The 144,179-nt window shown below is 43.3% G+C and overlaps 2 long non-coding RNA genes across 8 annotated transcripts; one reads left to right on the top strand and one right to left on the bottom strand.

The window, feature by feature from the left end:
- The first annotated feature begins 67,404 nt into the window (after positions 1-67,404).
- LOC121020754 (uncharacterized) lies at positions 67,405-131,105 on the top strand. Of its 4 annotated transcripts, none has more exons than XR_005786267.1 (5): positions 67,405-67,900; positions 90,431-90,587; positions 107,504-107,582; positions 108,627-108,873; positions 131,047-131,105. It is a non-coding gene; the product is annotated as an uncharacterized LOC121020754 (long non-coding RNA). The 4 variants fall into 4 exon arrangements; XR_005786265.1 differs by lacking the exon at positions 131,047-131,105 and adding an exon at positions 112,677-112,834; XR_005786266.1 differs by lacking the exon at positions 131,047-131,105 and adding an exon at positions 112,677-112,834 and having other exon boundaries at positions 107,666-108,873.
- Positions 111,909-115,794, bottom strand: LOC121020753 (uncharacterized). 4 transcript variants are annotated; one of them, XR_005786264.1, is made up of 5 exons: positions 115,534-115,794; positions 113,258-113,314; positions 112,292-112,352; positions 112,149-112,184; positions 111,909-111,953 (listed from the first exon to the last, which is right to left on the bottom strand). It is a non-coding gene; the product is annotated as an uncharacterized LOC121020753 (long non-coding RNA). The 4 variants fall into 4 exon arrangements; XR_005786263.1 differs by having other exon boundaries at positions 111,911-111,953; positions 112,149-112,177; XR_005786261.1 differs by lacking the exon at positions 111,909-111,953 and adding an exon at positions 111,993-112,060.
- Positions 131,106-144,179: the final 13,074 nt, after the last annotated feature.

Below are 144,179 nucleotides of genomic sequence, written 5' to 3'. Positions count from 1 at the left end.
TTAGGGTTAGGGTTAGCAGTATGGTTAGAGGGTTAGGGGTTAGGGTTAGCAGTATGGTTAGAGGGTTAGGGTTAGCAGTTACTGTTTGGCAGTTAGGGTTTAGGGTTAGAGTTAGAGGGTTAGGTCCAGGGGGTTAGGGTTAGAGTGTTAAGGCTAGTGGTTAGGGTTTAGGGATTGGAGTTTCGGAGTTGGGTTTAGGGTTAGAGATTAGGGTTAAGCGGTTAGGGCTAGGAGATTTATGTTAGGGTTAGCTAAGGTTAGGGTTACCATCAGGAGGGTGTTCATGCATGCGCACTGTTCCCCCTCGTGGCGTGAGGGTGTTCTAGGGAGCGCACAACCTTCTCTCTGGGAGGTAGTCAATCGCGCATGCACACAACACCCCCCAGCCACGGAGGACGTTCATACATGCTCCCCACTCCCCTTGGTGCAGGAGGGTGTTCACGCATGTGCACAGCACCCCTTAGTTGCTGATGGGTGTTCACGCTTGGGCACGACCAGGGTCAGCGAGGTAGGGGGTCTGCACATGCACACCCCCTTCCCCGCAATCAGGGAGAGAGGGCGATCTCGCATGCGCCCCACTTCCCTTGGCATGGAAGGGTGTCCATGCATGCGTACAGCCCCCCTTCGTATGCACACAGCCCCTGTGGCAGAAAGGTGTTCATGCATGCCCACAACCTACGCTCCGTGAGGTAGGGCGTTTGCGCAGACACACAACCCCCAGGGAGGGCGTTCACGCATGTGCCCCACTCACCTTGGCACGGTAGGTGTTCACACGTGTGCACAGCCACTCCTTGTGGTGGGAGGGTGTAATGCACGTGCACAACCCCGCTCTGGGAGGAGGGTTTGCACAGGTGCCCCGCCCCTCTCAGCCCATGAGGTGTTTGAGGCTTTCGCCTCGCCCCCATGCCCCCATCAGCGGGTGAGAGGGTCACCCCTTGAGGAGGGAGTAGTGATGTCACTATTAAATGTGATGTTACATGAATGGTTCTTTTCACATTCACAGCTGAAGAAACACATCTCTTAAGGTAAGGGTTAGGGTTAGCATTACCATCAGGGGTAGGGTAAGACTTGGGTCATGCTTCCTCCCCCCTGGGCACGGAAGGTTTTCAGGCATTAGCGTGCCCCCCTTTGCACAGGAGTGGGTTCAGCATGGCCTCCCCCCCACCCCCCACCCCCCCGTGGTGAAGGAGGGGGTCACCATTGCACCATCGCCTCGGGGAGGGAATGGTGTCACTCGTGTGCTCTGCCTCCCCTCAGCACAGGAGGGGGTCACGCAGGCGCCGCTTCTGCGTCCCTTCATCAGTGATATAGAGGTAATGTTCCTTTTAGGTCAGATGTTTTTTGTGGTGTCTTGGTTGCTCAGTGGATTAAACGTCCCACTTCGCTCAAGTCATGGTCTCACGGTTTGTGGGTTTGATCCCTGGGTGGGCTTCTGTGCTGACAGCTCTGAATGTGTAGTCTGCTTCAGATACTGTGTCTCCCTCTCTCTCTGCCCCTTCCCCACTCGTGTTCTGTCTTTCTCTCTCTCTCTCCCTCTCTCTCTGAGGGATGAAATGAAGCTAAAAACACTTAGCTCTCTCTCCCTCTCTCTTTGAGGGATGAAATGAAGGTAAAAACAGTTTAAAGCAGCTCCATAGGTCTTCTTGACTCTTGTCCTATTCCCGCCTCTTCATGAGAAGGTCTGTTTCACCCATTTGAAGAGACTGTAAAACCCTCGTGTGGCCATTTATATGAGTCACTATTTAGGGAACAAGTGATTATGCTACCTTTGCACGGTCAGGATACCAAAGCCCTTTCACAAATCTCCTTGGTCAGTCATGGCCTCTAGTACTAAAAATGCTAGACGTGATTTTATTGGTAAACAGGCAGGGTTTGTGTTCGCTGAGTTGCTTTACTTCTTTTCATCTTTCCTTGATTGCCTATCTGTGTTGGGTCAACAATTGCTTTGATATCGACTTTACAGTTAGGTTATTTTCATTTTATTGTTAACTATCCATGGTTATTCACTCTGATAGAAGCTGATACAAGGACAAATATTTCTTGTTGCACATACTAGCATTATTGCTTGTCTTGTGAAATTCACCTGGTCTCAACTTCGGAGTTGGTTGTCTACTTTTGGTCTTCAGATCTTAAGATCATATACCAATGCCTGAGCCCTACTATGAATGCTCATCACCGCATCCCTAACAGCTGCCTACAGTACACGAATCATATTTTTTGCCCTTCTAGGACAGCCTCGATACACCTACATCAGCGATGGAGAGGTGTCACGCTTGCAACCCATCAGTGAGGGAGTAGTGATGCCACTATTAAATATGACGTTTCCTGAATGGCTCTTTTCACTTTCACAGCTAAAGAAGCAGAAAACTGTTAAGGTAATGGTTAGGGGTAAGATTAGAATTAGGGCTTAGGGTAAATGTTAGGTCATGCTTGCACCCACCCTTTGGCGAAGGAGGGGATCTCGCCTGCGCTCTGCTCCCCTCAATGAGTGAGGGGGTTCATGCATGTGCCCCATCACCCCTCAGCACAGGAGGGGGTTCACGCATGTGCCCCTGCCCTTGGGGAGGGGGAGTCACCGTTGCGTCGTCGCCTCAGCAAAGGAGTTGTGTCACTCATGCACTCTGCCCCACCACGGCACAGGAGGGGGTCATACATGTGCCCCTTCTACGTCCCTTCATCAGCAATGTAGCAGTGATGTTCCTTATAGGTCAGACGTTTTTTGCAGTGCCTCAGTCGCTCAGTGGGTTAAGCATCCCACCTCTGCTCAGGTCATGGTCTCACAGTTTGTGGGTATGAACCCTGGGTTGGCCTCTGTGCTGACGGCACTGAACGTGGAGCCTGCTTCAGATACTGTGTCTCCCTCTCTCTCTGCATCCTTCTCCACTTGTGTCCAGCCTTTCTCTCTCTCTCTCTCTCTCTCTCTCTCTCTCTGTTTCTCAGAAAAATGAAGCTAAAAATTTATTTATTTATTTATTTATTTATTTATTTATTTAATAATTCTATTTTTTTAAATTTACATCCAAATTAGTTAGCATATTGTGCAACAATGATTTCAGGACTAGATTCCTTAATGCTCCTTACCCATTTAGCCCATCCCCACTCCCACAACCCCTCCAGTAACCCTGTGTTTGTTCTCCATATTTAAGAGTCTCTTATGTTCCCCCCCTCCTGTTTTTATATTATTTTTGTTTCCCTTCCCTTATGTTCATCTGCTTTGTCTCTTACAGTCCTCATATGAGTGAGGTCATATGGTATTTGTCTTTCTGTGACTAATTTCGCTTAGCATAATACCCTCCAGTCCATCCACATAGTTCCAAATGGCAAGATTTCATTGTTTTTGATATATATATATATATATATATATATATATATATATATATATATATATCCCACATCTTCTTTATCCATCATCCAACGATGGACATTTGGGCTCTTTCCATACTTTGGCTATTATTGATAGTGCTGCTATAAACATTGAGGTGCATGTGTCCCTTGAAAACAGCATACCTGTATCCCTTGGATAAATACCTAGTAGTGCACTTGCTGGGTCGTAGGGTAGTCCTCTTTTTAATTTTCTGAGGAACCTCCATACTGTTTTCCGGAGTCGCTGCACCAGTTTCCATCCCACCAACAATGCAAAAGAGTTCCTCTTTCTCCGCATCCTCGCCAACATCTGTTGTTGCCTGAGTTGTTAATGTTAGCCATTCTGACAGGTGTGAAGTGGTATCTCATTGTGGTTTTGATTTGTATTTCCCTGATGATGAGTGATGTTGAACATTTTTTTCATGTGTCGGTTGGCCATCTGGTTATCTTCCTTGGAGAAGTGACTATTCATGTCTTTGCCCATTTCTTCACTGGATTATTTGCTTTTTGGGTGTTGAATTTGATATGTTCTTTATAGATTTTGGATACTAATCCTTTATCTGATATGTCATTTGCAAATATCTTCTCCCATTCTGTTGGTTGCCTTTTAGTTTTGCTGATTGTTTCCTTCACTGTGCAGAAGATTTTTATTTTGATGAGGGCCCAATAGTTCATTTTTGCTTTTGTTTCCCTGGCCTCCAGAGACGTGTTGAGTAAGAAGTTGCTGAGGCCAAGGTCAAAGAGTTATTTGCCTGCTTTCTCCTCGAGGATTTTGATGGCTACCTATCTTACATTTAGGTCTTTCATCCATTTTGAGTGTGTTTTTGTGTATGGTGTGGGCAAGTGGTCCAGTCTCATTCTTCTGCATGTTGCTGTACAGTTTTCGCAGCATAACTTGCTGAGGAGACTGTCATTATTCCATTGGATATTCTCTCCTGCTTTGTCAAAGGCTAGTTGGCCATACATCTTGGGGTGCATTTCTGGGTTCTCTATTCTGTTCCATTGATCTGAGTGTCTGTTCTTGTGCCAGTACCATATTGTCTTGATTACAGCTTTGTAATACAGCTTGGAGTCTGGGATTGTGATGCCTCCTGCTTTGGTTTTCTTTTTTCAAGATGCTTTGGTTATTCAGGGTCTTTTCACACTGTATGATTGTTTGCTGTAGCTGTGTGAAGAATGCTGGTGTTATTTTTATAGGTATTGCATTGAATATGTAGATTGCTTTAGATACTGTTGACATTTTAACAATATTTGTTCTTCCTATCCAGGAGCATGGAGTATTTTTCCATTTTTTTTGTGTCTTCAATTTCTTTCATAAGTTTTCTAAAGTTTTAAGTGTAGGGGCGCCTGGGTGGCGCAGTCGGTTAAGCGTCCGACTTCAGCCAGGTCACGATCTCGCGGTCCGTGAGTTCGAGCCCCGCGTCAGGCTCTGGGCTGATGGCTCAGAGCCTGGAGCCTGTTTCCAATTCTGTGTCTCCCTCTGTCTCTGCCCCTCCCCCGTTCATGCTCTGTCTGTCTCTGTCCCAAAAATAAATAAACGTTGAAAAAAAAAAACTATGCATTAAAGTTTTAAGTGCATAGATTTTTCACCTCTTTGGTTAGATTTATTCCTAGGTATTTTATGGGTTTTGGTGCGATTGTAAATGGGATCAATTCCTTGATTTCTCTTTATGTTGCTTAATTGTTGATGTATAGGAATGCAACTGATTTCTGTGCATTGATTTTATATCCTGCCACTTTCCTAAATTCGTGGATCAGTTCTAGCAGTTTTTTGGTGGAATCTTTTGAGTTTTCCATATAGAGTTTCATTCCATGTGCTAAGAGTGAAAGTTTGACCTCCTCCTGGCTGATTTAGATGCCTTTTATTTCCTTGTGTTGTCTGATTGCGGAGGCTAAGACTTCCAATACTATGTTGAATAACAGTGCCAAGAGTGGACATCCCTGTCTTGTTCCTGACCTTAGGGGGAAAGTGCTTAGTTTTTCCCCATTGGGGATGATATTAGCGTTGGGTCGTTCACATATGGCTTTTATGATTGCGAGGTATAATCCTTCTATCCCTACTTTCTTGAGGGTTTTTATCAAGAAACGATGTTGTATTTTATCAAATGCTTTCTCTGCATCTATTGAGAGGATCATGTGGTTCTTGTCCTTTCTTTTATTGATGTGATGAATCACATTGATTGTTTTGCAGATACTGAACCAGTCCTGCATCCCAGGTATAAATCCCACTTGCTCGTGGTGAATAATTTTTTTGATGTATTGTTGGATCTGGTTGGCTAATGTGTTGTTGAAGATTTTTGCATCCATGTTCATCAGGGAAATTGGTATATTGTTCTCCTTTTTATGGGGGGGTCTCTGTCTGGTTTTGGAATCAAGGTAATGCTGGCTTCATAGAAAGAGTTTGGAAGTTTTCCTTCCATTTCTGTTTTTTGGAACAGCTTCAAGAGAATAGGTATTAACGCTTCCTTAAATGTTTGGTATAATTCCCCTGGAAAGCCATCTGGCCCTGGACTCTTGTTTTTGGGGAGATTTTTTTATTACTAATTCAATTTTATGCTGGTTATGGGTCTATTTAAATTTTCTATTTCTTCCTGTTTCAGTTTTGGTAGCTTATATATTTCTAGGAATTGTGCATTTCTTCCAGATTGCACATTTTATTGTCATATAATTACTCATAATATTCTCTTATTATTGGTTTATTTCTGTTGTGTTAGTTGTGATCTCTCCTCTTTCATTCTTGATTTTATTTGGGTCCTTTCCTTTTTCTTTTTGATACAACTGGCTAGTGGTTTATCAATTTTGTTAATTCTTTCAAAGAACCAGCTTCTGTTCTACTGCTTTTTGTTTGTTTGTTTGCTTGTTTTGATAGCATTGATTTTTGCTCTAATCTGTATCATTTCTTCTGCTGTTTTTGGGTTTTATTTGATGCTCTTTTTCCAGGTCTTTAAGTTGTAAGGTTAGGTTGTGTGTCTGAGACCTTTCTTCCTTCTTTAGAAAGGCCTGAATGCTATATACTTCCCTCTCATGACTACCTTTGCTGCATCGCAGAAGTTTTGGGCTGTCGTGTTATCATTTTCATTGGCTTCCATGTACTTTTTAATTTACTCTCTAACTTCTTGGTTAGCCCATTAATTCTTTAATAGAATGTTCTTTAGTCTCCAAGTATTTGCTGTCTTTCCAAATTTTTTCTTGTGGTTGATTTCGAGTTTTTTAGCATTGTGGTCTGAAAATATGCAAGGTATGATTTCGATCTTTTTGTACTTGTTGAGGTCTGATTTGTGTCCCAGTATGTGATCTATTCTGCAGAACATTCCATGTGCACTGGAGAAGAATGTATATTCTGCTGCTTTAGGATGAAATGTTAGGAATATATCTGTTAAGTCCATCTGGTCCAGTGTATCATTCAAAGCCATTGTTTCCTTGTTGATTTTCTATTTAGATGATCTTTCCATTGTTGTAAGTGGGGTATTGAAGTCCACTACTTTTATGGTATTATTATCAATGAGTTTATTTATATTTGTAATTAATTGATTTATATATTTGGGTTGTCTCACATTTGGAACATAAATGTTTACAATTGTAAAATCTTCTTGGTGGATAGACCCCCTTAATTATGATATAACACCCTTCTTCATCTCTTGTTACAGTCTTTATTTTAAAATCTAGATTGTATGATATGAGTATGGGTACTCTGGCTTTCTTTTGGCGACCGTTAGCATGATAGATGGTTCTCTATCCCCTTACTTTCAATCTGAAGGTGTCTTTAGGTCTAATGTGTGGGTCTTTGGTAAACAGCATATAGATGGATCTTGTTTTCTTTTCCATTCTGTTACCTGTCTTTTTTGATTGAAGCATTTAGTCCATTGATGTTTAGAGTGAGTACTGGAAGATATGAATTTATTGCCATGATGTTTCTTATAGAGTTGGAGTTTCTGGTGGTGTTTTCTGGTGCTTTCTAGTCTTTGTTGCTTTTGGTCTTTTTTTTTTTTTTTTTTTTCATCTTTTCAACCCTCAGAGAATCCCCCTGAAAATTTCTTGAGGGCTCGTTTAGTGGTCATGAACTCTTTAAGTTTTTTTTGTTGTTGTTTTTTTTTTTTTTTTTTTTTGGGAAACTTTTAATCTCTCCTATTTTGAATGGCAACCTTACTGCATAATGAATTTTTGCTGCATATTTTTCTGATTCAGCACACTGAATATATCTTGACACTCCTTTTTGGCCTGGCAAATTTCTGTGGATAGGTCTGCTGCGAACATGATCTACCTTTGCTTGTAAGTTAAAGACTTTTTTTCCCCTTGCTGCTTTCATGATTCTTTCCTTGCCTGAGTATTTCGTTGATTTGACTATGATATATCTTATTGATGGTCGGTTTTTGTTGAATCTTACGGGAGTCCTCTGTGCTTCCTGGATTTTGATGTCTTTATCTTTCCCCAGGTTAGGACAGTTATCCACTATAATTTGCTCACACAACCCTCCTACCCCTTTTTCCATCTCTTCATCTTCTGGGACCCCCATGACTCTCATATTGTTCCTTTTTAATGAGTCACTGATTTCTCTAATTCTTAAATTGTGCTCTTTTGCCTTAGTCTCCCTCTTTCTTTTCTGCTTCAGTATTCTCCATAAGATTGTCCTCTCTATCGCCGATTTCCTGCTCTGTCTTATCCATCCTTGCTGCCGCAGCGTCCATTTGAGATTGCAGCTCAGTTAGACCATTTTTTAATTTCATCCTGACTAGCTTTTACTTCTTTTATCTCCACAGAGAGGGATTCTAACCTATTTCAACCCCAGCCAGTATTCTTATTATCGTGATTCTAAATTCTGGTTCAGACATCTTGCTTGTATCTGTGTTGATTATGTCCCTGGCTGTCGTTTGTTCCTGCTGTTTCTTTTCGGGTGAATTCCTGATTTGTCATTTTGAAGGGAGAAAAGGAATTAATAAGGAAAAAAATTAAAAACAACACACACACACACACACACACACACACACACACACATCAAATAAATGATGCTAGATCCTAGGCGTGTTTTGGTCTGGCTATTGAAAGGAGCTTGATAGATTAGATAAAAAGGGGGAAAAAAAGGAAAATGTTTGAAAATTTGAGAAAAAGAATACAATGAAAAAGAATAAAATTAAGTGATGGAAGTAAAATAGAATTTGAAAAAATTACAAAAAAGTACAAAATATAGCAGAAAAATAAAAATATTTTTAATTATAATTGACAATAAAAGTAATTTTTTCCCTTTCTGTATTCAAGAAAAAGAAGAGCAATAAATAAAAAGAAAATTTAATAGATGGACCAACGAACAGAGTGAAATATGATTGAAATTACATCACTTTCCCCTACAAGTGAAACTATGAAGCACTTTGTAGTCCATAAACTAAGTGGGTGCAGAGATTTGTGGTGTTCTTGAATAGTGAGTTTGGCCCAGTTGGGCGGGGCTTAGTGTAACGGCTCTGTTCTCCACTAGGTGGCGCTGCTTAGCTTACGGGGGCAGGGGTGGAATGTTGTGGCGCTTGTTGGTGTGTATGTGCATGCAGGGGAATGGTGAAAATGGCGTCACCCACCTACCCAGTCTCTAGTGTCGGAACTCTGTGCTCTGCGCGAACAGCAATCGGACACCCATCCTTTGTCTCCAGTTTCTTTCTACTCCCTGCCTTAACACTGTCCATGCCCAAGCCGTCAATTTGCCAGGTGCACCTCCCTCCTGGGTTTTATCTCAGATGCAGCTGTGTTTCCTGACCCCTCACTTCTGAGGGACTGCGGCTTTGACCTGCTCAGATCCTCTCAGGGAGGGTCTCACTGAGCAATGGCCAGGTGCCAGCCACTCAGAGGATCGTGCTGCTGCTGATGCCCAGAGACTGCAGCTGGGTGCCATCCCGCCCCAGAAAAAGTTCACGCAATCCCATAGCAGCAACATTTCAGGGATTATGGCAAAATCACAACCCACATCTGGCACCAGACTTCACCCTCAACGACCCTGTTCCAGCACCAGCAAATGTGGTTGTTTTCTGGGGTCTGCTGGGACCAGGTGGCCACACAACCTATAGCAAATGTCCTTCCAGCAGTGGAACCTCTTCTACCTGGGTGGCCCAAGGACCTCCCGGATCCCACTCTGCTCCTGGGGATTCACCTTTCCCACCACAGCAACACCAGGTATTGAGTTGTGGAGTTTCACATTCTGCACTCCCCTGTTTACAGCATCTTAATGGAATTCAAACCGTCTCCTTTCTCCTTTCTTCCTTTTTAGTTCAGTCCCTGTGACTATTTCCAGTTTTCTACTTTCTCTCTAGCTGCTTTGGAGGTGGCTGCTTTTCCTGCATTCTCTTCCCATCTCTGTCGTCTCTCTGGAAGCAAAAACAGCTCCCAGCCCTCTGTGGCTTCTCTATCCCCCATTCACCTCTCCACGCTGTGTACCTGCTGAGTTCTGTGGTTCAGGTTGTGCAGATTGTTGTGTTAATCTTCAAATAAGTTTTCCAGGTGTACATGATGGTTTAGTGTTGATCTGGCTGTATTTCATGGATGCAAGATGGAAAAAAAAATCTTCCATGCTGTCCCGCCATCTTGGCTCCTCCCCTATTGGGTTAGTTTTTATACTATTCACCAAACCCTCCAACTCTTCACTCTCACCTCTTCTGTGCCTGCCTTTTCCAGCTGCTTGGTTTCATTGGAATTCCTAAGTGCTAATATTTAAAATTCTTTTTACATTTATTTATTTTTGAGAGACATAGAGAGACAGAGCACAAGTTGGAGAGGGGCAGAGAGAGAAGGAGACACAGGATCCAAAGCAGACTCCACGCTCTGAACTGTCAGCACAGAGCCTGACGCGGGACTTGAACTTACAAACTGTGAGATCATGACCTGAGCCAAAGTCGGATGCTTAACTGACTGAGCCACCCAGGCACCCCCTAAGTGCTAATATTAATCAGGTGGTGGTGCCATCCTGCCATCCTACTGTGTTTCTTTGGTCCACTCACCTACATGACTGCTCCATAGCTTTCCTTCACTCCTCCAATCTGTAATACATCAGTGTTTTAAAAAAAATTGTTAATGTTTATTCTTTATTTGTGTGTGTGTGTATGTGAGAGAGAGAGAGAGAGAGAAAGCGAGGGAGAGCACAAGCAGGAGAGGGGCAGAGAGAGGAGGATACAGAATTTGAAGCAGGCTCCGGGCTCTGAGCTGTCAGCACAGAGCCTGATGCAGGGCTCAAACCCACGGATTGTGAGATCATGATCTGAGCCAAAGTCGGATGCTTAACTGAATGAGCCACCCAGGCACCTCTCTAATACATCAGCCTTGTTCATTCGTCTCAGCTGATTCCTTTGTACTGTATCCCACTGAAAAAGCAGAATTAGTTAGGAGATATATCTTGCTTCTCCTAGGGAGGAATTGTCCATGGTCCTGCCTGAGGCCAGCCCCTCCAGCCTTACATTAGATCCCATTAGATTCACTACATTCAATTCCTTCCCCCTTACTTAGGATGTTGGCAACTCTCACCTCCGTGGCATGTCAATTTCCCCCTCTTGACTGCGTCATCCCCAAAGCATATAAACATGTTATTGCTTTTCCCCTAAGAAAAATATTCCTCTCCTGATCCCATTCCTCGTTCTTAGATACCATTCCATGTTTCCATTCCCCTTTTTCTGCCTAAACCAGAGATACATTCATTTTTTCCAGTTTCTCTCATCCATGACCTCTAGAAGCTACTCAAATCAGGCTTCTTGTTTTTTCAAGGTCACCAAAGACCTCCATATTGCTAAGTCCCTTGGGCAATACTAGACTTCTTTCTTTATTCTTAGTCTTCATCTTACTTGACCTATCAATAATATTTAGATCAATGCCAATGTTCACTGTTAGGGACTGAATGTTTTTGTTCTACCCTATATTTATATGTTAAAATTCTACTCCCCAATATGATAGTATTAGGAAGTGAGACCTTCAGGAAGTAATTAGCATTAGGTGCCGTCATGAGGATGATGTCTTTAGGGATGGGATTAGTGCCCTTGTAATGAATCATGAGAGAGCCTGCCTCATTTCTCTGCTTCTGCCACATGAGGATACAAAGAGAAATCTGCACCCCAGAAGAGAGCTCTCACCAGAACCTGACCATGATGCTCCTTGATCTTGGACTTCCAGACTCCAGAATTTTGAGAAATAAATTTGTATTGTTTATAAGCCACCCATGTGTGGTATTCTGTTATATTAATCAGAACTAAGACACTCCTATTGATACAGCTTCATCACTTAGCTTACAATATACCATATCGATCAAGTCTCTTCTTACTCAGTGTTTTCTTTGCTGATTCCTGTTTCTCCCCAAACCTTAAATATTGGAGGCTCCCCATCTCAATCCTTACATCTCCTCTTTTTGCTGTTATCATTCTCCTAAATACCTTTCCCCCTGATGATCCTCAAATTTAAATCACCAGCCCAGACCTCCCCCTGAACTTCTGTCTCCTATTTCTCCACTTGATGCCCTTGCTTGTTTGTCTAACAAACATCTCAAACACATTATATTCAAAACGAAAATCGTGATCCTCTTACAGCCTTCTCATTCCACAGTCCTCTTCCCATAGTAAATATAAATTCTATTTTTCCAGGTGTTGGGTTTTAATATCTTGGAGTTTTTTTGACTCCCCACTTTGTTTCATACCCTACCCTCATATCCAGAATGTCAGCAGGTACTGTTGGCCTTACCTTTAAAATACTTCTAAATCAGACTCCGTTTCATCCTCTCTGAACTTACCACCCTGGTCCAAGCTACCATCATTCTTCATCTAGAACATTGTAGCCATCTTCTCATTGGTATCCTGCTTTCTGTCTGACTCATAATTTTATTATTATTTTTTTAACACAGAAGCCAAAATCGTCCTTTAAAAACTGAAGTATGACTGTGTGACTCTTCCACTCACAATTCTGCATTGTCTTCCAGCTCTCTCAGAGTAAAACCCAAAGTCATTACCCTGTGGCTAACGAGATCTTATATTATCTGCCCCCATCCTTGCTAGTCTTTGACCTTATCTTCTACCAGTCTCTCCTTCCCTCACTCTACTCCACCTATATCGACCTCTTTGCTGGTTTTCAAACACACCAAGTTTTTATTTCCAAAACTTTGCAAGAAACTTGGAAAGATTTCCTCAACTATACACATGGATTGCAGCCTTCCCTCCTTCTGGCCCTAGAGCAAATGCTATCTTGTCAATAAAACTTTCCAACTACCCTAACTAAATTACACCTTCTTTCCAAACTTTGAATTCTCATACCCATTTATTTTTTTCCATAATACTCATCCCGAGCTCATATATTATATCATTTTGCTTATGTTTTTGGTAAATTATCTGTTCCCCAATTCCCCCATTGAGTATTAGCTCCATGAGGACAGAGAGTATGGTCTGTTTTGTGAATGCCTGTATCCCTGTTGCTTTGAACAGGGCTTTAATAAATACATGTTCAAAGATCGAATACCTTCGTATCTTTATATGAACTCTTTCCTCTGAGATGTCCTGAACGCTGTTTGTTTTGCAACTTTTAAAAAGTCTTTTGGTAATACAGCATCCTGTCAGAGAGATTTTCCTCTCTTATGAAAACAGCTCCTACTTTCTTTTACTAAAATAATAATGATAATCACCATCACCATCATCATCATCATCATCATCATGATCATCACTACCGGTTATATTATGCTGACTGATCTAAATGCTTTATCTCTTTTATAGGTACCATAACAACCCCATGAAGTAGGAGCTATTGTAATGTCTATTTTACAGATGAGTTGACACAGGACATTTAATTTTTTTTTCAACGTTTTTTATTTATTTTTGGGACAGAGCGAGACAGAGCATGAACGGGGGAGGGGCAGAGAGAGAAGGAGACACAGAATCGGAAACAGGCTCCAGGCTCTGAGCCATCAGCCCAGAGCCTGACGCGGGGCTCGAACTCACGGACCGCGAGATCGTGACCTGGCTGAAGTCAGACGCTTAACCGACTGCGCCACCCAGGCGCCCCGACACAGGACATTTAAATTTACACAGGTAGTAAGTGGTGAAGCCAGGATATTTTAAACTCAAGGAATATGGCTCTAAAGGCTGTACTTTCAACCATTGTATTATGCTGCTTAGAGACAGAAGTTGTGTTAAGGAGGTCTGCAGAAAAGGTGAATAGAGACTTTCATTTGACTTATGGAAGCCAGTTTCTCTTAGTGATGGCATCTGAGTATTCTTGAAAATGATTGGATAAATTTGCATAAAGGAGTCTGTGGATATTTCAGGAAGAAAGGTTGAGTTATGATTTCATTTCTGGTGCTTAACGGTGTTGGAGAAGGTGACAACTCTTACTGTCATGGTGAGACATCGGATCAGAAATAGTTCTGAGTTGCGGCAAGAAGCAAAGAGAGTGCTCTGTTTCTATGACGCAGCAAACCCTGGAACTAGTCCCAACCCAGCCAGATAGCTCTCCTGTAAGCAACTGGGCTGGTGGACTGAAAAACTGGCTCAGGGAAGCCTTGAAAACTGGGCCCATTAGGGCAAGACATCATCTCAACCGAACCCTATAGTTGTCATCATAGGGGCTTTGGAAAAAGTTTCTTCTGCAGGAGCACAGCCCCCTACAGCCTTCTGTTCAGTTCTTGCCATTATTCCTAAAAAGGTTCCTCTCACAGCCTGAACTCCATAATCACTAACCCTTGGGGTGACAGGCTGTCTCTAAAAACCTAACTTGACCTCACCACTCTGGGGCTGCCTTATGCCTTACGAATATGCATAGGCGAGGGAATGACAAAGCATTGATACTCAGAGTCCTGGCCCCTTCTCTGAGCATAATGCTGGGGAGTGTGTTCTTCCATCCTCAGAATCTTTACAGCTGTGAATAGATGCTGCCATACTCCTTGAGATAAGTTCTGAGCCCCCAGTACCATGCTTCCAACACAGCCTGCTGATGCCAGGTTTTAAATCTCCACTTAGCAAACTGGGTTAGGGCAAAACTGAAACCCACTGCTGTTTTGATGTATGAAAGAGAAGAGAATCTGAGAGATTCAGAATGAGTGAACTTTCTGTTACAGTACCTGGTGGTTGGTAACTCCAAGCATAGCAGAGATAGCATCCCATTAATTGCACTCAAACCTTAAAGAAAGATGACCAGGTGTACTTCCAAATCCATCACAAATGTTATCTTACTGACTTCCTTCAGGCTAAATGTTAAACCACTGTCTCAACTTTTCCTTGCCTTGATCATAATGCTGTTAGTCCTTAGTTAATATCTCCGTCTCTCCCCACTAGCCAGTAAACTCAAGGGTAGGAACCATCTCTGATGGACCTATTTACCCTTAGACTTAGTTGTGCCTGACATGGGAAGACTCTTACTCTATCCTTGATAATTGACTGGACAAATGAATGAGTCATGGGTGGACAAAGAATTTCTCTTTTCAGATTATGTTATTGCTACTGGGTATGCATTCTGTTTTAATAAAAACTTTATCAACAGATGGTGTCATATTGAAGGAGGGATTTGTGGCAGATATTTTGGGACATTTGTACTTTACAAACATTATGCTTCAAAAGATATTTCCTTTATACAAAGCTGGTATCTAATATACATATGTTAAATTAACTAAACTGAATTTATGGAACAGTAGTCCCATTTTTGCCACTGACCTTGAACAAGGAGGTTGACCTCTAAAGTCCCTTCTGGCTGTTTTGTTCTACAGCTTTGTGAATTTATATGTGGAAGTAATCTATGCATTTGTTTCCTAGTAAAATTAGTGAACAGACAGATAAAAACACCCAGCCACTCTCAAAGCAGAGCCTACTTCTCTGTTAAGAAGAGAATGTAAGGAATGCTCTCTGTTAGGCTCCATTGGGTATGGATTATTTTGCATTTGTGGCACCAATCTGAGAAAAAGCTATTGTTTGAACATTTGACTCGTGATAGATATAAATAGAAACCTGTATATTTTCTGTTGTTCGAATGGATGTAATTCTAACACCTTCAGAAAACCTCATAGATTATTGGAAAAGTTCCATGAGACCAACAATGAAATTGTAACATAATCTATTGTCTTATTTGGAGGGCTTTATAGCTCCATTCCTAAGAAAATAGAATAATATCTTGGTAAACTGGCATCTATGAGGATCACTAATTGTTAATTCACCTCTACAGTGTTATAAATTTGTTGAAAATACTATAATAGTATTGCTTTGATTGATAAGAAAAATTCTACCACTTGTGTCCAATAGGTACTGCATATAACTTACTACAACAAAATCTTATATTGATTCACTTACTGACATTAATGACAGCATAATGACATATATGTATATTTTCTGCAACTCTGCTGTTAGGTTTGATCAGATTCTAGCCCATATGCCTGTGCCCTGAAGCAAATTGGATGCTGCTAGTGCAGAGGGAAGAGGACAGGTGTGATGTAATCAGAAGGGCTTAGAGTCTTAATCAGATAAGCCAGTGAATGTTTGGGTTATCTCCCACTTTCAAGTAATTTTAAAAGCAAAAATGTGCTTTGCAATAATAAGATTTCAGGTTAGAAAGTTATGTATAATTGGGCCATTAGGTTTGAATCAGAGAAGAAAATCTCCAGTTCTAAGAACTGTCAGGAAATAGGGGAAAACAACCCCAGCCCCCAGGAGTAGAACCTGGGACTCTGACAATAAACTGGGGGTAGAGAAGCTGTGGTCAAACGTCAGGAAACATCGGGGAACGTTGCAAAAGTTACACCTGCTCAGAGAGTGAGATCCAATAGGACTTGTTTGGCATGGGCTTTAGGAATCTGCGTTTAAAAAAGCACACTACCAAATAGAAAATTCCTTACAAGTGAGCAGTTATTCCCATGTAAAACGTATCAGTCATTTGTGTAAACAGTTATTTTTCCCAAGAGAATAAACAGATTTTTTTTTTTTTTTTGTATTATGTTCATTGCCTCAGACTTTAAGGGCATTACGTATGTAGGCATGACCTCATGCCTGAGGTATTGTTATGCCCAGAATTCGTGATCCCCAAAGACCACTAGGGAGCCGAGTCCAATGCAAAAGCAAAGAGCCTTTATTCGAGCTAGCTCGAGCTCAATCCCCTACCTGCACCGACGCAGCGGTGAGATACCAGGGAAAGAGAGCGAGTTTCAAAAGGACAAAGGTTTTATTGGGGCCTGGGGGCAGTTGGTGAGGTAATGGCTATGGCCTCAGCCGATTGGCTGGGGAAGGGTCCTGGGGAAGGGTCCGTGTCCTGTTAGGCAGGTGAGGGGGGGGGTTACTCAAGGGGAGGAGGTGTGGTCAAGGTGAAGGACACAGAACAAGATGGAGTCGGCTGGCGTAGGCCCGCCCTTTCAGTATGACCTCAGGATATGTCACAACTTCTTGTTTCCCTCTTGGTTTTTTAAAAAGTTATACCTTGTTGTCAGCTCAAATAGAATTTTTAAAATTTTTTGTTTATTTATTTTTGAGAGACAGAGCACAAGCAGGGGAGGGGCAGAGAGAGAGAGAGAGGGAGACACAGAATCCAAAGCAGGCTCCAGGCTCTGAGCTGTCAGCACAGAGCCCGCCGCAGGGCTTGGTCCACAAACCACGAGATCAAGACTCGAGCCGACGTCGGATGCCTAACTGACCAAGCCACCCAGGTGCCCCTCAAATAGAATTATTAAGGCATGATTGAGAAGATTGAGCCAAATTTCTGACAGCAGTTTTTTTTCCAGTTTGAATTTTTATTGGATAAGCAAAGTTTATTCATTTCCCATTTATAATCCTTTTTCCCCTCCATTTATAATCTAATTATGTCAAGCTGTATTTTAGTCATGAAAGGTATAAAGATGAGTAAAATCGTCCCTGTCCTCAAAGACAGTCCCCTGTCTCTTCGTGGGTGATAGGCATATAGGTATATAAGTGTAATAAAATGTGATTAGTGTTATTATTAGAACATATTCCATAGTATGGTTGGAACAGAAGAACTGAGTCAACTCTCACTGGATGGGAAAAAGGTCCCAGAAAGGCTGTATAAGGAAGTAGATACTTGACCTGATTTTTTTTATTTATTGAGATATAATTAACAAATAACATTATGTAAGTTCAAGATGTACAATGTGATGATTTGGTACACATATATATTGTGAAATAATTGCCACAGTAAGGTTGGTCAACATATCCAACACCTCACATTGTTACCTGTTTGTGTATGTGGAGTGGGGATTGCTAAAAATACTTAACTCTATTAGCAACTCTCAAGTACACAGTATTGTTAACCATTGTCACATGCTGCCCTGTGGGGGATAAGTTTAGGAATCCCCCGGGGCTTACACCAATGGGTTAACAAGGCACAAAGAAATACAAAGTCAATAAAATGCTCACACCTGAGTTTGGGTAAACCAGATTGGCACTCCAGGAATAGGGGGGTGCAAAGACACCCCAAGAATAGGGAGGCACAAAGGTGCCAGGAATAGGGAGGTGTAATGGCACCCCAAAATAGTGAGGGGGTGCTGAGCCCCCAAAAGTAGAGAGGGAGATGCAAATGCCTGAAATAGAAATGGCGCAAAGGTGCCCAATACACAGAAATAACAAGATTAGATATTCAGGGTGAAAGCAGCCCAAATTTAGTACTATAGCAGAAAGCTGCTTTCATAGGAGAATAGGGCCAGGTTAGGTAAATTGGTGAATTGGGCTATGGATCGCTGTGCTGCAGGCAAAGCAGCCCTGAACAGAGATGGTTAACAAAAGAAAGCGTGCTTATTAACCCTGAGGTTATTCCCCCCATCTGTCTCATCCCCTAGTCTGGCAAAGATAAACAGGCTTGGGGCCTCCTGTCTACTGTTAACAACCATCTACCCATCTGCCCGGCACCAGGATTTTGTTTTATATTGACCGAAACCCCAAACACTGTATATCTTCAAAACCCCCTTTCCCCCCTCACATCCACAAGTTAATGTTCCTAGTTTCGTTGTCTCTTTGTACACGCCCATCACGTTTGCAAGCCTTCTGATCGGAATAAATACAGGGCAAGGACCCTCACTCGGGGCTCTTGTCTTTTTCCTGGACATGAGTCGTCTCTTGTTTTAATCCTGCATCCACTCTTTTGCTAGACAAAAAACTTTAGACTTAGAGTCTACGACACTGCACAATCCCCAGAATTTACTCATCTTATTCTTGAAGCTTGTGCACTTTGACCAACATCTTTCCATCCTGAGCCCTTGGCAATCACCAATTTGCTCTTTGTTTCTATGAGTGAATTTGACTTTTTTAGATTCATAAATAAGTGGTATTATACAAGATTGGTCTTTCTCTGACTTATTTCACTTAGCATAATGCTCTCAAGGTCCATCCCTGTTGTCACATATGGGAGGGTTTCCTTTGTTATGGCTGAATAATATTTCAATATATTTGTGATATGCATGTGACACACCATATATCCATATGTTATATATATGTCATATAGACATATCTATATATATGTCTATATGCCACATATGTATAAATCATATCTTCTTTATCCACTCATCTGTCAGTGGATACTTTGGTTGTTTCCATGTCTTGGCTATTTTGAATAATGCTGCAATGAACATGCAGGGGTGGATATCTCTTTGAGGTAGTGATTTTGTTTCCCAAGAGAATAAACAGATTTGGTTGTACATCCAGAGTGGGTTTGCTGGATCATATGCTAGTTCTATTTTTTTTTTAAGTTTGTTTGTTTGTTTATGCCATCTCTACACCCAGCATGGGACTGAAACTCATGACCCTGAGATCAAGAGTTGTAAGCTCTGAGAGACTAAGAGAAAAATTACCAGGTGTGGGTTCTGCTATTGAGTGATATGAGTTCTTAATATATTTTGGATACTAATCCCTTATCAGATATATGATTTGCGCATATTTTCTCTCATTCTGTAGGTTCACATTTGATTTTGTTGATAATTTCTGAAAGGGCGGGCCTACGCCAGCCGACTCCATCTTGTTCTGTGTCCTTCACCTTGACCACACCTCCTCCCCTTGAGCAACCCCCCCCCCCCACACCTGCCTAACAGGACTCCGACCCTTCCCCAGCCAATCGGCTGAGGCCACAGCCATTACCTCACCAACTGCCCCTAGGCCCCAATAAAACCTTTGTCCTTTTGAAACTCGCTCTCTTTCCCCAGTATCTCACCGCTGTGTCCTGCAGGTAGGGGATTGAGCTTGAGCTAGCTCGAATAAAGGCTCTTTTGCTTTTACATCGGACTCGGCTCCCTGGCGGTCTTTGGGGATCACAAATTCTGGGCATAACAATTTCCTTTACTGTGAGATGCTTCTTAGTTTCATGTAGTTACACTTGTTTATTTTTTATTGCTTGTGCTTTAGTGTCACATCCAAAAAATGTTGTCAAGACCAATATTAAGGGTCTTTTCTGTTGGTTTTCTTCTAGGAGTTTTACAGTTTCACGTACAACATTTAAGTATGTTAGTTTTTGTGACTACTATGAAATATGAGTTCAATTTCATTCTTCTGCATGTAGCTACTCAGTTTTTCCAGCACCATTTATGGAAGAGACTGTCCTTTACCCATTGTATATTGTTGCCTTCTTTGTTATAAATTAATTGACCACATATGCATGGGTTTATTTTTGGGCTCTTTATTCTGTTGGCCTATGTGTCTTTTTTTTTATGCCAGTACCATAATGTTTTGATTGCTGTAACTTTGCGATACAATTTAAATTAGGAAGTATGATGCCTCTAGCTTTATATACTTCCTCAGATTGCTTTGGCTATTTGGAATCTTTTGTGGTTACATACAAATTTAAGGTTTTTTTTTCCCCCTACTTCTGTGAAAATGCCATTGGAATTATGATAGAGATTGCATTGACCTATAGATAACTTTAGGTAATATGGACATTTCAATGATATTAATTCTTCTGATCTGAACATAGGATATCTTTTCATTTGTTTCTGTTTTCTTGAATTTTTTTATCAGAGTTTTATAATTTTCCATGCACAGCCCACTGTCTCCAGAAATGTGGGTGCTACTGGGTCCTAGAATATGTACATCTTTCAAATGCTCCCACTCTTAATTTGCGTTTTGGCCTCTGTGGCCTATAGAGGAAATGGGGGAAATTCCCTCTGATGCCTGATAGACAAGTCTAGTTGGGGAAACCCACACACAGAGGAACTCAAGTTACTATTTAATACTGATGCCACCTAGATGGAAACACTCATGCACCCCTCCCAGGGCACAGGAATCCCTCAGCCTTGCTAGGGGCCCAGAGGGCCCCCCACACCACACTTTATAACCTTGTCCTGCCATCTGCAGCTCTCCCAGCTGCTGGCCTGTGATCCTGAGCGGACCCTTCACTCCGTCCATCCTTGGGGACTGAGATGGCATCACAAGGGGAGACATGGGAGGATGAGAGAAAAATGGGCAGAGGGAGCTGAGCTTGAGGGTGGGGGAAGCATATATTGTCTCTTGTTCACCGACTCCAGGAGTCACCCTTGAAGGGTACCCTCTGCAACTGCTCATTTCTGAGGTGCACAGAAGTACGCATGCACAGAGGAAGAAATAGACACCACAAACACAGAGACACACAGGCATGGAACCACCCACAGCCTCATCTGGGGATTCAGGTATGGGCTCATGGACAGGCTCACACACAGATCCACACTGTAGACATAGACACCCAGAGGGGATCTCTCTCTCTCTCTCTCTCTCTCTCTCTCTCTCTCTCTCTCTCTCTCTCTCTTACACACACACACACACACACACACACACGTTTCTCTCTCTGTCTCTCACACATACACACACACGTAGATACACACACTCAGGGATACACACATACACACTTTCAGGGACATGTGCAACACTCCCAAGAAGCAAACCCTACACACACTGTACACAGAAAACACACACACACAGTTGTAATCAGAAACACTCAAAGTGACAGCAAATTCATACATACAACCAATATGCACACAGACACAACACACAGATACTCCCACAGGGACACATGTACCTGAGAGATACAGATAATACAGTCACAGACACAGAGATTTGCACAGCAGACATGCTCATTCAGAGACACAGACAGATACACATGCATACAGATAAACACAAGAGGAAAATGATGAGGGGGCGTAAGGCAAGCTGCCAGGCCTAAAACCCCCCGCCCCACCCCCAGGTGGGATATGTGTGATATCCCTTGGGCACTCCTGGCTGCCCAAGAACAAAGGAAAAGAAAAGAAAAACAAATGGTTAACAGATAGAGATCATAGTCCTGCAGGGCCGTCTCCATCTATTTATAAATATCTTAATAAATCACGAGACAAAGGCAATGGTAATCTCCAGAAACCAATGGACTTGGTTTCCTAGAGCCCCAACATCATCCCTCCATAGTGATGTAGGAAACTAAGGCAGAAGGGAATGGCAGATAGAACTAAATTTCCTTATAACCTGCAGCCCATTGACAGATACTTGAGGCCAGCAGAGTGAAACATTTCTCCAGGAACTCCCTGTGTCTTAATGCTAATGCTTTGCTAGAGGGCAAACAACCCTAGTTTGACATTAGCTAGGCCTCCAGTATCCTGGGAGTCTTATTTAGCATATGAAAGTCTCACTGGAAACTTCCCTCCCCCCAGCTCCATAGTATATAACTAGTCTCTCCTCATGGTGCTTGGGCAGCTCTTCAGCCTGGGCCACTGGTCCTGTCCCGTGCTTTAATGAAATCACATTTTTGCACCAAAGATGACTTCAAAAATCCTTTCCCCACGAACCCCACTGTCACCCCAAAACCTCATCAGAAAACGTGAAAACAGCCAAATAACAGGAAATTCATGTCCACAGTCAATATAACCACAGACACAGAACTCCAACTCACAGGTGCATGATGCGGATTACACACACGTGCGCAAGTGCATGTGCATGTGCGCACGCGCACACACACACACACACACACACACACACACACTCCAGGACACCTCTGGCACTCCAGTGGAGGCCACTACAAGAAGAAGGGGTGCACAGACCCTGACATGACCTTTCCCATCTAAGTTGTCATGGAAGGGTTTCCATGGTTTCCTGGTTCCAACCCTGTGTTGGGCATGTGCCCCATGTCAGTGCCTTATGGAGGGTTGTGCCTGTAAGGGTTAAATTGTAGTGTAGGGCTAATGCTTAGCTTGAAAAATAACAGCTTTGTGTTGACTCTGCAGATTAAGAGATAACAGCCTTGCTTTACTCTTGTAAATTACGCCTCTTACTCTTGTAAATTAGGCTTCACCAATTACGAAACAAAAGTTCAAAGAAAAGAGTATCAGAGGCAGGGTCAAGAGATCCACTGGTTGCAACTTGGAGGCAGAAAGTCTAAAATAAACACCTCATTAGGCAACTGTTTCTAACTCACCTGGAAACTTTTTCTTTGTTCTGTTCCCAGGTGATGATAAAACGATTATGATCGGCTATAAAAACTCTGTACCCCGGCTGTTCGAGGCCACACTCTTATCAAGAGTTTTGGTCCCGATCGGTCGGCCTTGCCTCTCATTGTAATACACTTTGTTGTGACTGTCACTGGTGCCCATAGCATTCTGTTTCAGGAGTCGTGTGGATGCAACATGCCCAGGCCTGGATTCCAGAGAGTGGCCAGGATAGGGTGGCCACAGGGACAGGGGCACAAGGCAGAGACAGGGTATGCTTAGAGTGGGGGTGTTGCATGGGACCAGGTCAGGTGAGGGAGACAGGCGAGTCTCATCCTTGGGGTGTGTCAAAGTGGGCTGTGCCTGCTCCCACAGCAATAATAGCACTAATGGCATCATCAGGACTAGCATATGACAGCACTATCATCACCACAGAGATGAATGACCAGCAACCTGAGGTGCAGGAGCCAGGCTGTGACCTTGCCATCTCGTTTGGCCTCAGCTTCTGTACAGGCTGACCTGGAGCAAAGCCGGGCTATGGGGCCAAGCATCTTTGTGGCCCTTGCTCCCTCTGGAGTCCCCAGGCCCCAGCTTCCCACTCTCCCAACATCCCCTCCCAGACCCAATTCAGCAGTGAGCCTTTTCTCAGCCTGGGTCCAGCCTTCCCCTTGAGGGCTCTGAGCCTGGTTCCCCATCTGTGCAAGGGGTTAGAGATGGTACTGCCGCTGGGTCCTGAGAGGTGATGTCTGCAAAGGCAAAGGATTGCCACAGGCCTGAACCTGGAGGGAACTGAGGTTTTCACCTTTGTTGCCTTTAACAGCTGTGCAACTTTTAAGGCACCAGACTGGGAAGACTCATGCCCCAGGGAGGTGGTGACACTGATATCCACTAGTGCATAGCACGTGGCTTCCTCTTGTCCTCAGCACAGTTCTGGACACAGGCATGGACACTCCCATTTTACTGTAGGAAACCAGCCCAGGCTCACACAGCTGTTAAGCAGCACACTGGATCTCAAACTCCAGGCTCCTGGCCCCGCCCCCAGGGGCCACGAAGGACTCCCAGATGGGAGGCTGACATTGGCTTTGGGGACACTTTCTCACCTCCATGAATGATCTCACTTGTTCAAGGCCCCCCAAACTCTGTCCACTGCCTCTTCTTTCCCCGGTTCCTGCTCCAGGTATAATCAGGGTGACCCTGGCCACCCTTCTTGAAATTCCCTAGGCCCCCTTATAGTCAGGGCCTCTCTCCCATTCACTTTTGGGCCATTCAAACTCCACCCCCTCTGTAGCCGGCCTCTCCTTGTACAACCAGGACAGCCCAACACTGGGGCTCTTTAGGTAGGCAGCAGGATCTAAAGGGAATGTAACACTATTGGTTTTTCACTCCTGCTTTGTTTTGGTTTTCGTTGTTTTGTATGGTTTCTTTATATCTAGATTGGAGCCCTTCCTTTGCTATTTTAGCAGTGCCAGAGTGGTTCCTGTTACAATAAATTTACATAAAAATAAAAGTGAGGGGATTTAGAGCAATGATTTTCAGTTGGGGAATCGCTGAGTCAATCGTGTAGAGAAACTATTTAGGAAGCTCAGCTCAGCACAGAGCCCAGGACAGGTGATCACAGTAGGTTTGTCTAGTCACCTGGGTCCCTGGCCTATGCCCACCTGGTTGGCCCTCCTCGCCCAGCACACCTGGTACTGCCAACAATCTGGATATTGTCCCATTTCCCCCAGGAGAGAAGCTGATGAACTATTTCTCTTACAATGCTCTCATTCCTGGAGATTGCAGGAGATCCCTTGTGAGTCAGCTGGATTTCCCCTCACCACCCCTGTATGGTTCATAATGTACAGCCCATGCCAATAGGTAGGAGGGTCACACAGATAAGTGACAGATCGACCACCGTTTGTGGTGTTAAAATGCCTAGGTCAACTAGAGATGAATTGGGGACCAGACAATCTTCTCACACTAATATTCCAGGGTATTCCAGGCCAGGAGACATTTTTTATTACAATTTTATCGTGCACCTATCATTCAGTTCAAATATAGCTCTTTTTCTTTGGGATTTCTTGACTCATATTCTACTTCTAGAGGAACTTCTCAATTTCTAAACATATGGGAGTTTCTAGTTACCTCTTTATTAGTGATTTCTAGCACATTCTATTACCAAAATATGCTTTGTGTGATTTCCTTTCTCTGAAATCATTTCATTCCTTTGAAATTTCCCTTATGGCTGTAACAAATAGGGTGAATGTTTGTAACTGTATCCTCTGTGCCTAAAGTGAATGTGTCCTCTACAGTGTTATGTCCATGTGGACACATATATGGATATAGCTGTGGGATTCAGATGGTTTGCTATCAAGATGACTACCTTATGGATGTTCTATCTGCTTTGACTTACTGAGAGAGGGTTATACTTTCCTGTCTGCTTGTGTATTTGATTGTTCTTACAGTTGTGTCCTCCTTTGCTTTCTCGATTGTTCAGCTATTGCCCATGGGAGATGGGAGTTCAGAAAGGAAGCAGAGAGCACTCAGAAGAGGTGACGGGGAGCTGGGTTGGGAGGGCCCAGAAATCAGAAGGTCGGCCAAGTTTCCAGAGAGGAACTGTCGTTGGGATGGCACGTGATGGTGCACCAGGTGGGAAGTGGCTTTTTAAAATGAGATCATGTGGGGTGTCCATATTGCTCTACCAGGGGTGAGGGCAGCTGATTGGTCCAGAGAGAGTATCAAGGCTCTGGGTTGCTAAGGCAACACCCAGACAGGTGAGGGCTTGGAAGAAGAAGGATCTTCCTCTGCTCCACCTGCTCCTGAGAGTCCACTTAACCTGCTGTTTGTGTCCTGCTCACCTAGTGATTTACTGACCTGCTGACCTACTAGCCTGTGTGAACCCTCCCCCCTCCTTGTACTTGATCTGATCCTGGTACTGTCTCTGACCCCCATCTTCTCCTGACACATCCCTAGCCCCACCCCCTTTTTATACTCCTCCCCCATCCCCAAGTACCACCCCTCTCCCTTTCCCACCCCTCCCCACTCCTCCCTTGCTAACCCCCTGTCTCCACCTCCTGCCTGGAACCCTAGGGTCCCCTTAAAGGACCAGGACAGGAAGGTGCAGAGGCTACTTTTCTGGCTCCTTGTGCTTGGGTGTCCCGGTTGCCCAAACACAAATGTGAGTAAACATGGACGTCGGTGGATTCTCCCTTCCTATTGGGGGTTATTTCACACTGTGGTTAAACAACAGCTTTTCCGTGGGGCTTTTGATGGGAACTTCAGAAGAACTTCATTTCTTCTGAAGACTGAGGACCACAGGGCAGGTTTTTTCCCCCAGCCTGAAGTGGTTGTGGCCACAAGTGTCCACATCAAGTTCTGGGTCCTGTCTGTGCTGCGTGGTCCAAAAAGAGCAGTGGTGACAGGATGTAAACCCAAACATAGCAGTTTTATAGTGTCAAGAAGGAAGGATTTGTGAAGATACTAAAAGCTATTGAGCTGAATGACTCAAATAGGTGTTTCTACGATGTGTGAATTATTTCATTAAAGTTGTTTTTTAAAAATGTCAAGAACTCTTATTTAATAGGAAGTATGGGTATTAGACTGGCTCCTGGAAGCCCTGTTAAGATCCTGCTTCAAGCTTTGTAAGCTTAGGGTCCATCTTCTATGTAGTTCGTTTTCCTATCAGCACATTGTTCATATTTGTGAAGTTTGGTAGCTCTGGGAACAGTGGTAACTGAAGCATTGGCATTGGTACTAGAGTGTTAAAAAGTGAAATGTCTTTGGGCTCTGTGCTTCCTGGTTTGTGGGCTTTTAGCAACTTCTGAGTCATCCCTTTGTCTCTGGTCTTGGAGGCTGTCCCCAGGGATTCTGTGCCCAACTGTGTTGATGGGAGCCTCATAAGCCCAGAAGAAACTAAGTGGCTGCATCTTGCTTGGATATTTACAATAGGAAAATCACGAGGAGCGACATGATCAGGAAGTGAAAGAATTGTTGTCCTTTCTTTAGCTAAGTATGTGCAGAGTGTTGATTTCCTCAAAGCAAGAAGGGTTCTGAATGTCCTTAATATTGTCCAAATATAATGAAATACCTGGAACCCAGTGTGACTATTTCACTGCAATATTGAAAAGCAAAACTTGTACCCCTAGGAGAGTGAGACAGACAGACAGACAAACAGAGAACACCATAGAGATAAGTAGATTTCTTTAGATTGGCATATACCAGATCCTTAGAGTGGGATCTGGAAAGTCCCAGTAGTCAGGAATAACCCTTGCATTGAGGCAGAATCATTCCACACGAATGCCTCCCATCTAAATAGAATCGTTTCTATTTCTTTTGAGACTCTGAAGGAGGAAAATTCTTGATCATCTTTATGAGAATTTTCCCCCTGTACCTAGGCTACCTCTCACAGATTGGTTCAGCTCTCTCTCTCTACCTCATCTCTGAATTCTTCCATCAACTATCTTGTCTTGCATTTTCCACCTCCACCTACTCATGGCCATTGACTGTGAGAACCTAGTGTTATTGGCACCATTGGATCTAATCTAGTTCAGCATCAACTACCAATATCAGCAGTCAGACAGCTGCCAGATGCACCAACAGTGCCCACAGCCAAAGATGTTTTACCTTCATGAAAAGATGGCGTCTGTCTTTGGTGCATTAGAGCCCCATGATCAACCATTGTGCTTCCAGCTACTTCTTTCTTTCAGACAGTGGCTAGTCAAAGACAGTGAGTATTTCCCACTGTTACACATTTTTGTGACCTCATCTCTGAGAGCTCAAGATGAAAATGTTATACATTTCAGAGGCTACTTTCTAGACAGGTTCCTTTGCACAAAATTAAGCTTGGTATGTGAATTAGTGTGAATTGCATTGTGAGTGTTTTGCTCCTAAAATGCTTTTAAGTCCAGTTTTTGTATAATGAGATGTGTTCTGTTGTTTTGGTGACCATATTCAGGAATTTTGTATTCTTTGAGAGATCAATTTTCAGAGTTGCTATTGATTGATTTTAGCACAACACCATGAAATAGAAACATGAATTCCTTTAATTGGCTATTTGGAGATGTGTGTTCAGGTAACTTAAAATCCCAAAGATATTATCAAAATATACACGATCACCTGATTATGCAAATCTTTATGTGCCTCAGAAATCTGACATTTTGAGCTGTGATTCAGAATCAAAGTGAACATTAAATGAAAACATCAAAAAGTGAACCATAATATGTAATTTATTTTCTTGGAAGAATAATCCCATTTTATTATCATAGCAGTTGCCCGTCTCTCTCAGATATATCCATATCTATAAACATCTTTCTCTAGAACAATCTCATTTGTATCTCTAGTACATTTTGTGTTTTTACTTTCTTTCATTCTTCCATGAATTGGGGCATAGTTTGGAGATATTCCAAAGGATTTTATCCAGGTACTTTGTGAATGTACACTAGAAGTCATTGACTTCTTATCTACTATAAATTTGCATTTTCTTAATTTTTCTATTATATGTTGGCTTACAAATTCTTACTATTAAAACACAGTTGAAATATGTTTTGTCAGCAAAATAAAACTTCTCAGTGTTGCCTATTACATCTTTCCTATAGCTTCAGTGTCATTTAATTTGTATAGAATAACAACACCCTTTTAAAGAATACAGTTCGTTGATATTTGACATATGTAAGCAGCAATGAAACCATGACCACAGTAAGATAGCAAACACAGTCATCACCCCCACAAGTTTGTTCTTGCTCCTTTGTTTTTTTTTTTTATTTTTTTTTCCAACGTTTATTTATTTTTGGGACAGAGAGAGACAGAGCATGAACGGGCGAGGGGCAGAGAGAGAGGGAGACACAGAATCGGAAACAGGCTCCAGGCTCTGAGCCATCAGCCCAGAGCCCGACGCGGGGCTCGAACTCACGGACCGCGAGATCGTGACCTGGCTGAAGTCGGACGCTTAACCGACTGCGCCACCCAGGCGCCCCTGTTCCTGCTCCTTTGTAAGCCATCTGTCCTCTCGCTCTTCCATGAGGAGACATTTGAGAGGTGTGCTTATTAATCTCCTGGAGGCTGGTAGAGGATTTATAAAGATGATTGTTTATGACAGATATATTGTAAACGTCTTTAAGATTCCTCATCATCTCCAATATTATTTCAGCCTGTCCATATTTTGCCTGACCATTCCCCTCTTGGCTCTGATGTGTTTGAAATTCACTGGAAACATAGCATTATTCATGCCTCCATGGGAAATAATGCTTGTCTGATTAGCTCCAGTGAACTGTTTTTGCTGTGAGTATACTAAAGTACCTTTAGATAGACTTGTAATCATAATTAAGCAGAAAATTTTATAGCTGGACCTTTTATTTGCACTCAATATTACAAATTTCCCTCTAATACGTTCAATTTTCATTATCATTTAGACTAAATACGTTAAAATTTCTGTAGAAATGTCTTCTTTGACCTACATGGACTTTTTTTTTTTAATTCAACTATAATTAACATACAGTGCAATATCAGTTTCAGGTGTTCCATATGATTCAGTGATTTCATGCATTTCTCGTGCTCATCACAAGTGTATTATTGATCTACTCACCTCTTTCAGCCATCCCCCAACCCAACTCCCCTCGAATCCCTGTCTTTTTGAGAAGGTTGTTGTTTAATCTCATTTTTTTTTGTCATGGTCCAACTAAGAACTTTTTGTTCTTGACGTCTAGTTTGAGTCATTTGTGGTCTGAGAACATACTTCCTATGATTTCCTTTACTTTGTTCAGATCGCTCTGTGACGTCTCAAGTACCTGCTATAATTTTATAATGTCTTAGGGAGTGACTCTGGTCAAGGAAGCACTTTTTGCACTTTCTGGAAACGTTTGTTTTCATTTCTGTTGTTGCTTGTGTGTTTTCTCTAGCCATCTCCCACTTCCTTTCTCATTTGAAAACCTTGTTGGTGATGTGGGAAAAATCATAGGACCTGATTTGATAGAATTGTTTGTCAGTTCAGGAAATAGCCAACTGCAGGAGACATTTCTCCAGTGTTTCTGGTGAGTCAGAGGCATCTTTTAGTGTAAAGATTTTGCCTTTACTTTTGTCTTTTTCTGAATCTCTGAAATATTTGTGGTTCTAGAGTTTGTTATGGCTATTGGACTTGACAAAAAAGAATTTCAAGTAAATGGTGCATTGGTAATTAAATTAAAGTAAGTCTGCCATTTTCATTATTGAAGATTAGTAGTTTGGTATCTGTTTAATAGAATGGAAACAGAGCTTTTGGTCAAAAGGTATCTAGCTTAATTCTCTTCCATAGAAATGGTTGTTAAAATATCAGCAAGTAGAAAGGAAATTCTTTCTATAGTTTATTCTACTTCTAAGTTTTTAGTATGCTAGGCCATGACTACATTTTCCTAGAGTGTTTCCTGAGGCAGAGGAAATAGAAACAAAATTAAACAATTGGGGTTGCATCAAAATAAATCACTCCTGCTCAGCGACGGAAACAGTTGACAAATCTGAAAGGCAACTTATTAAACGGGAGAAGATATTTGCAAATGACATAGCTGATAAAGGATTAATACCCAAAATATATAAAGAAATTATACAACTCAACAGCCAGAAAACAAATAATACAATTTACAAATTGGCCGAAGTCACAGGCATTTCCGTGAAGAAGACATTCAAATGGCCAACAGACACATGAAAAGATGCTCAACATCATTCATGGTCAGGGAAATGCAAATCAAAACTACCACGTGATATCACCTTACACCTGTCAGAACGGCTAAAATCAATAGGACAAGAAAAAAACTAGTGTTGGTGAGGATGTGGGGAAAAAGGAACCCTCATGCACTTTTGCTGGGAATGCAAAAGGCTGTTGCCATTTTGAAAAACAGTATGGAATTTCCTCAGATAATTGACAATAGAACTAATTTGTGTTGGAGTAATTGAACTACTGGGTATTTACCTAAAGAATACAAAAGAAAAAAAAAAACTGCTTCTAAAGGATATAAGTACCCCTGTGCGGGATAAGCTTAGGAATCCCCTGGGCTTACACCAATGGGTCAACAAGGCACAAAGAAATACATAGTCAAGATAATACAACCGAGTTTGGGTAAACCAGATTGGCACCCCAAGAATGGGGGGGTGCAAAGACACTCTGAGAATAGGGAGGAACAACGGTGCCAGGAATAGGGAGGTGCAAAGATACCCCAAAATAGGGAGGGGGTGCTGAGCCCCCAAATATATATAGAGGGGCAAAGGACTGAAATAGAAATGGTGCAAAGGTGGCCAATACACAGAAATAACAAGATTAGATATTCACGGTGAAAACACCCCAAATTTAATAGTATAGCAGAAAGCTGCTTTCATAGGAGAATAGGGCCAGGTTGGGTAAATTGGTGAATTGGACTTTGGGCCACTGCAATTCAGGCAAAGCAGCCCGGAGTGGAGACGGTTAACAAAAGAAAAGGTGGCTCATTAACCTGAGGTTATTCCCCTTATCTGTCTCATCCCCTAGGCTGAGAAAGAAAAACTGGCAGGGCACCTCCTGTCTGCTGTTAACAACCATCTACCCATCTGCCTGGTGCCTGGATTTTGTTTTATATTGACTGAAACCCCAAACACTGTATATCTTCAAAATCCCCTTCCCCCCTCTCACATCCACAAGTTAATGTTCCTAGTTTCTTTGTCTCTTTGTATGCCCCCATCATGTTTGCAAGCCTTCTGATCTGAATAAATATGAGGCAAGAACCCTTATTTGGGGCTCTTGTCTTTTTCCTGGACATTAGCCATCTCTTGTTTGAATCCTGCATCTGCTCTTTTGCTGGCCAAAAGAACTTTAGACTTATAGTCTACGACACACCGCTATGTTTACTGCAGCATTATTTACAATAACTAAATTGTGGCAGCAGCCCAAGTGTCCATCCATAGATAAATGGATGAAGAAGAGGTGATATATACGTTAATACACACACACAAACACACACACACGCACGCACATACACACACAAGAATATTACTCAGCCATAAAAAGGAATGAAATCTTGCCATGTGCAACAACATGGATTGAAATAGAGGATATAATGCTAAGTGAAAGATAAATACCATATGATTTCACTTATATGTGGAATTTAAGAAACAGAACAAATGAGCAAAGGTGGACAAAATAGACGGACCAAGAAACAGATTTCTAACTTTAGAGAACAAAGTTATGGTTACCAGAGGGGAGGTTGGTGGGGGGGGGATGGGAGAAATAGGTAATGGGGATTAAAGAGTACACTTACCCTGATGAGCCCTGAGTAATGTACAATACTGTTGAATCCTAATACATGCACCCAACCAAACATAACACTGTATATTAACTATACTAGAATTGCAACACTTAAGAAAATAATTTATTTTGCTGAACCACACCTTTATTATAATACCACATTGGATTATAATTTTGACTTTTTTGACATGAACTCTACTTTTATAAAAAATATTGTTTCTATATCAAATTTAATTTTCTTTGTCCCTCTTCTAGGTAAAGAGCCTATTATATGAAGGTAAGCTTTTGGGCTTCTATTTTCCTTGTAATCTATTCTTTTTTTTTAAATTTTTTTTCAACGTTTATTATTTTTGGGACAGAGAGAGACAGAGCATGAACGGGGGAGGGGCAAAGAGAGAGGGAGACACAGAATCAGAAACAGGCTCCAGGCTCCGAGCCATCAGCCCAGAGCCCGACGCGGGGCTCGAACTCACGGACCGCGAGATCGTGACCTGGCTGAAGTCGGACGCTTAACCGACTGCGCCACCCAGGCGCCCTGTAATCTATTCTTTTTTAAATCTCTTTTTAAAATATTCAAACCCTGACGTGGGGCTCGATCTCACAAACCATGAGATCATGACCTGATCCAAAATCAAGGGTTGAATGCTCAACCTACTGAGCCACCCAGGTGCCCTGTAATCTTTTCTTAATACAACCGTTCACTGTGGTTTCTAATTCAGCTAGAAGTAAAGACATTGATTATCAAGTCTAGTTAGCCACTTAGCCTCCTTGTTTGCATCCTAAGTGACAACACAGATTGAGTTGCCTGAGACAACTGGCACAGGTGACAAGTAGAGGAAAAAATCAGACAATTAGAGAGAAGCGGATGAGTTTAACTCTGGTCCTAAATGTTTAAGAATCCAGTGGCAGGAGTATTTTGGCATGATCTGCCCACTGGGGGAAATGTACAGATTAAGGCACTATCTGAGCCTGTCAAGAAGCTCAAGGCTTGGAGAAGAAGTCAGATATTGCCACACCACGTGTGTATCAGTAAAGAGGTTTAAAACATGTGTTATGAGTCCTGGGTGGAGAGAGCCTCTAATGCCAGTGGAGACTGAGCGGAAGTGAACAAGATGCAAAATGGGGCTAATGGATTGTGAATGGGCTTCATGGACTGTGCTGATTAAGTGACCCGGCACATAGCGGGTCCTCAAATTCTGGTGTTGCTAATGGGGATACAGCACTGCTGGTATAGAGAAGGGTGACCTCAGGGCAGCAGAGCTCTCACATTGTACAAATAGAAGGTAAGTTTGCAGTTTGGAACCGAATGATAGAATTCAATGCCTGTCAGAAGATTCTGGAGTGCTGGGCCCTGTTCTACGTGCTGTCCTTGTGCTATCCACGTGTAAGGTGAGTGTTTCCTGCATGGTGTTTACCAGTGATGCAGGTAGTAACGTTTGGATCTTGGGCTTTCACCATCTCGTGATTTGGGGAGTTATCCAGGGTTCTAGCTAGTGAGTAGTAAAGCTGAGATTTTACCCAAGTGTGTTTGATTCCAAGGCCATATGCACCTGAGTGAGCATCCCACCCTGGTTCTCATGGATGGCACCCTTGGAGCAGCAGAAAGACGTTGGAGGCCTCTGAGTGCCAAACAAGTGACATTTAGAATAATTTCTCTCTCAGTATTTGTTTAAATGTTTATTTACTTATTTTGAGAGAGAGAGTGTATGCATGAGTGGTGGAGGGGCAGAGAGAGAGCGAGAGAGAATCCCAAATAGCCTCTACACTTTGAGTACAGAGTCTCACATGGGGCTCAATCTCACCAACTGTGAGATTATGACCTGAACCAAAATCAACTTATTAGGTGCCCAGGTGCCCGCCTCTCTTATTATTGTTATTGTTGTTTATCTATCTATCTATCTATCTATCTATCTATCTATCTATCTAAAGGATTTGTTTATTTTTGAGAGAGAGTGAGAGTGCAAGTGAGGAGGGGGCAGAGGGAGAGGGGGACAGAAGACCCGAAGCAGGCTCTGTGTTGACAGCAGCGAGCCCGATATGGGGCTCAAACTTGTGAGCGGTAAGATGAGGACCTGTGCTGAAGTTGGATCTCAACTGACTGAGTCACCCAGGTGCCCCTTTCATTATTTTTAAAGGGTGGGTGAAGGTGGGGGGAAACCTGGAAGAAATTAGGTGGGTTATTTTTTCTTTTTGATTCTTGTTTTTAAAGTAATTACACTGATTTGTTTATTTGATAATGAAGGACAGAATATAAGTATGTAGGATACTTGGTTTTTCTCCTTTTGTCCTCTGGTGATGTCAGAGCAGTTTGAACTCTTCATATATTCTAAGAAGAATGTTGCTTAATGATGGGATATTAGGGGACATCTGGGTGTCTCAGTCAGTAGTGTATCTGACTTTTGATTTTGGCTCAGGCAATGATCACAAGGTCATGGGATTGAGACCTGCCTTGGACTCTGCACTGAGCCTGGAATATGCTTAAGATTCTCTCTCTCTCCCTACCCTTCACCCACTCATGTGTTCTCTCTCTCTCTCTGAAAGAAAAAAAAAAAAAAGAGGAGAGAGAGAGAGAGACAGAGAGACAGAGAGAGAGGGAGAGAGAGAGGAAGGAGAGAATGAGAGAAAGAAAAATAAAATGCCACTAACTAAAACTTGCTTTCTTCAGGGACCACAGTAATGCCAAAATGTTATATGTGACCACAGTGCCAGATCATGTGCCTTTGCTGTTGACACAATGGGTAATTTGATTTTACTGCTTTTGGTACTAATCTTAAGAGATTGCTGTTTTACCTTTTTGGTTAATTTAGATCAAATTTCTGATAAGATTAAGTTCTACATTAAGGAAAATGCAAAACGTGCAGAAAACATATCCATTTGTGAATAGAAGGTATAACCGTCCCCCCCTTTTTTTCATTTTCTTGATTTCACCTGGAATTATGTTCACTTCTGGTTCACTGATTTTGCCATCTCCTCTTTCCTCCTGATGTCCCATTTCATTCCATTCTCTAACAGGCTAAATTCAAAGCAATCATCACATATGTAAAATACCACATTATTTATTTCTGTAATGACTTACCCACCAGAGATAGGTTTTTATGTCAGCGTAATTAATATTTTTGAATTCTGAATCCTTTATTACGTATTTGTGTAGATCAATGGAGCAAAGAAATGTGCTCAAGAAACCATATGGCAAAATAAGTTTCCCTCTTACAAAGCACATAGATGTAAGATAAAAATCCCTTCTTTGTCCTGGGTGCCTGGGTGGCTCAGTCGGTTAAACATCCAACTCTTGGTTTCAGCTCAAGTCATAGTCTCGTGGTTCGTGAGTTTGAGCCCTGCATTGGGCTTCGTGCTGATGGTGGGAAGCCTGCTTGGGATTCTCTCCCTCTGTCTCTCTCTGCCCTTCCCATGCTCACTTGCTCTGGCTCTCTCTCAAAACACAAATTAAAAACAGTATTAAAATCCCTTCTTTGTCCCTTAAAAATGGAAGTAAAAGTAATGAGTAAGTATTCCTGATGACTATGTTTTGTTGAAGAATAACAGTGAGACACTTGAGCGCACTAATGAATTTTTCAATGACATCATTCCAAGTGCGCATGCTTCGTTGCAATCTGAGAGAAATCAGAATGTCAAGAATCGGGGCTTCCTGAGTTACCATAATTTGATGTCTGTGCCCTTCTGGTCATTAGGTGAATTGAGCCCCTCAACCTTCCATGCTGTTCACTGCTGTTTCAAGCAGTAACACCACAGTACCTCTTCTATTTAGGAGTGAGGCAGAATTTGTTTTCATAACCCTGGCTTAATTTGTATATCATTCACTGCTGCTGGGAGAGAGCACTAGAAGTTTCTTGCCATGTGGAACAGTTCTGGTCCTCTTAATGCAGAGCAGAGAATTTTGAAAGAGAATCTGGTGGCAATATTTCTCTTCCGTAAAGAAAAGTCATTCATTGGGCTGTTTGGCTTGAAAGATTTTACACTTTCTTGATTTTTTCATTGTCATCCAGTTATAGTTCCGTTGTGTCAAAACCAACATAGTTGCTCTGAATCATTTACACCTTCCACTGTTCTCTTCATCCTTCATTTCTTTATGTGTCTGGCTTTTCTCTTTGGCCCAAACTGGATTGACTGTTTTTAATGATACAGGGACTGACAGTGGGATATGTGCTATTGTCAATGCTTCTTTGTGACACATTGTCCTGTGTTTGTTTGGAAAGCCTGGTACACGTTTTGTTTCTATCCTACTTGCAAATCAGGGAAAGGAAAAATCTATAAAGAACTTGAAAGGTGCTAATTTAGTAAACACTTCAGAAGTTTCAGAAGTAAATTCCCTCTATTTCCTGCAGGATTTCCATTGTACACTTTAGCTTTGAAGAAAAACAAATTTTTCATATCTTAGAATATTCGATTTATGTTATCTACTGAGTGATCTTCTTCTTGGGGAGAAGTCACTAGAGAGAATGTTTTGCTCAGGTTCACGTCTCCCTTAATGAAGTTCGTACCAGCGAAGTGAAGTTGAAGTCTGAAGAACAGGAGGGGAGATCGAAGTCTGAAGATACAGCCTGTGCAGACAGAAAATGCTCAGCTTAAGGTACACAAGAATCAGGTAAAAAAATTTACCATCAACTGTTATATAAATCAGAAATGAACACCATTACTTCCTTTTTAAGTTTCTCTTCTTTAACTGTGGTAAAATACATGCATCAGAAAGTTTCCCAGCATAAACTTTTAAGTATACATTTTAGGAGTGGTAAGTACATTCACGTTCTTCTATAGTCATTCCACCTTTCTCAAATCTGTCTTAAAGTCAGGGGATACGAGTGCATGCATCAAGGATTCGATGCAGAGAGTCTTGACGTCTCATAAACCTGGAAGAGGTGTTGTTTAGAGGGAAGAAAACCGCAGTTGGTAGAATGAGTTTGCTCTGGGAAGGTAAAAAGTGGCTTCCTGCCTTGGGAATCCTGTTCTTTCTCCTCTCCCCGCTGTTGCCACACTCGTGGGAACAGGTGCGCACCCTCAAGTACACTGTTTTATGCTTGACAGGCAGCAAAAGAGAACTGGGGGACAACTGTGAGGCACCTAGGTGTGGGAAAGGGGCAAAGGACCCCAAATGGGACATGCTGAAGAAGAATGTAGATGTTTGTGATGGAATGTGTGGACAAAGAAGCTCACAGAAGAGTAAGACTTTCAGGAATTGTTACAAACACTGTTGTAAGAAAAGATGCGTCAGACAGTGGGGATAATTTTCTTTCTTTGAGCACATTTAACGCCAACCGTACTTTTACCATAGTAATCAGTAAAGAATTGTGTTTCTCCCTTCTGCCTTGATTTCTGTGATCTGCACCTTCCCTCACTTTGTGGAAACCTCAGGGTTCATTTTCATTGTTCTTTACTTTTCAGCCCCATCGTAGCAACATGACTGCCATATGTATATATTTTGTTGTTAAACTCTAGACATTGGGTAGGAAATATTGGGAGGAGAATTCATGTGTACTGGGATGGTATCTTGCTGCAGATGAGATGGGAGTTTATGTCTGGTAGGGGATCAGAGGTGCTGGCATTACTGTGAATTCAGTTTTCCTTCCTTTCTCTCTTTTCCCTTCCCTTCCCTTCCCCACATTTCTTTTCCAGGAGACAATATTCTGAAAGTGGGAAATTCACATCATTTTCTTTTTGTCAGTGTATTTTGCATTCTTCTCAACTGATGTCTTTGAGTCAGGTGGCAGGAGTTCCCTCATGAAGTGTAGAAATGTCCAGTAGGTCATTGTACAGTGTTAATAACACCATGTCCAAGAAAGATGTCTCTATGGCATTGTCATGGCCCGAGCCTTGATTGAGAGTTCAGGGCTCTTGGGAGAAATCAGACAAGTCAGGAACCCCTGCACCATCCTTGTGTGTTTAGTTGTGATGAGTTGGTCAGGCTTGGTTTTGTACACTGAAAAGAAATATGCTTATGCTGTCCCAATCACAAGAGCCTGAGTGCACCCCGTGTGGGCTTTTTATATTTATGTGATGTATTGATGAGTAGGAATAGAGAGCTATGAAGAGAAGCTCAGAGTTGCCAAAGACTTGCCAGCATTCTGGAGTTTCCATTTGTTTAGTCCCTTAATAGGGGGTATCAGTGCTTTCCCCTGGTTGTGTTTGTGGATCTTTGCATTTACGGGGAATGGGAGAGGGCACATTTGAGACCTGCCTTCAGATTTCAGGGAGGGAAAAAGACAGAATTTCACATGGGCTACCAGGTAATCTATGTTTCTCTCCCTTTAATGAAGCTGCGACTGAAAGAATGGGAGCAGGTGAAAGGGGAGAAGCAGCTGTCGGCCACAGAGGAGAAACTGAAATTAGCTGCAGAAGAGCTGTGGAACTACAAGTGAGTTCAGCTCCTACCAGCAGCTCACACGACACCCATTGTATTACTTTGAAACTTTGTACAGTTAGACCCAAGTAGCACACAAATATACACAAATATTCAGGAGACATTTATTATATAGACACTTCAAGAGAAATGTGACATTTTCCAGATGTTAAATTAAAAATATTAATCTAAACAAGTTAAGTCACTAAAGATTTCCTGATCCCCGGTGCTGGCCAGGCTGTGTGGAAATGTGGTTCCTGAACATATTTCTGGAGGTGCTGGAAATGATTACAAACCTCAGGAAGCAGTTTGGTGGAGGATGAATCACATTGACAAGTATGACCATCCCGTTTGAGAGACCCACTTGTTGTAACCATGAGAAATAGGATGAGGATACAAAGAAAAGATTTGAACTTTACAATGAAAGATCCTCATTGCAGAATTAGGGAGCTGTCACCACAGTCAAGGAGACCGTGTCAATGGGGAGCCCCACAGGCATCAAATAATAAATCCAAGATGATGTAGCAATGGCTTTGAGCTTTCTACTCTCCTCCTCATGTGAAATGTGTCTTACATGATTGGGTTGTGTGTATAAGAGTTCAGTTACTATACTGGGAACCTGGGCCAATTAACATCACCCTCAACATGGTGCTTCATCTGATGAAAGCCATTGCACACCCAGGAGAAGAGTAAAAGAAACACATGAACAGCTGCAGCAGTCAGAGCTCACCTTCGGACACCAGGTAGCCTGCACTCTGCCCAGTAGTTCATGAGTGCTTCAGCACCTAATGCAGATGATCATAATGGGCCACTGAATCTCTCCACATGGGTTTTTATTGATGTGCTGACTCTTTCAGATGGCTCTTGGTGAGAAGGCAGCTCAGGACAACTGGGTAAGAATGTTTTTCTCTCCTCCTCTTGTGCACACCCTGCCACAGCTGAACGTGGATGTGTTTCTCCCTCCCACCTCAGGGCTCATGATCAGGAGAGGGCGGTGGCAGAGCAGAGCAGGGAGGTGGCCTACTTGAAGTGCAGGTACAGGATTTTGACATATTTATTTTAAGGGTGCTGTGAGGTTTTTAAAAAGGCTAAACCGTTCGGTGTCCAGTGGAGGCCTGGGTGTGGTAACTCTTAGTGAAACTGATTCATCTCGATCTTCAAGACTGGAAGTCATCCAAAGACAGAGGCTTCCAGAAGAATTCAGGAGGCACAAACCAATGGCAAGAGGACCTGACAGGGAGATCCCTCCATGGAGAGGTATGGAGCACATTGTGAAATGCAGTAGTTTAACTTCTGTGGCAACATCTGCACAATTGGCTTCTTGTTACCGTGGGTGTAATTGTTTGGTCTCCTGCAAACAGTCCCAGGTGGTTACTAGAGGGCAAAGTTGTCTCACAGTGGTGACAGTACACTGTTTCCCTCAGATGCCCCCAGCCAGCAGGGCTCTTTGGGTCTGTCCCTTGTGAGTGGTGTAGCTCACGCCCCTCCAATGATTGTGGGCCCCCCTGCAACCTCCCAGTTACACTTAACTGGAGAGTGGATGCTAGAATGGACATGGGTCAGCCCCCCTTTCACCTTGAGACAATGTTGAAGGCTGTTTCTTTTGTTTCACATGTATAATGTGAACAACAGCATGAATTGCAGGCTGTATGTCCCAATGAGCTTTCTTGATTTGGCTTTTGGATAAATGCTCCATAGAAAATATGCTTTCTATAAAGAAAGCAGACATTTCTTTCCTCTGTTTAGAGGTCTCTTTATTCTTTGAAAGTTGTTTTTTTTTTTGTATTGTGAACTATAGTACTCCATTAGTAAAGTAAATCCTTGTGAAATTTCACTCCTCTCATATTATTTTATTAGTGTAACTCTAAAGCTTTGCAGGTCATTCCACACATGGAATTAACCTTTCCTTACCTCATTACTATAGCATTAGTCTCTTCAAGGCAATTTCTGTTCATGAATCCTCACATAATCCCTTGTCAGATACATAAGGCAGATGTTGTGTACAGTAAACCACTTCAAAAATCCCACCCATGCCTTGTAGAAAAGGACAGTGTGCTTTCATGCTGATGTTTACCGACATTATCCTAACTAAGCCATTCTTATTTTCCTTTTTAATCTGTGATAAATTGTCTTTTCCCATGATGTGTATTAGGAAACCCTTTTAGTGTTGATTTCCAATGAATTGAGCCCTGACATATCCACAGGTGGTTGATTACCAAATATCTAATGAAAGCCTTCTGGTGCCTTCCTCAAGGCTCCCCTGAGTCCCAAGCGGTCACCTGTGCCATGTGGAAAACCCTCTGTTTCTTGTAAGGGACCTGATTGTAGCAAGCAGTGTAATACGGTGGAGGAAGGCACGGAGGTTTTTTTTTTTTTTTTTTCCACCCAGTCTATGCAAGTCAGAATAAACCTCCATCCCTTATTTGGCCTCTATCAAATGCAGAACCTGGTGCATCTTCTGTGAGGAACAAGAATTCTGTCCCTACTATGGGCACAGAGAAGGTCAAAGGAAATGATGTGACAATTTTCAGTTGTAAGTCTCTCTCTGGAATCTTTTGTCTCTTTATACAGCACTCTCTCTTGGAGAGAAGGCAGAAGGAGGAATGGGACATGTTTGTAAAATAAAGTGATTTTTCTAGGAAAAAGTTTACATTATCCTACAGCACCCCATTTCCATGTATATTTAACAATAGAGAGTCTGTTCTTCTTTTTCCTAAAACATGCTCATATAATGAGGAATAGGATGCAGAACTTCCCTGAAGGTTTCAGACAAAGCCCCAGAGCTCAGGGAGGACTAAACATGTGTCCTCTTTCCTGACCAGAGACAGTGAGGTAAGAAACTTTGGGGAGCATGTGACTATCATATTTCTTTTTTTTATTGCTTATTTTTTTTGAGAGGGCAGAGATAGAGTGTGAGAGGAGAAGAGGCAGAAAGACAGGTAGACACAGAATTTAAAGCAGGCTCCAGGCTCTGAGCTGTCAACACAGAATGTAATACAGGGCTCGAACTCACAAACTGCTAGATCATGACCAGATCTGAAGTCGGATGCTTCACCCAGTCAGCCCCCCAGATGCTCCGTGACTGTCATATTTATTACATGGAGTGCCCGTTCTTCATATTTGGGGCCCAAGACAGAGGCAGGTCACAGGTATCTGGGCTCCCTGAGACAGTTATCCTACATACCAAAGTAAGATGTGACACTCCAAAATATGACACTTGATGGCCTGGGTCACCCAGGCCTGCCAGCTGCTCAGAAACTGAGAAGGAGTCGGGCGCCTGGGTGGCGCAGTCGGTTAAGCGTCCGACTTCAGCCAGGTCACGATCTCGCGGTCCGTGAGTTCGAGCCCCGCGTCAGGCTCTGGGCTGATGGCTCAGAGCCTGGAGCCTGCTTCCGATTCTGTGTCTCCCTCTCTCTCTGCCCCTCCCCCGTTCATGCTCTGTCTCTCTCTGTCCCAAAAATAAATAAACGTTGAAAAAAAAAAAAAAAGAAACTGAGAAGGAGTCATTGATCCTCCAGGTGCTGAATTGGGCCAGTGAGGTGGAGAATGCCCTGTTGGAATATCTGGCAGTAGCTGAATCAGCTGTGGTGAGCAGCTGAACCCGATTCAAAGGGAGGTAGAGACAAGGACACAGAGGGCATCATGTCTGTGTGTGGGCACCTGGAAGGCAGGTGCAGGAAGAAGATTTTCCAGGCCCTATCTCCCCAGCCTCCCACCTAGGGTGGAGGGAGGGCAAAGTGCATGTGCATGTGCATTTACGCTGTGTTGTCACCAGAGGGCATTGTGGCCCTAACTGTGTGTGACAGAAAATGATGCTTGTGAATGCTGCTTCTGCTGCTGCTGCTGCCAATCTCTTGTTGAATGAGCCCTTACTATGTGCAAGCTCATTTCCCCCTCACAACACCCTAATTAATTAAGGATTCTGGTACCCTTCTCTTAGTAGCAAAGAAACATAAAGAGTTTAAATAGCTTGCCCAATCACAAAGCCCTTAAGTGGTGGAGGTAGAATGGGAATCTGAGAGATCTGGCTTCAGAGCATGCATTCATTGATGCACCATGTGTGTGCTGAGTACTCACTATGTACAAGGCCCTGTGTCCTGCAGGTTTATGGTTGTAGGGTTATGGTTAGAGTTGGTATGAAGTTTAAGTGGAGGGGTATGTTTAGGGTCATGGTTAGTGTTAGGGGTAGGACGCAGGAGGTTCCAGGCGGTGAACCCCTAGCAGTGCAGTTGTCTCCACTGAGGGCTGAGTGGAGGCTGCATGGGAGCCTTCAGTTCAGACTTAGTCTTTTCATGCCAGGACCAGCCTCCCGTGTGTGCCACTCTTCTGTTGGGCCTCAGAAACTTCCTTGTGCAGTTCTGTCTCGGCAGTGGAAATGATATGATGATGTTCCAAATCAAGTCTGAACAATACTGTAGGGATCGGGCCCTATGTGCATGGTGTTCTCAGAGTTAGGAAGTGGATCCCCATTGGGAGAGAGCATAGATAGGGTGAGGGTTTGGTCCAGGGATATAAGAAGGGCCGAAGTGACACCAGTCCCGTTGTCTCCATGGAGGGCTGAATGAGGGCCCATGAATAGGTGTGGGTCAGGTGTAGGGTTAGCGTTAGAGTTGGAGTGAGGGTGAGGTTGATGTATATGGTTCTGGTCACTATTAGGGTTAGGATTACTTCCCAGGTGGCTCCAGGTGCTGAACCACAGAAGTGCAGTGGTCTCCCCGGAGGGCTCATTGGAAGCATATGGGAGGGTGTCAGTCATGCTTAGTCTTTGTGTGCCAGGGATAGCCTCCTTTGTGGGCCATTCTTTGGGTGAGTCTCAGAAACCCCCTTCTGCAACTGCATCTGGGTTTTGGATATTACATGGGTGGTATTCCACGTTCCATGCTGAGTAATCTTGCTCATCTTCTGGAACCCATGTGTGTGGTATCCTCAGACTTAAGAAATGGGTCTTCATCGGGAGAGAGCCTTAGTTAGACTAAGGGTTCTTTCCAGGGCCGAAAGCAGGGCCAAAGCTATACCAGTCCCGTTATTTCCATGGTGGGCTGAATGAGAGCCCATGTGCGGGTGAGGGTTGGATGTAGAGTTAGTGTTAGATTTGGGGTGAGGTTTAGGTTGAGGACTATGATGAGGGTCACAGATAGGGTTAGGGGTAGGTCCAAGGAGCCCCCGGATGCTGAACCCCTAACAGTGCAGTGGTCTCCATGGAGGGCTGAGTGGAGGCTGCATGGGAGCCTTCAGTTCAGACTTAGTCTTTTTGTGCCAGGGCCAAACTCCCTTGTGTGCAACTCTTTAGTTGGGCCTTAGCAACCTCCTTGTGTACCTCCATCCCGGCAGTGGAAATGACATCATGATGTTCCAGTTCCATCCTGAACAGTACTGCAGGTGTTTGTGCCCTATGTGCATGGTGTTCGCAGAGTTAGGAACTGGATCCCCATTGGAGAGAGACATAGCTAGGGTGGGGGTTCGATCCAGGGATATAAGCAAGGCCGAAGAGACATCAGTCCCGTTATCTCCATGTAGGGCTGAATGAGGACCCATGCACAGGTGCTGGCCAGGTGTAGGGTGAACGTTATAGGTGGTTTGAGGTTGAGGTTGATGTGTATGGTTTTGGTTACTATTAGGGTTGAGGTTATATCCCAGGCGGCTCCAGGCTTTGAAGCACCAGGAGTGCATGGTCTCCCCCAAGGGCTCCGTGGAGGGCACATAGGAGGGTGTCTCTCATGCTTTGTCTTTGAGTGCCAGGGTGAGCTTCCTTTGTGGGCCACTCTTTGCTTTGCCATCAGCAAACCCCTTCTGCAACTACATTTGGACATTTGATGTTACATGGTGATATTCCACGTTCCATGCCCAGTAGTTCATCTCCTCTTCTGGGCCCCATGATGTGTATGGTATCTTCAGAATTAAGAAACGGGTCATCACTGGGAGAGAAACTTAGTTAGAGTTAGGGTTCTTTCCAGGGCCAAAAGCAGGGCAGAATCTCACCAGTCACGTTACTTTCATGGAGGGATAAATGAGGGCCTGTGAGTGGGTGAGGGTCAGATGTAGGGTTAGCATTAGAGTTGGGGTAAGGTTTACGTTGAGGAGTACAGTGAGGGTCAAGATTAGGGGTAGGGGTAGGTCTAAGAAGTCCCCAGATTCTGAACCCCAAGCAGTGCAGTGGTCTCCCTGGAGGGTTGAGTTGAGGACATATGTTAGTGTGCCGGTCAGGCTTAGTCTTGGGACCTAGGGCCTGCCTTGGCTGTGGGACACTCTTTGGTTGGGCCTCAGCAACCCCCTTGAGCAGCGCCCTCTGGGCTTTGGAAATTACCTGGTGATGTTCCATGTCCCTTGGTGAGTACCACTGCACCGCCTCTGGACCCCATATGCGTGGTAATATCAGACTTAGGAATTTGGTCTTCATTGGGAGAGACCCTTAGCAGGGTTAGGGTTCAGCCCTGTGACGTAGAGAGGGCTGAAGCGACACGAGTCCCGTGATCTCCCTGGAGGGCTGATATGAAGTATTATGTACGAATGCAATTCAGGAGTAGGGTCATGGTTAGACAGGGTGTGAGGTTTTGGTTGAGGGGAATGGTGAGGGTCATGGTTAGTATTAGGGTTAGGACCCAGGAGGTTCCAGGCGGTGAACCCCTAGTAGTGCAGTAGTCTTTATGGAGGGCTGAGTGGAAACTGCATGGGAGCCTTCAGTTCAGACTTATTCTTTGAGGGCCAGGACCAGCCTCCCATGTATACCACTCTTCAGTGGGACCTCAGCAACCTCCTTGTGCAGCTTCATCCTGGCAGTGGAAATCACATGATGATCCCCCAAATCCATACTGAATAATAGTGCAGGGGTTTGGGCCCTATGTGTGTGGTATTCTCAGAATGAGGAACTGGATCTCCATGGACTCCTTTGTGGGCCACTCTTTGGTTGAGCCTCAACAACTGGTTCTGCAACTACATCTGGGCTTTGGATATTACATGGTGATACTCCATGTTTCATTCCAAGTAATCCTGCTTCTCCTCTGGACCCCATGTGTATGGTATCCTCAGACATAAGAAATGGGTCACCATCGAGACAGAGCCTTAGAGTAAGGGTTTATGTCCAGGGCTGTAAGCAGGGCCCAAACTACACCAGTCTCGTTAAGTCCATGGAGAGCTCAATTAGAGCCCATGCACAGGTGAGGGTCAGGTGTAGAGTTAGTGTTAGAGGTGGGGTGAGGTTTAGGTTAAGGACTATGATGAGGGTCACAGTTAGTATTATGGATAGTTCCAAGAAGGCCCCAGATGCTTAACCCCTAGCAGTGCAGTGGTCTCCGCAGAGGGCTGAGTGGAGGCTGCATGGGATCCTTCAGTTCAGACTTAGTCTTTGCATGCCAGGGCCAAACTCCCGTGTGTGCAACTCTTTAGTTGGGTCTCAGAAACCTCCTTGTGCAACTCCATCCCGGCAGTGGAAATGACATGATGATGTGCAAATTCCATACCGAATAATACTGCAGGGAATTTGGGCCCTGTGTACGTGGTGTTCTCAGATTTACGAACTGGATCCCCATTGGGAGAGAGCCATAGCTAGGATGAGGGTTTGGACAAGGGACATAAGCAGGGCTGAAGCAACACCAGTCCCTTTATGTCCATGGAGGGTTGAATGAGGGTCCATGCAAGGGTTCCTGTTAGGTGTATGGTTAGCATTAGAGTTGGGGTGAGGTTGAGGTTTATGTGTATGTTTCTGGTGACTTTAAGGGTTGGGGTTACGTCCCAGGTGGCTCCTGGTGCTGAACCCTCAGCAGTGCAGTGGTCTCTCCAGAGGGCTCAGTGCAGGGCACATGGGAGGGTGTCGGTCATGCTTATTCTTTGAGTGCCATGGCGAGCCTCCATTGTGGGCCACTCTTTGGTTGAGCCTCAGCAACTGCTTCTGCAACTACATCTGAGATTTGCATATTACATGGTGATAATCCACATTCGATATCCATTAATCCTGCTCCTCTTCTGGACATGCCATGTGTGTGGTGTCCTCATACTGAAGAATTGGGTGACCATTGGGAGAGAGCTTTATCTAGAGTTAGGGTTCAATCAAGATGCGTGAGCTGGACTGAAGCGACAGTTGTCCCGTGATCTCCCTGGAGTGGTGAAATGAGGGCCCATGCGAGGATGTGTGTCAATTATATGGTTATGTTTAGAGTAGGGGTGATTTTAATGTTGAGGGGTACGTTGAAGTTCACGGTTAGGGTTAAGTCCCAGGAGGATCCATGTGGAAACACCCCAGCATGGATGTGGTTTCCCAAAAGGGCTGAGTGAAAGCCCCATGGATCATGCTGGTCAGAATTTGTCTGTGAAGGCGAGGGCAAGCCTCTGGTGTGGGCCACTCTTCAGTTTGACCTCAGCATCCCCCTTGTGCAGCTCCATGAGGAAATTGGGAATGATGTGATTATGCTCCACGTTCCATGCTGAGTAATCCTGCACTGCTCTGGGCGCCAGGTGTGTGGTCTTCTCAGAGTTAGGAGTTGGATCTGCATCGGGAGTGTACCATAGTTAGGGATGGGTTTCGAACCAGGGACATATGTATAGCCAAACGACACTAGTCCCATTGTCTCCGTTTATTTCTAAATGAGAGACCATGCACAGGATGTGCATCATGTGTAGGGTTAGCGTTAGACTTACAGTGAGTTGAGGATGATGTGTATGGTTCTGGTAAGTATTAGGGTTGGGTTTACGTCCCAGGTGGCCTCATGCACTGAGCCATCAGCCGTGCAGTGGTCTTCCCATAGGGCTCAGTAGAGGGCACATGGCAGAGTATGGGTCGTGCTTAGTGTTTGCGTGCCAGGGCGAGCCTCCTTTGTGGACCACTCTTTGGTTTAGCCTCAGCAACCCCTTCTGCAATGACATCTGGGCTTTGGATAGTACATGGTGATATAATCCTGCTGAGTAATCCTGCTCCTCTTCTGGACCCCATGTGTGTGGTATCCTCAAACCTAAAAATTGGGTCATCATTGGAGGGAGTCTTAGGTAGAGATATGGCGTGGTATAGCGACATAAGCAGGGCTGAAGCTACATCAGTTCCGTTATCTCCATGCAGGCCTGAATTAAGGCCCATGAGCAGATGCGTGTCAGGTTTAGGTTTAGCATTAGAGTTGGGGTGAAGTTTAGGTTGAGGATTATGGCATCGGTCATGCTTAGGGCTAGGGTTAGGTTCCAGGAGGTCCTAGGTGCTGAAACCCAAGCAGTGCAGCAGTCTCCCTAGAGGGCTCAGTGGAGGGTGCATGGGAGGGTGCCATTCAGGCTTAATCTCTAGGGGCTAGTGCCAGCCTTGGATATAGGCCACACTTTGGTTGGGCCTCAGCAACCCCCTTGTGCAGCTCCCTCTGGGCTTTGGAAATTACCTGGTCATTTTCCACGTTCCATGCCGAGGAATCCGGCTCCTCTTCTGAACCCCACGTGTGTGGTCTCTCAGATTTCGGAATTGGATCACCATTGGCAGTGAGCCATAACTAGGTTGAGGGTTCGTGCCAGGAACATTGATAGGGCCGAGGTGACACTAGTCTCGTGTTTGCCCTTCAGGGCAGAAATGGGGGCCCATGCATGAATGCTAGTCAGCTGTAGGGTTATTTTTAGAATTGGGGTGAGGTTACATTGAAGAGTATGGTGAGGGTCACGGTTAAGGTTAGGGATAGGGCCAAGGAGGCCCCAGATTCTGAAATGCAAGCAGTGCAGTGGTCTGTACGGACAGCTGTGTGGAGGCTGCATGGTAGCCTTCAGTTCAGACTTATGCTATGTGTGCCAGGGCCAGCCTCCCATGTGTACCACTCTACAGTTGGGCCTCAGCAACCTCCTTTTGCAGCTCCATCCTGGCAGTAGAAATGACATGATAATGTTCCAATACCATCCTGAATAATACTGCAGGGGTTTCGGGCCTATGTGCATGGTTTTCTCAGAGTTAGGAACCGTAACCACATTGGGAGAGAGCCTTAGTTAGAGTTAGGGTTCGGTCCAGGGCCGTAAGCATGGCTGAAACTACACCAGTCCCGTTGTGTCCATGGGGGGCTGAATGAGGGCGCATGCGCGGGTGCGGTTCAGATGTAGGGTTAGCATTAGTGTTGGGGTGAGGTTGAGGTTGAGGAGGACAACGAGGATCCTGGTTATGTTTAGGGTTAGGTTCCAGGAATCCCCAGGTGCTGAGCCCATAGCTGTGCAGTGGTCTCCCTGAAGAGCAGAGTGGAGGGTGCATGGGAGGGTGTCGTACAACTTAGTCTTTGGTTGCCAGGGCCAGCCTCAGGTGTGGGCCACTCTTCAGTTGGGCCTCAGCAACCCCCTGTGCACCTCCTTCTGAACTTTGGAAATTACCTGGTGACGTTCCACTTTCCATGGAAAGTAATGCTGCACCGCTTCTGGGCCCACATGTGTGTGGTCATATCAGACTTAGGAATTTGGTCCTCATCGGGAGAGAGTCTTAGCTAGTGTTAGGGTTTGGCCCAGGGACATAGATAGGGCTGAAGGGATAGGAGTCCCATGATTGCCCTGGAAGGCTGAAGTGAGGGCCCATGCACTAATGCATGTAAGGTTTAGGATTATGGTTAGAGTTGGTGTGAACTTTAGGTTGAGGGGTAGGTCCCAGGAGGTTCCAGGCGGTGAACTCCTAGCGGTGCAGTGGTCTCCACGGAGGGCTGAGTGGAAGCTGCATGGGAGCCTACAGTTCAGATTTAGTCTTTGCGTGCCAGGGCAGCATCCTATGTGTGACACTCTTCAGTTGGGCCTCAGCAACCTTCTTGTGCAGCTCCATCTCAGCAGTGCAAATGAAATGATGATATTCCAATTCCATTCTGAAGAATACTGCAGGGGTTTGGGCCCTGTGTGCATGGTGTTCTCAGAGTTAGGAACTGGATCCCCATTGGGGGAGAGCCATAGCTAGGGTCACGATTCGGTCCAGAGACATAAGCAGGGCCGAAGCGACACCAGTCTCATTATCTACATGGAGGGCTGAATGAGTGCCAATGCAGGGGTGCAGGTCAGGTTTAGGGTTACCTTTAGAGTTGGGGTGAGGTTGAGGATGATGTGTATGGCTCCGGTAAATATAATGGTTAGGTTTCGTCCTAGGTGGCTCCAGGCGCTGAAGCACCAGCAGTGCTGTGGTCTTCCCGGAGGGCTCAGTGGTGAGCACGTGGGAGGGTGTGGGTCATGCTTAGTCTTTGAGAGCCAGGGCGAGCCTCCTTTGTGGGCCACACTTTGGTTGAGCCTCAGGAACCGCTTCTGAAACAACATCCAGGCTTTGGATATTACATGGTGATATTCCATATTCCATGCCGAGTAATCCGTCTCTTCTTCTGTACCCCCTGTGTGAGGTATCCTTAGACTTAAGAATCGGGTCACCATCTGGAGAGAGCTTTAGATAGAGTTGGGTTTCAGACCAGGGCCATAGGCAGGGCCGAAGCTACCCCATTCCACTTACTTCCATGCGGTGAAGAATAATGGCCAGTGTGCAGGTAAGGGTCAGTTTTAGGGTTAGCGTTAGTGTCAGAATGAGTTTGAGGTTCAGGGTATGGTGAGGGTCAAGGTTAGTGTTAGGGTTAGAGCCCAAGAAATTCCAGGCGGTGAACCCCTATCATCACAGTGGTCTCCACAGAAGGCTGAGTGGTGGCTGCATGGGAGCCTTCAGTTCAGACTTATTCTTTGTGTTTCAAGGCCAGCCTCACATGTGTGCCACGCTTCATTTGGGTCTCAGCAACCTCCTGGGGCAGCTCCATCCCAGCAGTGGAAACGAAATGATGATGTTCCAATTCCATACCAAATAATATTGCAGGGGTTTTGACCTATAGGCGTGGTGTTTCAGAATTAGGACCATATACCAATTGGGAGAGAACCACAGATAGGGTGAGGTTCCATCCAGGGACATAAGCAGGGCTGAAGAGACACCGATCCCATTATCTCCATGGGGCCTGTATGAGGGCCAATGCGCGCGTGAGGGTCAGGTGTAGGATTAGCATTAGAGTTGGGGTGAGGTATAGGTTGAGTAGTATGGGGAGGGTCACGGTTCAGGTTAGGACTAGGTTCCAGGAGTCCCAAGGTGCTGAATCCAAGGCAGTGCAGTTGTTTCCCTGGGGGACTCAGAGGAGGGCACATGGGAGGGTGCCGGTCATGCTTAGACTTTGGGTGCCAAGGCCAGCCTCTTGTTGACGTTAGACTTGGGGTGAGGTTCCGATTGAGGAGTATGGTTTGGGTCATGATTAGGGTGAGGGATAGATCCAAGGAGTCCCCAGGTGATGAACCCCATGCAGTGCAGTGGTCTCCCGGGAGGGCTCAGTGGAGAGCGCATGGGAGGTTGCTGGTCAGGCTTAGTCTTTGGTTACCAGTGCCAGCCTCGCATGTGGGCCACTCTTCGTTTGGGCCTCAGCAGGCACTTTGGCACCTCCCTCTGGTATTTGGACATGACATGGTGGTGGTCCACATTCCATGTGGAGTAATCCTGCACTGCTTCTGGGCCCCATGTGCCTGATATTCTCTGCATTAGGAATTGGATCCCCATCGGGATAGAGAAATAGCTAGGGTTACAGTTTGATCCAGGGACATAAGCAAGGCTGACAAAACAACATTCCATTTATCTCCATTGAGTCTGAGTGAGGTCATGCGTGGTAGCAGATCAGAGGTAGGGTTAGTGTTAGAGTTGGGGTTAGGTTTAGGTTGAGGAATACGGCAAGGGTCATGGTGAGGGTTGGGGGTAGGTTCCAGGAGGCTCTTAAGTGCAGAACCTTAGTAGTGCAGAGGTCTCCTAGAGGGTTGAGTGGAGGGCGCAAGGGATGGTGCCATTCATTCTTAGTCTTAGGGTGTCAAGGCCATCCTCGGGTGTAGGACACTCCTTAGTTGGGCCTCAGCAGCGCCCTTGTGCAGCTGCCTCTGGGCTTTGGAAATGACATGGTGATGTTCCAGGTTCCGTGCCGAGTGATCCTGCACTGCTTCTCTACACCATGTGTAGTGCCTCCTCTTTGGTCAAGTCTCCCTTTGCCTCTCTAAAGATGCTCGTCATTCCATCTAGAGCTCACTCAGGCAACCCAGGCCTCAAGATCCTTAACTAGATCCCATCGATGGGAGTTAGATTCCAGCTATTAGGACTTGCTTTCTTTGAGTGCCATTGAACAGCCTAGTACAACGTGTCCTTCCATAGGGAGACAGCCAAACCATGCTATCCCCGTGTGGTGGGTGCTCACCTGTGAGCAGTGCCAGGGCACACACTGCTGACAGACACTGCAGCAGGACCGAATCTCTGGAGAATTATGCCCAGAGTGGAAAAGCGAATCCTAAAACGATTTCGTGCTTTTCAATTCAATTTGTATAATATTCTCAATGCGACAAAATCATAAAAATGGTTAGCAGATCAGGGATTGCCAGGCATCACAAAGGTGATGGGTGCAGGAACGAGATGGGGATGTCTGCTGTAAGAGGACAATTTGGGAGTCCCTATGGAGGGCTCGATGCTCTGTTTCTCGTGTGCATCAGTATTGAAATGCAGGCCATGATCCCATTCTACAGGCAGAGAGAACGTAGGGCGTCTTTATCATGTTTCCCAATCACACACATTCCCAACAGCCTGACAGCCGCCCACCTTGCTACATCTGTCCCCACGGCTCTGGCTGGTGTCCCGTTGACACAGTTGGGTCATAGTTCTAAAGGAGGGTTCCATTTCTTGCTAACACGCTTCCCATACCGCTTCCCTCTCTCCTGCACACCGCGGGTTTTCTGAGGACCTGGCCATCCTGTGCACCTGCAGCTGTTTCTCCCAGCCTACGAGGAGCAATCACTTCCCATCCAGCACCACCTGTTTGGTCTTCCTACCTATAGCATTGCACGTGCCGGTGCCTGCTGACCTTCCCTTGTCTCTGTCAGCTGAGTCTGAGTGGTGAACTCGTCCCTAGTTCTCGTCTCTTTAATGAATGACATACATCACTGAAGGTCACAGTGAAGTCTAAACCCCCAGTATGTGGACGACTTGGCACCATTTAACAGACTCACTTGATTACTCCCTTTCTTTAAAAATTACTTCCTTCCTCCTTCCACCATCTGGGCCGCTGCTGACCAGTGTCTGTGTTGGTTGGTCTTCATCTTCTTCCCACACCCCCCGCATCTGCTGTCAGTCCACCCTTACTCTGGTGTGGTGGCAGCCAGCCTCAGGCTTCTATCTACCAGCAGCTGGGGCCTCCAAGTCTTTATGCCTTGCCCCCAGCTCTGTATGTCTCCAGACTACCGACTCCAATGTATACCACAAAGGTGTTACCTCCTCAGACTCTGGTAACTCCCTGAAGGCCTCTCCTATTCCCCTCCCCTTGTTTACTAGGCTGCGGCCACACCTGCCCCCTCCCTGCTCCCTGAGCACGTCAGGCACATATTCCTGCTTCAGGTCTTTGCGCTCACTTTTCCTCTCTCTGTCCGGAATGTTCTCCCACAGACCAACATGATATACTCCATCATTTCCATCATATCTTTGCTCTGCCATCACCTGCTCAGTGGCGTCTCTGCTAGCTCTGTATCTAAAACCGAAAACTGCTCCTTCTCCGACCTGAACACTTGATATCCCTTCCCAGAATTCTTTTTCTTTCCGGCCCTTGGCATCATCTATTTTTCTTTCTTGCTTGCGGGATGTCGCCTACTGCAGTCCTTGCCAGAATGTCGGCTCCATGGGCTTCAAAGACCAAACTAGCTTGTTTAGGGCTCTTTCCTTAGGGCCCTAGAACAGTGTCTAACTCCTTCAAAGGCTCAAACGTCATTTACTGAGCAAGTAAATATTGGGATTTCATATTACTTTGCTGGGTGCACCATCACAAAGTACCACAGCATGGGTGGCTTAAGCAACAGACATTGATTTATTTATTTTCTCACACTTTATTTTTTTAACGTTTATTTTTGAAACAGAGAGAGACAGCTCATGAATGGGGGAGGGTCAGAGAGAGAGAGGGAGGCACAGAATCTGAAACAGGCTCCAGGCTCTGAGCTGTCATCACATAGCCCGACGTGGGGCTTGAACTCATGAACTGCGAGATCATGACCTGGGCCAAAGTCGGACACTTAACCGATTGAGCGACTCAGGTGCCTCCAACTTTCTCACACTTTAGATCAAGGTGTGGCCAGGGTGGGTGTCCTGTGTCCATGACTGGTGGATGACCTCCTTCCCACTGTCTTCACGTGGTCTTCCTTCTGTGTGTGTAGGTGCCTACTCTCTTCCTATACGACACCAGTTATGATTAGAGTCCCTCCCTGCAATTGAGCTCATTGGAACTCCACTTTACCTTTCAAGAGATGGTATCCAAGTACTGTCCCATGGGTAGTTAGGACTTCAATGTATGGACTTAGGGGGCAAATGCATTCCATAACAGATCTCTGTCTGTTGTACCTAGTCAGTACCTACATGTTTTTTTTTTTTCTCCATGCCCTTTTCCCCATTATTTGCTCACACAGTGCTAATCCCAGTTTGCCCTTAGCCCAAGTTATAATTCTGTTTATTTATTTGTATAGGCTTGCATGTTCCCTCTACCTCTATACTCCAAGTTCCTGGCTGGCACTGGAATTACATCCTTAGCATGGACATCATAACCTCCAGGTGAGGTAAGTATGATTATTCTCGTTTTGAAAATCCACAATCTGAAGCTCAAGAGAGAGTAGGTCATGTTTCTGAGATCATAGTACTAGTAAGTGCTGTGCTTTGGGTAACTTTGTTCTCATAGGCTCCAAAGCCCACTTTCTTTCATCTACCAAACTGTCCCCAAGATGAACGGAGAAAAGCCATACTTCAGCCTGGTATATTATAAGCAACGGTACGTGTAAAGCTGCTGTCACATTCCAGGAAATGGGATTAAGTTTAGTATCTGAGTAATTATACCCACGGGTTGAATTTCAATGTCACATCCTTTTATTTTTTACTGCTGCAATTTCTGTTATCCTTAATGATTATATAAATGTATTCGTCCCTTGGAAAAATTTAGCCAGCAAGAATACTGAGAGAGGTTGTTTCCTTTGTAACAGGTCTGAATTATACAATGAATTCATAATGTCAAGACAATAGCTGTTATTTTTTCCTACAATATAGAGGAAAAGGTCATTGCCTCTGTTGTAAGAGTTTACCATGTGTTCTTGGTAACATGACTGAGCTGTATTGGTGAAAAACCGTCGTAGACTTTGAAAGTCAGTTATTTATAGTTAAGAGAGTATCGTTCTTTCTTTGGGTGCAGCTGGTTGTTGGAAATAGAACTTAGGAGTTTTCTGCATAGATTGTCTATTTCAGAATGAGTTTTGTTTTAAAAAGTATATTTGCATTCATGCGAGTTGTACAATTATTCTTTTGGGTTGCTAAGTAATACTCCATTGTGTATGTATATATACATACATATACATACCACATCTTTTTATCCATTCATCCATCAATGGACATTTGGGATTTTTCCATACTTTAGCTGTTGTTGATACTGCTGCTATAACCTTTGGGGTTCACTTGTCTCTTCGAAATAGCATATCTGTATCTCTTGGATCAATACCTAGTAGTGCAACTGCTGGGTTATGGTAGTCCTCTTTTTCATTTTGTGAGGAACCTACCTACTGTTTTCCAGAGTGGCTTGACCATTTTGCATTCCCGCCAGCAGTGCAAGAGTTCCTCTTTCATCACTTCCCCGCCAACATCTGTTGTTGCCTGAGTTGTTAATGTTAGCCATTCTCACAGGGGTGAGGTGTTATCTCATTGTGGTTTTGATTTGTATTTCCCTGATGATGAGTGATGTTGAGCATTTTTTCATGTCTCATTTGGCCATCTGGATGTCATCCTTGGAGAAGTGTTTGCTCATGTCTTTGCCCATTTCTTCACTGGATTACTTGTTTTTTGGGTGTTGAGTTCGATATGTTCTTTATAGATTTTGAGTACTAATCCTTTATCTCATATGTCGTTTGCAAATATTTTCTCCCTTTCTGTTGGTTGCCTTTTAGTTATGCTGATTGTTTCCTCCTCTGTTCAGAAGCGTTTTATTTTAATGAGGTCCTAATAGTTCATGTTTGCTTTTGTTTCCCTTGCCTCCAGTCTTGTTGACTAAGAAGTTGTGGAAGCAAACATCAAAGAGGTTTCTGCCAGCTTTCTCTTCGAGGGTTTTGATGGCTTCCTATGTTACATTTAGGTCTTTCATCCATTTTGAGTGTCTTTCACCCATTTTGTGCCGTGAATTACATGGAGGGCTGAAGTGAGGGCATATGCGGGTCTGCTGTAGAGTTACTGTGACAGATAGGGTTAGGTGTAGGTTAAGGGTTATGGTGAGAGTTAAGGTTAGGGTTAGGGTTATGTCTGAGGAGACTCCAGGCCCTGACCCCACAGGAGAGCAATTGTCTGCCCGAAGGCCTGAGTGGAGTACACAGGGAGGGTGTGAGTTAGGATTAGGAGTGGGTTCCAAGACCAGACAAAGTATGGTCAATCCTTCAGGGATCCTCTCGTATCCCTGCAGGTGCACTTTGGAATACCCCTCAGGTATCACCTTGTGCAGCTGCAGGTGCACTTTGGAAATGACATGGTGATGTTCCACATTCCATGCCGAGTATTTCTGTACTGATACTCGAATCCATGTGCGTGCTGTTGTCAGACATTGGAATTGGGTCCCGATTGGGAGAGAGCATTAACATTGCTAAGGATTCGATCCAGGCACTTCGCCAAGGCTGAAGCAACTCGAGTCTCATGACCTTCGTTTATACAATAGGGTTCGGTTGAGGAATAAGCTTAGAGTTAGGGTTAGGTTAGAGTTAGAGTTAGGGTTAGCCCAGGAGGCTCAAGGGGCTAAAACCACAGCGGTGCAGTTGTCTCCCCAAAGTCCTGAGTTGAAGGCAAAATGGAGGGTGCTGGTCAATATTAGTCTTTGGTTTCCAAGACCAGTCAACTGTATGGGCCACTAGTCAGGTAGGCATCAGGAAACCTCTCGGGCAGCTGCAGCCAGGCCTTGGAAACGACATGCTAATGTACCAGGATCTAGTCCAATGATCCTTCATCTCTCTGAGACCAGGCATGTGGTGTTGTCAGATTCTGGTATTGGATCCCCATGGGGAGAGGGTATTAGCTAGGTTTGAAGTTCAGTCCAGGCTCGTCTCAGGGGGAAAGCAAATCCAGACTCATTATATCCCTCAAGAGTTGAAGTGAGAGCCCATGCGACGGGGAAGTTCGAGTGTAGGATAATCTCTGAGAAAGGGTTAGGCTTCCATTGACCATTGTGGTTAGATTTACGGTTAGGGTAAGGCCACAGGAGGCTCCAAGTGCTGAAGCCAGAGCACTGCAGTTGTATCCCCACAGGGCTGAGTGGAGGGCACAAAGGAGGGTGCCGGTCAGAATCAGAATTTCTTTCAAAGGCCACAAAATTCTATGGGCCACAGGTAGGGTAGGCCTCAGGAATTCTCTCGGGCAGATGCAGCCGGGCCTGGGACATGACATGGTGAACTTCCAGGTTCCATGCGGAGTGACCCTGCAACGCTTCTGGACCCCAGGTGTGTGGTGTTGTCAGACGTTGGTATTCAGGCCCCATGGGGAGAGAGCCTTAGCTAGGGTTAAGGTTCGGTCCGGGGACTTTGCCATGGCCAAAGGGACTCCAGTTTCATGATCTCCCTCCAGGGCTGACCTGAGGTCCCATGAGACAGTGCGGCTCAAGTGTAGGAGTACTGTTCAAGGCTGGCTTAGGTTTCACTGGAGGGTTCCGGTTAGGGGTAGGGTTAGATTTAGGGTTAGGTCCAGGAGGCTCCAGGAGCTGAACCCACAGCAGTACAGCGGTCTCCTCGAAGGGCTAAGTTGAGGGCCCAAGGGAGGGTGCAGGTCAGGATCAGTGTTTGGCTTCCAAGGCCACACAACTCTATGGGCCCCTGGTGGGGGAGGCCTCAGGAAGCCTCTTGGACAGCTGTAGCTGGGCCGTGAAATGACATGGTAGCTCCCAGGTTACATGCTGAGTGACCCCGCAACGATTCTGCACCGTAGGCGCGTGGTGTTGTCAGGCTTTGGTTTGGGCACCATGGGGAGAGAGCCTTCGCTAGGGTTAAGGTCGGTAACAGACGTCGCCAGGGCCGAATCGACTGCAGTCTCATGATCTCCCTCGAGGGCTGAAGTGAGGGCCCATGTGATGGTGCAGCTAAAGTGTAGGGTTAGGGATCAAAGCCGGCTTAGGTTTTGGTGGAGGGTTCTGGTTAGGGATAGGGTTAGGTCCCAGGGGGCTCCAGGCGCGGAACCCACAGGGGTGCAGTGGTCTCCCCGAAGGGCTGAGTTGAGGATACAAGGGAGGGTGCCAGTCAGGATCAGTCTCTGGCTTCCAAGGCCACACAACTCTATGGGCCACTGGTCTGGGAGGGCTCAGGGACCTCTCAGGCAGCTGCAGCTGGAACTGGGAAATGACACAGTGAGCTTCCTGGTTCCATGCCGAGTAACCCCGCACCGCTTCTGGACCCCAGGCACGTGGTGTTGTCAGACTTTGGTATTGGGTCCCCATCAGGAGAGAGCCTTAGCTAGGGTTAGGGTTTGGTCCAGGGACGTCACCAGGGCCGAAGCGACTCCGGTCTCGTGATCTCCCTCGAGGGCTGAAGTGAGGGCCCATGCGACGGTGCAGATCAAGTGTAGGGTTAGGGTTTGATGCCGGTGTAGGTTTCGGTGGAGGGTTCCGGTTAGGGGTAGGGTTAGGGTTAGGGTAGGTCCCAGGAGGTTCCAGGCGCTGAACCCACAGCGGTGAAGTTGTCTCCTCGAAGAGCTGAGTTTAGGGCACAGGGAGGGAACAAACCAGCATCAGTCTCTGGCTTCCAAGGCCCCACAACTGTGGTATTCGGTCTCCATGTGGAGATAGCCTTAGCTCCATTTAGGCTTTGGGCCAGGGAAATCTCTAGGGCTAAGTGACACCAGTCCTGTGATCTCCCTGTGTCAATGATGTGTGGGCACATGCATGGTGCGAGTCAGGTTTAGGGTGAGTGTTAAAGTTGAGGTGAGGTTTAGGTTCACGTATATACTGTGGGTCACCGTTAAGAATAGGGCTTGGTCACAGGAGGCTCTTGACACTATACCCCCAGTAGGTCGGTTATCCCCCCGCAGGGCTGAGTAGAGGGGTCTAAGAAGGGTCCCAGTCAGGCTGAGTTGGGTGCCAGGGCCACTCCTTGCTTAGACCTTAGGAAGTCCCCTGTGGAGCTCCTTCTGGTCTTTGGAAATGACATTGTGTTATTCCAGGTTCCATGCTGAGTAATCCTCCTCCACTCTGAAGCCCATGTCCGTCATGTGCTCAGACTTAGGAATTGGGTCCCCATTAGGAGAAAGCTTTAGCCAAGGTTAACTTTCGGTCCAGGGACGTTGCCAGGGCCAAAGCTACATCATTGCCATGGTCACCCTGGAGGCTGAATGAGGGTCCATGCGCGGGTGTGGGTCATGTGCAGGGTTAGTTTTGAGTTGGGATGAGGCTTAGTTTGAGCGGTATGTGCGTGTCACAGTTAAGGTTAGGGTTAGGTCCCAGGAAGCTCCAAGCACTGAAACGTTGCAGGGTAGTGTTCTTCCCAGAGGATTGAGTATAGGCCTCATTGGAGCGGTCTGTTCAGGCTTAATCTTTGTGATCCAGGGCCAGCTGTGTGTGCCATCTTCAGTTGGGCCTCATCATCGCCCTTGTGCAGCATCATGCGGGCATTGGAAATGTCATGATGATGTTCCATGTTCCATGCCAAGTAATTCTGCACCGCTTTGGGCCCATTGTTTGTGGTGTTCTCAGAGATAGGAATTGGGTCCCCATTCAGAGATATCCTTAACTAGGTTTAATGTTCTGTCCAGGGACTTCACCAGTGCCGAGGTGACACCATTCTTGTGTGTCATGTGTGTTGGGTTAGGGTTTGGGATTGGGTTTGGTGTTAGGGGTTAGGGTTACGGTTAGGGTTGGTGTTAGGTGTTAGTGTTAGGGGCTAGAATTAGGTTTATGCATTAAGGTTGGGTTTAGGGTTATGGTTAGTGTTTTGGATTATGGTTAAGTGTTAGGGTTTGGAGTTAGAGTTACGTTTAGGCATTAGCTTTGGACTTGGGTTAGGCTTAGGTTTAGGATTATGGTTTGGGTTTGAGAGTTAGGGTTATGGTTAGATGGTATAGTTAGGGATAGGTGTTAGCGTTAGTGTTAGGGTTTGCGTTAGGTTTAGGGATAAGGTGAGGTCTAGGTCTAGGACTTTGGGTTATGGGTTAGGGGATTGGATTAGGGGTTAGCGTTAGGGTTAGTGTTAGAATATTATGGTTAGGGTTAGTGTTAGATTTTTGGTTTACAATTTTTGGGTTAGCAGGTAGAGTTAGAGCACTAGGGTTAGGGTTTTAGGATCAGAGTTTTGGGATTAGGGTAAGAGGGTTAGGGTTAGAACGGGATTTGTTTACTTTTACGTTTCGGTAGGATTAGGGTTGGGTTTAGAACTAGGGATAGGGGCAGGGTTTAGTATTAGGGTTATGGGTAGGGTTAGCTGTTAGGTTTAGGACTTGTTGGGATTTGGGTTAGTGTTAGGTTTAGGGCTTCAACAAGAAGTCGGTCATATTTGCACTCCCACTTGGAGCGGGAGGTTGTTCATGCTAGGACACCGCCCTCCATCTGTGAGGGATTTCGTTCATTTTATCGCCCCTGTCTCCCTGCACTGGAGGTTGTTTTTGCCTCACCCCATTCCAGCTTGGTTGTGGAGTGTTTCACACCATCACCCTGCCCTCTCTCGGTGTGGTAGGATTTTACTTACTGCCTTATCCATTTTCTTCCTTGGGTTGCATACTTTTAATCTTGATATCATTTATTTCTCCTCTGATTTGAATTATTCTCTTCATTCTGCTGTTTGCAGTTTTTGTTTGTTGTCCTCTGTCTGGCTTTTATAGTTATAAGTTCATGGAGTTTACTTCAGGGTTTTCTTTTCCTTGATGCAGACCTGTATTGCTATAAACTTCCCTGATAGAACCAGTTTTCCTGCTTGACAGAAATTTAGATTGCTGTGTTTTCATTTTCATTTGTTTCCATGTCATTTTGGATTTTGTCTTTGATTTCTTGGTTTAGGTATTGATTGTTTAGTTGCATGTTATTTAACTTCCATTTTTTTGCGCCTTTTCAAGATTTTTTTTCTTGTTGTAGTCTTCTACTTTCATAGCATTATGGTCTGGAAAGACACATGGTATGACGTCGATCGGTTTGATTTTGTTTTGGCTTGTTTTATGATGTAATATTTTATCGAGTGTGGGAATATTCCATGTGCACATGAAAAGAATGTGTATTGACTGTTTTAGGCTGCAATGTCTAAAATAATAAGGTTTAAGTCCATCTGGTCTACTCTATCATTCAAAGTCACTACTTTCTTGTTGATTTTCTGATGGAATGATCTCTTTATTGATGTCATTTGGGTGTTATAGTGCCCCACTATGATTGTATGACTATCAGTTCTTTAGGTTTGGACTGTTTTGTGTATTTGGATGCTCTCAGGTTGAACGCTTATATGTTTACGATTGTTCTATCTTTTTGCTGGATGGTACTTTTTATTAGTATAGTGTCTTCTTTGTCTCTTGTTACAGTTTTCTTTTTAAATCTATTTTTTCTGATGTAGGTATGGCTACTGCGGTTTTCTTTTGATACTTTTGTTTTTCAACTAGTCTTTTGTAGGTGGAAATAGATGGGTCCTATATTGTATTCATTCTATCACCCAGTGCTTTTTATTATGAGGAGAGAGAGCACAGGCATGGTAGGGCGGGTTGGGGGGAATGGGGGAAGAGAGAGACAAAGAGAGAAAGAGGGAGAGAGAGAATGAGAATGAGAATGAATCCTCACCAAGTTCCACGCTCAGTGCAGAGCTCAATTGGGACTCAATCCCATGATCCTGGGATCATAGCCTAAGCCGAAATCAAGAGTCAAAATTTCAAGTGATTGAGCAATCCAGTTGTCCCTATCTGGCACCCAGTGCCTTTGATTTGAGCATTTATTCTGATACCATTCAAAATAATTGATAGACATGTACTTGTCCTATTATCACTTGATGTTGGTTGTTTTTAATTTTTCTGATCCTTTCTTCTCTTTCTCTTTTTTTTTTTGGTTTGCTGGGTTTCCTCACAATTTCACAGTTGAAATTGCTTATCTTTATACTCTGCATATGTATTAGTGGTGTTTGTTCTGCGGTTATTATGAGGTTTGTACCTAACCACTTCTGCATATAGAAGTCTATATTAAGTTGATAGTTGCTTAAGTTTGAACCGGTTCTTTACTCCTCTCCTCCCCGTGTTGTAGCTATGTACTGTTCCTATTTCAAAACCTTTCATATCCTGAATACCTTGACTGGTGTTTTACAGATTTACACATTTATATTGCTTTTGCATTTCGCACTTTAATATGGTCACTTTAGGTGTTTCTTTTCCACTTAAAGAATCCCCTTTAACATTTCTTGCAGGGGTGGTTTGTTGGTTGTGAGCTCGCTGGGTATTTATTTAGGAACCTCTTGATCTCTCCTCCCATTTGAATGATAGTTTGCTGGATAGACTCTCTTTGGCTGCAGATGTTTTCCATTCAGCACCTTTACCATACTATGCTGGTCACTTACAGTTTTGAAGTTTCTTCTGAAAAACATCCAGTGATAACCTTATGGGGTTTCCCTTGTAGGTAAATGTCATCATTTGTTTTTCTGCTGTGAAAATTTTTCTTGATCATGACATTTTGGGTTTTAATTACTATATGACTTGGTGTGGTTCTGCTTCTTTTGAATATATTGGGGGTTCTTTGTGCCTCCTGCTTCTGGATTTGTCTCCTTCTCCTCATTAGGGAAATTTTCATCTATTGTGTCTTCAAATAAATTTTCTGATCCTGATTTCTCAGAGTTCTGAAAATGAGAAATAGGACAGAAAAGACCTATTGAAGGTTCTCTGATGATCCACTGGATTTGCATGCGTGGAGGATAGATTTGGGACTCAAATGAACAACCTACCTTTAACTTCAAAGAACTAGAAAAAAAAATCTATGTCCAGTGTTCTCAAAAGGGAGAAAGTAATCCATACGAGAGTGCAAACCAATGAAACTGAGACCATGAAGTCAATAGGAAATATGAAGAAGACCAACAGGGGTTTTCAGAAGAGTGAAACAAAATTGTCAAGACTATACATAGACTATGGTAAGACAGAGAGAGGACCCAATTCAAAAGAATTATAAATAAAAGAGAAGACATTACGCCTTATACCAAAGAAACATAAAGGAGACAAAGAGGCGACTATGGCCAAATTAGATGCCAGCAAACCGCCTGCCTAGAAGAAATGGATAGGTTCTTAGAAACACACAACCTACTAAGACTGTACAGGAAGAAATAGAAGGTTTGCACAGACCCATTAAAGGAAGACTGTATCAATACAAGAAGATAACCAATGTAAGTAAATTGAATCAGTAATCAGAGTTCTCCCATGGAAGAAAAGCCCAGGACCAGGTGGATTCACTGGTGAATTTGACCAAACATTTGTAGAAGAACTAACAGCAGCCGTCTCACTGATTCAAAAGGAATGAACACCACCAAACTCATTTCATGACACTGGAATTACCCTGGTGGGAAGCCAGAGAAGGATACTACCTGAACAGAAATCTATAAGCCAGTATCCCCGTGATGAATGTAGATGAATAATTCCCAATAATGTACAGGCAAGCCAAATTCAGCATCACATTAAAAGGATCATTGACTGTGATGAAAGGTTTTTTCCCTGCAAAGGAAGGATGTTTCAGAAATGCCAATCAATCAATGTGACCCCTCACATAATTGAATGAAAGAAAATCAACCAGAAAGAAGATTCTTAACTATAAATAGCAAACGGAGGGTTACTATAAGGGAGGTGGGCAGGGGGATGGGTTAAATGGGTGATGGGCTAAGGAGGGCACTAGTAGTGAGGATCACTGGGTGTTGTATGTAAGTGAATGATGACTAAATTCTATACCCGAAAGTAATATTACACTATATGCTAACCAACTGGAATTTAAATAAAAACTTGAAAAAATAAATACTAAAGAAAGACATAAATACATTTAAACTAAATAAATACATTTTAAAAAATAAAAAGAAAACTCATGTGATTATGTCAATAGACACACAAAAAAAGTTCTGAGAAATTTTGGTATCCATTTGTGCTAAGAAACTCTTTAAAATTCAGTGTAGAAGGAACATATCTCAACATAAGAAAGGCCATGTGTGTGAAGCCCACAGCTAATGTCATACTCAGTAGTGAAATTGTGAAAGATTTTCCACTAAGATCAGACACAAGACAAGGATGCCGTAGATCTGTGAAGGGGATTGGGTGATGCAGGCTTCTGGTTATGCAATGAATGAATCACAGATAGAAGATATAGCATAGGGGACCTAGAGAATGGTACTGGAGTAGTGATGCATCGTGACAGATGATAGCTACACCTGTGTTAGGGTAGCAGAAAGTATACATTTGTCCAATCACTATGTTGTTCATCTGAAACTAATGTAACATAGAGTGTCAGCTATTCCCAAGTAACATGTTTTTTTTTTAAATAAGGTAAAGGACTGAAATAAAAAGTTTAATGTAAAAGAACCTGTTAATATCTAATCAAGAAATGCAGTAAAGTCCCAAAATAGAAAGTCACCATATCAAATTCTGTAGCCTTCCTATACACTAACCCAATTATCTAAGAAGAAGTAAAGAAAACAATCCCATTTACAATAGCATCAAAAACAATAAAATGTATAGGAATAAATTTAATCAAGGAAGTGAAAAATCTCTCTACAGAAAACTATAAAACCTGTGTACAGGAATGGAGGAAATTCAATTTGGGTGAAAGAAAGAGGAGAACACACAAGTCAGTGAAAAGCCATCTCATGTCCAACTTTCAGGGGAATTAATATAGATACAATGTCCATATTACCCAAAGCCCTCTAGAGATTCAGTGCAATCTCTATCAAGACTCCGATGCAATTTTTATGCAATGAGAAAATCATATCCTAAAATGTATTTGGAACCACACAAAGACCCCAAGTAGCCAACGCAAGAAAGAACAAAACGGAGGTATCACATTTCTTGATTTCAAGCTTCATTCTAACACAAAGAAATCAGTTATGTCGCTGGCATAAGCACACACACAAGACAATGGAACAGAAATTGAGAGCCCAAACTAAACCCATGCATGCACACCTTGTATTTGACAAGGGAGTCAATAATACACAGTGGAGAAGAGTAGTCTCTTGAATAACTGGTGCTGGGAAAATTGGATATTCACATGTATAAGAACAAAGCTTGGTACCATATGTTACACCACTCCCTAGAGAGTGAAAGGAAGAAACAGAGAGATGTGGTAAGAGAGAAACAGAGACAAAGAGGAAGTACAAAGTGGAAAGTAGAGACCTGGTCCAGGTATGTGGACAGGGTTAGGGGGGCCAGGGGAGAGGGGATGTATGAAGTGGCTCTGAGTGCTGGGGCAGAAAGGGCTTGTATCATGGGCATCAGAGTTCCATGACCCCAAGACTCCAACATCCCTGGGTCCAAGTTCTTCAGAGGCCATTGGAATTGAAAAGATGGGTATCCCTCATTTCTTCTGGAATTGTGAGGCTCAGCCTCACGTTCTGTCATGGAGAGGGATGTCTTGAGGGAGAGTGTGCTGCTCTTTGGCAGGTAAACCCCAGAGCCTGCCCTGTGGGGAGGTGTCCCAGGGCGATCTCCCTCAATGCCCCAGGCCCTGTTGGAATGTGTCTGATCCTTTCTTCTCTTTCTCTTTTCTATGGTTTTCTGGGTTTATTTAGTAGTGCAGTGGAAATTGCTTGTCCTTATACTCTGCACATGTATTAGTGGTATTTGATTTGTGGTTATTATTAGGTTTGTCCGTAACCACTTCTGCATATAGAAGTCTATATTAAGTTGATAGTTGTTTAAGTTTGAGCTAGTTCTTTACTCCTCTCCTCCCCGTGTTGTAGATATGTAGTGTCATATTTCAAAACCTTTCATATCGTGAATACCTTGGCTGATGTTTTCAGATATATTCATTTTTATTGCTTTTGTGTTTCGCACTTTAATACTGTCACTTTAAGTGTTTCTTTACCACTTAAAGAGTCCCCTTTAACATTTCTTGCAGGGGTGGTTTGTTGGTTGTGCACTCCCTGAGTATTTATTTGGGAACCTCTTGATCTCTCCTTCCATCTGAATGATAGTGTTGTGGACAGACTCTCTTTGGCTGCAGATGTTTTCCATGCAGCAACTTTACCATACCGTGCTGCTCACTTATGGCTTCAAACTTTCTTCTGAAATACATCCAGTGATAACCTTATGGGGTTTCCCTTGTAGGTAACTGTCAACTTTTGTTTTCCTGCTGTGAAAATTTTTTCTTTATCACGACATTTGGGGTTTTAATTACTGTACGACTTGGTGTGGATCTGCTTCTGCTGAATATATTGGGGGTTCCTTGTGCCTCCTGCTTCTGGATCTGTTTTCTTCCCCGATTTAAGGAAGTTTTCATCTATTGCGTCTTCAAATAAATTTTCTGGTTCTATTTCTCAGAATTCTCAGAATGAGAAATAGGACAGGAAAAACCTATTGAAGGTTCTCTGCTGAGTCACTGGATTTGCATGCGTGGAGGATAGATTTGGGACTCAAATGAACAACCTACCTTTAACTTCAAAGATCCTGTTGGATTCCCCCCTCCCCCCACCAGCTGGCCTTCCTCAAGTTCTGAACCCAGCCATCAGGCATTGTGTTGCCCCCAGGTCTGGCAGTCTGGACCTGGCAGAGGTGGACTAGTAATATTGATAAAAAAAAAAACATTTGACAATAAGGTCCATATCCTCCCTCTGGGACTAGAGGTGTGCATCCTAATCATAGGTTGCTATCCTCCAGTCCACAACGAATCTGAGGATTCCAGAAGGTAGGTGGACCCTTTAAAACACCATAGTCTTCTCTTGCATCAAATTCAAAGACATTTTCTTGTCCCAGCTTTCTTTTAATTCTGAAGAGATGGCAATTAGTAATTGAAGGCATAATGGTCCTATAGGACATTGACCTATATGACTGATGGACATTATTTCATCCATCCGTATCCCTAAAGCACATTTCTTTGGAAATATTAGCCAAGGATACATACTGTAAATTCACAACTGATTCATAGCTCCCTGTAAGTTGCATTCTGACCTTGTCACATATGTGTCATCAAAGATATTATTAGTGACTTTTCAGATAAGCTCTCCACATCAAGAAGGTGATGTTAGGGAATCTGGTATAAATGGAAATTCACAGATTCTAAATGAGGAATGATTTTTCATTTTTAATGTTTCTTTTTTTGAGAGAACCCGAGCTGGGGAGGGGGGAGAGAGTGGGAGACACTGAATCTGAGGCAGGCTCGAGGCTCTGAGCTCTCAGGACAGAGCCTGACGCGGGGCTCAAACTCATGGATGCAAAATCATGACTTGAGTCAAAGTCGGACGCTTAACTGACTAAGCCACCCAAGCGCCCCAGGAAGGATAGTTTATTCGCAAAGAAGGAGAAATTAAAGATAGTGTAAAGGATGTCTATTTTTCATTGAAATATTGTTCACACATTTGTTGTGTTAGTTTTAGGCATGCGTTGTAGCCCTTCCATATGTCCATACATTATGTTGTACTTAACCACAAGTGTAGCTATCCTGTGAAAGCATGCAACAGTATTATCACAGGATTGACACCATTACATTGGCTGTCCCTTGTATCCCTAGGACTCATTCATTCCATAGCTGGAAGCCGGTATCTCTCTCTCTCAAAGGTGTGCATTCTTTATCTAACCTATGTATTTTGGTGGTAAATAAAATTACCTCTTGTTCAGCATGTGTAAATTGGCGGTCTATTTTTCTGTGAACATTGCTTAAAACATTAAAAATGATGTCATTACGTTAATAAATTCGGTTTCATTCTTCATTCACAAGAAAGGAGAAGAAAAGATTTGTGTTCCAGGCCCTGTCACTACAACCCTTCCCAATGTGGAGAACAGGCTTAGTTGCTCAGAGCACCTTTGGTCTCTCAGCTGGGCCTTCAACATTGAAGGAATTCCCATGGTGGCCAGCAGAGAGAGCTCGAGCACCACAGACCGGGAAGGGCGGGTTCCTCTGCTGGGCAGTGATAGCCAGCAGAGGGCGCACCATCTGCTTTTCTGACCCAGGGCACCTCAGAGCAGGAAGGGCTTCTATTGCTCTCAGGCCTCTGCTGGCGCCTCAGTACAGACAGCAGAGCTGCATTTGCAGCAGGTTCTGCCACCAGCCCTAGGGGAGATCTTGGGAGCTTTGCAGCAACTTGGCATCTCCTGAGTCGCCAGAGAGAGGCTGTCTTGTACTGAGTGCTGAGGAGGGGGCGCCGGGTGGCTTCACTGGGCAAGCTGGTTGCTGAGCTGCACAGGCCTTTGCATTTTCTGGGCTGTTCCCGTGTTTCATTCCACCCCTTCCAGGACAGTTTTTGAACAAGACGTATTTTACTAAAGGACTCATGGATTGCGGGGTCTCACGACATCACCTCATAGATGCAGTCGATGGTTTGCTCCAGATTCAGGTTTGTTTCCAGGAAGAAACCCTAACAGAAATTCAGAAGCATGGGAGCTGCAATCAATTAGGACGTGGATCCATGAAATGCTCGTCTCAGGACCTTCTAGAAGAATGAGCTGGGACCCACGTTCCGAGTCCTGCTGGACCCAGAGACCGAGGTAAGGGCACAAACTGTCCCCACATCATACATGCTTTTTAAAAAATTTCATGGTTATTTTTCCAACCTAGTGAAGTGATTGAAAACTACACAAAACTTGGTTTGTACCTGTCATTAACCTTATGTTATCTTCTAATTTAAATTACAGTGAGTAAAGGTACAGTGTAATATTAGTTTCAGGTGTACAATATAGAGCAACAATTCCACAAGTCGCCCGGTGCTCATCCTGGGTGTACTTCTTAATCCCCATCAGCTGTTTCACCCATTCCCCCACTTCACTGTGGAACTCCTCAGTTTGTTTCCTAGTTAAGAGTCTGTTTGTCACTGTCTCCTCCCCCCCCCCCGCCTTTGTTTTGTTTTATTGCCATGTGTTCATGAAATCATCGGGTATATGTCTTTCTCTGACAGGCTTATTTCACCCAGCATAACATTCTCTCCCTCTATCCACCTCGTGGCAAATGACAAGATTTCATGCTTTTATGGCTAAATAATATTACATTCCATATACTACATCTCAATTTATTCATCATTGATGGATGCTTGGGCAGTTTCCATAATATGGCTGTTGTAGAAAATGCTTCTGTAAACATCAGGGTGCATGTATCCCTTTGAAGAATTATTTTTGTATTCTTAGTGTAAATACCTCGTAGTGAAATTGCTGGATCGTAAGGTAGTTCTATTTCCAGGTTTTGTTGTTATTGTTGTTGTTGTTGTTGTTGTTTTTACAAATCTCCATGATGTTTTTCAGAGTGGCTGCACCAGTTTGCATTCCTCCCCACAGTGTAAGAGGTTTCCTCTTTCCCCATATCCTTGGCAACAACTGCTGTTTCATCATTCATTGATTTGAGTCATTCTGACAGATGTGATTTATTATCTCATTGTACTTTTGAATTTAATTTCCCCTAAGATCAGTATTGTTGAGCATCTTTTCATGTGTCTCTTGGCCACGTGTATGTCTTCCTTGGGAAAATGTCTATTCGTGTCTTCTACCCATTTTTAATCGGATTTCTCATTTTTTGTGTGCTGTATAACTTTATATATTTTGGACACTAACCCTTTATCAGATGTTGTTTGCAAATATCATTCTGTAGGTGTTTTAGTTTTGCTGATTATTTCCTTGGTGATGGAAGCTTTTTATTTTTACGATGTCCCATTATTTTTGCTTGTGTTTCCCTTACCTCAGGAGATATATCTACAAAGACATTTGTACAGGCAATGTCAAATAAGATACTGCCTGTGTTAATTATCCTCTGGGATTTTTATGGTTTCACGTTTTACACATAGGTCTTTATCCATGTTGGATTTATTTTTGTGTATGTTTTAAGAAAGTGGTCCATTGTTGTTTTGTTTTGTTTTGTTTTGCAGGTTGCTGTCCAGTTTTTCCAAAACCATATGTTGAGGAGACTTTAAGTTTATGTATTTATTTTGAGAGAGAGAGAGCATGAAAAACAGGGGCAGAGAGAAATGGAGAGAGAGAATCCCATGCATGCTCTGCACTGCCCTGGATCATGACGTGAGCTGAATTCGCAATCACACGCTTTCATGACTGAGCCACTCATGTGTCCCAAGACTATCTTTTTTTTTTTCCATTGGATATTCTTTCTTGCTTTGTTGAGAATTAATTGACCATATAGGTGTCCGTTCATTTCTGGGTTTCCATTCTATTCATCTATGCCTCTGTGTTTTGTTGTTGTTGTTGTTGTTGTTGTTGTTGTTGTTGTTGTTGTTGTTTTGCCAGTACCATACTGTTCTGATCAGTACTGCTTTGTAATATAACCTAATGTCTGGAATTGTGATGTCTCCAGCTTTGCTTTTCCTCTTCAAGTTTTTTTTGGCAGTTTGGGGACTTTTGTCATTCCATACATTTTGAGATTATTTGTTCCAGGTCTGTGACAAATGTTTTTGTTAGTGTGATAGGGATTTCATTACATGTGTAGATTGTTTTGAGGAGTGTAGACATTGTAACAATATTTTGTTTTTGCCATCCATGAACATGAAATGTATTTCCATTTCTTTGTGTCATCTTCTATTTCTTTCATCAGTGTTTCATAGCCTTGAGAGTACAGGTCTTTCACCTCTTTGGTTAGGTATATTCCTGGTATCTTGTGGTATTTGTGAACCTGTCCATGGGATTGATCCCTTACTTTCTCTCTGTGTTAATTCATGATTCGTGTACAAAAATGCAATACATCTATGTAGCTTGATTTCTGTATATTGTGACTTGTCGAATTCATATATCAATTCTAGCAATTTTTAAGGTAGTCTTTCATGTTTTTTATAGAGCACATCATGTCAGTTCCAAATAGCAAAAGTGCTACTTCTTCCTTGCCGATTTGGATGCCTCTTATTTCTTTTTGTTGTCTGAGTGCTGTGGCTAGGATTTCCCGTACTATGTGAATAACAGTGGTGATAGGGGTCATCCTTGTCTTGTCCCTGACCTTGGAGGAAAAACTTTCAATTTTTCCCCATTGAGGATGAGATAAGCTGTGGGTTTTTCATAGATGACTTTTATTATGTGCAGGTAGGTTGAGTCTCAATGTACTTTGCTGAGGGTTTTTATCATGAATGGATGTGACATTTTATCAAGTGGTTTTCTTGCATCTGTTGAAAGCATCATATTGTTCTTATCCTTTCTTCTATTACTGTGGTGCATCATGTTGATTGATCTGTGAATGTGGAACCACCCTTCAGCCCAGGGATATATCTCACTGGATTATGGTAAGTGATTCTATTAATGTATTGTTGACTTTAATTTGAAGGTATGTTAATGAGAAATTCTGCATACATACTCATCAGGCTATTGGTCTGCAGTTTTACTTAAAATTCTTTTAACATTTTTTAAAAATGTTTATTTCTTTCCTTAGATAGAGTACATAAAAGTGAGGGAGGGGCAGAGAGACAGGGAGAGAGAGAATCCTGGTCATGCTCCACACTGTCATGGCAGGGCCCAACGTGGGACTCGAACCCATGCACCACAAGATAATGTCCTAATCCAAAATTAAGAGTTGGACAGTAAACCGACTGAGCCACACAGGCGCCGCTGCAGTTTCCGGTTTTAGTGGAGGCTTCATCTGGTTTTGGTGTCAGGGTAATGATGGCCTCATATGATGGATTTGTAAGTTTTCCTTCTTTTTTATTTTTTGTAATAATTCGAGGAGAATACATATTACTTCTTCCTTAAACGCATGGTAGAATTCATCACTGAAGCCATCTAACCCTGAACTCTTGTGTTGGGGGAGATTTTTTAAATTACTGATGTGGTATCTTTCTGTTTTCAGATTTTAGGTATCATCCGTTTCAGTTTTGGTAGTTTGTGTGTTTCTAGGAATTTGTTCATTTTTCTCAGAGTGTCCAATTTGTTGCATATAGTTGTTCATAATATTATCTTCTAATTGTATTTTTGTGGTGTTGACTGTTACTTCTCCCTTCTTATTTGTGATTTTATTTATTTGAGTCCTTTCTGTCTTTTTTGTGAAAAGTCTGCCTAGGAGGTTTTCAAGTTGATTACTGCTTTCAAAGAACCAGCGCATGGTTTCATTGATTTTTGCTTTGTATATTCCTTATTTCTTCCTTAAACTCAATTATTTCCTTCCTTCTGTTGTTCTTTTTCTCATTCCTTTAGTTGTAAGTTAGGATTGTTTGAGATTTTTCTTGCTCTTTCAGGTAGGCCTGTATTGCTATATACTTCCATCATAGACTGCTTTTGCCGCATTCCAAAGGGTTTTTACCAGTGTATTTTCATTTTCATTTGTTTCAGTGTATTTTCTCATTGATTTCCTGTTTGACCCATTCATTTCATAGCATGTGATTTAACCTCCCTTTATTTGTTTCCTTTCCTCCTTTGTGTGTGTGTGTGGGGGGGGGGTTAACTTCCTAGCTTTGTGGTCAGAAAAGATGCTTGGTCTGATCTCTGTCTTTGGGCACCTGTTGAGGCCTGATTTGTGACCTAGAATGTGATTACATCTGGAGAATGCCCCATGTACGCTTGAAAAGAATGTGTACTCTGTCATTTTAGCATGGAGTGTTCTGAATATATCTGTTAAATTCATCTGGTCCAGTGTGTCATTCAAAGCCATTGTTTCCTTGTTGATTTTCTGTTTATAGATTGTGTCCATTGATGTGAGTGATGTGTTAAAGTCCTCTACTATCGTTATATTATTATAAATGAGTTCCTATATGGTTGTTGCTAAATGTTTTATATACTTGGTGATGGCATGTTGGGTGCATCAAAATTTACAATCATTGGATATTCTTGTTTGGCTGTCCCCTTTAGTATGAGATCGTGTCTCTCTTCATCTCATTATAGCTTTATTTATTTATTTATCTTAATTTAATTTAATTTAATTTAAGTCTTAGTTGACATACAGTGCATTCTCAGATTCAGGAGTAGAATTCAGTGATTCATCCCTTACATACAACACCCAGTGCTCGTCACAACAAGTGCTCTCTTAATACTCGTCTTCCATCTAGCCCAGCGCTGACCCATCTCCCTCCATCAACCTTCTCTCTTTTTTCTCTAACATTAAGAGACTCCTGTGGTTTGTTACCACGCTTCTCTTTTCCTGCCCCCTTCCCTAGTTTTCATGTGTTTCGTTTCTTAAATTCCACATGAGTGAAATCATATATCTGTCTTTCTCTGATTGACATATTTCACTTAGCAAATACATTCGAGCTCCATCCACATCGTTGCAAATGGCAAGATTTCATTCTTCTTGAAGCTGAGTTATATTTCATTGTATATCATATGTATGTATATATGAACATACACATATGTACATATGCATATACATACGTATACACACACACACACACACACACACAGACACCACAACTTCTTTATACCTTCATCAGTTGATGGATACTTGGGCTTTCTCCATAGTTTGGCTACTGTTGATAATTCTGCTATAAATATTGGGTGCATGCATTGTCACTATTAGGTATTTACCGAAAGGGTACCAAAATAGAGTCTCGGTTTTAAAGTTTATTTTGCCTGATATAAGTATTGCTACTGGCTTTCTTTTGAAATTATTGGCATGATAAATATTTCTTCATTCCCTCACTTCAAATCTGCAGATGACTTAAGTCCAAATAAGGCTTTGTAGGCAGCATCTAGATAGACATTGTTTTTTGTTTGTTTGTTTGTTTGTTTGTTTTGTCCATTCTGATGCCCTATCCAATGTCTTTTGATTGGAGCATTTAGTCCATTTATATTCAGAGTGATTATTGATAGGTATATATTTAGTCCCATTCTACTAGTTTTGTCATTGTTTCTTGATGTTTTCTCTGATCCTTTCTTGTCTGTAACACTTGTAGTCTTTCATTTCCACTCAAGAGCCCGATGTAAATATTCTTTTCTTTTGACTGCTGGTACATTTTTTACTTATTTTTAATATTTCTTTTTTTAAAATTTAAGCCCAAGTTAGTTACCTTATAGTGGTTTCAGCAGTAGAATTTAGTGATCCATCAAGTACAAAATATACCCAATACTCATCCCAAGGGCCACCTCTAATGCCCATCACCCATTTAGCCCATACCCTTATTCAGTAACCCTCCAGGAACCCTGAACTTCTTCCCTCTATTTAACAGTCTCTTATCATTTGACTCCCTCTCTATTTGTATCTTATTTTTGCTGTCTTTTCACTATGTTCATCAGTTTTATTAAATTCGACAGATGAGAGAAATCATAGGATGTGTGTCTTTCTCTGACATATTTTGCTTAGCATAATAAAGTCCGGTTCCATCCACGTTGTTGCAAACAGTGAGATTTCATTCTTTTTGATCGCCGAGTAATAGTCCATTGTATGAATATACCATATCTTCTTTATCCATTCATCTTTCAGTGGTCATTTGGTCTCTTGGCATAATTTAGCTATTGTTGATAATGCTGCTTTAAACATTGGATTACATGTGCCACTTCGAGTCAGTGTTAGTGTATTCTTTGGATAACTACCTAGTGGTGCAATTGCTGGGGCCTAGGGTAGTTCTATTTTTTGTTTTTGTGACGAATCTCCATACTATTTTCCAGAGTGGCTACACCACTTTGCATTCCCACCAGCATTGCAAAAGGGTTCCCTTTCGCTGCATCCTTGCCAACATCTGTCATTTCCGGAGATGTTAATTTTAGCCATTCTGACAGGTGTGAGGGGATATCTCATTTTGGTTTTGATTTGTATTTCAGTGATGACGAGTGAGATTGAGCATCTTTTCATGTGTGACCAATCTGGATGTCATCTTTCTTAAAGTGTCTCTTCATGTCTTTTGTCCATTTCTTCACTGGATTATTTGGTTTTTGGGTGTTGAGTGTGATAAGTTCTTTATAGATTTTGGATACTAACCCTTTATCTGATATGTTACCTGCAAATATCTTCTCCCATTCCATTCAGTTGCCTTTTAGTTTGGCTGATTGTGTCTCCTGCTGTGCAGAAGCTTTTTGTCTTCGGACCCAATAGTTCATTGTGGTTTTTATTGCCCTTGCTTCTGGAGACATGACAAGCGAGAAGTTGCTGCGGCCAGGATTAAGGAGGTACATTGCCTGTTATCTCCTCTAGGATTTTTATGGTTCCTGACTTACATTTAGATCTTTCATCCATTTTGAGGTGTGTGTGTGTGTGTGTGTGTGTGTGTGTGTGTGTGTGTGTGTGTGTCTTTTAAGAAGTGCCCAGTTTCATTCTTCACACTGCCCAGTTTTCCTACTACCATTTACTGAAGAGACTCTTTTATTCCATTGGATCTTCTTCCTGTGTTATCAAAGATTACTCACCATAAGTTTGAGGGTATATTTCTGGGTTCCGTATACTGGTCATTGACGTCTGTCTCTGTTTCTGTGCCTGTACCATACTGTCTTGATGAATGCGGCTTTCTAATACACCACAAATCCAAAATAGTTATGTCTCCAGGTTTGTTTTCTTTTTCAACATGACTTTGGCTTTTGGTGTCTTTTCTGGATCCTCACACATTTTAGGGTTGTTAGTTCTTGCTCTGTGAAGAAAGTTCATGTTATTTTGATAGGGATTGCATTGAATGTGTTGATTGCTATGTTAGTATTGATATCTTAACAATGTTTGTTCTTGTAATACATGAGCACGGAAAGTTTTCCATTTCTTTGGGATTCTTCAAATTTCTCATAGAAGATTTATGATTTGTGCCTTGTGTCCCCAATGGAAAGGAGTCTGAGCAAGGGTTAGGGTTCGATCCAGGACGTTGCCAGGGCCAAAGCAACTCCAGTCTCGTGATCTCCCTCGAGGGCAGAAGTAAGGGACCAGGCGACCCCGAGGGTCAAGTGTTTGATAAGGTTTCAAGATCAGCTTAGGATTCGGTTGAGGGTTCTGATTAGGGGTAGGGTTTGGGTTAGTACTCAGGAGGCTCCAGGTGCTGAACCCACAGCAGGGCAGTGGTCTCCCAAGTGGGCTACATTGAGGGCACAAAGGAGGAGCTGGTCAGGATTAATCTTTGGCTTGCAAGGTCACACAATTCCATGGGCCCTGGTCAGGTAGACCTCAGGAATCCTTTCGGGCAGTTGCAGCCAGGCCTGGGAAACGACATGGTGAGCTTCCAGGTTCCATGCCGAGTGACCCTGCACTGCTTCTGGACCCCATGTGCATGGTGTTCTCAGACTTTGGTATTGGGTACCCATGGGGAGAGTGCCTTACCTAGGGATACGGTTCGGCCCAGGGACGTCGCCAGGGCCCAAGGACCTCCAGTCTCCTGTTCTCCCTGGAGGGCTGAAGTGAGGGACCATGCGACGGGGCGGTCCAAGTATAAGGTCAGGGTTAGAGGTCGGCTTAAGTATCCGTGGAGGGTACTGGTTCAGGGTAGGGTTAGGGTTAGGTTTATGTCCAAGGAAGCCACAGGCACTGAACCCACAGCAGGGCAGTAGTGTCCCTGGATGGCTCAGTTGAGGGCACAGCAGAGGGTGCCGGTCAGGATTAGTCTTTGGCTGCCAAGGCCATGGAAATCTATGGGTCCCTGTTCGGGGAGGCCTCAGGAATCCTCTCTGGCAACTGAAACCGGGCCTGGGAAATGACATGGTGAGCTTACAGGTTCCATGCTGAGTGACCCTGCACCGCCTTGAGCCCCAGGCGCCTGGTGTTGTCACAATTTGGTTGGGTAGGGATGGGGAGAGAGCCTTAGCTAGGGTTAGGGTTCGGTCCAGGGACATTGCCAGGGCCGAAGCGACTCTAGTCTCGTGATCTTCCTCGAGGGATGAAGTGAGGGCCCATGCGATGGGGCATCTCAATGTGGGGTTAGGGTTCAAGGACGTCTTAGGTTTCGTGGGAGGGTTCCAGTTAGGGTTAGGTTTCGGGTTAGGGATAGGTCCCAAGAGGCTCCAGGCACCGAACCCACACCTGCTGCCGTGCCTGGAGAACGACATTGTGACCTTCCAGGTTCCATGCCAAGTGACCATGTACTGCTTCTGGGACTCAGGCGCGTGGTGTTGTCAGACTTTGTTATCAGGTCCCCACGGTGAGAGGGCTTTCCAAGGACGTCGCCAGAGCTGAAGCAGCTCTAGTCTCATGATCTTCCTCGAGCACTGAGGTGAGGGCCCATGAGACGTTGCGGCTGAAGTCTAGGGTTTGGTTTCGTGGTCGGCTTAGGTTTCGGTGGAGTGTTCTGGTTACGGGTAGAGATAGGGTTAGGGTTTGTTCCTAGGAGGATGTGGTGGTGACCCCTCAGCAGTGCAGTGTACTCCCTGGAGGTTTGAGTTTAGGGCATATGGGAGGGTGCCGCTCAGGATCAATCTTTGGCTTCCAAGACCACCACCTCTCTGGTCCCCTGTTGTGGGAGGCCTCAGGAATCCTCTCGGGCAGCTGTAGCCGGGTTGGGAAACGACATGTTGAGGTTCCAGGTTCCATGCCGAGTTAGCTTGCACCTCTTCTGGACCCTTGGCGCGTGGTGTTGTCAGACTGGGGTATTGGGTCCCCGTGGTTAGCTAGGGTTAGTGTTCGGTCCAGGGACGTTGCCAGGACCACTGCAACCCGCGACTCATGATCTCCCTCGAGGTCTGAAGTGAGGGCGTATGCGACAGTGGAGCTCAAGTATAGGGTTATGGTTCGAGGTCGGCTTAGACATCGGTGGAGGATTCCATTTAGGGGATGGGTTAGGGTTAGGGTTAGGTCCCAGGAGGCTCCAGGCCTTGAACCCACATCAGTGCAGTGGTCTCCCCGAAGTTCTGAGTTGAGGGCACAGGGAGGGTGCCTGTCAAGATCACTCTTTGGCTTCCAATTTCACACAAATCTATGGCCCCCTGGTAGGGTAAGCCTCAGGAATCCTTTCGGGCAGCTGCAGCTGGGCCTGGGAAGTGACATGGTGAGGTTCCAGGTTCCATTCCTAGTGACCCTTTACCACTTCTGGACCCCAGCCACGTGGTTTTGTGAGAGGTTTATGGTTCGGTCCAGGGAAGTCACCAGGGTCGAAGCAACATCAGTGTTTTGAATTCCATGTAAGGCTGAAATGTGGGCACATGCTCCAATGTGCATCTGTTGTAGTGTTGGTATGATATACAGGGGTAGGTGTAGGGTGAGTATTCTGTTTACGGTAACCATTTGGTTTAGGGTTAGGTCCCTGGATGCTCCAGGTCGTTACCCCAGAGCAGAGTAGCTGTCTCCCCAAAGGGCTGAGTGGAGTCACCAGGGTGTGTGCCGGTCAGGATTATTCTATGTGTTCCAAGGCTAGACAAATGTAATTGCCACCCTTGGAGTAGGCTTTAGGAATCCTCTCGTGCCACTGCCATCGCGCTTTGTAAATGACATGGTGATATTCTAAGTTCCTTGTCGAGTATTTCTTCACTAATTCTGGAACCCATGTGCATGCTGTTATTAGAAAATACACAAATGTATATTTTCTGATGGAATGATATCTCCCTTGATATCTTTGCGGTGTTAAAGTGCCCTTCTATGATTGTATGAGTATCAATTCTTTACTTTAGGTTTTCAGTGTTTTGTGTATTGGATGCTCCCAGGTTGAGCACATATATGTTTACAATTGTATCTTTCGTTGGACTATACCTTTTATCATTATAGTGTCCTTCTTTCTCTCTTGTTAGAGTTTTATTTTTAAATGTATTTGTCTGATATAGGTATGGCTACTGCTGTTTTCTTTTGATAATTTACTTCTATAATTACTCTCTTATAGGTAGAGGATAGATAGGTCCTATATTTCATTCATTCTCTCACCCAGTGCCTTTTATTAAGAGGAGAGAGAGCTCAGGGATGGGAGTGCGGGGTGGGGGGAATGAGGGAGGATAGATTGAAAGAGAGAGAATGAGAGTTAGGATGAATCTTAAGCAAGTTCCATGCTCAGTGCAGAGCCTAATTGGGGCTCAATCCGATGATCCTGGCATCATAGCGTGATCCAAAATCAAGAGTCGAAATCTCAAGTGATTGAGCCATCCAGGTGCCCCTATCTGTCACCCTGTGCCTTTGATTTGAGCATTTATTCTGTTTCCTTCAAAGTAATTGATAGACATATACTCGTCCTTTTATTACTTGATGATTGTTGTTTCTGAATCTTTCTGATCCTTTCTCCTCTTTCTCCTTTTTAGGGTTTGCTGGGTTTCTTTAGTACCACAGTTGAAATTGCTTGTCTTTATAGTCTGCATATGTATTGGTGGTGTTTGATTTCTGGTTATTATTAGGTTTGTACCTAACCACTTGTGCATATAGAAGTCTATATTAAGTTGATAGTTGTTTAAGTTTGAACCAGTTCTTTACTCCTCTCCTCTCCTCCCTGTGTTGTAGATATGTAGTGTCATATTTCAAAACCTTTCATATTGCAAATACCTTGGCTGACGTTTTACAGACATACTCATTTTTATTGCTTTTGCGTTTCGCACTTTAATACTGTCACTTTAGGTGTTTCTTTTCCACTTAAAGAGTCCCTTTTAACATTTCTTGCAGGGGTGGTTTGTTGGTTGTGAAATCCCTGAGTATTTATTTGGGAACCTCTTGATCTTTCCTTCCATCTGAATGATAGTGTTGTGGATAGACTCTCTTTGGCTGCAGATGTTATCCATTCAGCACCTTTACCATACCGTGCTGTTCACTTACAGTTTCAAAGTTTCTTCTGAAAAACATCCAGTGATAACCTTATGGGGTTTCTCTTGTAGGTAGTTGTCATCTTTTGTTTTCCTGCTGTTAAATTTTTTTCTTTATCACGGCATTTTGCATTTTAATTACTAGATGACTTGATGTGGATCTGCTTCTGTTGAATATTTTGGGGATTCTTTGTGCCTCCTGCTTCTGGATCTGTTTCATTCCCCGCATTAAGGAAGTCTTCATCTATTGTGTCTTCAAATAAATTTTCTGGTTCCATTTCTCAGAGTTTGGAGGATGAGAAATAGGGCAGGAGAGACCTATTGAAGGTTCTCTGATGAGTCACTGGTCTTGCATTAGTGGGGGATAGATTTGGGACTCAAATGAACAACCTACCTTTAACTTAAAAGAACTAGAAAAAAACAACAATCTGCAATGTCCAGTGTTCTCAAAAGGGAGGAAGTAATGCATATGAGAGTGGAAACCAATGAAACTGAGACCATGAAATCAATAGAAAATATGAAGAAGACCAAAAGTGGGTTTTCTGAAGAGTGAAACAAAATTTTCAAGATTATACATAGACTATGCTAAGGCAGAGAGAGGACCCAACTCAAAATAATTATAAATAAAAGTGTAGACATTACACCTGATACCAAAGAAACATTAAGGAGACAAAGAGGCGACCATGGCCAAATTAGATGCCAGCAAACCGCCTCCCTAGAAGAAATGGATAGGTTCTTAGAAACACACAACCTACCAAGACTGTATCAGGAAAAAATAGAAGGTTTGCACAGACCCATTAATGGAACACTGCATCAATACAAGATGATAACCAAAGTAAGTAAATGGAAACAGTAATCGAAATTCTCTCAGGGAAGAAAAGCCCAGGACCAGGTAGATTCGCTGGTGAATGTGACCAAACGTTTGTAGAAGAAATAACAGCAGTCCTCTCATTGATTCAAAAGGAATGAACACCAAAAACTCATTTCATGAGACTGGAATTACCCTGATAGGAAACCAGAAAAGGATACTACCCGAACAGAAGACTATAGGCCAGTATTCCCATGATGAATATAGATGAATAATTCCCAGTGATATACAGGCAAACCAAATTCAGCATCACATAAAAAGGATCATTGACGGTGATGCAGGGTTTTTTCCCTGTAAAGGAAGTATGTTTCAGAAATACAAATCAATAAATGTGACTCCTCACATCCTTGAATGAAAGAAAAATCAACCAGAAACCAGACTCTTAACTATAAATAGCAAACGGAGGATTACTAGAAGGGAGGTGGGCAGGGGGATGGGTTAAATGGGTGATGGGCTAAGGAGGGCGCTAGTAGTGAGGAACACTGGGTGTTGTATGTGATGGATGACTACATTGTATACCTGAAACTAACATTACACTGTATGCTAACCAACTGGAATTGAAATAAAAACTTGAAAAAATAAATACTAAAGAAATACATAAATAAATTTAAACTAAACAAAATAAATACATTTTTAAAAATTTTCTTAATGTTTATTTTTTTTGACAGAGAGAGAGAGAGAGAGAGAGAGAGAGAGAGAGAGAGAGAGAGATTGAGAAAGACAGGGCATGATCAGGGGAGGGGCAGAGAGAGAGAGTGAGACACAGAATCCGAAGCAGGCTCCAGGCTCCGAGTTGTCAGCACAGAGCCTGATGCGGGGATCGAACCCATAGACCGTGAGATCATGATGTGAATCAAAGTCGGACGCTCAACCAACCGAGCCACCCAGACACCCCATACATTTTAAAAATTAAAAAGAAAACCCTGTGACAATTTCAATAAACACAAAAAAAAGTTCTGAGAAAATTTGGTATCCATTTGTGCTAAAATACTCTTTAAAAATTCCCCGTAGAGGGAACATATCTCAACATAAGAAAGGCCATGTATGTGAAGCCCATATCTAACATCATACTCAATAATGAAATTGTGAAAGATTTTCCTGTAAGATCAGGAACAAGACAAGGATGCCATATATATGTGAAGGGGATTGGGTGATGCAGGCTTCTGGTTATGGAATAATAAATTACAGATGGAAGATATAGCATAGGGAACATTGAGAATGGTACTGGAATAGTGATGCATGGTGACAGATTGTAGCTATAACTGTGTTAGCATATCAGAATGTATACACTTGTCCAATCACTATGTTGTTCATCTGAAACTAATGTAACACACTGTATCAGCTATTCCCAAATAGCATCATTTTTTTAGTAAGGTAAAGGAATGAAATAAAGTCAGTGTAAAAGAACTTGTTAATATCTTAAAAAAATTTTTTTTTCAACGTTTATTTATTTTTGGGACAGAGAGAGACAGAGCATGAACGGGGGAGGGGCAGAGAGAGAGGGAGACACAGAATCGGAAACAGGCTCCAGGCTCTGAGCCATCAGCCCAGAGCCTGACGCGGGGCTCGAACTCACGGACCGCGAGATCGGACCGCGAGATCGTGACCTGGCTGAAGTCGGACGCTTAACCGACTGCGCCACCCAGGCGCCCCAAGAACTTGTTAATATCTAATCAAGAAATGCATTAAAGTTCCAAACTAGAAAGACACCGTATCAAATTCTGTAGCTTTTCCTATACACTAACCAAATTATCTAAGAAGAAAAGAAAACAATCCATTTACAACAGCATCAAAAACAATAAACTTTATAGGAATTAATTTAGCCAAGGAAGTGAAAGATCTCTCTACAGAAAAGTATAACACCCATGTACAGAAATGGAAGAAATTCAATTTGGATGAAAGAAACAGGAGAACAGATAAGTCAGTGAAAAGCCATCCCACGTCCATCTTTCAGAGGAATTAATACAGATACAATGTCCATATTACCCATAGCCATCTAGAGATTCAGTGCAATCTTTATCAAGACTCCAATGCAATTTGTATGCAATTAGAAAAACATATCCTAAAATGTATTTGGAATCAAAAAAAGACCCCAAGTAGCCAATGCAAGAAGGATCAAAACAGGAGGCATCACACTTCTTGATTGCAAGCTGAATCCTAACACAAAGAAATCAGGTATGTCACTGGCATAAGCACACACACAAGACAATGGAATGGAAATTGAGAGCCCAAACTAAACCCTTGCATGCACAGTCAACTAGAATTTGACAAGGGAGTCAAGAATACACAGTGGAGAAGGGTAGTCTCTTGAATAACTGGGACTGGGAAAATTGGATATTCACGTGTTTAAGAATAAAGCTTAGCACCTTATGTTATATCACCCCAAGAATTAACTTGAAATGGATTAAAGATGTAAATGAACAGTACGGAAACAAAATTCTTCCTCATCATTTCAGCTCTTACTATGCCAAGACGGAGCTGTTGAGGTGGTGAAGGGCTGGGTGGAGAGTAGTCCTGGACATAGAAGCCTGTGTGTGTGGAACAGACTTTCTTTAGTAGTCTGGAATTATCCCTCTGATCCTTTAAAACTAGCCACTTCCTTCCCCACATTGCAGACACAGCTAGTACCATGTTGCCAGCAATGCACTGCTTTGTCTCCTCCAACTCTTAGAAATTCTAGGTGGGACCCAGTGGGAAGGGTGGAGTTTAGTGGCACTGATGCTGCCCTGTTGAAACCAGGTGGAGAGGAAAGAGACATGTGTCATTCGGCTTCATTGGGATTCAGGTATGTTAGTGTTGGTGTTGGTGTTGGATTTTTCACCTTTTACCCTACCACATCTCAAAAGTTTAATTTCTGTCCTGCAGGTCCACGTGGTTTCCAGGATGTTTCCTCCTTTCCCAGAAGTGCCCCCCATGTCATACCCCATGGGCTGACCTTTATCACCACCCATGGGCTTTGGGTCACCCCCAGCTTCTCCAAACTGGGGTCCTCTGGGACCTCACCTTCCTCCTCCACCATGTGGAAAGATGATATGACCAGTATGAGTTGACTTATAAAACACGTTTTGTCTTTTACTTGTTATGTGTTTGGAGAAGATGCAGTGATGGCACCATAGGGCTTTCAGATCAGCCTTAGTGAGGACATTGTAACGTTCTTCAAGTTTCTCAGGACATGCATGAAATGGGCAGTCATTTCCACATAGTGAAATGGGCAACACGTGTCTCTGATAGAGAAGGAAAGAGGCCTTATACGTGCTGACAGACATAGCACTCCCTAGGATGTAGCTTGTACAGAGACCATGTGCTGGGCTCTCTGAGGGATGAAACACACCCCTAACATACTTTCTAGCGAGTTGAGACCTGAGCTGTTCACAGCTGCTTGATTAGTTATAAAAGCACCTGAACCAGGGCCCTGTGAACCTTCCTCAAGAGACAGGATCAGAACTCCCTCTTGTCCTCAAGGGTCACCTGAGGCACATGAAAAACGCTCTGTCCCTGGTAAGGGACCCGAGAGTGTGAATGAGTTGAGTATAATGAAACATGTTGTGAATGGTTTGATTTTCTTCTACACAGTCTATGCAAGTCAGAATCAACCTCCATCCACCTCCATCCTTTATGAGACCTAAGACGTGATGCAGCTCCCATGGTAAATATCATTTGTGTCTCTACCAAGGATGCAGAGAAAGACAAGGTAAATTCTGTTGCCCATTTCAGTTGCAATGCTTTCTGGAAACTTTTATCTGGCCTTGTCTGGTTTTCTTTGTCCTCTGGTGTCTTTACTGTTTGATTTATGTGCTCACAAGCCTCCAGACCTCTCCAATGTAACATTGTCATGTTAACTCGTGCTTCTGGATGCCACAAGTGTGTGGAGGCTGAGGACCATGTGGCTCTCACTTAGCGTTTGTGGAAATAACTTGAGGAGGATGACACTTCACTGCACCCTCAAGTCTTCTGGAGCATCTGACTCCTTCCGCACCTTCTTTACACGGGATTATCCTGATTATTTTCATTTTTTCCTATTTCAGTGTAGGCCATGAATGTGTTCAGAATGTCTGCTATGAGCCTCATGACTGGAGTAGATAAAAACTCTTTCCAACATTATATTGTGTGCTTTGTGCAGTGCTGAGGGTTCTTAGAAAAATTTCAGAATTCATTACTGGTCCTTCTGTGTTGGTAAATGTACAAGAGAGAATTTCTCCAGTTGTCCCCTAGGTGGAAATATTCTGAATTTTCAGAAGTGGCACGTGTAATAAAAAAATGTACGTGGAACTGCAGTCGTGAAGGGAGAGAATCAGTGATTACCTGCAGGGCCAATACCTCACAGAGTTCTTCAGTTGTGTTTATATGAGCAGGCTCTCTTGTGTCCCGGGAGCAGTTGTAATTGGTACTTTGTGTCATGATACCTTATGGGAGTTTTTTTTTTTGTTTGTTTTTTTCCCCAACATTTATTTATTTTTTGGGACAGAGAGAGACAGATCATGAACAGGGGAGGGGCAGAGAGAGAGGGAGACACAGAATCGGAAACAGGCTCCAGGCTCTGAGCCATCAGCCCAGAGCCCGACGCGGGGCTCGAACTCACGGACCGCGAGATCGTGACCTGGCTGAAGTTGGATGCTTAACCGACTGCGCCACCCAGGCGCCCCGCTTATGGGAGTTTTGCACCTGAAGTTGAGACATGTTTCTGTTCATTCTTTTATGTAGAATTTCTACCTCCCTTTTACAATGGCACAAAATAGCTCTGCAACTCATATTGTATTTAAAAGCTGAATTACCTGTGAATTAAGATAAACATACTTGAGGCCAATGAATATGCACAGGTAATGTGTTTCCCTCCAAAGCACATTTCCAGGCCCCATGCAGGACTCCAGGAATCCCCATCTCCTCAGAGGTCTCTGTGGCCTTGCACAGAAGATGTATTTTTCAGGGAGGGAAGCAGAGTGAGGACAGGAATGGGATGGCAGGTTGAGCTTTGACCTTGGGGTGGCCATGGATCTCTGTGTGGTTCTGGTCATTTCTTTCATTCCTTCATGTTCTGTCTGTTTTCAATGTGCAAATAAAAAGTCTGCAGATCTGGTGGAAGAGGACACCAGAGGGGTCCTGGACACAGACACCTGCCTCTCTGGAATACGTTCCTTTATTAGACTGGCATTACTGCCATCAATCTTCCAGAATAGGACTCCTTGGCTTTCTGCCTTTGTAAACATGTGCAGTGACGTGTGGCGACAGTAGTTTTTCCTTGTGGCATCTGGTAACTTCAGGCTATAGGTGGGACCTCATGGAAGGGTAGAGTTTTCTGACACTGATGCTCTGTTCTACTAGAACCCATGAATGAACAAGGGGTCAGGTGTTGACACCTGCTTCATTGTGTTTCAGCTCCTGTGGGCATTCTGCTTCTGTCTGTCATACCAACACACCTGTCACTTCTGTTTTGTAGGTCCCTATGGATGCAAGAGGACCTCCTTCTTTCCCAGGTCCATCCCCCACAGATACCCTTTATCACTGTTCATGGGCTCTATGGGCTACCTCCAGCTCCTTGGTGTTCTCAGTGACAGGACCCACCACCTCCACCTCGACTATTTGTGAGATGAACTGAGCTGTATGAGTTGACATGTTCAGCATGTTCAGCTTCTATGTTGTTGAGTCTTTGAGAAGACGTAGAGACGGCCTCACATGCTTTGTAATGCAAGGGTGCTGCTGGATGTGGACACTGACGCTGTTAAGATTCCTCAAGTTTCTCAGGACATACATATGTTGGGCTGTGTCATTTCCATTATTGAGCTGGGCTGCATATATCCTTTATGGAGAAGGAAAGAGTCTTTTCATAGAAAAGCAGGCATATCAGTTCTGCAGATGTGCCCAGTACACAGTCCATGTCCCTGGCTCTGTGAGAGATGAGGCAAACCCTTACCATCAGGGGCTTCAATTGTCCTAATGGGGAGAGAGTGACATGCGTTAAATTACATGGAGATTCTGGTCTACAATAATGGCAGCTCCAGTAATGGGTCCTCAAGTACAAGAGACGGAGACATGAATCTCATGGGAATCAATTGGAGACTGTGCATGAGAAGGGAGAGCTGAGATGGTGCAGAGGGGAGGGTGTTGGACTCAGTGAGATGGAGTTGGAGGCCATTTGTGGAAGGGCCCACAACCTGGGCAGGGAGAGTGAGTGCAGGGTGACATCCACACCGAGCTGCTGTATGGGTTCAAGGATAGTTCATGCAGGTATCATCTCTGAAATGTCATTGTGGCCAAAGTGCACCTAGTTCATTATCTAAATAAAGACTGTTGTTTCCCTTGGAGGTTCTCCTGAAGGTTCTGGATCCTTGTGAAAGAATGCCCTGGAGATTTGTCGTTTACCTTGGTTCTTATGGGATGCTTGTCTGCTAAGTTTGTGTGCCTCTGTGAGACTAAATGTGATGAAACGTTGTAGATTATCTGTGTGGCTTCCTTGGCCTTCAGCCTGAATCAGATTCTTAGCAGGGAAATCAGGGTTGACCAGGAAACGCCCCTGCTGGAATCTTGTCACCGCACCCCTCAACCTACTGTCATGACCCTGAATGAAGGTTTGCATCTCTGAAACTTCCCTCACAGTTTCCAGAGGCACTGCCTGTGATCCTGCTGTCTCAGCCCTCATGCCAGCTCTCAGTGGGGCCATCTCATAGCCTCAGCATTGTAATCTGAGAAGCAGGAACAATGTTGGTCTCTGAGGTCAGTGCGATGAGGAGGTGGTTAAGCACATAAGGAATTTGTAAAATGTATGGGATGAGTGGGCATTCACCCTTCTCAGGGTGGAAATGAATGTATCTGCACACAGAAGATAATCAACAGATGTTCATTCAGTTTCATGAAACTAAGGATATAATGCCTGAGGTTGGGAGATTGGCAGTTCCTGTTTCAAAAGATACAACAAAGACCCGTGTGTTTTTTCTATTAAAATTCAGGTCCTACTTTACAAAGAAGGAAAAGATAAGTATGAGAATGTGTATATTCAGGCATCTACATCTAAGATCTGAGGTAGACACACAAATGCAGCCACACAAATATGTGCTCATCCAAGGCCACAGATGTATTGTAGAAGACAAAATGCATACAAGAGAACAGAAGATCCCTTTGCAATAACTCAAAATCACTTTGACGTAGAGGGCAATCCGTTTGAAATTTGAAGAGGACAATGAACCATTACAAACCAGCTGTGGTTATTATATATTTAGAGATGGTGTCTAATCTGTCCCTTGGTCTGAATGCTTTCCCTGACCACCCTGTCCACTCCACTTTGTCCTTCCTAATGTCCCCTAATACACTTGTCTCAGTTGTGTTTCTGTGTCAGCGTCTGCTTCCAGGAAAATCAACACTCATTCCCCATCAAGTGTACACTTTGGGGTTCCTGTATACGCAGTTAGCCAACACATAGTATGTACACGATTGGTGGAAGAAGACAGATCATTCTTTGGGGTTGTAATGCCTGGAAGGGACCTATAGTTCCATCTGAGGAGTTGGATACATCCTTTAGGGAGATCTGGTCGTGGTTGTTATATCTGTAGATAGATACTCCTGAGCACACGGCGTGCGTGCTAGTTGATGGGGTTTGTGCTGATGAGGAGGGCAGGTATCTGTCTCCAGGAAAGGGTCTCTTCCGATGGTGAGGAATGGATTCAGGAGACCGGTAAGGAGGCCCTGCATTAACCTAGCTCTTGTGCCCTTGTGCACCTTCCAGCTGCCCCCAATAGCACCAATCCAGGTGGCCTCCAAGGGGGCAAATGGCGCAGCTTTTGTGGCGAGTCACATGATGTCCCACAAAGCTTCCCCTGTTGCCTTATTGAGGGATGAGGAGGGCAGAGCTCCATGGTCTGAGTTAGGTTCCTTCTACACCACCCAGGAGAGTGGGGTGTAAGCATATGGCTCCTTCTACATAGGCCAAACTAATCCACTTTGCCCCAGGGACACTGAACCCTGTGAGCCCATTTTTCCTCCCAGCTTAGGGAAGAAGCCAGCCCTCCAGGAGCTTTTGGGTCATGGCTGGGCCACCAACGGTAAATGTCTGGCTGTCCACATGCTGCCAGCATTGCTCTAGCAAATGTCAACATGAGCAGCTGCTGTACAGGGGATTCTCCTCCATTATGATCAGGGCCTGGGACAAAACAAGACATGAGAGAGGGAGAGACAGGAGTGCCCTGTGCTCCTGGACAGGGCTGCATGCACAGAGCAGATATCCTGAAACCTGGGGAGAGGTGGAGAAAGAGAAAGGCAGGGAGAGAGACATTGAATTTGTGATAGGGGAATTGGGCAAGTCCTAGAGAGTGAAAGGAAGAAATAGAGAGAGATGTGGTTAGAGAGAAACAGAGACAAAGAGGAAGTACAAGGAGAAAGTAGAGACCTGGTCCAGGAATGTGGATGGGGTGAGGTGGGCCAGAGGAGAGGGGATGTATGAAGTGTCTCTGAGTGCTGGGGTAGAAATGGCAGGTATCATGGGCATCAGTGTTCCATGACTCCAAGACTCCAACATCCCTGGGGCCAAGCTTTGCAGAGGCTATTGCATTTGAAAAGATGGGTATCCCTCATTTCTCCCGGAATTGTGGGGGCACAGCCTCATGTTCTGTCATGGAGAGGCATGTCTTGAGGGAGAGTGTGCTGCTCTTTGGCAGGTAAACGCCAGAGCCTGCCCTGTGGGGAGGGGACCCGGACTCCTCTCCCTCATTGTCCCGGGCCCTGTTGGATTTTCCCGGCACTCCTTACCAGCTGGTCTTCCTTATGTTCTGAATTCAGATAGCAGGAATTGTGTTGCCCCTAGTTCCGGCAGTCTGGACCTGGCAGAGTTGAACTGCTGATATTATAAAAAAGTATTTGACAAGAAGGTCCATATTCTCCCTCTGGAACTAGCGGTGTGCATCAAGATCGTGGGTTTCTATCCTCCTGTCCACTGCCAAACTGAGGATGCCAGATGGTAGGTGAACCCTTTAAAACACCATAGTCTTCTCTTACATCAAATTCAAAGACATTTTCTTGTCCCAGCTTTCTTTTAATTTTGAAGAGATGACAATTAGTAATTGAAGGCATAATGGTCCTATAGGAATTTGACCTCTATGACTGATGGACATTACTTCATACATCTGTATCCCTAAAGCACATTTCATTGGAAATATTAGCCAAGGACACATACAGTAAATTCATAACAGATGCATAGCTCCCTGGAAGTTGCATTCTGACCCTGCCACATATGTGTCATCAAAGATATTATTAGTGACTATTCAGATAAGCTCTCAACATCAAGATGGTGATGTTAGAGAATCTGGTATAAATGGAGTTTCACAGATTCTAAATTAGGAACGATTTTTTAAATTTATAATGTTTCTGTTTTTCTTTTTTGGAGACAGCCTGAGGGAGGAAGGGGGGAGAGAGCAGGAGACACCGAATCTGGGGCAAGCTCCAGGCTCTGAGCTGTCAGGACAGAACCTGACACAGGGCTCAATCTCATGGACTGCAAGATCATGACCTGAGGGGAAGTCGGATGCCTAACTGACTAAGCCACCCAAGCGCCTCAAGGAATGATAGTTTATTGGCAAAAAAAAAAAAAAAAAAGATAAATTAAAGATAGCGTAAAGGATGTCGACTTTTAATTGAAATATTCTTCACACATTTGTTGTATTAGTTTTAGGCATACATTTTAGTCATTCCATATGTCTATAAATTATGTTGTACTTCAGCACAAGTGTAACTATCCTGTGAAAGCATGCAACAGTATTATTACAGGATTGACCCTATTCCATTGACTGTCCCTTGTATCCCTAGGACTCATTTATTCCATAGCTGGAAGCAGTTATCTCTCTCTCAAAGGTGTCAATTCTTTAACCTAAACACTCTGGTGGTAAACACAATTACTTGCTCAGCATGTGTAAATTGGCAGTCTATTTTTCTGTGGACATTGCTTAAAACATTACAAATGATGTCATTATGTTAATAAAATTGGTTTCATTCTTCACTCAAAAGAAAGGAGAAGGAAAAGATTTCTTTGTGTCCCAGTCCCTGTCACTAAGACCCTTCCCAATGTGGAGAACAGGCTGAGTTGCCCAGAGCACCTTCAGTCCCTCAGCTGAGCGACCAGGGCCTTCAACATTGCAGGAATTCCCATGGTAGCCAGCAGAGAGAGCACAAGCACCACAGACCCGGAGGGGCCGGTTACTCTGCCTAGGCAGTGATGGCCAGCAGAGGGTGCAACATCGGCTTTTCTGACCCAGGGCACCTCAGAGCAGGAAGGGCTGCTGTTGCTCCCAGAGGGCACAGGGCCTCTGGCGCTGTCTCAGGACAGAGAGCAGAGCTGCGTTTCCAGCGGGTTCTGCCGCCTGCGCCAGGGGAGACCTTGCGAGCTTTGCGAGCTTTGCAGCAACTTGGCATCTCCTGAGTCGCCAGAGAGAAGCTGCCTTGTTGCACTGAGTGCTGAGGAGGGGGCACTGGGTGGCTTCCCTGGGCAAGCTGGTTGCTGAGCTGCACAGTCCTTTGCATTTTCTGGGCTGTTCCCGTGTGTCATTCCACCCCTTCCAGGACAGTTTTTGAACAAGACGTATTTTACTAAAGGACTTGTGGATTGCGGGGTCCCGCGACATCACCTCATCGATGCAGTCGATAGTTTGTTCCAGATCCAGGCTTGTTTCCGGTAAGAAACCCTGACAGAAATTCAGAAGAATGGGAGCTGCATTCCATTAGGATGTGAATACACGAAATGTTCTTCTCAGGACCTTCTAGAAGAATGAGCTGGGACCCACTTTCCAAGTCCTGCTGGAACCAGAGACCGAGGTAAGGGCACAAACTGTCCCCCACATCATACATGCTTCTTAAAAAATTTATGGTTATTTTTCCAACCTAGTGAAGTGATTGAAAACTACAGAAAACCTGGTAGGTAGGTGTCTTAACCTTATGTGATCTTTTACTTTAAGTTGCACTTAGTAAACATGCAGTGTAATATTAGTTTCAGGTGTACAATATAGAGCAACACTTCCACGGGTCACCCGGAGCTCATCCCAGGTGCACTTCTTAATCCCCAGCAGCTGTTTCACCCATTCCCCCACCTCACTGTGGAACCCCTCAGTTTGTTTTCTAGTTAAGAGTCTGTTTGTTTGTCACTGTCTCCTCCCCCCACCCCTTTGTTTCGTTTCATTTCCATGTGTTAGTGAAATCATCTGGTATTTGTCTTTCTCTGACAGGCTCTTTTTCACCCAGCATAACATACTGTCGCTCCATCCACCTCGTGCAAAATGACAAGATTTCATGTTTTTATGGCTAAATAATATTACATACCATATACTACATCTCAGTTCATTCATCAGTTGATGGATGCTTGATCAGTTTCTGTAATTTGGCTGTTGTAAAAAACGCTGCTGTAAACATCATGGTGCATGTATCCCTTTGAAGAATTATTTTTGTATTCTTTCTCTAAATCGCTCATAGTGAAATTGCTGCATCGTAACATAGTTCTATTTCCTTTTTTTTTTTTTTTTTTTTACGAATCTCCATGATGTTTTCCAGAGTGGCTGCACCAGTTTGCATTCCTTCCCACAATGCAAGAGGGTTTCTCTTTCCCCACATCCTTGACAACACCTGCTGTTTCATCATTCATTGAGCTTAGTCATTCTGACAGATGTGACGTGTTATCTCATTGTACTTTTGGATTGTATTTCCCTGAAGATGAGTAATGCTGAGCATCTTTTCATGTGTCTCTTGGCTATGTTTATGTCTTCCTTGGGAAAATGTCCATTCATGTCATCTGCCCATTTTTAATTGGATTTCTCATTTTGGGGGTGCTGTATAACTTTATATATTTTGCACGGTAACCCTTTATCAGATGTCGTTTACAAATATTCTGTATGTGTTTTAGGTTTGTAGATTATTTCCTTTGTGACAGAAGCTTTTTATTTTTATGAAGTCCCATTATTTTTGCTTGTGTTTCCCTTACCTCAGGAGATATATCTACAAAGATGTTTGTGCAGCCAATGTCAAATAAGATACTGCCTGTGTTAGGTATCCTCTGGGATTTTTATGGTTTCACGTTTCACACATAGTTCTTTATTCATGTTGGATTTATTTTTGTGTATGTTGTAAGAAAGTGGTCCGTTTGTGTTTTTGTTTTGTTTTGCAGGTTGCTGTCTAGTTTTTCCAAAACGATATGTTGAGGAGACTTTTTAAAGTTTATGTATTTATTTTTGAGAGAGAGAGAGAGAGAGAGAGAGAGAACATGCAGAAGAGGGGCAGAGAGAAATGGAGAGAGAGAATCCCATGTATGCTCTGCACTCTCCTGAGATCATGACCTGAGCTGAATCCACAATCACATGCCTTGCAGCCACCCATGTGTCCCAAGAGTATCTTTTTTTCCCCATTGGATATCCTTTCCTGCTTTGTTGAGAATTAATTGACCATGTATGTTTGAGTTCATTTCTGGGTTTCTATTCTATTGATCTCTGCGTCTGAGTTTTTGTTGTTGTTGTTGGTTGCCAGTACCATAGTGTTCTGTTCAGTACAGCTTTGTAATGTACCCTAAAGTCTAGAAGTGTGATGTCTCCAGCTTTAGTTTTGGTCTTCAATTTCTTTTGGCTGTTTGGGGTCTTTGTCATTCCATACAAATTTTGGGATTATTTGTTCTAGTTCTGTAACAAATGTTTTGTTTGTGTGATAGGGATTTCATTACATGTGTAGATTGTTTTGTGGAGTGTAGACCTTTTAACAGTATTTTGTTCTTCCTATCCGTGAACATGAAATGTATTTCCTTTTCTTCGTGTCCTCTTCCATTTCTTTCATCAGTGTTTCATAGCCTTTAGAGTACAGATCTTTTACCTCTTTGGTTAGGTTTATTCCAGGTATCTTGGGGTATTTGGTGCACCTGTCAATGGGATTGATCCCTTGTTTTCTCTTTATGTTAATTCATTATTCATCTACAGAAATGCAATAGATTTATGTACATTGATTTCTGTATATTTTGATTTGTTGAATTCATATACGAATTCTAACAATTTTGGGGGGAGTCTTTCATGTTTTTTTTATAGAGAGCATCATGTCAGTTCCAAATAGTGAAAGTTATATTTCTTTCTTGTCAATTTGGATGTTTCTTATTTCTTCTTGTTGTCTGATTGCTGTGGCTAGGACTTCTAGTACTATGTGGAATAGTGGTGAGAGGGATGTCCCTGTCTTGTCCCTGACCTTGGAGGAAAAACTTTCAATTTTTCCCCATTGAGGAGGAGCTGAGCTGTGGGTTTTTCATAGATGACCTTTATATGTGCAGGTAGGTTGAGTCCCAATCTACTTGCTAGGGGGTTTTATCATGAATGGATGTGACATTTTGTCAATCGTTTCCTGCATGTCTTGAAAACATCATATTGTTCTTATCCTTTCTTCTATTACTGTGGTGCATCATGTTGATTGATCTGTGAATACAGAACCACGCTTGCAGCCCAGGAATATATCCCACTTGATTATGGTAAATGATTCTATTAATGTATTGTTGACTTTACTTTGAAGGTATTTTGATGTGAATTTATGCATACGTACTCATCGCGGTATTGGTCTGTAGTTTTATTTAAACACTTTTTAACATATTTAAAATATTTATTTAGAGACATATTGTACATAAAAGTGAGGGAGGGGCAGAGAGACATGGAGAGAGAGAATCCTGGCCATTCTCCACAGTTTCAGCACAGGGTCCTATGTGGGCATCGAACCCATGCGCTGCAAGATAATGTCCTAATCCGAAATTAAGAGTTGGACACTAAACCGACCGAGCCACACAGGCGCCCCAGCAGTTTTCAGTTTTAGTGGAGGCTTTATCTGGTTTTGGTATCAGGGTAATGGTGGTCTCATAAGATGAATTTGTAAGTTTTCCTTTTTTTATTTTTTGTAGTAATTCAAGAAAAATACATATTATCTCTTCCTTAAACGGATGGTAGAATTCATTAGTGAAGCCATCTGGCCCTGAACTCTTGTGTTGGGGGGAAATTCATTTTATTATTGATTTGATTTCTTTCTGTTTTCAGATTTTATGTATCTTCCCGTTTCAGTTTTGGTAGTTTGTGTGTTTCTAGGTATTTGTCCATTTTTCTCAGAGTGTCCAATTTGTTGCATATAGTTTTTCATAATATTATCTTCTAATTGTATTTTTGTGGTGTTGACTGTTATTTCTTCTGTGTTATTTGTGATTTTATTTACTTGAGTCCTTTCCTTCTTCTTTGTGAAAAGTATGCCTAAGAGGTCTTCATGTTGATTACTGTTCTCAAAGAACCAGCCCCTGGTTTCATTGATTTGGTCTAGTGTCTTTTTGGTTTCTATATCCCTTATTTCTGCCTTAATCTCTATTATTTCTTTCCTTTGGCTGTTCTTCTCATTCCTTTAGTTATAAGTTAGGATTGTTTGGGATTTTTCTTGCTTTTTATGGTAGGCTTGTACTGCTGTATACTTCCATCATAGACTGCTTCTGCCACATTCCAAATATTTTTTTGAGTGTATTTTCATTTTCATTTGTTTCAGTGTATTTTCTCATTGATTTCCTGTTTGACCCATTCATTTGGTAGCATGTTATTTAACCTCCCTTTATTTGTGGCCTTTCCCCCTGTGTGTGTGTGTGTGTGTGTGTGTGTGTGTGTGTGTTTGAGTGTATGTGCGTGCACGTGCATGGTTAACTTTGAGTTTCCTAGCTTTATGGTCAGAAAAAATGCTTGGTCTGATCTCTGTCTTTGGGTACCTGTTGAGGCCTGATTTGTGACCTAGAATGTGATCAATTCTGGAGAATGCCCCATTTGCACTTGAAAAGAATGTGTACTCTGTCATTTTAGTATGGAGTGTTCTGAATATATCTGTTAAACCCATCTGGTCCAGTGTGTCATTCAAAGCCATTGTTTCCTTGTTGATTTTCTGTTTACAGGTTCTGTCCATCGATGTGAGTGATGTGATAAAGTTCTCTACTATCATTACATTATTATAAATGAGTTCTTTTATGGTTGTTGTTAAATATATACTTGGTGGTTGCATGTTAGGGGTATAAAAATGTACAATCATTGGATCTTCTTGTTTGGTTGTGCCCTTTAGTATGAGATAGTGTTCATCTTCATCTCTTGTTACAGCTTTATTTATTTTTTAAATTTAAGTCTTAGTTGACATACAGTGCATTCTCGGATTCGGGAGTAGTGTTCACTGATTCATCCCTTACATACAATACCCAGTGTTCATCACAACAAGTGCTGTCTTAATACAGGTCCCCCATATAGCCCAGAGCTGACCCATCACCCTCCATGAACCTTCACTTATTTTCTTTATCATTAAGAGACAGATGTGGTTTGTTACCACTCTTTTCTTTTCCTGCCCCCTTCCCATGTTTTCATCTGTTTTGTTTCTTCAATTCCACATGAGTGAAATCATATATTTGTGTTTCTCTGATTGGCACATTTCACTTAGCATAACACATTCTAGCTCCATCCACATCATTGAAAATGGCAAGATTTCATTCTTTTTGAAGCTGAGACATATTTGATTGTATATACATATGTATGTATGTATGTGTGAACATACGTATATATACATACATGCATGTATGCATGTATGTGTACGCACATACATACACATACATGCATATACACGAATACACAGACACACACATACACAGGCCCCACAACTTCTTTATACCTTCATCAGTTGATGGATACTTGGGCTTTCTCCATAATTTGGCTACTGTTGATAAAGCTGCTATACATATTGGGTGCATGCAATTTTACTACTTGGTATTGACCTAAAGGGTACCAAACTACAGTCTCGGGTTAAAGTTTTTTTGTCCGATATAAGTATTGCTAATGGGTTTCTTTTGATATTATTGGCATGATAAATGTTTTTTCATTCCCTCAATTTAAATCTGCAGGTGACTTAAGTCCAAATAAGGCTTTGTAGACAGCACCTAGATAGGCCTTGGGTTTTTTTTTTGTTTGTTTGTTTGTTTGATTGTTTCTTTTCTTTTTCTTTTTTTTTTTTTTTCCATTCTGACCCCCTATCCAAGGTCTTTTGATTGGAGCATTTAGTCAATTTACATTCAGAGTAATTATTGATAGGTATATATTTAGTGCCCTACTGGTTGTTTTGCCATTGTATCTTGATGTTTTCTCTGATCCTTTCTTGTCTGTAACAATTTTGGTTTTTCATTTCCACTCAAACAGCCCGATTTAAATATTCTTTTCTTTTGACTGGTAGTATATTTCTTTACTTATTTTTAATATTTCTTCTTTTTTAAAATTTAAGCTCAAGTTAGTTACCTTATAGTGGAACACAGTTTCAGGATTAGAATTTAGTGATCCATCAATTACAAAATGTATCCAGTACTCATCCCAAGTGCTGTCACTAATGCCCATCACCCATTTAGCCCATACCCCTATTCAGTAACCCTACCAGGAACTCTGAGCTTCTTCCCTCTATTTAACGGTGTCTTATCGTTTGACTCCATCTCTGTTTGTATCTTATTTTTCCTTTCCTTTCACTACGTTCTTCAGTGTTATGAATTCTCTCACCTGTGGAATTTAATATGATGTGTGTCTTTCTCTGACATATTTTGCTTATCATAATAAAGTCCAGTTCACTCCACATTGTTGCAAATAGCAAGATTTCACTCCTTTTGATCGCCGAGTAATATTCCATTGTATGAATATACCACATCTTCTTTATCCATTCATCTGTCAATGGTCATTTGGCCTCTTTGCACAATGTCGCTATTGTTGATAATGCTGCTATAAACATTGGAGTGCATGTGCTACTTTGAGTCAGCGTTAGTATATCCTTTGTGCAAATACCTAGTAGTGCAATTGCTGGGTCCTAGTGCAGTTCTATTTTTGGTTTTTGTAATGAATCTCCATACTATTTTCCAGAGTGGCTACACCATTTTGCATTTCCACCAGCATTGCAAAAGCCTTCCCTTTGCATTCTTGCCAACATGTGTCATTTCCTGAGATGTTAATTTTAGCCATTCTGATAGGCGGGAGGGGATATCTCATTGTGGTTTTGATTTGTATTTCACTTATGAGGAATGAGGTTGAGCATCTTTTCACGTGTGACAAATCTGGATGTCATGTTTGTTAAAGTGTCTCCTCATGTCTTTTGCCCATTTCTTCACTGGATTATATGGTTTTTGGGTGTTGAGTGTGATTAAGTTCTTGATACATTTTGGATACTAACCCTTTATCTGATATGTCACCTGCAAATATCTTCTCCCATTCCATTCAGTTGCCTTTTAGATTTGCTGATTGTGTCCTCTGCTCTGTAGAAGCTTTTTATTTATTTATTTATTTATTTATTTATTTATTTTTCAACGTTTATTTATTTTTGGGACAGAGAGAGACAGAGCATGAACGGGGGAGGGGCAGAGAGAGAGGGAGACACAGAATCGGAAACAGGCTCCAGGCTCTGAGCCATCAGCCCAGAGCCCAACGCGGGGCTCGAACTCACGGACTGCGAGATCGTGACCTGGCTGAAGTCGGACGCTTAACCGACTGCGCCACCCAGGCGCCCCTAGAAGCTTTTTATCTTGAGGTCCAAATAGTTTATTTTGGTTTTTATTGCCCTTGCTTCTGGAGATATGACAAGCAAGAAGTTGCTGAGGCCAGGATCAAAGAGGTAGGTTGCCTGTTTTCTCCTCTAGGATTTTGATGGTTTCCTGTCTTACATTTAGATCTTTCATCCATTTTTAGGTGTGTGTGTGTGTGTGTGTGTGTGTGTGTGTGTGTGTGTGAGAGAGAGAGAGAGAGAGAGAGAGAGAGAGAGAGAGAGAGAGAAGTTTAAGAACATAGTCCAGGTTCATACTTCTCACTGTCCAGTTTTCCCAGTACCATTTGCTGAAGAGTCTCTTCTTTTTCCTTTGGATATTCTTTCCTGCTTTGTGAAATATTACTCAGCCATATGTTTGAGGGTCCATTTCTGGGTTCCCTATTCTGGTCCTTTGATCTATGTGTCCGTTTTTATACCCGTACCATACTGTCTTGATGACTAATGCACCATAAAGTCCAGAATTGTAATGTCTCCATCTTTGTTTTTCTTTTTCAACATTACTTTGGGGTCTTTTCTGGTTCCATACAATTTTAGGATTGTTGTTTCTAGCTCTGTGAAAAATACTGGTGTTATTTTGACAGGAATTGCATTGAATTTGTCAATTGCTTTGGGTAGTAGTGGCATTTTAACAATATTTGTTCTTCTAATCCATGTGCATGGGATGTTTTTTTCATTTCTTTGTGTCTTCCTCAACTTCTTTTATAGACATTTTATGGTTTGTTCTTTTATTTTTTTTTAATGTTTATTTGTTTTTGAGAGAGAGAGAGAGTGAGCAAGCGAGAGCGCATGAGAAGGGGAGGGGCAGAGAAAGAGACAGGGAGACACAGACTCTGAGGCAAGCTCCAGACTCTGAGCTGTCAGCACAGAGCCTGTCGAGGGACTCAATCCCACAAATGCAGGATCATGTCCACAACCGAAGTCGGTACTTAACCGACAGAGCCACCCAGGAGACCCTCTAATGTTTAACTGTACTGATCTTTTCCCTCTTTGGTTGGGTTTATCCCTGGGTATTTTATGTTTCAGTGCAGTTGTAAAGACATCAATTCCTTGATTTCTCTTTCTGTTGATTCATTACTGGTGTATAGAAATGCAATCAACTTCTGCATGTTGATTTTATATTCTGATACTTTCCTGAATTCCTGTATCAATCCTGGAAATTTTTGGGTGGAGTTGTTTGGATTTTCCACGGAGAGTATCGTGTCTGTGAGCAGGGAAAGATTGACTCATCCTTGCCAACTTGGACACTTTGTATTCTTTTTGATGTCTGATTGCTGAGGCCCGGACTTCCAACAGTATGGTGAATAACAGTGCTGAGAGTGGACATCCCTGTCGTGTTCCTGACCTTAGGGGGAAAGCTCTCCGTTTTTTGCCATTGAAGATGACATTAGCTGTGGGACTTTTGTATCTGGATATTCTCATGTTGAGGCACGATACTTCTATCCCTCCTTTCATGAGTTTTTTTTTTTTTCAGGATGAAAGGATGTTGCTGCATTTTGTCAAACGTTTATTCTGCATCTATTGAGAGGATCATGTGGTTGTTGTCCTTTCTTTTATCATTGTGATGTATCGCATCAGTTGATTTGCAGATATTGAATTGGTTGTGCATCCCAGGAATAAAATACACCTCATTGTGATGAATCATCCTTTTTATGTATTGTTGGATCCAGTTTGCTACTTTTTGTTGAGAATTTTTGCATCCAGGGTCATCAGGTACTTGGCCTGTGTTTTCCTTTCTGGTGGTGTCTTTGTCCAGTTTGGACTCAAGGCCAAGCTGGCCTCATAGAATGAGTTTGGAAGTGTTCCTTCCATTTCTCTGGCCATGACCTTATCTTGTTCTTTCATTTGGGATGCATTCCTCTTGTCTTGGCATTTTGGTTGAGTATATGCCTTCTCTGTTACCAAATCTCATTATGTTACCTGCCTCTGGGATGAAGGGCTTTATGAAGAGGAGATCATCTAGTGTCCAGGGCCTGGCACATCAGGGATTGCCTTTGGTGTGTGTTGCATGCATTGTTTTGTGTTCTGGCTGCACTATCCTTCAAGCCAGTTGTATGAGCAATGTATGGTCCTTGGCCAGAATGTGGTGAGACATATCTAAGTCTGCTCCGATCTTGTTAAATGTGACTTGAAACGATTGCCACTAGAAGTGAAGCCCTGCAGAACTGTCTGGTCAAGAGACGTTGTCTGGTCATAGGCTTCTACTGGTGTTCTGGGGAATGGGCCAGCTCCATTGGGACCGAGGCAAGCTTCAATGACCTAGAAGGCCAGTCTCGCCAGAACACAGGAAGTTGGGGTTGGTGTAAGCAGCTTAGGCACCCAGTGTGGGGATTGCCTTGTTTCCAGCAGATGGCTCTGTGTTTTTGGTTTTTTTTGGTTGGTTTTTTTTTTTTTTTTTTTTTTTTTTTTGTTGGGCGGGGGGGATGGTGTGCAGAGCAGGGAAATGGTGCCACGCAGCTCCTCTGTCCTAGCTCTTTGTCCCCTCATTGTGAACACTGCTTCTCAGGGATGCTCTCCACGATGAGTGTGTAATCTCCCCAGTGTGTGCACCAGGTGTTGTACAGATCACTGTTTCCATGCCATCTGCCTGCAAGTTGTTGGCTGCCTTCTCGTCAGGAGTAGGCCAGTGCCATCGTGGCTGTATCCCAGCCAAAACTGCTAGCCTTTGAAACTCCACATTTTCGGGGTGCCTGGATGGCTTGCTTAAGTGTCTGACTCTTGATCCTGGCTCAGATCATGACCTCTTGGTTGTGGGATTCTCTCTTTCCCTGTTGTCTTGCCCCTCTCTTGCATGTGCTCTCTTTGTTTCTCTCTAACTTGAATAAACTTTAAAAAAAAGTGGCATGGAATACCTTATTTAGGCAAGACTGCCTCTCTGAGGGGAATGTCAGGGATCTATCAGTTAAATTTCCAGCACAGACTAGGAAATTCTTTGCTGACTGGTTAACGGTTACATTCCTGCAGGAATGAAATTAGGTTTAGTGACATGTGGCCTTAAAGTAAGTAACTCCATGATGGGCCTATGATTTTTCTTAACATTCCAAACCCAAATTTTTACACATACATTTTTTCAATTAAATTTATAACCCTAAATAATATTTTAGTCATCTACTGCCGGCCCAAAGATCATATCCTGTGAAACTGTGACCATTTCCTAATCATAGGTGAAGATCGACTTTGTGGCTCTAAGATCTTTGTAGCTCTAAGTTACTTTGATCTATGTTACTAAGATCTTTGTGAGTCTAGGTTACTGCTGGCCTTTTGAAGTCTTTGACGCAGGGACCCCCCATCCAGGTTGCTGACCCATCACTTAGGCACAGAAGCACCCTTTCGAAGTCACCCCGCGCTAAAGTGTTGTCTTTCCCTCTTGTACTTCTGGGACTTACCCTTTGGCAAGTCACATATCCTCATACAAACATGTCAAATGGGCCCAGAGAAAGCTGCTTGCCTGTGACTCCCCCTTCATGGTCACATCTTATCCTTCTGAAACCCCTTGAACTCCCTATCGTTCTTCCAGTCTTTGGATATCTCTTTGATTTGGAAATATTTGATTCTCTTTTATTCCTGCTAAAAATATGCGTGAAAATATTAAAGCAAGGGTTCTTTACAATAAGTGAGCTAGTCACAATGCTTCATCTGGCCGCGTGTATGTTTTTATTTTTGACAATGTTCAGGCATGATGTGACGTACATCCTGTAAAATCTGAGTATCATTCATGATCTAGCATAACCACCTTTATGGAAAGCCATTCAATGACATGCTTGTTCAAGATCAGAAAAATACTTAATTTACATACCACATAATAGAGTGGTATATGCATACGTTATTATCTTAAAATATGTAAAGTAGATGTTTCTATGAAGTGTTTACCATGCATTCAGTTTTCTGTACTATGAATGCTATTATTTAAATTAAACAATAGTAAGAACAACAAGAATAGGTACATGGCCATCACTAGTAACTAATACTGGAACTAGTTATATAATCTTATGTGTAGAAAAACCATGATTACTAATAATCTTTTCTTTCATGGTGGGTTTCTAGTTACCAAAAAAAAAAAATAATAATAATTGGGAAGATAATACTGAGTATCCACATACATCAGGTTGTTTTCTCACTATTGATGTCATAATGGTTGGTACATGATCACAATCAATATATCAAAGAGATATGGTAGTATGAAGTAAAGTTTATATTTGTATTCAGATTGCTTCGGTTTTAACCTCTCCTAGCCCAGACTCATCCCACCTGGCACATTACAGTCATCCTGTCTCCTTAGGCTCCACTTGGCCATGACAATTTTTAGATTTTTCCATATTTTACATAAGCTGCAAAGTTTTGAGGGTACGTTTGTAGAATGTATTTTGTAGAATGATCCTTGGTGGGATATGTCTAATGTTTGTTCAAATGCTTAAGCCAGAGTTACTGTGTTTTGGAGCAGAAGATCCAGAGGCATAGTGCCATCCATAATTATCACTTCACATTAAAGATTGTTTACTCTGAAGATTGGGGTCTTTTTTGGTTCCATACAAATTTTAGGACTGTTCTCGTTCTGTGAAAACTGCTGTTGGTATTTTGATGGAAATTGCACTAATTGTGTCAATTGCTTTGGGAAGTATAGACATTTTCACTATATTTGTACTTCTGATCCGTGAGTACGGAATGCCCTTCCATTTCTTTGTGTCATCTTGAATTTCTTTCATCACTGTTTAATACTTTTCAGAGTATAGGTCGCTCACCACTTTGGTTAGATTTATTCATAGATATCTTATTTTTGGTGTACGACTGTAAATGGGACAGTTTTCTTAATTTCAATTTCTACTGCTTCTGTATTGTCTACAAATGCAACAGATTTCTGTACAATGATGTTGTATCCTGTGACATTGCTGAATTCACTTATCAGTTCTAGCAGTTATTGGGTGGACTCTTTAGGGTTTTCCATATATAGTGTCATGTAATCTGCAAATCGTTTCGTTTGTCTGCTGGCTGTGGCTAGGACTTCCAGTAATTTGTGTACTAAAAGTGGTAAGAGTAAACATCCTTGTCTTCTTCCTGACCTTACAGGAAAAGCTCTCAGATTTTCCCCATTCAGGTTGATTATAACTGCAGGGTTTTCATAGATCACCTTTATGACGTTGATGTATGTTTCTTGTAAACCTACTTTAGGGGGTTACATGCATGAACGGATGTTGTACTTTGTCAAATGTTCCTTTCCGCATGTATTGAAATGACTGTATGCTTCTTTCCTTTTAACGTTTATTAATTTTGAGAGAGACAGAGCGTGAGCAGGGGAGGGGCAGAGAGAGAGGGAGACATAGAATTCGAAGGAGGCTCTTGGATCTGAGCTTTCAGCACTGAGTCTGACGTGGGACTTGAACTCAGGAATCATGGGGTCATGACCTGAGCTGATGTCGGACTGCTAAAGGATTTAGCCTCCCAGGTGCCCCCCGATCATATGGTTCTTATCCTTTTTCCTGTTGATATATTGTATCACATTGATTGATTTGCGAATACTGAACCACCCTTGCATCTTGGGAATAAATCCCACTTAATTGTGGGATATATTTACAGTTGTTATATCTCCTTTTGGACTGTACCCTTTACTGTTATATTACGTCCTCCTCTGTCTCTTGTTATGTACTTGGTTTTAAGTGTATTTTTTCTGATACAAATATTGCTACTCCAGCTTTTGTTTTTTCATCCATTCTTACACCCTATGTCTCTAGATTGGAGCATTCATTCCATTTACCTTCAAAGAAATGATTGATATGTACGTATGTAGGAGGTTAGAGTGGGAGAGAGCCAAAGCATAAGAGACTCTTTCAGTCTGTTCACTTAATTTTGTTGAGTACTCTAATGCTGAGGGATTCATAATTGGATTTATTTTCACTAAATGGTACGAACTGCAGTTCCAATCATGACAGAAAGCACGTGCTTCCTGTGTTAGGTATACAAGAGCAAGGCAGATACCCTGGGCATTTGAGCTGAGTATGTCACTCTGTCTTTTTGCCAGCCCTTTTCCCTTCCCTGGGAGACAAGGGTCTCGTTTTGGTCACACAGAAATGTAGGTGAAATCAGCAGAGAAGGGTCCCTTCTCTTCTCTTCCGTTTGTCTCTCAAACTCCCTGTCACTACCTTCTGCCTGTCCCTTTCCCTGACTCAATCCCCCAGGCCCACTGCTCCACTCCAGCCATGATCAGGGTGTCCTCCAGCTGCTGGCCTCTACTCTAGCCATCGCTCAGTGAGGAAGCTACAGGAAGATTATGTAGTTCATGGGTCTGATCAAGAAATCTCTGCTCCTCAGAGTCCTCCTACATGTGGTGCTGTCTGTGGAGACCTGGCATCCTGGGCATGGGTCTGACCCTCCCTCCTCTCCACAGTCACTGTTGGTCCCTCATCCTTCTCCACCATTAGAACTTGGCCATTTCCTAAGGACAGATACCTGTCTATCTGACCCCAAGGCACAATGGGGTCAGGGAATATTTCCAGAATAGTTGAGCATAAGCACCCCATCAATCTAGATATAGGAAGTTCCCATCATCCCGGAAAACTCCCTCAGGCTCCCCTGCACAAAGGGTGATCTTGCTTCTATCCTCCATCACCACCATTTCTGGCACTTTGTTACCTTTATGTACAGGAACCCCACTGTGTGCATTCAATGGGGAGCGAGAGTAGATGGCCCTAGAAGCAGACGCTGACACAGAGACAAAACGATGAAAGGTAGATTATGGGACAGTAGGAAGGACAAAGTGGAGGGGACAGGATGGGCAGGGAGAGCATTCAGGTAGATCTGACACCTTCTTAAAATGTATATACAAACACGATTGTCTGTCACCGTGCACAGTCCTCTTCACTGTCAAAAGAGTTGTCCTATAAGGCAAAGAGATTTTGGTTTATTTCCCTGTGGTCTTATGTTTTCCTACATGCATTCTGTCTTCTGTAGTTTCTCCGTGGCCTCAGATGAACACTGTAGTGTGTGGCTGCATCTGTGAGATTATGTGTAATAGAAAATGATTGTCTTCAGATCTAGGTCTCTGAATGTACACATTCTCATAATTATCTTTTCTTTCATTGTGTGACAGGGCCCGAATTCTAATAGAAAAATGAGGGACATTGTCTTATTTTTTAAAACAGTGATTCCCACTCCCTGGGATGAGTTGTTAACAGTCTTAGTTTAATGAACTCCCGAGACCATCTATTTTGGAGGATCATTGTGTGGAGATATCTTAATTGAAACTGTGAGAAGCATGAGAGGACACTTCCCAGAGATTTTGCAGATGCTTTCTGCACTGAGTGTCTTCTTTTTCTCTTGTTCTTAGAAACAAATATTACCCCTTAGAAACAAATATAACACAGCTGAGGCTCTGTGTAGGTCCCACTGAGAACTGGTATTAAGGCTGAGACAGCAGGAACACAGGCAAAGCATCATAATATTATGAGAGAAGTTTGAGGAGATGCAAAGCTGTAGTCAGGGTGATGACAGGGGTCTAGCAGTGGTGGCATCTGGCCAGCCCTGAATTGTAGGTTGACCCAGGCTGAAGGCCAATGCAGGCACTCAGCTGATCTAGACCCTGTCTCCACTTTTAGTCTCACTGAGGGATATGAACTTGGGCATACACCATTTTCATAAGACCAAGTTAAATTCCCCATATCTCCAGAGCTTTTTTTCCCCCACAAATATCCAGAACCTTGAGGAAAATCCAGGGAGACAACAATCTTTTTAGATGATTACCTGTGTGCACTTTGGCAACACGCTGACATTTTAGAGATGAACACTGGATTGTGCACTGAGAGCGATCCCACATAGCAGCTCTGTATGGACCTCATACTCCCTGCTCAGGCTGTGGCCAGGAATGACCTCCAACTGCATCTCACTGACCCCAACACCCTCCCCTCTGCACCTCCTCAAACTCTGCTTACTGTGCTCAACTTCCCTTCTATTCCTGTATGATTCAAGGTCCCCCCGTTTTTGCACTGGATCCTTCACTGGTGTTTCCATTATGGTGATCACAAGGTCTGCATCATTTAATGAATGTCCCTCTTTCTTTTATTTTTTTCAATATATGAAGTTTATTGTCAAATTGGTTTCCATACAACACCCAGTGCTCATCCCAAAAGGTGCCCTCCTCAATACCCATCACCCACCCTCTCCTCCCTCCCACCCCCCCATCAACCCTCAGTTCTCAGTTTTTAAGAGTCTCTTATGCTTTGGCTCTCTCCCACTCTAACCTCCTTTTTTTTTTTCCTTCCCCTCCCCCATGGGTTTCTGTTAAGTTTCTCAGGATCCACCTAAGAGTGAAAACATATGCTGTCTGTCTTTCTCTGTATGGCTTATTTCACTTAGCATCACACTCTCCAGTTACATCCACGTTGCTACAAAGGGCCATATTTCATTCTTTCTCATTTTCACGTAGTATTCCATTGCATATATAAACCACAATTTCTTTATCCATTCATCAGTTGATGGACATTTAGTCTCTTTCCATAATTTAGCTATTGTTGAGAGTACTGCTATAAACATTGGGGTACAAGTGTCCCTATGCATCAGTACTCCTATATCCCTTTGGTAAATTCCTAGCAGTGCTATTGCTGGGTCATAGGGTAGGTCTATTTTCAACTTTTTGAGGAACCTCCACACTGTTTCCCAGAGTGGCTGCACCAATTAGCATTCCCACCAACAATGCAAGAGGGTTCCCATTTCTCCACCTCCTCTCCAGCATCTATAGTCTCCTGATTTGTTCATTTTGGCCACTCTGACTGGCGTGAGGTGATATCTGAGTGTGGTTTTGATTTGTATTTCCCTGATGAGGAGCAACATTGAGCATCTTTTCATGTGCCTGTTGGCCATCCGGATGTCTTCTTGAATGTCCCTCTTTCACACAGGACACCTGATGCTCCAAAATTTCGGGGTGCACCTCATTCATTGCAGAACCTAACACATTGTGTCTCCAAAATACACACCAGTACTGCTGATACGTCTGCTTTTGTGTAAAAACTCCTCTTTCATTTGACAAGAGAAATGTATAGCTCACTGTATTACAGGGACACGACACTTCCCATTGTATGTATGTCCTGAGAAACTTGAGATATGCTACGGTGTCCTCAGGCAGCTTGTAGTTGGATTGCCAAGACTCACAACCATCACTACATCATTGCCACAAAGTCAATCATGAAGAAGATGAATATATTTTACCAGCCACTCATCTAGTTCAGGTCATCTTAACAAATAGAGTAGGTGGAGGAGCTGGTGGAGGAGGGGGGTGTGGCCTATAGCCCATAACTGGTGGTAAAGGGTGGTCCATGGGGTACAGCCTCCAAGGCGATCCTGGGAAAGGACCAGGACTCTTGCATACAAAATAGCCTGCAGAAAAGAAATTAGAGGTATGTTCATAGGAGAGAACAGAGCACCAACACCAGCAAAAAGCAGAAACCCAAAGCAGCAGTGCTCATATCCTACTAGCTTCGCCACCACCAGTTTCCAAGATGGCAACATCAGCGCCAAAATCTCTACCCATACTTTGGGTTCCACTTACAGCTTTGGGGTGAGGAATGGATGTGATTGGGATAAACTAGTGTCTCCACGTGTCTGGAAATGTAGAAACAGCAAGGGCCCTTTTTCTAGAAGATTTATAGGCTGAATACTAAATTAACAAAGTAGGATATTCCAGATAGGAAGGCAACTATGTCCAGGATCACGCTCCACCCTTCATCCCCTCCGCCACAGAGGCTGTTTATTGTGTCTATGAAGAACTACAGAATGAGAAGGAATGACAATGCCAGTGTCCACACATGGAATCATAGCCCTCGTGGCTCAAAGCTCTGCCTCTAAGTCCCTGCCTGTGCCCAAACTACTTCTGTCCCAACAATGAGGTCTCCTCCTCTCTAAAGTGCTATCCATGGGCACAGAGACACATGGGGAGATGGGGATCCTGAGGGCCTGCAGAGGACCTTGGAAAGCATGCTCTTAGAGAAACAGCTACCCTATACATGTTAGTTGGGTTCAGCTAATTTAATTTACTTGAGAGATACTTCTCAGCTTAAGTGCAGTACACTTTGCAGGGTAATTGTGTCCTCTGGAAAAATGAGCTGAAATTCCAAAAGACAAAATTAACACAAATGCACTTTGATGTCTGGTGTAAGTTTCCATGTTTTTAGCTGTACCTGTGACACAGGACACGAGAGAACGTGCTCATGTGAACACAAGTGAAGGACACCGTGGGGACTTGCCACACAGGTACTTTTGGATTTTTTTTCTCTTCACAACTTAAGTTTCAGTGCGTGTTTTCTATGACAAATATGCCACCTCTTATAGTTGAGAGTATTTATGCCCAGGGCACACCTGAGGGGATTCTGGACAGCATGTTTACCAAAATGCTGATGGGTATGAAATTTACTTTGTCTAAGACCATTCTAAATGACACATACAAAAATATAGGTTGGAGTGAAGGCAGTTCGCATTTTCAAATTGTAAGGATACCCACAGGTTTTTCTGACCACGTTAAAACCCTCGAAAGAAGGAAACAGGAGAGGAAGACACAGCAAGAGCAATAATTCCACATTGAGGAGATCCACAGAGAATGAGCCAAAGTAGGAGACTTCCAAGTGGAGGGTGGTGTCATCCTCCTTGATTTATTCCAGGAACACATTGGAAAAGCCCTATGGTCCCCACCTTTAGGCATGCTTAGCTGCTCAAGTTACCACAAACAGATGCCAGCTGGAAAACAGGGAAGCCCGTAGACTCGGCGGTAAAAGTTTTGCATTTGGGAAAAAAACAAAAACAGCAGACATACCATACGACACACAAACCAGAGATAATGGCAGGAGAGTGTCCTGTACAGAAAGATGTGGCTGTCCGTAAAGACTTATAACTGAAAATGGCCACAGCATTTACTTTGTGCTTCTCGGCAGTTTTGGCAGAGCCAATGTCGATGTCACTCTTGGTTGTGACACCTACTTGTGGACCTGCAAAAAGCCCTAGAATGGATGGAGGTTTATTCTGATTTGAGTAGACTGTTTGGAGATCAAAAACAAAAGACCCTCCCCTGATACTTCCGACAACTTAAACTCTTTGCCCCAGTGAGACCCCAAATTACATGCACAGGGTGTCCCACATACCTCCAGTGATCCCCAAGAAGAACTTGAAGAACCATCCCTTATAACTTGATGAAGACTCCTAAAAATCCCTGATTCAGATGTATTCATCACTCAGCGAACAACTATGGATGGCTGGGGGCACAACTAGATGGACATACGTTATGTTTTGCCTCATGCCTCACAGATCCCAGCACGTGGACTGTGTACAGGGCACTTCTGGTGAAGCGCTACGTCTGCTTTTCTGCATACGGCCCCATTCCTTCTCCACAAGAGACGCCTGTACCAACCCATGGTGGGGGAAAGGACAAAGATGAGATCCTGAGAAACTTGAGGAATATGGTAATGGCAGCAGACACATTCCCCTTGCATCACAATGGTCTGTGGTACCGCCTCTGCACCTTGGCCCAAGACCTAACAGCAACAAAAATAAGGTGAGTGTGTCTTACAAGTCAACTCCTAGTGCTTAGATCATCTTACCAAGTGTTGCAGGTGGAGGGGTTCCAGGTGGCCCCAGGGCCACCAAGGTTCAGGATCCTGAATTAGGTGGACGTGCCTAATAGTCCATGGGGGCGGGGGCGTCTCCAAGGTAGGGCATGCAGAATCATCCAGTCAATGGAGGAGGTCCCCAGGATCCAGACTGCCCTGCAGAAGTGACAGCTACATCCATATGCCAGACAAGAGAACCAATACCAAAATCAGCTGTAACCCAGAGAAGAATGTGTCAGCACCTGCCACCTTCTCTGCCACCGGGATCCAAGAGAGTAGCATCAGTACCTGAAAACTCTGTCCCTGCCACTGGACACCACCTACAGCTTGGGGTAGTAGATGCAAGAGGTTAACCTACTGCCACCACACATCATTGCCCATGTCTGTGGAAGTAAAATGGCAAGGGTCCTGTCCTAGAGGCTTAACAGAAGTAATTACAGATTAATGAAGTAGCATTCTCCAGACAGGCAGCCATCGATGTCCAGGTTCACCCTGCATCCCTCCTCTACAGCGACTCCAGATGCTCTGCTTTTGGTATATTAAGAACACACACATGAAAAAATGAGTGGGAATACACAGCTCATATTCTGCTCATGGAATCACAGCCACTCCTGGCAAAAAGTTCTGTAGCCGGACCCTCACTGTGCCTCCTCTGGTCCTCTCCCTGAGAAAGGAGTCTTCCCTCTTGAAGTGTTGTCAATGGCCTCTGAGACCTCTGGGGAGTGAAGGATGCCTGGAATCTTGCAGGGGAATGAGAGTCTTCTGTGAACAACAAGTCACTTGTGAATGTCTACAAAGCTCAGATGTGTTCATCTTAATTCATAGGGAATTATGACCTTAAGCATACTACAGGACACAGAGTAATTATGTGCAACAGAAAAAAAGAAGGAGAAATTCACATAACAGATTTCATGCAAGTGTTTTGGTATAAAACTCCTGGTATGTGTCATGAGACTGTATCAGCTCTAACAGTGACTGGGTACAGAAACCAAAAACTGCTCATAGAAACACAATTGAAGGACACAGTGTTCAAACTATTTTTAGCAAAGGTATAGCTGGAAGGATTCCAGGCAAGTCATTTACCAACAAAGACAGGAAGGTGATGAGTGATGACACTGGCTTTATCTAGGACCACTCTAAATGGCACAGGGCACAAAATATAAAGTTGGAGTCATGAGGTCATTTCTAACAGGTTCATCTCCTAGCCAGAATCAAGAAAGAAAGACATAGCAGCCACACTCTTCCCACAGAGGTGAGGTCTGGAAGGGGTCACCCAGGCCAGGAGACTTCTGTTTGGAGTGTGCAGTCATCTTCCTCTCATTATTTCTTGAAACTCACAGAAAACCCTTAAGGTAGGTACTCAGTCTCTAAGCGCTTTTGGCTTCTAAACTTACCACAGAAAGCTGACAGACTAAAAATGGAGAAGCCTGTGGGCTCCTGGGTTATGAGCATGCGTTTCGAAAACAAGAAACAGACCTATCACACAACACGCAAAACGAGACAAGGCTGGGAGAGCGTGCTGTACATAAAGATGAGGGTTTCCCAAAAGAGTTACAACTGAGAATGGCCCCGGCATTTACCTTGTCCTTGTCTGCAGACAAGGTTGCAGACAGCTCTTGGTACAGCCAGAGCCGCTGTAACTCACAGAGGTTTCAGCAGTTTCTCGATCTACTAAAGACCCTAGAAGGGACAGAGGTTTATTCTGCTTTCAGAGGACTGGGCAGAATGAAAACAATCCAACTCATTCCTCAAATATCTTAAACTTTTCCCTACAGTCAGGTCCTTGACCAGAGGCAGAGGGTATCCCACATGCCTCAGGTGACCCCCAAGGATAAGGGAGAGAACCGTCCCCTCACCTTGATAAAGACCTCACGGTGCCCTAGTTCATGTTGTTTCGTAATTAATCACATAAGTGTGGACAGGTCAGGCACAACTAGCAATTAAGAATTCATCAGTAAAGCAGTTTTCTCCGTATACATCATGGGAAATCATGATGTCATTACAGATCAAGAATTAATATGAGGATGCTTGAATTCAGCATCCGACTCTTAATTTTGGCTCAGGTCACGATCTCACAGCTTGTGAATTCAAGCCCAGCGTTGGGTTCCTCACTGAAAGTGTGGAGCCTGCTTGGCATTCTGTCTCTGCCTCTCTCAAAATAAATAAACTTAAATAAATTTAAAAATAAAAAAAGAATAACATTGAGAATACTGGTTTGGTGTATATCCTCAATGAGTCCTCAAGAAGCGTGCATTTCTTCAGACTTCAGGCAAATTGTTCAATCTCTCAGCTTATCTACAAGCCGTCTTCCACATGAGAGCTGTTAGTATATAATGAAAGACTAATTTTACACTATTGAGAAAAGGAAAACTGTGAGATGTTAGCAGTGAAGCTGCAGAGTTGCACTGATAACATCAGAGGACTGAGCTAAGCTTTATGGAACTTGAATTGAGGGATGTAGGGCTACATCCCAAAAGCAAACAAAAATAAAGACGGTTAAAACTAGTGAATAAATGACCTTCTCCTCAAATAAAGTCTTCACATTGAGTCTGGGTGGGAAGAAGGATGAGGCCCATGTCCTGTCATCCTTTCCAGGCTCTTCAGACAGGGGGAGGCTAGAGGAGGTGGGAGGGTCACAGTCAGAGGAGGGGCATGAGCTCCACCAGTCACAGGAACAAGTGCCTCACTGTGTGCAACACCAGAGGAGAACACCCTTCTGTCACCCCTTCAGACCACCTGCCGTCCTTAGTGCTTGTGATTCTTTCCAGACCACACAATGATCATCCACAGGAACAGGCTGCACAGCAGAAGTTAAGATTGCAGCACATCACAACGTGCTCCTTACCTGTCCTTGGAGGGTTCTGCGTCTCTGGTCTTGCAGCCATTGGTTTCTGGCTCGTGTATCCCTCAGGCAGCCTCTTTGCTTCCATTCCATCCAGTCTTGGATACAGAAAAATAATGGACTTCTATAAGAGTCGCAAACACCACGTCGTCTACTAGACAACTAACAGTGCAGGCGTCATCCCTGGAAACACCCATAAAAACGCAAGTCAAATGACCACACCTGTATTTCAAGTAAGCGACCTCCGTGCCCTGCTCCGCCATCTCCCTGTCCCAGATCTGAGTCTTGATCTGGGGAGAAAAAACACATCCACCTTCAGTCGCAAGGTGGTGCCACACTGTGCACCAAAGAAAGAGGAGGAAACAAGAAAACACTTACCTAGTTGTCCTGAGCATTCTTCTCATGAACTGCGAGCTGAAAAGGCCAACAATGAAAAGCCCGTGGTTAGGGATTCCAAGGGCCACTACACTCACCTGCATGAGGTGCTAAGGGTTCAGTATGTCAGGAAGAACTCAGGTTACCTGGTATCTAAAGGTGAGCTCTGCCTGCTGCAGCTGTTCCCGTGTTTGTTCCATTTGTTGCCTGTGAGTTACAATTGCTCTTGTCAGATAAGGCTCAATATTGGGTACGATTTTAAATAATCTGCCCACGTTCCCAACAACCTCGTATCTGTCCCCTGATACAATTTATTCTTACACATGAAACACTTTGCACATGATTATCAATGTACAGTAGGATCAAAGCTATTGTTACATCCTTTCCTTACTCATTATTCCATGCCTGTAGGGTTCAGAGTTCATAGAATTCCTTCCCATTTTCAATCTTTCTCTAACTCATCATGTGACAAGTGTCTTTTATCATAAAGCTCTATTATTCTATAACTTATATCCTCACCATGTTTCCCAGGGTTGCAAAGACGAGGGCCATGAAGTGGCACTACCACATTGATGGGTATGATTCATTGTACGACACACTGCTTTCCTACAGATTATGACAATTGACACCACCCCGGAGGAATGTTAGCATGGACAAAGTTTCCACACAGTCTGGCCACTACTTGAGATCTGCAAATGTTTAGAAACTTGTTTTATTCTTTCTAAAACTTACCTTTTTTATCTGTTAATACTCTATGCATATGTTGACTTTAAACATTGCAAAAAGATTAAAAACACAATAATGAACAGCGGTTTCATTAGCTGCTGGTAATTACTAGCTGAACTCACTTGTTTATTTCTTCTGTAGCTATTTTCTTTTTTTTAATGTTTATTTATTTTTGAGACACAGAGAGTGAGCACATGCATGAACGGGGGAGGGACAGAGAGAGATGTAACATAATCTGAAACAGGCTCCAGGCTCTGACCTGTCAGCACAGAGCCTGACACGGGGCTCGAACTCATGGACTGTGAAATTATGACCTGAGCTGAAGTTGGACGCATAAATGACTGAGCCACTCAGGCGCCCCTTCTGTAGCTATTTTCGAATTTTACCTGCAGCTGCCAGCTGATTCTTCTTTGCCGCCAGTTCACAGTGTCATTTTCAGCTTCCTAAGATGGGAAAGATACATACACAGTCAGGAACAAGGTCCAGAAGTTCCCCCTTTTTACCTCCCAGCACTCTTGAAGGCCTATGCAAATATCCCTTTCCCCACTTCTCCCATAAATGCACAGACTGACAACCCAATCAGAGAAATGAAGTGAACACCCCATTTAAATTCAAGAAAATTCAACTTCTGTCTGCTGCCACGTCTCTGCTATTGGAGCTGTCTTTCTAGTTCTCTTGTTTCCTCTCCTTTATCATAAAGTCATCAAATAACATTGTACTTTGTGCCTTCCCAGAGTTGGTCTTTTGTTTGAGATGGTGAAGACTCATTTCATCAGTGAGTGAAAAACCGTATCTGACCAACTGTACCCATTAGGATGACACAGGGGATCATCACTAGTCTTACACCTCCATGGGGAGCCCTGATTCTCAGTCCAAAAGTTGTACCATGACACAGGCAATCACCTGAAAGACGACCTTCCAGAATATGGTTTCACTAAAATTGCAGCTCACTCCCAGACATCGCTAGCGTTCAGGACTGCAACCCCTGCCTCCACCTTCAAAAGGCCAATCTTAGAACAACATCTCCTGACGTACAACCTGATATGAACTGTCACACAGTCTGGGTTTACTTCCAGGAAACAGATTTCAGGTGGAAAACTCTCAACTTCATGGAGCCAAATCTACTTTAACAAGACTCATTCCATGGATAGTGAAGGCAGCAAAAGGCAATGCTTGGCAAGGCTGGGTGGCTGTGTTGCCTTCAGACTATTCTCTTTGTAGTGTTGATTGAGACGGATTCAACTTGACACTTTATGTACTCAAGAATCACATGCAAAATTGAAAATCTCTTAGAAAATGACACAAAAGCACTAGACAGAGAAAGGCACATGCATTTCCTTCTGTCCTCTCAGGCAGTCCTTCAGCAAATGGTTGCTGGAGTGGTTGTAATGTAGTGGCTCTGTTGTAAGGGGTTGAAGATAGAGAGGTGGTCAGGGTGCTGTACCCACTCACAGAAAGAGCTTACAAGTTAACAAAACCAAGATGCCAGTGAGACAGAGCAAGCCCTAACCTCAGCTGTGGGAAGGACAAACATAAAGGTGAGTCTCCAGGGAAGAGAAGGAAGACTTCACTTTCCAACACGAGTGAGGGACTCTCAAGTCCCCCATCTCCTCCTGAGAACAAAAGGAAATACTGTACAAAGGAGGAAACATGTGACTGAATGCACCAAATATCTGACAACCCCACGAAGACACACAAGACCAAGATGGAGAAGAAGGAAGCCCAGGACAAAGCCAGCCCGGCAGTTGGACCCAAACTCCCTAGGACTCATCATTGATGTGGGGGGCATACATTTGAACAGCAAGGAAGCTGAACAACTTTATGGACACAGACTTAGAAGTAAACAAGTGTAGTTCAGGGGCGGCCAGCAAAGATGAGCCCTAGTGAAGCTGTGGGCTTTGGCCAAGACTCAGAAGAGTTACACTTAAAAAATCAGGGGACAGGAAACAACTTGACTTTCTTAGGGATTGGGCCTGCAGTGAACAATCTCACTGGAAGAATGGATGCAGGGATCCAGTACTGCTGGTACCCATACCCACTTTCCAGAAAGCAACTTCCATTGTTTCTGCAGCAAGGTAATTCAATTTTTTCCCCACACATTTTTGACCCATGTCTGGTCCTAAACAAAAATGACCTAATTGCTGGGTGACAAAACAGTGTGATGCGATTGAAACCTATAGGAAAGTGTAGGTGGATCCAGAGTGGATCCAAGTATTAACGTTATTAATGATGGTACCTTCCCTCTTCCGCCCCAAAAACATGGCACAATGTGTGACAAGCACTTAGGACAGAAAGCAAGGTAGGAAGGGAAGGTGCAATTCTACTGAATGCATTTGGCAAAAATACTCTGGACCCAGTTCCAAAAGAAATACAATTATCTCTACTGGCTGCCATGTTCTCCCAGACAATCCAGTCCTTGTGACAATTCTCACATGAATGTCTTACTTTTCTAAATTTTTTTAACGTTTATTCATTTTTTGATAGAGACAGAGTTTGAGTTGGGTAGGGGCAGAGGGAGATACAGAATCCAAAGCAAGCTCCAGGCTCTGAACTGTCAACACAGAGCCCAACACGGGGCTTGAATTCATGGACCGTGACATCATGACCTTAGCCGAAGTTGGATGTTCAACCAACTGAGCCACCCAAGGCGCCCCCATCTTACTTTTTTGTAGGCACTTTTCTTTGTTCATAGAATTCTTCCAGGTTATATGCTTTCTCCTTCAGCTGTTTGACTTTTGCTTCCTTTGTGGCTTTCACGGACCTCAATGCATCACACTTGTCTTCCAGGGCGTTTTTATTTTCTGGAGAAAAAAGGTATTTTCTTGATAAACGTGCACATGACCTGAGTCTTGATTTTGGTGAGACACAAAAAGCGCAAGAACCATGAAGGCATGAAAGTATTCTTTCCCTTACCAATGCAAAGTCATTGACATCATATGGGGATTTCCCCCCAACAGAAAATGTAACTTCTAATTGACAGTTATTGGACCTCGAGACTCTTAGCTCTACATCCTCAAATTCAACATTTGCATCTTGTGGTCAAGGCAGATATGAGGAAAGACTTCCACGGAAAACTGATCACACAACAATTTGTACCTCACACAGCAAGATCGTGCATTGCAATCAACGAACACCTTGAGGCATGAATATAACTAGAAGATAAAGATGATGGAAAATAGCTCATGTCTAACAACTCATGGCTTTCATAGTGGTATACGTATGTGTGTATGTATGTATGTATGTATGCATGCATGCATGCCTGTTTATCCCCCCATTCACGTTGAAAATTTACTATTCAGCATTCAGAGAGAAAGAGACTATTGAACACCTGGGTGGCTCAGTCAGTTGAGCATCAGACTCTTGATTTTGGGTCAGGTCATGATTGTAGGATCATGTGATCCAGACCTGTGTTGGGCTCCACACTGAGCGTGAATCCTGCTTAAGATTCTCTCTCTTTCCCTCTGCCTTCTCCCCCACTTGCATGCCCCCTCGCTAAAATTGAAAAAAATCATAAAACAATTTAAACATGCTTTTTAAAGGGAAAGAATTATACACTTTGGCTATAACCCGTTCTCTCTCAACTATATTTGGGTATTTTCTACATATCTTGGAGGGCGGGGTTGAATGATGTGATAATTACCTAGTTGTGAAAATAAAAGATAACTCCTAGTCCTTGAAATTGCAAAACTCATCTTGGCGGTCCTAGTAAAATTCCAGCTCATTGGTCAGAAAGAGTTTTGGCTCCCAGAGACCCACTGTCTACTGTGGTAAATGGCAGGCAAATATGCTGTGCTCACTTCACCCAATGAACAAAAAGCCTCCAAAGCCAAATTACGGTAAAACTCAGCAGACAACTCTTACCACTTCCTGTTTCTTCACATTTCTTTGTCTCTGAGTTTGCAAGGTAGCAAGTGCACTTTGAACGGTGTCATTTAAAATTTCATTAAAGTGGGTGCCTGGGGGGCTCAGTCCGTTAAGCATCTGACTTCAGCTCAGGTCATCATCTCATGGTTTGTGAGTTTGAGCCCTGTGTCGGACTCTGTGCTGACAGCTCAGAGCCTGAGGCCTGCTTCGGATTCTGTGTCTCCCTCTCTCTCTGCCCCTCCCCCGCTCATGCTGTGTGTCTCTCTAAAATAAACAAAAATAATTTTATGTTTACTTGTACTCAACAAGTACAAAAAGATAGAGATCATACCATGCATAGTTTCAGCCCCAATGCTATGAAACTCGAAATCAACCACAAGAAAAAATTTGGAACGATAACAAATACTTGTAGACTAAAGAACATCCTACTGAACAATGAATGGTGGAATGCAAGCTGCTGCAGCCAGTCTGGAAAAGAATACGGAGGCTCCTCAAAAAGCTAAAAAGAGAGCTATCCTACGACACAGCAATTGCAATACTAGGCATTTATCTAAGGGATACAGGTGTGCTGTTTCGAAGGGACACATCCACCCCCATAATTATAGCACCACTATCAACAATAGCCAAAGTATGGAAAAAGCCCAAATGTCCATTGATGGATGAATGGATAAAGAAGATGTGGGGTGTGTGTGTGTGTGTGTGTGTGTGTGTGATGGAGTATTACTCAGCAATCAAAAAGAATGAAATCTTGCCATTTGCAACTACATGGTTGGAACTAGAGGGTATTATGCTAAGTGAAATTAGTAGTCAGAGAAGGACAAATATCATGATTTCACTCATAGGAGGACTTTAAGAGACAAAAACAGATGAACATATAATGGAAGGGAAACAAATAATATAAAAACAGGGAGGTGTAGAAAAGAAGCGCACACATAAATATGGAGAACAAACAGTGGGTTACTGGAGGGGTTGGGGGGGATGGACTAAATGGGTAAGGGGCACTAAGGAATCTACTCATGAAATAACTGTTGCACTATACGGTAACTAATTTGGATGTAAGTTGTAAATAATAAAAACTAAAATTAAAAACAAAGAATGAATGGGTGAACCAAGAAGTTAAAGGGAAAATTAAAAAGTATGTGGAATCCAATAAAACTGATAACACCACAGCCCAAAACCTCTGGGATGCAGCAAAGGTAGTCATAAGAGGAAGTTTAGCAATCCAGGTCTTCCTAAAGAGGGAAGAAAAGTCTCAGATACACAACCTAAGCTTATACCTTAAAGTAATGGAAAAAAGATCATCCAATAAAAACCAAATCCAGCAGAAGACAAGAAATGATAAAGATTACAGCAAAAATCAATGCTTTCAAAACTGAAAACAAGAACAAAAACAACAACAACCCCCCCCACACACACACACACAGAAACAGTAGAAGAGATCAATGTAACCAGAAGCTGGTTCTTTGAAATAATTAATAAAAGTGATAAACCACCAGCCAGTTGGATCAAAAAGAATAAGGAACGGACCCAAATAAATAAAATCAAGAATGAAAGAGGAGAGATCACAACCAACACAGGAGAAATACAAACAAGAATAAGAGAATATTATCAGCAATTATATACCAATAAAATGGGCAATCTGGAAGAAATGGACAAATTCCTAGAAATATACAAACTACGAAAACTGAAAGAGGAAGAAATAGAAAATTTGAACAGACCCATAACCAGTAAAGAATTGAATTAGTAATCAAAAATCTCCCAAAAATCAAGAGCCCAGGGCCAGATGGCTCTCCAGGGGAATTCTACCAAACATTTAAGGAAGAGTTAACACCTATTCTCTTGAAGCTGTGCCAAAAATAGAAATGGAAGGAAAACATCCAAACTCTTCCTATGAGTCGGCATTACCTGGATTCCAAAACAAAAAAGGAGAAGTATAGACCAATTTTCATGATGAACATGGACGCAAAAATCTTCCACAAGATATTAGCCAACCAGATCCAATGATACATTTAAACTTTATTCACCACGACCAAGTGGGATTTATACCTGGAATGCAAGGCTGGATCCATATCCACAAAATAATCAATGTGATTCATCACATCAATAAAAGAAGGGACAAGAACCACATGATGCACTCAATAGATGCAGAGAAAGCATTTGGCAAAATACAGCATCCTTTCTTGATAAAAGGATTCCACCAAAACCTGCTAAAATGATCCATGAATTCAGCAAAGTGGCAGGATATAAAATCAATACACAGAAATTAATTGCATTCTTGTACACAAACAAAAAAGCAACAGAAAGAGAAATCACAGAATCCATCCCGTTTACAATTGCACCAAAACCCGTAAAATACCTAGGAATAAATCTAACCAAAGAGGTGAAAAATCTATACACTGAAATCTATAGAAAGATTATGAAAGAAATTGAAGATGACAAACACAAAAACGAAAAACATTCCATGCTCCTGGATAGGAAGAACAAATATTGTCAAAATGTCAATAGTACCCAAAGCAATCTACATATTCAAAGCAATACCTAGCGAAATAACACCAGCATTCTCCACAGAGTTACAACAAACAATCCTTCAATTTGTATGGAACCAGAAAAGACCCTGAATAGCCAAAGCAATCTTGAAAAAGAAAACCTAAGTAGGAGGTATCACAATCCTGGACTTACAGCTGTATTACAAAGCTGTAATCATCAAGACAGTATGGTACTGGCACAGAACAGACACTCAGATCAATGGAAAAGAATAGGAGCACAGAATTGGACCCACAGATGTGTATGGCCAACTAATCTTTGTCCAAAAGAAAGAAGATCCAACGGAATAAAGACAGTCTCCTCAGCAAGTGTGCTGGGAAAACTGAACAGTGAGATGCAGAAGAATGAGCCTGGACCACTTTCTCACACAAAAAGACACTCAAAACGGATGAAAGACCTAAACGTAAGATAGGCAGCCATCAAAATCCTCAAGGGGAAAGCAGGAAAAAACCTCTTAAGGTTGGCGTCCACAACTTCTTACTCAACACGTCTCCAGAGGGAAGGGAAACAAAAGCAAAAATGAACTATTAGGACCTCATCAAAATAAAAAGCTTCTGCACAGAGAAGGAAACAATCAGCAAAACTAAAAGGCAACCAACAGAATGGGAGAAGATATTTGCAAACGACATATGAGATAAAGGATTAGTATTCAAAATCTATAAAGAACATGCCAAACTCAACACCCGAAAAACAAGTAATCCAGTGAAGAAATGGGCAGACATGAGCAAACATTCCTCCAAGGAAGACATCCAGATGGCCAACCGACACATGAAGAAATGCTCAAAATCACTCATCATCAGGAAAATACAAATCAAAACCACAATAAACACCCCTTCACCCCTGTGAGAATGGCTAACGTTAACAACGCAGGCAACAACAGATGTTGGCGAGGAAATGGATAAAGAGCAACTCTTGCACTGCTGGTGCACTGGTGCACTGTCTGGCACTGCTGGTGCAGCCACTCTTGAAAACAGTATGTAGGTTCCTCAAAAAAATGAAAGAACTGTTCTACAACCCAGCATGTGCACTAGTAGGTATTTATGCAAGGGATACAGATATGTATTTCGAAGGGACACGTGAACCCCAAAGTTTATAGCAGTACTATCAACAATAAAGTATGGAAAAAGCCCAAATGTCCATCAACAGATGAATGGATAAAGACATGGTATATATACATACATATATACATAGTATGTATATGTGTATGTGTCTATACATATATGTATATGTGTGTGTATATATATATATATATACACACACACACAATGGATTATTACTTAGCAATCAAAAAGAATAAAATCTTGCCGATTGAAACTACATGGATGGAAAGCCTCCTGGGACTAAACACTAACCGTAACCATAACCCTAACCATAACCCTCACCCTACACTTAACCCTATCTAGCACATGAAATGTAAACCAGATCCGCAGCCGCACATGTGCCCTCACTTCAGCCCTCCATGGAATTAACAACATTGGTGTTGCTTCGGACTTAGTGACTTCCCTATACCGAACCCTTACCCTGGCTAAGTGTCTGTCCCCATGGGGACCCGATTCCAAAGTCTGACAACATCACGCACATGGGTTCGAGAATCGGTGCAACAATACTCGGCATGGAACGTGGAACATAACCATGTCGTTTGCAAAGTGTGATTGCGGCTGCACGACAGGATTCCTGAGGCCTATTCCAAGGGTGGCGCAAACATCTCTCTGCCCTTGGATCCTAAGAAATGATACTAACCAGTACGCTCCCTTATGCACTCCACTCAGCCTTTCGGGGAGACAACTGCACTCTTGTGGGTTCAGTGCCTGGAGCCTCATGGGACCTAAACCTAACCCTAACCAATACCCTAAACATAACCCTCAACTTACACCTAACCCTATCTCTAACTGAACCCTATACTTGACTCCCACCTTCGCTAGGGCCCTCAACACAGCCCTCAAGGGAGATCATGAGACTGGAGTCACTTTAGCCCTGTTGACTTCAATAGACTGAACTGTAACCCTAGCCAAGGCTTTCTCCCCATGGGGACCCAATTCTAAAATCTGACAACAGCACCCACAAGGGTTCGAAAATCGGTGCAAAAATACTCAGCATGGAACGTGGAACATAACCATGTAATTTCAAAAGCGCGACTGCAACTGCACAAGAGGATTCCTGAGGCCTACCCGATGGGTGGCCCATACATTTGCCTGGGCTTCGGAACCCAAAGACTAATCCTGACAGGCACCCTCCCTTGTGTCCTACACTTAGCCCTTCAGGGAGACAATTGCTCTGCTGTGCGTTCAGTGCCTGGAGCTTGCTGGGTTAGGACCTAACCCTAACCCTAATCATAACCCTAATGGTAAACTTCAACCTACACCTAACCCTATGTCTAACCTAAACACTACACTTGACCCACACACTCGCATGGGCACTCAATTCAACCCTCCAGCGAGATCACGAGACTGGAGCCTCTTCAACCATGGCCACACCGATGGAACGAACTCTAACCCTAGCTAAGGCTCTGTACCCATTGGGACCCAATTCCAATGTCTGACAACAGCTCGCACACTGGCTCAAGAATTGGTCCAGAAATAGTTGACATGGAACTTGGAACCTCACCATGCCACTTCCAAATCGTGACTGCAGCTGCACGGGAGGAATCCTGAGGCCTACCCAAAGGGTGGCCCATACATTTGTTTGGACTTGGAACCCAAATACGAAGACTGACGGGCACCCTTCCTTGTGTACTACACTCAGCTCTTCAGGTTGACACCTGCTGTGTTTGGGGTCTGTGTCTGGAGTCTGGTGGGACCTACACCTAAACATAACAGTAACCCTAACCACAAATGTCACCCTACACTGAACCCTATCTATCTCATTAAGTCTACACAAGACCCACAGCTGTGCATGTGCCCTGACTTCAGAGCTCCATGGAATTGACAACACTGGAGTTGCTTCGGCCCTGGTGACATTCCTGGACCAAAACCTAAACTTATCTAAGTGTCTCTCCCCATGGGGAACCAAGTCCAAAATCTGACAATAGCACACACGAGGTTCGAAAATAGGTGTAGAAATACCTGGCATGGAATGTGTATCATCACCATGTTATTTGCAAAGCACGACTGCAGCTGCACAACAGGATTCCTGAGGCCTATTTGAAGGGTGGCCCATACGTCTCTCTGCCTTTGGATCCTAAGGACTGATACTGACCGGCACCCTCCCTTGTGTACTCCACTCAGCATCTGGGGATACAACTGCTGTGCTGTGGGGTCAGTGCCTGGAGCCTCTGGGGACCTAAACAAAACACTAACTGTAACCTAAACATACCCCTCACACTACAACTAACCCTATCTACCACACTAACTCTGAACCAGATCCACAGCCATGCGTGTTCCTAATTTCAGCCCTCCATGGAGTTCACAAAAGTGGTGTCGCTTTATTCATGGCGACGTCCCAGGACTGAACCATAACCCTAGCTAAGTCTCTATCCCATGGTGCCCAAATCCAAATCTGACAAGAGCATGCACACTGGATCGAGAATCAGTGCAGAAATAACCGGCATGGAAAGTCGAACATCACCTTGTCATTTCCAAAGCACAAGGGCAGTTGCATGAGAGGATTCCTGAGGCCTATAGGAAGGGTGGCCCATACATTTCTCTGGCCTTGGACACAAAGACTAATCCTGACTGGCATGCTCCCTTGAGCACTCCACTACGCCCTTCGTGGAGACTACTACATTGTTGTGCGTTCAGAGCCTGGAGCCTCCAGAGACCTAACCGTAACCCTAACCATACCTCTAACCATTACCCTACCCTACACCTACCCCTGTATCTAACCCTACCCTACATTGAACCACACCCTCGCATGTGCCCTCAGGTCAGCCCTCGAGGGAGATCAAAACTGGAGTTGCTTCGGCCCTGGCGACTTCCCTGGACCAAACCCTAATGCTAGCTGAGTCTCTCTCCCCCGGGGACCCAATTCCAAAGTCTGACAACAGTACGCACACGGGTTCAAGAATCAGTGCAGAAATACTTGTCACGGAACATAAAACATCACCATGTCATTTCAAAAGCGCAACTGCAGCTGCACGAGAAGCTTCCTGAGTCCTACACGAAGGGCGGCACATACATTTGTCTGGCCTTGAAGTCAAAGGCTAATCCTGACCAGCACCCTCCCTTGTGTACTCGGCCCTTCAGGTTAACACAAGCTCTGCTGTGGGATCAGTGTCTGGAGTTTTCTGGGACCTAAACCTAATCCTAATGCTAAACATAATCCTGACCCTACACCTAACCCTATCAATATCAATAAGCTACACCAGACCCATAGCCACACATGTACCCTCACTTCTTCCCCCCATGGTACTCACAACACTGTTAGGGCTTCTGTCCTGGTGAAGTCCCTGGACCAAAACCTAAACCTAACTGAGGCTCTGACCCCATGGAGACCCATTCCAAAGTCTGACAAGAGCACATACACGGGTTTGCGTATCCGTGCAGAAAAACTCGACATGGAACATGGAACTTCACTATGTCATTTTCAAAGCAGAACTGCAGCTGAACGAGAGGATTCCTGAGGCCTATGTGAGGCTTGCCCAATATTTGTTTGGCATTGGAACCCAAAGACTAATCCTGACTGGCACCTTCCCTTGTGTACTCCACTCAGCCCATCGGGGAAACAACTGCTCTGCTGTGGAGTCAGTGCCTAAAGCCTCCTGGGACCTAACCCTAGCCCTAATGTAACCCTAACCGTAACCCTCACCCTACACCTAACCCTAACATTAACCCAAATCTTACACTTGACCCGAACTGTCCCATGGGCCCTCAATTCAGTCCTCTAGGGAGATCACAAAACTGGAGTCGATTTGCTACTGCTGACTTCCCTGGACCTAACCCAAACCCTAGGTAAGGCTCTCTCCCCGTCGGGACCCAATTCCAAGTCTGACAACAGCATGCACACAATTTCGAGAATTGGTACAGAAATACTCGACATGGAATGTGGAACATCACCATGTCATTTCAAAAGAACGACTGCAGCGGCACGAGACAAATCCTGAGGCCTAACTGAAGGGTGGCCCTTACATTTGTCTGGCCTTGGAACCCAAAGACGTATCCTAACTGACACCCTCCCTTGGGGACACCACTCACCTCTTCGTGGAGACAACACCACTGTTGTGGTTTCAGTGCCTAGAGCCTCCTGAGACCTAACCCTAACTCTAATCATAACCCTAACCATAACCTTCACCCTACACCTAACCCTATCTAGCACACTAACTCTAAACCAGATTCACAGCCGCGAATGTGCCCTCACTTCAGCCCTCCATGGAATTCAATACACTGGTGTCGCTTCAGACTTGACGACTTCCCTGTACTGAACCCTGACCCTAGCTAAGTGTCTATCCCCATGGGGACTCATTTCCAAAGTCTGACAACAGCACATACACGGGATGGAGAATCGGTGCATAAATACTAGGCATGGAACGTGGAACATCACCATGTCATATGCAAAGCATGAAAGTAGCTTCACGAGAAGAATCCTGAGGCCTACCTGAAGGGTGGCCCATATATTTATCTAAAGTTGGAACCCAAAGACTAATCCTGAACAGCACCCTCCATTGTGTACTCCACTACCCCCTTCAGGTAAACAACCGTTCTCCTGTGGATCAGTCCCTGGAACCTGATGGGACGTAACCCTAACTCTAACCGTAAACCTATCCGTAAACCTAAACATAAACCTAACGCCACACCTAAACGATCTCTAACCATAACCCACACTTGACCTGCGCCCTCAAACAGGCCTTCAAGACAGCCCTTGAGGAAGATCACAAAACTGGAGTTGCTGCAGCCCTGGTGACTTCCCTGGACTGAACCCTAACCCTAGCTAAGGCACTCTCCCCATGGGGACCCAATCCCAAAGTCTGACAACAGCACGCACATGGGTTTGAGAATCGGTGCAGAAATACTCAGCATGGAACATAGAACATCACCATGTCATCTGCAAAGACGACAGCAGCTGCAAGAGAGGATTCCTGAGGCCCACCTGAAGGGTGGGCCATATGTTGGTCTGGCTTTGGAACCCAAAGACTAATGCTAACTGACACCCTCTCCTCCGTACTGCACTAAGGCCTTCAGGGAGACAACTACTCTGCTGTAGAGTCACTGCCTCAGTCACCTGGGACCTCACCCTAACAGTGAACCGAACCATAACCCTCACCCTAAACCTAACCATATCTAGCACACTAACTCTACAGCAGACTCACAGACACACAAGTCCCCTCACATCAGCCGTCCAATGAATGCACAACAGTGGTGTTGTTTCAGCCCTGGCGACATCCCTGGATGGAACACTTACCCTACCTAAGGCTGTCTCCCCATGGGGACCCAATACCAAATTCTGACAACATCACATGCCTGAGGTCCAGAAGCAGTGCAGGATCCCTAGGGATAGAACCGGGAATCTCAGTATTTCATTTCTCAGGCCCGACCGAGGCTGCCCGAAAGGATTGCTGAGGCCTACATGACCAACGGCATACAGTTGTCTGGAATTGGAACGGAAAGACTAAACCTGACCACCATCCTCCCATGTGCCCTCAACTCAGCCCTTCAGGAAGACAACTGCACTGCTGTGGACTCAGCGCCAGGTGCCTCCTGGGACCTAACCCTACCCCTAACCAAAACCCTCAACCAAAACCTAACCCTATGTCGAAACCTAAGCCTACACTTGACCTGCACCGTCACATGGGCTCTCACTTCAGCCCTTGAGGGAGATCACGAGACTTGAGTCGCTTTGCACTTGGCGACATCCCTGGACCAAACCCTAACCCTAGCTAGGGCTCTCTCCCCATGGGGACCCAACACCAAACTCTCGCAACACCACGTGCCTGGGGTCCAGAAGCGATGTAGGATCACTCAGTATAGAACCTGGAACATCACCAAGTCATTTCCAAGGCCCGACTACAGGTGATCTGGAGAATTCCTGAGGCCTAACAGACGAGTGGTCCATAGAATTGTATGGCCTAGGACCCAAAGACTAATCCTGACGGGCACCCTCCCTTGTGCCCTCAACTCAGTCTTTTGGAGAGACAACTGCACTGCTGTGGGTTCAGCGCAGGTAGAATCCTGGGACCTAACCCTAACCAGAACCCTCAACAGAAACCTAACCGTATCTTCAACCATAACCCATGACTCACACCATTGCATGGACCCTCAATTCAGCCCTCGAGGGAGATCATGAGACTGGAGTCGCTTCGGCCCTGGTGTCGTCTCTGGACCGAACCCTAACCCTAGTTAAGGCTCTCTCCCCATAAGGACCCAATACCAAACTGATAACACCACGCGCCTATGGTACAGAAGCAGTGCAGGATCACTCAGCATAGAATCTGGAACATCACCATGTTATTTCCAAGGCCCAGCAGCAGCTGTCCGAGAGTATTCCTGAGGCCTACCCGAACACTGGCCCACACCGTTGTCTGGCCTTGGAATCCAAAGACTAATCCTGAGAGCACCCTCTCTTGTGCCCTCAATTCAGCCCTTCAGGGAGTCAACTGCACTGCTGTGGTTTCAGCGCCTGGAGCCTGTTGGGACCTAACGCTAACCAGAACCCTCAACCAAAACCTAACCCTATCTCAAAAACTAACCCTACAGTTGAGCCGCACAGTCACATGGGCCCTCACTTCAGCCCTCAAGGGAGATCACAAGACAAGTTGCTTTGGCCCTGGTGACGACATCCCGGGCCAAAACCTACCACGAGCTAAGATTCTTTCCCAAGGGGACCCAATACCAAAGTCTTAAAACACCAAGCGCCTGGGGTGCAGAAATGGTGCAGGATCACTCAGCATATAATCTGGATCATACCATGTCATTTCCAAACCCCAGCTGAAGCTATCCGAGAGGAATCCTGACGCCTACCCAACCAGTGCCCATAGAGGTGTCTGGCGTAGGAACCCAAAGACTACTCCTGACCAGCACCCGCACTTGAGCCCTCTACTCAGCCATTTGGGTAGACAGCCACACTGCTGTGGGTTCAGTGCTTGGAGCCTCTTGGGATCTAACTGTAACCCTAACCCCAACCAGAACAGCCAACCAAAACCTAACCCAGTCTCAAACCCTAACTGTACACTTGACCCGTACCACCACACGGGCCCTCACTTCAGCCCTCGAGGTAGATCACGAGACGGGAGTTGCTTCAGCCCTGGTGAGGTCCATGGACCTAACCCTAATCCTAGCCAAGGCTCTTTCCCCATGGGGACCCAATACCAAATAACAACACCATGTGCCTGGGGTACAAAAGCCATGCAGGATACTCCACATAGAACCTGGAACATCACCATGTAGTTTCCAAGGCTGGGCTTCAGGTGCTCGAAAGTATTCCTGAGGCCTAACCGACCAGTGGCCCAAAGAGTTGTCTGGCCTTGGAACCCAAAGACAAATCCTGACCGGCACCCTCCCTTGTGCCCTCAACTCAGTCCTTCGGGGACACAAGTGCATTGCTACGGGTTCAGCGCCTTGAACCTCCTAGGAACAAACCCCAAACCCTACTCCTAACCCTAATCTGAAATGTCAACTGAAACCGAAACCTAACTCGAACCCAAACCCTACAATTGATCTGAATCATCATATTGGCCCTCACTTCAGACCTCGAGGGAGATGATGAGACTGGTTTTGCTTGGAGCTGGTAACATCACGAACCCTGACCCTAGATAAGGCTCTCTTGCCATTGGACCCCAAAACTACATATGACAACACCACACGCCAGGAGAACACAAGCTGTGCAGCATCACTCCGCATAGAAGCTTTAATATACTATGTCCTTTTGAAGGACCGGCTGAAGCTCCAGAGAGATTTCCAGAGGCCTACCCGAATAGTGGCCTATACAGTTGTCTAGCCTATGACTCAAAGACTAATGCTAATCAGCACCCTCCATTATGCCTTCAAACTAGACTTTCAGGGACACAACTTTCACTGCTCTGGGTTCAGAGCTTGATGTCTCCTGGAATATAACCCTAAACCTATCCCTAAACCGAAACAGAAACCTCAACCAAATCCTAACACTATCACAACCCTAACCCTACAGTTGACACACAACGTCGCATGGGTCCTCAATTCAGGCCTGGAGGGAGATCACGAGACTAGGGTCGCTTCGGTCCTGGTGACATCTCTGTAACAAATCATACCCCTAGTCAAGGCTCTCTACCCATGGGGACCCAGAAGCAAAGTCTGACAACACCATGAACCTGGGGTCCAGAAGTGGTGCAGGATCAGGACATAGAACCTGGAACATCACCATGTCATTTCCAAAACCTGGGTGCAGCAGGCCTAAATGATTCTAGAGGCCTACCAGACCACTCTCCCATAGAGTTTTCTGGGATGGAACCAAGAGATTACTCCTGACAGGCACACGACCTTGGAACCTCAACTCAGCCCTTCGGGGAGACAAGTTCAATGCTGTGGGTTCAGCCTCTGCAATGTCCTAGAACCTAATCCTAACCACTAACCCTAAACCTAACCCAAACCCTAACTTTAATCCTAGCCCTAAATCTTATCCCTAACCCAAACCATGGCACTAACCCTACCCTAATCCCAACCCCAACTGCAACCATAACACTAACCCTTAACCCTACTCCATAACCCTGAACCCAAACTCCAATCCTAACCCAAATCCTAACTGTAACCATAAACTTAACCCTACACCTGAACACTAAACTCTAACCCTAATCCCTAAACCATAAATCCTAAACACTAACCCTAAACTAAACATTGACCCTGACCCTAACCCTAAATCCTAACCACTAACACCTAACCCCAAAAACCTAACCCTTACCCCAAACCCTAAACTCTAAACAATAAACCCTATATCCTAACACCTATCCCCTGACCCAGTCACTACCCTGACCATGACCCTAACCCTGAAGCTCATACTGACACTGACCCTAACACCTAAGCCCTACCCTAACCATCACCCAACCCTAACCCCTACCCTAAACATAACCTTCACCCTAATCCTAACCCTTTAGCTCTAACCATCTAAACCTAACCCTAACCCCTAACCCTAACCCCATGGACAGTCCTTCATCACAAGTCATGGGCTATGAACCACCTCCCCCTCCTCCACCTCTTCCATTTGGGTAGATAACCTGAATTGGATTAGGGATTTGTAAAGCATATTCATCTACTTCGTGAAATACTTTGTGGGAAAAATGTAGAGATGGTTGTTAGGGCTTGGCAATTCAACTGCAAAACTGCCTGAGGACTTTGTAACATATCTCAAGTTTCTCAGGACATATGTTCAATGGACTGTATCATTTTCCTGTAATGAGGTCAGCTTTAGGTTTCTCTTGCCAAAAAGACAGGATTTTTACACAAAGACAGATGTATCGGGTGTACTGGTGCATATTTTACAGACACAATGTTTTGAGTTCTGTGAAGGATGAGATGCACCCCTAAGTGTAGGTGCCTTAGGTGTCCTGTGTGAAATGGGGCACATGCATTATGAGACACAGACCTTGTGTTGACCATAATGGAAGCACCAGTGAAGGAGTGGGGTAAACTTGAATCACACAGGAATAGAAATTTGAGGAATTTGAGGACATTAAGCAGAGTTTGAGGAAGTGCAGAGGAGAGGGTCCTGGGTTCAGTGAGATGCAGTTGCAGGCCATTCCTGACCACAGCCTGAGCAGGGAGCATGAGTTCCACAGGAGCTGCTATGTGGTATCACTCACAGTGCACAATACAAGGTTCCTCTCCAAAATATCTTATTTGTTAAAGTGCACCTAGGTGATCATCTAAAAAGTTTGTTGTCTCCCTGCGTTGTCTGAAGGTTCTGGATATTTATGGGTGAAAAATGCCCTGGATAAATAGGAAATTTAACTTGGTCTTAAGGAAATGCTTGTCTGCCTTAGTTCATATCCTTCAGTGAGACTAAAAGTGAAGACAGGATCTAGATCAGCTGAGTGCCTGCATTGGCCTTCACTCTGGGTCAACCTACAATTCAGGGATACCCAGATGCCACCCCTGCTGGATCTATCTCCTTAAACTTCTCTCACAATATCCCGAAGGTTTCCCTGTGTTCCTGTCTCAGCCAGAATACCAATTCTCAGTGGGACCTACACAGAGTCTCAGCTGTGTTATTTGTGAAAGGTAATATTTGTTTCGAAGGACATAATGAAAAGAAGACACTGAATACAGAATGCATCTGCAAAATGTCTGGGAAATGTTCACTCACCCTTCTCACAGTTTCAATTCAGATATCTCCACACAAATGATCATCAAAAAAGATGCTCACAGAAGTTCATTAAACTAAGATGGTTAACGCCTCAGCCCAGGGATTGGGGATCGCTACTTTAAAGAAGAAGACAACGACACACTTATTCTATTAATATTCAGGCCCTACCAGACAAAGAAAGAAAAAGATAATTACGAGAATGTGTATATCAGAGTTCTACATCTGAGATCTGAAGACAATCATATTCCGTTACATATAGACTCGCAGATGCATCCACACACTAAAGTGTTCACCTGAGGCCACAGATTAAGTACTGAAGAGGGAATGCATGTAGGAAAACATAAGACCACAGGGAAACAACCCCAAATATCGTAAATCTCACTGCCTTATACGACAACTATTTAGAAATTTGAAGAGGACTGTGTGAGATGACAGAGTATGGTGATTTTATGTCTTAAAAATGTGTCAGATCTGCCTGCATGCTTTCTCTGCCCACCCTGCGCTCTCCACTTTGTTTTTCTTAGTATCCCTTAATAGTACTTTCACTGTTCTGTCTCTGTTTCAGTGTTTGCTTCTAGGAGGACCTACTCTCACCCCCCATCGAATGCACACAGTGCGGTTCCTATACACACAGGTAACAAACTAGCATAAATTGCAGTGATGGAGGATAGTAGCAAGATCGCCCTTTTTTGCAGAGGAGCCCGAGAGAGTTTTCTGGGGTGATGGTAACTTGCTATATCTAGATGCATGGGGTGCTTGTGCTCATTTATTTTAGAAATATTCACTGACTCCTGGTGCTTGGGGTCAGATAGACAGGTACCTGACCCTAGCATATGGCTGATTTCTAATGGCGGGTAAGGATCAGGGACCAGCAGTGACTGTGGGAGATGAGTGAGGAGGCCACACATGGAGTCAGATCCTCCCTCAGGATGCCATGATTCCACGGACAGCAACCTTGTGCAGGAGGGCTGTGAGGACCACATATTTCTTGATCAGTCCTGTGAACTGCATAATCCTACTCCAGATTTCTCACTGAGGGTTGGAAAGGGCAGAGGCCAGCAGCTGGAGGACACCCTGATCATGGCTGGACTGGAACAGTGGGCCTGGGAGATTGAGTCAGAGAAAGGGAAGGCAGAAGATAGTGGCAAGGATTTTGAGAGATAAAGGGAAGAAGAGAGAAGGCAATGTTTCCTACTGACTTCCCCCACATTTCTGTGTGAACAAAAGGAGATTCTTGTCTCTCAGGGAAGGGAAGAGGGCTGACAAAAAGAAAGAGTGACATTCTCAGCTCAAGTGCTCAGGATATCTGCCTTGCTCTTGAATACATATCACAAGAAGCCTGTACATTCTGTCATAAGTGGAACTGCAGCTCATACCATTTAGTGAAAATTAAAGCGATGATGAAGACCTCATCATTAAGTTAGTGCAACGAAAGTATGTGAACATACAGAGAGATACAATAGAGGCAAAAGTCCAAAGGTAGACCGACTGCAAAACTTATGGGAATATAGACTATTGGAAAAGAAGATACCCCAATGTCGGCTTTCAGACACCTGGGCAATATGTGAAAACGTGGGGAAAAAAAGTAGTCCTTACTTCAAAAGCAACATTAGCATTAGACACAAAGGGATCGTGATGGAAGGTTTAGGGAGAAACCCTATGATTTCATGGTGCTGTACCCATGGTCCTGTACCCTCAATCTCATCAAATTATACCCTTTAACTTGAGGCTTTGTTATATGTAATTATACCTCATTAAAGAGAGTTTCAAAACATAAAATAATAATATCAAATGTGGGAAAGTTCCTTTCCAATCCTGAAGTGCATGTGTGATATGAGTCTGTCTTCCCATGTCTCAAAAATCCAAAATAATAAGACATTTAAAAAATTAATAATAGCAAAGTAAGAGGACCCTGAGCTCACCCTGTCCCATGTTTTCAACTGCATAACATCCACATCCAAGTCCATGAACCAGAGAGTGATCCAAAGACTGGCAGGACAAACTCCACACCTAAGAAGAGAGAAGCTGCATCAGAAAGGTTAGGAATGTCAGAAAGGTGGAGGCCATCTGCTTGCAGAAGGGGCAGAAAAAGTGAGGCCTCTCACCAGGGAGCTGACACAGGGAAGACTAATCTCCATAACATTGGGCATTAAAATTTAGAGGGACTGAATACCTTTGTGTTCAGATCCTGGAGCTTTGGAGGTCAGCAGACCCAGCACTTGGAGATCCAGGAGGATGAGTGATAGCCAGATTCCTGCCTGTGAGGAGAGGCAATGTAAACATGGCATTTTACACAATGCTGCGGGAACAGGAGACAGATGTATTCATGCTGATTCCTGAGTGTGTTGGAGGACTTCTCCAACGAGGGAGCTCACAGGCACCATTCTTCTCCCCCAGCTTCCCAGAATAAGCATAGAAGCACCCACAAGATGATGAGGCTGCACAGATACTTGCTAACTAACCCATTAGCAGAGCGCCAGTCCCAAGGGTTCACTGGGGGACTCACCAAACCAAGCCTGCTGGTCTCAGGGCAAACATTTTTCAAACCACAATGGCACCCTGTGTGACAAGCTGCATGCATAGCTGTCACAGCACGCTGTGCACATCTGCACCTCACCCAGCTGTACATATCCAGGCACCCTCAGCTGTCTCACTAAGCCACATGTCCCCAGGCACAGACATGCTGTGTGCATATCCTCAAGCCCCTAGCTTCCACCGCTGGTCCACAGCCCCCAGCCACCAAAGGACATCGGAAAATCTGGCATAGGACTAGTAGCCCTGTGAAATTTTGCTAACACTCCTGCCCTGTGCCCAAGTTATCCAGGGGGCACACCACCCCACAGCTGGCATGCCTGGGTCTCACTAACACCACTGAGACAAAGCACAGCCCACAATAGGCACGCAATCAGTGCAGACACCTAAACTAAAAGGAAAAGTAACCCAGACACAGCAGCAGGCCGTGAACAATACCCATACGATCGCCTCCTAAAGGTCCAGGTCCTATGAACGGAGACGTGCACTGCTGAAGTCTCCAGAACCTCTTCTTCATCACGTTATTAGTTTCAAGAGCAGAAGGTACAGCTGACTTTCTTAACACAGAGAAATAGAGACAGAGAGACAGACAAAATGGACACACAGAGATGATTTTCCACAATGAAAGACCTAGTCAAAGCCACAGACAGAGATCTAAGACAAAGAGATGCAAGTAACATACCTGATACAGATTTGAAAGCAATGATCATAAGGATACTCATTAGAGTTGTGAAATGAGTAGAAGAGTGAGACCCCTGACTAGAGATAAGAAATAATACAGTAGACATTGAGGACACAATAAGGGAGAGACACGCTTGCTGGAGCTAAGAGAGGGATGGAAGAAGCAGAGGAACAAACCAGTGACCTCAACGACTGAGTAATGGAAATTAATCACATTGAACCAAAGAGAGAGAACAGAATTCTGCAACATGAGAGGAGACTAAGGGAACTCAGTGACTACAGCAAGGATAACAATATTGATATTGTAGGAGTCTCAGAAGAAAGAGAAAAGGGGGCAGAAAATTTATTTGTGGAAACAATAGCTGAAAAATGCCCTAATTGGGGGAGGAAACAAACATCCACATCTGGGAGGCTAGAGAATTCACATCGAAATGAACAAAATCAGGCCAACATGCAGACATATTGTAAGCAAACTTGCAAATTACAGTGACAATAAAGAAAAACTCTTAAAAGCAGCAAGACAAGGAGACTTCACTTAGAAGGGAAGACCCATAAGGCTAGCTACCAGATTTCTGAACAGATACTTGGCAAGCCAGAAGCAAGTGACATCACATATTCAAAGTTCTGAATGGAAAAATCAGCAGCCAAGAATACTCTATCCAGCAAGTCTATCATTCAGAATGGAAGGAGACACAGGATTTCCCAAACAAAAACTAAAGGTGTTTGTACCACTAAACCAGTCCTGCAAGAAATATGAAGAGGGACTCTTTGAGTGGAAAGGAGACCAAAAGTGACAGTATAGAGTTAAAAGACACAAATCAAGTAAAACATGAATATTTCTGTAAAAAATTGTTAAGGAACTCAGAGATACGGATTTGAAATATAATAACATCTACCAAAAACCTAGGGAGGAGAACATAATGGGTTGCAAGGTAAATGACTATCAGCTTAATACAAACTGCTAAACGCAGAAGAGGTTATATAAATAACCCAGCATAACCATATATCAAAAAACAGTCACAAATATGCTAAGAATAAAGATAAATAAATTAAAATACTTCACTAAAGAAAATGAGCAAAACATGAAAGACAGACAAGAAAGGATTGGAGAAAATCATTAGAAACAACAAGAAAACGTGTAATAAAATGGCAATACATACATACATATCAATCATTTCTTTGAAGGTAAATGGAATGAATGCTCCAATCTAGAGACATAGGGTGTAAGAATGGATGAAAAAACAAAAGCTGGAGTAGCAATATTTGTATCAGAAAAAATACACTTAAAACAAAGTACATAACAAGAGACAGAGGAGGACGTAATATAACAGTAAAGGGTACAGTCCAAAAGGAGATATAACAACTGTAAATATATCCCACAATTAAGTGGGATTTATTCCCAAGATGCAAGGGTGGTTCAGTATTCGCAAATCAATCAATGTGATACAATATATCAACAGGAAAAAGGATAAGAACCATATGATCGGGGCACCTGGGTGGCTAAATCCTTTAGCAGTCCGACATCAGCTCAGGTCATGACCCCATGATTGGTGAGTTCAAGTCCCACATTGGATTATGTGCTGAAAGCTCAGAGCCAAGAGCCTCCATCGAACTCTGTGTCTCCCACTCTCTTTCTGCCCCTTCCCTGCTCCCACTCTGTCTCTCTCAAAATTAATAAACGTTAAAAGAAAAGAACCATACGGTCATTTCAATACATGAATAATAAGCTTTTGACATACTTCAACATCCTTTCATGATTATAACCCCCTAAAGTAGGTTTACAGGGAACATACCTCAATGTAATAAATGTTTTCCACAAAAACCCTGCAGCTATAATCAACCTTAATGGAGAAAATCTGAGAGCTTTTCCTATAAGGTCAGGAAAAAGACAAGGATGTTTACTCTTACCACTTTTAATAAACATAGCACTAGAAGTCCAAGCTACAGCCAGCAGATAAATCAAACGAAATGAAATGAAACAAAATGAAACGAAACAAAACAAAACAAAACAAAACAACGTAAATTAAATTAAAGGAAAGGAAAGGAAAGGAAAGGAAAAGAAAAGAAAAGAAAAGAAAAGAAAAGAAAAGAAAAGAAAAGAAAAACTAATCCAAATCTGGAAGAAGTGAATATTTCATACTTTGCAGATTACATGACACTATATATAGAAAACCCTAAAGAGTCCACCCAATAACTGCTAGAAGTGATAAATGAATTCAGCAATGTCACCGAATACAAAATCATTGTACAGAAATCTGTTGCATTTCTAGACAATAACGAAGCAGTAGAGAGAGAAATAAAGAAAACAGTCCCATTTACAGATGTGCACCAAATAATAAGGTATCTATGAATAAATATATCCAAGCTGGTGAACGACCTATACTCTGAAAAGTATAAAACAGTGATGAAAGAAATACAAGATGACACACACAAAAAAAATGGAAGGATATTCCATACTGATGGATCGGAAGTACAAATTTCATGAAAATGTCTATACTTCCCAAAGCAACTGACACAATTAATGCAATCGCCATCAAAATAGCAACAATATTTTTCATAGAACTAGAACAGACCTAAAATTTGTACAGAACCACAAAAGACCCCAATCTTCAGAGTAAACAACATTTATGTGAAGTGATAATTATGGATGGAACTATGCCTCTGGATCTTCTGCTCCAAAAACAGTAGTCAGCCTAAGCATTTGAACAAACGTTAGACATATCCCAACCAAGGATCATTCTACAAAATACATTCAACAAATGTACCCTTAAAACTTTGCAGATTATGAAAAATATGGAAAAATCTAAAAATCGTCATGGCCAAGTGGAGCCTAAGGAGACAGGATGACTGTAATGTGCCAGCTGGGATGAGTCTGGGACAGAAGAGGTTAAAACTGAAGCAATCTGAATACAAATATAAAATTAGTTAATACTACCATATCTCTTTGGGATATTGATTGTGATCATGTATCAACTTAGAGGACATCAATAGTCAGAAAACACTCTGATGTATGTGGAGACTCAATAATATCTTCCCAATTTTTCTGGTTACTAGAAACCCATCACGATTGAAAAGATTATTAGTAATCATGGTTTTATGTTTTCAACACATAATATTATATGACTAGTTCTAGTATTAGTTACTAGTGATGGCCACGTACCTATTCTTGTTGTTCTTACTATTGTGTAATTTAAATAATAGCATTCATTGTACAGAAAACTGAATGCATGATATACACTTCATAGAAACATCTACTTTACATATTTTAAGATAACGTATGTATACACCACTGTATTATGTGGTATGTAAATTTAGTGTTTTTCATATCTTGAATGAACATGTCATCAAATGGCTTTCCATAAAGGCGGTTATCCTAGATAATGAAGGATACTCAGATTTTACAGGATGTACTTCACATCATGCCTGAACAGTGTCCAAAAAAGAAAACATACGTACACATGGCCAGATGGATCACTGGGACTGGCTCACTTATTGTAAAGAATCCTTGCTTTAATGTTTTCACGCATATTTTTAGCAGGAATACAAGAGAATGAAATATTTCCAAATCAAAGAGATGTTCAAAGGCTGGAAGAATGATAGGGTGTTCAAGGGGTTTCAGAAGGAAAAGATGTGACCATGAAGTGGCGGTCACAGAGAAGCAGGTTTCTCTCGTCCACTTTGACAGGTTTTCATGAGGGGATGTCCATCACAGCATGTGATCTGCAAAAGGGTAAGACCCAGAAGTACCAGAGGGAAAGACAACGCTTTAGGAAGTGGTGACTTGGAAAGGGTGCTTCTGTGCCTAAGTGATGGCTCAGCAACCTGAATGGGCATCCCTGGGTCAAAGATTTCAGAAGGCCAGCAGTAACCTAGACTCACAAAGATCTTAGTAACATACATCAATGTAATTTAGAATCACAAAAATCTTTGAGCCATAGAGTTGATCTTCATCTATGATTAGGAGATGGTCACAGTTTTACAGGATATGATCATCGGGCTAGCAGTAGATGACTAAAATATTATTCAGGGCTATGTTTTTAATAAAAATATTGAAGTGCAAAATATGGGTTTGGAATGTATAGAAAACACACAGGACCATAATGGAGTTACTTACCTTAAGGCCCCATGTCACTAACCCTAAATTCATTCCTGTAGGAATGTAAACTTTAACCAGTCAGCAATGAAATTCCTAGTCAGTGCTGGAAATTTAACTGATAGACCCCTGACATTCCCTCAGGGAGGAAATCTTGCCTAAATAAGGTATTCCATGCCACTGAATTTAAGTTTATTTATTTTGAGAGAGAGAGAGAGAAAGAGAGCACATGCAAGGGAGAGGCAGGAATAGAGGGAGAGAGAGAAACCCATGACCACGAGGTCATGATCTGAGCCAGGATCAAGACTCGGGACACTTAACCAAGCGATCCAGGCACCCCGAGAATGTGGAGTTTCAAAGGTTAGCAGGCTTGGCTGGGATACAGCCCTGAGGGCATTGGCCTAATCTTTCAGAGAGGGCAGAAAACTACTTACAGGCAGATGGCATGGAAACAGTGACCTGTACATTGCCTGGTGCACAGAGTGGGGAGATTATACACTCTCATGGAGAGCATCCCTGAGAGGCTGTGTTCACAACAAGGGGACAAAGGAGCTAGGACAGAGGAGCTGTGTGGGACCATTTTCCTCCTCTTCCCCACAGCATAGACACAGAGCCATCTGCTGGAAACAAGGTCATCTCCACACTGGCTGCCTAAGATGCTTACACCAACCCCACATTCCTGTGCTCTGGTGAGACTGGCCTTCTAGGTCAATCAGGCTTGCCTCAGTCCCAATGGAGGTGTCCCCTTCCCCAGAAGACCAGCAGAATCCCATGACCACACCACATCTCTTGACCAGACAGTTGTGCAGAGATTCACTTCGAGTGGCAGTCATTTCAAGTCTCATTTAAGAAGCAGATCAGAGCTGACCTAGATAAAACTCAGCACATTCTGGTCAAGGACCATACATTGTCCATACAACTGGCCTGAAGAATAATGCAGCCAGAACACAAAACAGTCTATGCAACACACACCACAGACACTCCCTGATGTGTCAGCCCCTGGACACTAGATGACCTCCTCTTCATAAAGCCATTCATCTCACAGGCAGGTAACACAATGAGCTTTTGTAACACAGAGAAGGCAAATACTCAGCCAAAATGCCAAGACAAGAGGAATGCATCCCAAAGGAAAGAACAAGCTAAGGTCATGGCCAGAGAAATGGAAGGAACACTTCCAAACTCATTCTATGAGGCCAGCTTGGCCTTGAGTCCAAACTGGACAAAGACCCCACCAGAAAGGAAAATTGCAGACCAATTTCCCTGATGAACCTGGATGCAAAAATTCTCAACAAAAATTAGTGAACCGGATCCAACAATACATACAAATAATTATTCACCACAATGAATTGGATTTATTCCTGGGATGCACCACCAATTCAATATCTGCAAATCAAATGATGTGATATATCACATTGATAAAAGAAAGGATAACAACCTTATGATCCTCTCAATAGATGCAGAAAGAGCATTTGACAAAATGCAGCACCCTTTCCTGATGAAAAAAAAAAAGCACTCATGAAAGGAAGGATAGAAAGATCTTGTCTGAATATCAGTATATCCAGATACAAAAGTCCCACAGCTAATATCACCTTCAATGAGGAAAAACTGACAGCTTTCCTAAAGCTCTTTCCTAAACTGAGAGCTTTTCCTAAAGTCAGGAACACGACTGGGATGTCCACTCTCACCACTGTTATTCCACAAACTGTTGGAAGTCCTAACCTCAGCAAGCAGACAACAAAAAGAAATACAAGGCATCCAAATTGGCAAGGAGGGTCAAACTTTCCCTCTTCGCAGACATGATACTTTCCAAGGAAATCCAAAAGACTCCATGGAAAAACTGTTAGGACTGATACTGGAATTCAGGAAAGTCTCAGGATATAAAATCAATATACAGAAGTTGATTGCATTTCTATACACCAATAATGAGTCAGCAGAGAGAAATCAAGGATTGATGTACTTTACAACTGCACTGAAAACCATCAAATACCCAGGGGTAAACATAACCAAAGAGGTAAAAGATCAGTACACTTAAAACAATAGAGGGGCGCCTGGGTGGCTCCGTCGGTTAAGTGCCAAATTCGGTTCAGTACATGATCCGGCATTTGTGGGTCTGAGTCCCATAATGGGCACTATGCTGACAGCTCGGAGCCTGGAGCCTGCTTCAGAGTCTGTGTCTCCCTCTCTTTCTGCCCCTCCCCTGCTCATGTGCTCTCTCTCTCTCTCTCTCAAAAATAAACAAACATTAAAAAAATAAAGGAACAAACCATACAACATCTTTGAAAGAAATGGAAGAAACACAAAGAAATGGAAAAACATTCCATGCTCATGGATGAGAAGAACAAATATTGTTAAAATGTCAATACTACCCAAAGCAATTGACACATTCAATGTAAGAGATTCTATTTTGGTACCCTTTGGGTAAATACCTAATAGTGACATTTCATGAACCCAGTATTTATAGCAGCATTATCAACAGTAGCCAAACTATAGAGAAAGCCCAAGTATCCATCAACTGATGAAGGTATAAAGAAGTTGTGGTGTGTGTGTGTGTGTATACGCATATGTACATATGTGTACGTTCATATATACATACATATGTATATACAACGAAATATAACTCAACTTCCAGAAGAATGAAATCTTGCCATTTGCAATGATGTGGATGGAGCTAGAATGTATTATGCTAAGTGAAATATGTCAATCAGAGAAAGACAAATATATGATTTCACTCATGTGGAATTGAAGAGACAAAACAGATGAAAACATAGGAAGGGGGCAGGAAAAGAGAAGAGTGGTAACAAACTACATGAGTCTCTTAATGTTAGAGAAAAAAACTGAAGGTTGATGGAAGGAAATGGGTCAGTGCTGGGCTAGATGAGGGACCTGTATTAAGAAGAGCACTTGTTGTGATGAGCACTGGGTGTTGTATGTAAGGGATGAATCACCAAATTCTACTCCCGAATCCGAGAATGCATTGTATGTCAAATATGACTTAAACTAAAATAAATAAATAAATAAATAAATAAATAAATAAATAAAGCAAGCAAGCAAGCAAGCAAGCAAGCAAGCAAGCAAGCTATACAAGAGATGAAGACAGACACTATCTCATTCTAAAGGGGACAACCAAACAAGAAGATCCAATGATTGTAAATTCTGATGCACCCAACATGCGATCATCAAGTATATAAAATATTTAACAACAACCATAAAGGAACTCATTTTTTATAATATAACGATAGTAGACGACTTTAACACATCACTCACGTCAGTGGACAGAAGCTGTAAACAGAAAATAAACAAGGAAACAATGGCTTTGAATGACACACTGGACCAGATGGGTTTAACAGATATATTCAGAACACTCCATACTAAAATGACAGAGTACATATTCTTTTCAAGCGCACATGGGACATTCTCCAGAACTGATCACATTCTGGGTCACAAATCAGAAGAAGAACAGCAGAAGGAAGGAAATAATAGAGATTAAGGCAGAAATAAGGGATATACAAACCAAAAAGACTCTAGACCAAATCAATGAAACAAGACTGAATCTTTGAAAACAGTAATCAACATGAAAACCTTCTAGGCAGACTTTTCAGTAAGAGAGAAAGGACTCAAATAAATAAAATCACAAATAAGACAGGAGAAATAACAGTCCACACAACAAAAATACAGTTAGAAGATAATATTATGAACAACTATATGCAACAAATTAGAAACTGAGAAAATTCCTAGACAAATTCCTAGAAACACACAAACTACCAAAACTGAAATGCAAAGAAACATAAAATCTGAAAACAGAAAGAAATCAAATCAGTAATAAAAAAAAATCTCCCCCCAACACAAGAGTTCTGGGCCAGATGGTTTAACTGATGAATTCTATCATCCATTTAAGAAAGGGGTAGTAAGTATTCTCCTCGAATTATTACAAAAAATAAAAAAGAAGGAAAACTTACAAATTCATCTTATGAGACCATCATTACCCTGATACCAAAACCAGATAAAGCCTCCACTAAAACCGACAACTGCTGGGGCGCCTGTGTGGCTCCATCGGTTTACTGTCTAACCCTTAATTTTGGATTAGGACATTATCTTGTGGTGCATGGGTTCAAGTCCCATGTTGGACCCTGCCATGACAGTGTGGAGCATGGCCAGGATTCTCTCTCTCCCTATCTCTGTGCCCCTCCCTCAATTTTATGTACTCTAAGGAAAGAAATAAACATTTTAAAAATGTTTAAAAATTTTTAAATAAAACTGCAGACCAATAGACTGATGACTATGTATGCAGAAATTCTTATTAAAATACCTTCAAATTAAAGTCAACAATACATTAATAGAATCATTTACCATAATCAAGTCGGATATATTCCTGGGCTGCGAGGGTGGTTCCATATTCACAGATCAATCAACATGATGCACCACAGTAATAGAATAAAGGATAAGAACAATATGATGCTTTCAACAGATGCAGGAAAACTATTTGAAAAATGTCACATCCATTCATGATAAAAAACCCTCAGCAAAGTACATTGAGACTCAACCTACCTGCACATAATAAAGGTCATCTATGAAAAACCCACAGCTTATCTCATCCTCAATGGGGAAAAACTGAAAATTTTTCCTCCAAGGTCAGGGACAAGATAGTACTGACCCCTCTCACCACTGTTATCCCACATATTACGGGAAACCCTAACCACAGCACTCAGACAACAAAAAGAAATAAGAGGCATCCAAATCGGCAAGGAAGAAGGAGCACTTTTGCTATTTGGAACTGACATGATGTGCTCTATAAAAACATGAAAGACTCCCTTAAAAATTGCTAGAACTGATATATATGAATTCGACAAGTCACAATATACAGAAATCAAGCTACATAGATGTATTGCATTTCTAACAGAAATCATGAATTAACACAGAGAGAAAGTAAGGATCAATCCCATTGACAGGCTCACAAATACCACAAGAAACCAGGAATAAACCTAACCAAAGAGGTGAAAGACCTGTACTCTAAAGGCTATAAAACACTAATGAAAGAAATGGAAGATGACACAAAGAAATGGACATACATTTCACGTTCATGGATGGGAAGCACAAAATACTGTTAAAATGTCTACACTCAAGACAATCTACACATATAATGAAATCCCTATCACACTAACAAAAACAAGTGTCACAGAACAAGAAGAATCTCAAAATTTGTATGGAATGACAATAGTCCCCAAACAGCCAAAACAAACTTGAAGAAGAAAAGCAAAGCTGGAGACATCACAATTCCAGACGTTAGGTTATATTACATAGCTGTACTGATCAGAACAGTATGTTACCGGCAAAACAACAACAACAACAACAACAACAACAACAACAACAACAACACCACCACAAAGAGGCAGAGATCAATAGAATACAAACCCAGAAATGAACTCATACCTATATGGTGAATTAATTCTCAACAAAGCAGGAAAGAATATTCAATGGGAAAAAGATAGTCTTGGGGCACATGGGTGGCTCAGTCAACAAAGCGTGTGATTGTGAATTCAGCTCAGGTTATGATATCAGGGCAGTGCAGAACATGCGTGGGATTCTCTCCCTCCATTTCTCTCTGCCCCTCTTCTGCATGCTCTCTCTCCCTCTCACAAATAAATAAATAAACTTAAAAAAAGGCTCCTCAACATATGGTTTTGGAAAAACTGGACAGCAACCTGCAAAACAAAACAAAAACAACGGACCGCTTTCTTACAACATACACAAAAATAAATCCAACATGGATAAAGCCCTATATGTGAAACCTGAAACCATAAAAATCCCAGAGGATAACACGGGTAGTATCTTATTTGACTCTTTGTAAATATATCTCTAGAGGTAAGGGAAACACAAGCAAAAATAATGAGACTTCATAAAAAGTAAAACCGTCAGTCACCAACAAAATAATCAACAAAACTAAAACATCAACAGAATGATATTTGCAAACGACATCGGATAAAGGGTTAGTGTCCAAAATATATACAGTTATACAGCACTGAAAAAATGAGAAATCTGATTAAAAATGGGCAGAAGACACGACTGGACCTTTCCCAAAGGAAGACATATACATGGTCAAGAGACACATGAAAAAATTCTCAACAATACTTATCTTCAGGGAAATACAATTCAAAAGTACAATGAGATAACACATCACATCTGTCACAATGACTAAAATTAATGAAGGATGAAACAGCAGGTGTTGCTAAGGATGTGGGGAAAGAATAACCCTCTTGCACTGTGGGTAATAATGCAAACTGGTGCAGCCACTCTGGACAACATCATGGAGATTTCTCAAAAAAAAACCAAAAAACAAAAAACCTGGAAATAGAAGTACCTTAGGATCCAGCAATTTCAATACAAGGTATTTCCAC

The sequence above is a fragment of the Herpailurus yagouaroundi genome, unplaced genomic scaffold, assembly GCF_014898765.1.
Source record: "Herpailurus yagouaroundi ecotype Mexico unplaced genomic scaffold, PumYag 251, whole genome shotgun sequence".
Lineage (NCBI taxonomy): Eukaryota > Metazoa > Chordata > Mammalia > Carnivora > Felidae > Herpailurus > Herpailurus yagouaroundi.
This window is presented reverse-complemented; position numbering and strand designations above follow the sequence as displayed.